The sequence below is a fragment of the Aquarana catesbeiana genome, linkage group LG03 (assembly GCF_042186555.1).
Source record: "Aquarana catesbeiana isolate 2022-GZ linkage group LG03, ASM4218655v1, whole genome shotgun sequence".
NCBI classification, from domain to species: domain Eukaryota; kingdom Metazoa; phylum Chordata; class Amphibia; order Anura; family Ranidae; genus Aquarana; species Aquarana catesbeiana.
In genome coordinates, this window is record NC_133326.1 from 61,620,668 (window position 1) to 61,764,846 (window position 144,179).

Below are 144,179 nucleotides of genomic sequence, written 5' to 3' on the forward strand. Positions count from 1 at the left end.
GAGTAGCGAGGTGCAGAAATGCAAGAAGAAGAGGAGAGGAGGATCTGTATGGATGGGCAGCAAGGTTCTGTAATACAGGAAGAAGAGGAGTGGAGCATGTGTATGGATGGGCAGCAAGTCACAGCAATGCGAGAAGAAGAGGAGAGGGGGATGTGTATGGATGGGCAGCGAGGTGCAGCAATGCAAGAAGAAGAGGAGAGAGGGATGTGTATAGATGGGCAGTGAGGTGCAGGGAAGAGAGGGGGGTATGTATGGATGGGCAACAAGATGCAGCAATGCAGGAAGAAGAGGAGAGATGGATGTGTATGGATGGGCAGAAAGGTGCAGGAAGGAAAGGAAGACGTGTATGGATGAGTACCACAGTGCAGCAATGCAAGGAAAAGATTAGAGGAGGATGTGTATGAATGGGCAACAAAGTGCAGTAATGCAGGAAGAAGAGGAGAGGAAGATGTGTATGAATGGGCAGCAAGGTGCAGTAATGCAGGAAGAAGAGGAGGGGAGGGTGTGTATGGATGGGCAGTGAGGTACGGGAAGGAGAGGAGGATTTGTATGAATGGCCAGTGAAGTGCAGCAATGCAGGAAGAGGAGAGAGGGATATCATATGTATGGATGAGCATCAAGGTGCAGCAATGCAACAAGAAGAGGAAAGAGGGATGTGCATAGATGGGCAGCAATGTGCAGGAAGGAGAGGGGATCTGTGTGGTTGGGCAGCGAGGTGCAGCAGGAAGCGAAGAGGAGGATAATTATGGATGGCCAGTGAGGTGCAGGAAGGAGAGGGAGATGTGTATGGATGATTAAAAGGGTGCAGGAAAAAGAGAAGAGGAGGATCTTTATGGTTGGACAGTGAGGTGCAGCAATGCAGAAAGGAGAGTGAGGGGTGTGTATGGATGGGCAGCAAAGTGTAGCAATGCAGCAGGCAGAGCAGGGGGTTGTGTATGGACAGTGAGTGAGGTAAAGAATAGAGGAGAGGATGTGTACTTGTTTTATTATTTTATTGCAGGAAGTGCTCATAAAGGAGGCATATAAAACCTCGGCACACTGCTGACATACACTGGTTTTTGTATCACCCCCCCCCCCCCTTATGTATATATTACAATAAAATGCACACAGCTTTGCAGAAAGAATATTAAAAAGCTCTTTGAAGAAGGAGAATAAAATAATGAAGGAAGCAGCAATGGCCACTTCTATGTACGGTTATACGAATGTGAGTTTCACTTTCACTTTTTCAGGAGGCGGGTCATGTGATCTCATAGGGGTGTCATGTGATCTCATAAGGCATGAGAGCACTGTATGGATCGGACATCCACTACTCTGGCCTGTGACCGCTGACACATCTCAGCCATGCTCGGATTGCGGATGACGTCTTTCCTCCGATGATCGGCTTACAGGCTGCAGCCAATAGGAATGTTCCGGGAAGTCCCGGTCCTGTGCCCCTCCCCTAGTACAGAGGTCGGTCCATGTAAACAGAGAGGTGACATGTGACCCGGCAGACGTCAGGTGTCCCCGGTAGGCCCGGCCATGGAGTGTGATCGGATGGACAGTCTGGACGGCTGGGTGGCGGTCCGGCCGGATGTGTTCTCGGAGGCGGAGCGGTGTCGGTTGGGATTTATCGTGGCGTGGAATGAGGTGGAGAGGAAGTTCGCTGTCACCTGTCATAACCGGACGGTGCAGAGGAGGAGGCGGCGGGAGGAGGAGGATGAGGAGGCCGGGGAGAGGTACAGCTGGGCCGGCCTGTACTCAGTGCGGGATCTGGAGAACATCCACCACCAGCTGAGCTCAGTGTGCGGCCTCCTGGAGCCATGCCTGCCCCTCCTGCCGGCACACACCCCCGCGGACATGCTGTGGACTTTGCTCTTCCCCGGGGAGCCGGCCTGGGAAGGGGAGGAGGTGGAGGCCGTGTGCCGGGCCCTGGAGCTCTATCTGGGGACGGCGGTAGAACATTGCGGGCGCAGGATCGTGCTGGACGTTGTGTTCCCGGAGGAGGAGGAAGAGGACGGAGAGAGATACTTCCAGAGCCTGCACGAGGTCCGGAAGATCGGCCTGGAGGAAGGAGTGAACCGGGCCAAGGAGACACTCAGGACGGTGCGACAACCCACCATACATCGGGGATAATCAATAATGAGAGGGCCACCGGGGGGAGGTCAGAGAATGATGGGATGAGGTCATAGAGAGGTGTGATGAGGTCAGGAATCAGTATGACGAGGTCAGGGAGCGATGAGGTGGGATGATGACTTTGGGGAATGGTGCAATGAAATTGGAGTGATGAGGTCAGGGAGCGGTGCAGTGATGTATGATGAGTTCAGGGAGGTGGGATAAGGTCAGGAAGCAGTACGCCAAAATCGGGGTGATAATGTCAGAGTGGCGTGATGAGGTGAGATGTTGCCAGGAAGCAGCGTGAGGTATGACGAGGTCAGGGAATGGTGCGATGAGGTAGGATGATGACTTCAGGGAATGGTGCAATTAAATCAGGGTGATGAGGTCAGGGAGCGGTGCGAGGAAATCGGTGGGTGAGGTCAGGGAGTGGCATGATGAGGTGGGATGTTGTCAGGAATAGAGGTCGACCGATATGGGTTTTTTTCTGGCCGATGCCGATATTTAGAAATCGTGGTGGCCGATGGCCGATATGTGATGCCGATTTTTTTGGGCCGATATATTAGGCCGATTTTTTTTTCTTTTCTTTTTTTTTTCCCCCTTCATCTCATAAAATCTAACAGTTAGACCCCTTTCACACTGGGGCGTTTTTTTAGGCGCTTTTGGGCTAAAAATAGCGCCTGTAAAACAGCTCCCCTACAGTCTGTGTGATATCCCGAGTGCTTTCACACTGAGGCGATGCGCTGGCAGGATGTCTTTGGAGCAGTGTATACCGCTCCTCCACCACTCCTGCCCACTGAAATGAATGCGCACCGCTGCCGAAGCGGCTGCAAAGCGTTTCGGCAGCAGCACTTCAGGGGCGCATTTAACACCTTCCTCGGCCACTAGCTGGGTTATAAGCGCCCCGCTAGCAGCCGAATAGCGCCGCTAAAATGACGGTAAAGCGCCGCTAAAACTAACAGCGTTTTACCGTCAACGCATGCCCGCTCCAGTGTGAAAGCAACCTTAAGTAATAAGTGATACAGAAAATTTTTTACATTTAAACATTTATTGAACAAAACAAACTTCCAATCAGTTCACTTGTATGTATAATTTAGATTAAAAAAAAAATAACTATATCTTAAATATTAAATACACAAAAACAGGTAAACAAAACTTTTGGACGAAAAAAAATGGGCTAACTTTACTGCTTATTTTTTTTTTTTTTAATTAGTGTATTTTATTTTAAAAAATTGCGTTTGAAAGACCGCTGCGCAAATACCGTGTGACATAAAATATTGCAACAACCGCTATTTTATTCCCTAGGGTCTCTGCTAAAAAAAATATATAATGTTTGGGGGTTCTAAGTGATTTTCTAGCAGAAAATACAGAATTTTTACTTGTAAGCAACAAATGTCAAAAAAAGATTTAGTCTTTAAATGGTTAAACTGAGAACTTCTACACATGGAGTTCAGTCTATTGATAAAAGAACCTGAAGAGATACAAATGTATCTTCTTATCAGATTTGGCAGGCTGCCCAGGGAGGAGAGAAGAAACCTTCAGACAACTTGCAATTGACTTCTATTACAGAAGTCATTTGCAAGTCCCGCTGAAGTTATAATCGGCTTTTTTTATCAGCACAATCGGCAGATGCCGATTAAGTAAAAAAAGCCAAATATCGGCCGATATATATCGGTCGACCTCTAGTCAGGAAGCGGTGTGAGGAATGACGAGGTCAGGGAGCAGTGTGATGAGGAGTGACAAGGTCAGCGAATGGTGCGATGAGGAATAATGAAGATCTTTACCAGCACACCATGGAACAACATAAATAGCGTCCAAATGGATAATTTATTGCATGACCACAACACAAAGAGAGTGCAACGTTTCAGAGTCACGCAGGACCCCTTCGTCAGGCATGTGACTCCGAAACGTTGCACTCTCCTTGTGTTGTGATCATGCAATAAATGATCCGTTTGGACGCTATTTATGTCATTCCATGGTGTGCTGGCAAAGATCTTCATTGTAACTTGAACTAGCATCCAGCTGGTTGTTGCTGCAGCACCCAAATTTAAGAGCTCATCCAGGAATGTGTGCGATGGGAATATGAAGTATGGTGTGATGAGGAGTGACGAGGTCAGGGAGCAGTGTGATGAGGCAGGGTGATGACTTCATCCTATGGGGACAATAGTTCCGGTGACCTGGGGGCCCCAATGGATTCCCTTAATTTGCAGGGATTTCCTCTTACTTCCTGTTTTGAGTATGGGACAGGAAGCAAAAGCAAATCTCCCCAGTGAAACACAGATGGCAAAAAAAAAATTCTGACAGAGGGTATAACCCTCCCTTACTCTATCTACTCTACCTAGCTGCACCAGATTTTGCACTCTCCAGTTTTATTAGATCATCCCCCATTTGTAATAATAAAAAGGAACAACAGTCCTACTTGCATCCACAACCTCAACATAATGACCCCTGTATATTTGAAATAAGTCAGTATGTCCCCCAATGGTCATAAACTCTTCAATCCTTCATAAAAAATCATCTTCTTCCATCCAGGCTGGCAGTCTCCCCTAGAGATTCCAATATATACAAGGAGCATTCTCAAATTTCCTCATTATTGCAGCAACAAAAACGAATAAAAACTGACATAGTATAAAACCAGCATTAAAAATGATTAACATTAAAAACCAAAATTCACTCCCTTGCAATGATGTTCTTATATTGTCAATGGCAAATATCCTTTTAAAAAAACAAAAAAAAACAAAACACTGCCATGACTTGCAATCGGCGTAATGGCATCAACTTTTCCCATGTATCCAGCAGTCATTGGGATTGATTTACTAAGAGCCCTTTCACACTGGGGCGGGGGGGGGGGGACGTCGGCGGTAAAACGCCGCTATTATTAGCGGCGTTTTACCGTCGGTATGCGGCCGCTAGCGGGGCGGTTTTACCCCCCGCTAGAGAAAGGGTTAAATACCACCACAAAGCGCCTCTGCAGAGGCGCTTTGCCGGCGGTATAGCCGCGCCATCCCATTGATTTCAATGGGCAGGAGCGGTATACACACCGCTCCTTCTCTGCCTTGAAGATGCTGCTGGCAGGACTTTTTTTACCGTCCTGCCAGCGCATCGCTCCAGTGTGAAAGCCCTCAGGGCTTTCACACTGGATACACAGCAGCAGGACTTTCGGGTGGGTTTGCAGGCGCTATTATTAGCGCAATAGCGCCTGCAAACCGCCCCAGTGTGAAAGGGCTCTTAAGGCAACTATACTGTGCACTTGCTCCAGAGCTTAGTCAATTAGGTAAAACTTTGCTTTGCAAAGAATACCCAATTGCATTCAAGAAAAAAAAAAAAAAAGCATTTTTTCTTGTACGTGATTGGATGTTAGAAATCAGCAAAGCTTTCCTCTCATTTCAGAGCTTCCCCTCAGATCTAAAGCAAATGCACTTAACCACTCCCGCCTGCGATATAGCCGAAAGATGGCTACAGCGCAGGCTCGCATTGTCGAGAGGGGCTTCTATAGACGTCCTCCCGTGATCACACTTCTAGTGTGCTCTCTGCTCCGTGCATCAGCGCAGATCTGCCCTTTGGACAAAGCTGATCACAGATCGGGGTACAGAGTCAATCACAGCAGCTCTTTATCATGTGACCAGCTGTGTCCAATCAGCGTAAATGGCATTTTCCAGTTATCAGCAGTCCTGCTTACGCTGACAGCATGTGAGGAGAGGAGAGCCGATAACCGGCAAATCCACACAGGGGAGATCTATACTGATTACCAGTGCAGCCCCAACAGTGCCCATCAGTGATGTTTATTGGTGCCGCCTATCAGTGCTCATCATCATTGCCCGTCAGGACAGCCTTATCAGCGCACATCAGTGAAGGAGACAAATTACTTATTCTGAAAAATGTATAACCGAAACTAAGAAAAACGTATTTTTTTTTTTTCAAAAATTTCAGTCTTTTTTTTTTCATTTTGTTTAGCAAAAAATAAAAAACCCAGTGGTGCTTTAATACCACCAAAAGAAAGCTCTATCTGTCTCAAAAAACGATAAAAAATTTAGTTTGGGTGCAGTGTTGCATGACCGCGCAATTGTCATGCAAAGTGAAAAAGCACTGAAATCTGAAAATTTGGCCTGGGCAGGAAGGGGGTAAAAGTGCCCGGTAGGCGAGTTCAGCTGAACCTTCTTCTTCCTTTTTTTTTTTTTTTTTTTTTTTTGCGGGATCTTGCACAGCTGTCTATTTAAATTGTCCCCAAAGTCGCCAAAAGTAATAAAGTAATATAGGAACTACTTTTGGGAATTCAGACGGTGCCGTTGCCGGAAATAGCCGTCGATTTGGCATGTGATTTGACATGTTACTACACCATGTATGTGTGTTTTTTAATTCTGCAGCTAGATAACTTATTCCACATCGCCGATGTGTGATCATGTGACTACCCAGCTGACGTCAGAGGGGAATCTCAGCCCCTACCACTGTAGTCCTTAGATCCGAAAAGGAGAGCTGCAGGCAGTCACATGACCGCACATCAGTGATGCGAAAAAGTTATTTTGTAGCAGAATAAAAAAAAAATAAAAAAAAAACACACACACTGTGTAGTATAGCTTGTTATGACAGATGGGCTGCCAATAATTGTGAGCACTGACTTTACAACCACTTTAAAGCCTAACTCAATTTCAATTAGCTTTAAAGAGGAAGTAAACTCCCCTGGTGTTTTTGTTCCTATAGGTAAGCTTATAATAAGTCTTGGCTATAGGTACTGTAAATATCTTCTAAACCTGCACCGTTTAGGAGATATTTACTGTATACTGCACCATCTGACGTCACCGGCGCATGCGCTTTGAAGAAACGGGCGCTTGTGCCGTTTCTCCGGGGCCATGCCATGACCAGTGGCTGCATGCACAGTAGTGACATCATCGTTGCTCTGGGCCAATCAGAGCGCTGTAGCCTGCAAACTCGGAAGTAACTCCAGTAAAGATGTCGGCCGTTCGGCTTAGTTCTAAGGTGAGTATTTCATAATGAGCTAGTATGTGATACATACTAGCTCAATATGCCTTTTATCCTGCAGGCTTTTTTTTTTTTTTTTTTTTGGAGGTTTACAACTTAAGAGATTGTTTGGACCAAGCCTTTTCCAATCGGTGCACCTGCTAGGTACGTTGTGTAAGCTGTGTATAATGTAGCCTCAGCTGCATATAATACCCACTTCCAGTCCAGGCCTTTTCTGGCACTTTTTGTTTACATGTAACAATTAGTATGCTTAGCTAGAAAATTACTTGGAACACCCAAACTTTATATCGAGGCCCTAGAGAATAAGTTGGTGGGTTTTGCAATTTTTTTAAAGCAAAAAAATACAATACATAATCCATTTTTTTTTTTTTTTGTAAAATATAAACAATGATGTTATGCCGAGTAAATAGATCCCAAACATGTCACGCTTTAAAATTGCGTCTGCCTGTGTGACAAATGACATGCATTTTAAGCTCTAACGAGCAGGGTCCTCTGATTCCTCCTGTATTGAATCGGGATTGTAACTGTACTGTCTGCCCTCATGTTGTAAAGCGCTGCGCAAACTGTTGATGCTATATAAATCCTGTATTATAATAATCATAAATGTTACTATCCATAGGTGATGCTTTAAAATCTTTTACAGGTTACCACTTTAGATGTACAGAGGAGATCTAGTGCTAGAATAACGGCCCATGATATGAAATTCTTGGTGATAGCTCTCGTGTGGGGACGATCGCTTTTTGTGTGTGGGATCGACGCGTGCGTTCGCCTTTGCACGGGGGGTACTTTTACTTTTTTTTTTTGTTATTAATTTATTATTAAAACAAAGGAAATTCCCCTAGTGGACTTTAGAGGCACATATGGAAAAACGTAAAGAAAAAAGTATAGTATGTAGACAATAATTTATTCATTGCAAAAGCATCATAAAAACATCAATAACATTATAACAAATAATGAAAGGAATGCGATTCATGCATTTGTACATGTATGAAATATTGATACCAATGTACTTGGGTGCAAGTACATTGGTATCAATATTTCATACATGTAGAAATGCATGGATCGCATTCCTTTCATTATTTGTTATAATGTTATTGATGTTTTTATGATGCTTTTGCAATGAATAAATTATTGTCTACATACTATACTTTTTTCTTTACGTTTTTCCATATGTGCCTCTAAAGTCCACTAGGGGAATTTCCTTTGTTTGAATTCTTAATCATAGGATGTGGCACAATTTGCAGGTAATAAGCCGGTCAACAACCCTCGTTTTAATTTATTATTACGCCGTTGCTTTATTTTTATTTTTTTTATCACTTTTATTGCTGTCCCAAGGAATATAAACATCCTTGTGACAGCAATAGACATGTGACAGGTACTCTTTATGGACAGATCTGGAGTTAATGAACCCGGATCCCTCCTCCGCCCTTAAAAGCATCTAATCACATCAAGATCTGTGTTTTCAAATTATTTAGATTTCTTTTTTTAAATTACGCCGTTGACATTCAGGTAAACCGGAAGTGATGTCAGGTCATCGCTTCTGGGTTACCATAGTGGAGAGCCAATCAACGCCGATCCCGCTGCTTGTAAAGGCAATCCAGCAGCTAATTGGCCACTAGGATTGCTTTTATAAAAGAGCCGACCACAGGCTCTAAAAAACGATAATGCAGCTGCAGGCATCATCCCAGTATAACCACCCAAAGTCCAGCGATGTCCGGGTACAGCCTGGAAGTGGATATACAGTGCTGTGTTCCATGGGACTTCCTGTCTCATTTCCAGAACAAAATTTAATCCAGCTGAGTGCAGCTCAGCCATTCACAGGAAGCCTTGTATTTTATGAATAACTATAAGGCCACCTCTGATTGGCTGAGGTGGAGATTATGACCTCATCTGTCCACCTCAGCCAATCAGAGAGAGCCTTGTATTCATTGATAAAATACAAGGCTGCCTGTAATTGGCTGAGCTGTGCTCAACCTGATTTTGTTCTGGGAACAGGATGGGAAGTCCCCATACATTGCTGCAACACAGCACTGTATACTGTATGTAGCGCAGGCTATGTAGTTTATACAGAAATGACAGTGGGCGCAGGTATGGCCTCAGTGGACATTTTGCCATTTTGCCTAGATGCCTTTCCTTCTGGCAGCAGTGTTTTGGTGAAAAAAAACCCAAAAACTTGTAACCACGTTTAGGCACCTTAATCGCTTGGGTGTTAATTCATTTCATTTGCCAGATAAATTTGGCCATTGAAATTATTAACACTCGAGCTAAATATGCTTAGCGTTAATGTGCATTTAGTCGCGTATACACGCATCTAGCATTTTTTTTCTGCCAAAACTCTGCTGGCAGTTGTGTTTTTTTTTTTTTTTTTAAATCTGCCCCTGAGCAGCTATGTGTGCATGAACACATAGGTTACCATGCAGGAGCGTTCAGAGGCAGAAAAAAAACAAAAAACACCAGACACCCCTAAGAGCCGGTTCACATAGGGGCAGCACGACTTGCAGCGCGACTGCCTTAGGCGACCTGCACACGACTTCAGTGGCAGCTTGCAAAATGACTTCTGTATAGAAATCAATGCAAGTCGCCCTGAAGTCGTCCCGAAGTAGTACAGGAACCTTTCTCTAAGTCGAAGCGACTTGAGTCGTTCCTATTAGAACAGTTCCATAGTACAGAACGGAACGCGACTTGTCAGGTGGCTAAGTCGCCTGACAAGTTGCCCCTGTGTGAACCGAGTCTAACAACCATGTAATAAAAATATCCAGCGTGCGTGAAGCCTATTAGTGAAGGAAATAGTTTGTTTAGGCCAGCTTGGTACAAATACTTCAAATTGGATAATACCACATAATGGCCACTAGATGGAGCTTACGATCAGAGGGAATAATTATATTAGACAAAGCACAGTGATTTTTCATTGCAGCTGGGTAAATGTTAATCACATTTGTACAGCAATTTTTTTGAATAGTTACGAAGACTCCAAAATGTTATAAATTCCTTGCCCCAGCCCCAGTCATCAGTATTGATGCCTCTGCCCATTTAGCAGGTCATGTAGGAATCGGTGAAGCAAAACCAGGAAAAGTAGAGGAGCAATCCTCCTGGTGGCAAGTGCGTATTGATCACATTTATGATCACTATTCTATTGATTCAGTTGCCGAACAAACTACAAATCCTTTAGTAGTTAAAGTACATGTGAATCCTCACCTTCACAACAAGAACTCGTTCAGTTTAACCACTTGACCTCTGGAAGGTTTTACCCCCCTTCATGACCGGGACATTTTTTTTTGCGATGCGGCACTGCGTTTAACTGACAATTACACAGTCATGCGACGCTGTACCCAAATAAAATGTGTGTCATTTTTTTCCCCACAAATAGAGCTTTCTTTTTGGTGGTATTTGATCACCTCTGCGTGTTTTTTTTTTTTGTTTTTTTTTTTTAAAAAAAACAAAAAATATTTTTACTTTCTGCTATAAAACGCATCCAAAAAAAAAGGTAAAAATTAAATTTCTTCATAAATTCAGGCCAATATGTATTCTGCTACATATTTCTAGTTAAATCCCAATAAGCGTATATTGATTGGTTTATGAGAACATGAGAACGCTATAGTATCTACAAACTATGGTATATATTTATGGTATTTACAGTTTTTTTTTTTTTATACTAGTAATGGTGGTGATAGGCGGGACTGAGATGTTGCAGTGGACAATTGCACACTGACACTTCTTGGGGACCAGTGCTTTACATATGCACTGTCACTGTACTAATGACACTGGCTAGGAAGGGGTAAACATCTAGGGCGATCAAAGGGTTAACTGTGTGCCTTTGATCACTTACTAGGGGAAGAGATTTTATTCCCTGTTAGAATGGAAATCTGCCTTGTTTACATTGGCAGATCCCCGGTCTGTGTGTTTTACACACGATTAGCGGGCACCCGCAGACATCCAGTGTCTGGCACCCGCACATAAGCTTCTACTGTAATTAATCACAGCAGAAGCGGCCTGCGTGTCTCCTAGGCAGAAGTGTATAATCGGGTATATATACGTGATTTTGCACAGGAGAAAAAAAAAAAAATTCACTTTTTTTGAATAAAAAAATAAGACAACAGTAAAGTTAGTCCAATTTTTTTTTTATATTGTGAAAGATAATATTACGCCGAGTAAATTGATACCCAACATGTCACGCTTCAAAATTGCGCCTGCTCGTGGAATGGCGTCAAACTTTTACCCTCAAAAATCTCCATAGGCGACGTTTAAAAAAATTATACAGGTTGCATGTTTTGCGTTACAGAGGAGGTCTAGGGCTAGAATTATTGCTCTCGCTCTACCGATTGCGGCGATACCTCACATGTGTGGTTTGACCACCGTTTTCATATGCAGGCGCTACTTACGTATGCATTCGCTTCTGCGCGCGAGCTCGTCAAATTTTTTTTTTCTTATTTATTTTACTTAATTTTATTTATTTTTTCACTGTGGTTTTTTTTTTTTTTTTTTTTTTAAATGGGTCACTTTTATTTCTATTACAAGGAATGTAAACATCTTTTGCATCCCTTGTAATAGAAGAAAAGCATGACAGGTCCTCTTAAATATGAGATTTGGGGTCAAAAAGTCCTCAGATCTCATATTTGGACTAAAATGCAAAAAAATAAATAAACGTCATTTGAAAAAATGACAACAAAAAAATGTACCTTTTAAGACGTTTTGACGTCGCTTCCGCCCTCCTATGGTATGGAGACGGGTGGGGGCCATCTTCCCCTCACTCTTCTCCACACACAGACACGGAATGGTCCCGATCGCCTCTGCCGCCACCGACGGCTCCGGTAAGTGGCGGAGGGCGCGGTAGAGCGGCGGGAAGGGGGTGGCACCTCTCCCGCCACCGATAACGGTGATCTCGCGGCAAATCCGCTGCAGAGACCACCATTATCGTAAACAGAACCGCCAGCTCTAAAGATGGATACCTCGGTTGTGGCAGCAGCTGCTGCTGTTACCGAGATATCCATCTTCAAACTGCCGACTTATATATCAATATAAGCCGGTCGGTAAGTGGTTAAAAGGTGTTTTTTTTTCGGGGCCAGTGGTTGAACGAGGCTGTGTATACATGAGGTCTTAGAGAAATGAGTGTTTTTTTTCTTGCATTTGGTCCAGCTTGGAGCAATGCAAATATGTATGTGCCTTACCTGTGGGATCCCCATGGAAGCTGGAAATCAGTGTAAGGCACCACTACTACAGTTATTTCCGCTAGCTTCTGGGACCCATGCTGAGTGGTTTCCCTGCTGCATTGTGAACACAGGGCTTCAGTTGTTCAGCACGGGAGCCAATCAGAGAACACTTTCCATTTTCGAACGGTATTCTCTGAACTGAAGAAGGTGGAGAGACAGGATGGTGACATAACTATGCCCACCTCCTCCAATCAGAGAATGCCTTACATTTATTCAGAAAAATACAAGGCATTCTGTGAATGGTGCCTGAGCCAAGCGAGTGACCCCCTGTGTTCACTATGTAGCATAGCAGCCGCTCTGCACAGGACCCAAAAGTTGGCAGACTAGCACTACTATTGGTGCCCACTACAGAGGTTTCTAGGGGGATCCCACAGGTATGGGACATAGATACTTGCATTGGTCCAAGCCGGTCCAATGTAACTATGGAATAGTCTCCATAACTAGGCTGAAATTGTTAAAGCTGGTGGTTCTAAAACCTAAACATTTTTTACTTTATTGCATTCCTTGTATTAAGGTAAAATATGTTTAGGCATCAGCATCCCCCCTCAGCCCCCCCCATTTACTTACCTGAGCCCTCATTGGATCCAGCGCTGAGCACCTCTGCAGCTCTTCTCTCCCCTTACTCTCACTGGCTTTGCTGGGGCACTGCTGTCAATCAAAGCCGAGGAAGCGGGGGGCGTGGCCGAGTACCACTGTCTGTGTCAGGCCCGGTTCACACTTGTGCGATGCCAGACATCGCATGTAATTCGCAGTGCACTGCTGTTCACATTACATGCAATGTCTGTGCGGTACGATTTCAGCCATACAGATAGTATGGCTGATATCACACCGCATTCGGTCCAAACACACACAGGATCCTTTTTTCTGTTCGGACCAGAATCGGATCTCATGTGTGTTCACACATATGCAATCCGATTCATGTCCGAACTGTCAGTTTGCAGTGAGATATGCGAGCTGAACTGGGGGTGTCATTAACAATGTATTGACACTCCCCAGCAGTTCGCATGTGGCAGTGTGAACTGCCATGCGAGTCGGTGCGATGCGGGAATCCGCAGTGGATTCGCAGGGTTCTCGCATCGCACAAGTGTATACCGGGCCTCAATTGACGCAGCAGCAAGGCTGAGGAGCGAGTAAACATGAGTGCCCCCATGGGAAGCCGCTTCTCATGGGGGCACTGGACAGGGAGGAGGGGCCAGGAGCACTGGTGGGGGGGGCCCGAGAACAGGAGGTTGGTGGCTGCTCTATGCAATTCCATTGCGCAGAGCAGGTAAGTATAGAGATGTTTTGTTATTTTCTTAAAAAAATAAATAAATTTGCAATCTCTTGAAGTTTATTGTTTGCAGTATGTTTGTTTATATGACTTTTGTGTGGTGGAAAAAAAAAATAAAAAATTTCAGTGGAAATAAATAATAAATGCTTGTCTTTATTTTTAATTTTCTAGATTCTTCATCAGCATAAAAATGCAGATAAAATGACGTCTTTACTTAAAGTTTACGAGGCGGAAGATGAAGCTTTTATGGAATTGGTTACCATGGCAACCCAGTTTTACCAATACTTACTGCAGCCTTTCAGGGATATGAGGGAACTTGCGATATTATACAAGCTGGAAATACTGGTAGGGGATTACGCCTTTTATCTGTTTTTAAGCCTTCTCTGTTGGAGAATCTTTAAGCTTTGTTTCTAGAGTAGTTTCAACCAATTATAGTCAAAGTGATTTATATTTGCAATTGTATCAGTCTAAGTGCAGCCTGTCCCGAATCTCCAGGCTTTCTATGCATAGTTTTTTTTTCTTATCTTTAGACGTGTTGCTTAAAAAAAAAAAAAAAAATCCATACGCTTTGTGACTGCTTCATTAGGGGCCGGGATGACAGATGCTCCGTCACCCAGATAAATGGAGAAAAGTTTCTTTGTGGAAAAAAAGACAGGGCACATCAACCAACCAACCAACCTCGCTTGTAATTTTTGCATGTTTTTATCTCTACAATTATTGCACTACCGTTATACAACCATTGGCATTCTATTTATTAAAAGAAGCGTAGCTGGGGTAGGGGGTGGGCGTCCTTTCTTACCATTATTAAATTAAAGTAGAGCTATAGGCAAAATTAATAGCAATTTTACCAGTGCCCTAGTATGATAATGGGGGGGGACATTTATCATATAAAGTAGAACTATAGGCAAAACATTTTTCCTGGTGCCTCCATGGCAGCATACATATGATGGTAGCCCCGCCTACTTCCGCCCACAGGACCAGGGCATAGCTATAAAAAGTTGACCACACAACAGCCCATCCAATTTTTTTGTCCTATTTCTGTCTGCGCTGTAATTTTTGGGGCAGGCTTTAGGGGCATGTCCCCTTGAAAAGAGGGTGCGCTCCAGGGAACTGTCCTGGGGATTTCAATGTTGGTGCCGATGGGGAGGGTATCGCAGATGGTGCTCAATTTGTTTTCTACCAGGCAGGCCCTCACCTTCATCTGAAGCCAGCTTCTCGTATAAGAATTATTGGGAAACTCTTCGAGCTGCAGGAAGTTTACAGCCTTGCTGTTGTCGTCATATCAAGAGCCTGTGGGCATTTGCTTGCCTATCCTATAGTGAGATGCCAGCCAACATGGCAGGAAGGGGAGCCAATCCGGTTTTATTATGGCACATTCTTTCAGCACTACTGATGGGCATAGTAGTCCTCACTACACCTGTCTTTGGCAGGAGGCAAGTAGCTTACTTACTTTCTTATGATCTAATTTGCTGAAGCATCCCACCCTGACAGCTAGTTATTGATCTATCATACGTATGCTACCATAGAGGCACCAGGAAAACAGAAAATTGTATCCTACTTAGTGTAATTTTCTTTTCCTGGTGCCTATCCATGGCAGCATACTGAACCCACCCAGTTCGGTCCTAGCGATGTACAGGGAATGGGCTGTTGTGTGGGTGTTAACTTATTATAGCTATACACTGGTCCTGTGGGCGGAAGTAGGCGGGGCTACTATCACTTACAGGAGGTTAGGACTCTGGGAAAATAATTGTAAGCCAGCCCCCGTGTATCCTCTGCTCTACTGAACATGCTACCGATTTTTGCTAGTGTCCTAGGAAGTTGGACGCTGTTTCTCCATTTGTTTTCTGAACAAAGTTAATATTTTTGATTTGTGGAATTATTTTGTCTCTGACTTCATCAAGATTGCTCGCTGACACCGCTGCCCGAGCCGGTCTATATAGCAGCCACCCAGGACTGCGTATCCTCAGCCTTGCTTTGGAGGTCACTCCCGGACCCAACCGAATGTGCAGGGCTGGACTAGCCTAGATGTTCCCTAAGGGCATAAGGCTTTGCATTGTAATGCTTACCAGAGAGTACTGTGTTTACCATGGAGTGGTTTCCAGGTCCAGAGCCATGGCACTGCCCCAACTATGACCCTGTATCTGAAGACTCACTTTGTGAGTAAGGCAATTCAGGCTAAAATTGGTTGTAAAGGCAAATCCTGTGAGCAGCAAGTGTTGGGTGGGGCCGAGCTATGAAAGCAGGCAGTGCAGTTTAGGATCAGTACTACAGGAGGGCCCCCATAGGAAGCGGCTTCCTATGGGGGTGCACCAAGAAGTGGAGGAGCCAAGAGCACCAACGGGAGACTCAAGGAAAGGAAGATCAGGGCCGCTCTATGCAAAACCAGTGCACAGAACTTGTAAATATTGAGTGCCAGGGAGTAAATCTCCAGTACAAGTACCTATGTCCTAAGAACTATTAGCTGTATATCAAGAGGCTATTGTGTGGACTTTAATGGTACTGTTATGGAATGACCAAACATAAATAATCTAAAAAAGATTTTATTACAGTTTTATAAACTGCTCTCATTTGTATGGATTATCCAATGATTCCAATGGACTGATGCTCATGGTCTATCACAGAGACTATATCCATATCTTCTCAACATGTTTTGCAGTTGTATCTGTTTCCTCAGGAGTATTTTAGAGAGCAACCTTCTCTATAAAAAGAGTAACCATTATAACAACAATATTAGCAAAGCAATTGTATGTTTGGACATTCAGATCCAAATGGAGGGCTGTGTCAGTTCTTACCCAACACCCAAGAAAGTGACAATAAAGGGAGCACCAAGAGGGGCATGTCTATCCCGCCATGTCCCAGCAAATGTGGGGGCCTACAATAACAGGCGTAGATTCTCCATCTAGGGGTGTAAATAGTCACATAAGAAAACGCCTACAGGGCCTAAAGAAGAGTGTATGTATAGAGGGAATAAAATCTATTTTAACTAAGGGTCCTTTTTACGTGGGTGGTCCACCCGGCAGACTCACGCTTTGCTCAGCAGTGGATCGATCTGCTGAGCAGGCGGATAACAGGTCCATCTCCGCTCACTGTGCAGAGACGGACCTGTCAGAGTCCCACTGTCTTCTATGGGCAGATCGATGAAAACGGACCGCCTGTCCATTTTTATCCGATCCTTCAGACAGATGGAAAATAGGGTCACCATCCGTCTGGTTTTGGCGGATAGGATTGGATCAGATAGCAGGGGGGGTCAGCGGACATGTCACCGCTGACATCCGCCGGTCCATAGAGGTGAATCGATCGTCTGATCAAGCCCGTCTGAAAAACTGACAGGCGGACCTGATCGGAAAGCCTGTGTGAAAGGGGCCTTATGCACTATATCACAATTACTTCATTGAGCGATTTCTTAAAACCGAGCTTGTATACACTGGTTTATTAACGTGGCCTCTCCCACATAGTGATAATGACCAATCTAAGATAGCAAAAGCAAAAATACCCATGAAGAGCTATTAAAAAAAAAAAAAGAAAAACATATTTATAGGGAGCTGCAACTGTATAGAATCATAAACAAATATGGCTCATCTAAGGTATAGCCCAATGTGGTGTGTGAAAAACCACATGATTGCTGGAAACTCCTGCAGTCTGTATATGCAGTAGGACTGAAACGATTAATCGATATTATCGATAATAAATCTTTTTCAACAATTTTCATTATCGATTAGTTGGTCCGCACCTTCCCCCCTGCAAGTCCGTTAGAATCCTGTGTATCCTGTATACAAGGCGGCCGCGCCGCCGCCGTATGTGACCAGACACGTCCGCACCTCTCCTCCTCGCTGACGTCAGCTCCCCCCTGCTATTCTCAGCCCCACCCACTGCTGGTTCGAGGGAATACACAGAGAGAGGCCACGAGAGCCGAGCTGCACGCACACTGAAGAGAAGCGATGTAATAATAACCCTGGGGCAGGTAATATAGAGAAGAACATCTGCATATAGAGCTAATTTATATTCTTTGCTTCCTACTCTAATACCCTGAATGGAGGGATTAATATGACTGGCTTCTACTAAATGTTCCATGGTAATAGTATAAAGAAGGAGAGATAACGGGCAAACATGCCCAGTACCATTATAATTCATTAGGAGAGCTGATAGAGAACCATTATTTCTAATCTGTGCTGATGACAGAGCTGGATGGCGAAAAAGGTCACCTGCAGTCTGTTTAGTAGTTTTCTGTGGAATTCTGCTTAATGCAGTAGCTGAAGTGCAGAGCAGTCTGGTGGCTGCAGCCAGGAATACCAATAAAAAGACTTGACGTTCATGGATGATAAAGATTTTCTGATTTAGCCAAATGTAGAGAAACCTATCATAGATATTTAAATTAATGATGCAATTACATTGACAATGTAGAGAAGCTCTTAATCTACATTAGGGCCATAATAAGGTAGCTTGTGGCTCTGGCTATACAGAATACTCGTCATCAGTAGTAGTATAATACATTAATTTCTTTGACAAGTGCCCCATGATTTTAAGTATTTTGGTGGGGGTGCCCCATCATTGGTGTTCTAGGGGGTGGGTGGAATAGTGCCCCATCATTGGTGTTCTGGGGGGTGGGTGGAATAGTGCCCCATCATTGGTGTTCTGGGGGGTGGGTGGAATAGTGCCCAATCATAGGTGTTCCAGGGAGGAATAGACATAGACACAACAGGATACCTGTATATGACAAGGGACTCTGCCATGCATTATAATATTATATTACAGTCCTGTCTGAAAATAATGGTTATTCATTCTATCGTAACACTGCAGTGCATATTAGAAATATTAAAAAAATGGCATATTACTTTTCTTTTATGATTTTATCCGATTAATCGAAACAATCGGCCAACTAATGGATTATGAAAATAATCATTAGTTGCAGCCCCAGTAAAGTATGCTCGTTATACTCACTGTGGAACCAAAGGGCTTAATCCTTCACATTGTATAAAAAGGCGTGTTCGATCCTGTCCCCTCTGATCCTTCCCTTGTCCCCAATATATCTGATAGAACAGAGCCCTGGGGGCACTCTGCACATGCTCAGTTCGGTGTGTATTGCTAGAGAATTTTTTTTTTTCCTTGGGAGGGTGCATGTGATCAGCACAGGACCAACCAGCTCTGTCCAGACAAAGGGTCAGGAGTCATGCAGCCTCATAGGACAGTCAGAGCAGAATGAAAACTCCTCCTACAAGCTTTAACCAGATACTCATAGAAGTCACAAGACTGATATATACTGCTGATGAGAAAAGGTATTTAGCAGTTTATATTTACTAAAATGACTGCATTTCCATGTTCTGTGTACTGTGGGAGACCAGATATAGTGAATGCAGGGTCCTGGGTTTAGTAATACTCAGTCTCCCTCTAAAGTAAATATTAGAAAGCATATTTTCCATAAATTGGAAAATGTAAATTGTATTTCCTGAGTTTGGAAGGATACATTTTGCTTAGCTTTCTTATCTAATTCAGATGCTTACCATAGAGATTCTGTTCAATTGTTCAACAGTGAATAATAGAACATCTAATGGTGGGCTAAAGCCGGCCATAGATGAATCCGATCTTGTCCGGTTCAGTAGAGATCCATATACCTGCTTAGTAGGAACACAAGATCATTGTGTTCTCCCCTGTCAGAATGGCGATCTGCCTTGTTTACACAGGCAGATCGCGGTTCTGCCTCTCTGGGGAGCGATTGCCGGTTACCGGCGGACTTTGTGTCCACCGGACCTGCTGATTGGCTCCCCCTCTGGCCAATCAGCGCGTGCACATGCCCCCGCTGTCTATTGCAGGAAATTACATTCTGGTACATCATTTCGCACAATAGAGCCACCCTGCTGCAGTATATCAGTAGTAGGTCTTTAGGTGGTTAAACACATTTTAATTGCTCCTTCAACTAATAATTTATTTTTCTGTAAACAGAAATCAATTGAAATGGATGATTTAGGCCCAAAACGTATTGAGGCATTGAAGAAGGAGGCTGAGCAGTGGAGTGCGAGAGCAGAAGAGGCCGTGCGATCCATCCAGAGTGTGACAGTGAATTATTTCAAGGAGACCTCCAAAGCCCTGGCTGGTATGATGGTATATGATTATTAAAGCAGGTCTATGGTCACAGCATACACTTTAATTTTATAACATCAGCATTGTAATAACAATACAAACAATAGTTATTACCGTATTTATCGGCGTATAATACGCGCCGGCGTATAACACACACCCCAAGTTTAGGAGGGCATTTTAAGGAAAAAAACTTTTAGGAGGGAAGTTTAAGTAAAAAAACCTACATTTAAATGCCCATCAATGCAGCCTCATCAGTGTTCATCTGCAGCCTTGTCTATCATTGCAGAATGAACAGTGTCCATTTGCAGCTGTGCCCATTGTCATATGCAGCCTTGCCCATTGCAGCCTTGCCCAGTGTTGCATGCTGTTTGCAACAACAAAATTGCTGTTTGCGCGTCATACGCCGATAAATATGGTATTAACAATCCAATATAAGCTTACTCGAAAAATCTAATTTCATGTTGTGAGTTCTGCCTGTCTGCTGTGTCTTTCCACAACTTCCTGGATTCCCACCATGCTTTGCAGCTTCCCCTCCGCTGTTTACTTTCAGTATCTGAAGACTACATATCCCATGGTACAATACTGCCTTTAAACAGTGATTCCTGTGCTGACTCCACCTCCTGAAACTCCTCCTCCTCCCCCCCACCTCTGCAGTTCAGAAGGCGGGCTCTGTGAAAAGTGTGACACAGCAGTGCCTAAGCAGGTCATAGTGAATGTGTCACAGAATTCAACGAAGTAAATGTGTGCTCTTCTTCACAAAGTACTTTAACAAACTTCAAGATCCTCCAGAACAGGGGTCTCCAAACTTTATAAACAAAGTGCCAGTTTACTGTCCTTCAAAATTTAGGGGGCAGATGTTGGTGTCAGTGGGAGGAATAGTACACTATCATTGGTGACAGTGGGAGGAATAGTACTCCATCATTGGTGTCAGTGTGAGGAATAGTACCCCATCATTGGTGTCAGTGGGAGGAATAGTACTCCATCATTGGTGTCAGTGGGAGGAATAGTACTCCATCATTGGTGTCAGTGGGAGGAATAGTACTCCATCATTGGTGTCAGTGGGAGGAATAGTACTCCATCATTGGTGTCAGTGGGAGGAATAGTACTCCATCATCGGTGACAGTGGGAGGAATAGTACTCCATCATCGGTGACAGTGGGAGGAATAGTACCCCATCATTGGTGTCAGTGGGAGGAATAGTACCCCATCATCTGTGACAGTAGGAGGAATAGTACTCCATCATCGGTGACAGTGGGAGGAATAGTACTCCATCATCGGTGACAGTGGGAGGAATAGTACCCCATCATCGGTGACAGTAGGAGGAATAGTACTCCATGATTGGCGTCAGTAGGAAGAATAGTACCCCATTGGTGACAGTGGGAGGAAGAATATCTTGCATCAGTGGGTGGAACAGTGCCCCAAGGACCGGATAAAGGCAAACAAAGGGCCGCAGTTTGGAGATCACTGCTGCAGAATAATAGCAGGCTAGAAATAATTGGAATACAATGTGGAAATTAATATGAGTTTACATTTTGACTATAGATGCGCTTTAACTGTGCCCAGGAGAAGTCTACATACTAGTATGAGAGGACTCCATCTGCAATATAATGTAAAACACTCAGAAAAGAAAACTTGTATCTCTCATTTATAGAAACAGGCGCTCCTCACCCCTTTAGGCTTTTACAGTGTTTAAAGAGATGTAGATGACAGAATATGGGCACTGCCATGTTTCCTCAATGTTGTGTTCATCACAAGAGGCATGTCTGAAGCAGGGGCTGGGGGAGTCCTTTAGCATAGAAGCTTTAAAACCACTTTAAGGAAATCTGCAGTAAGAAAGCATGGCAGCTGTCATTGCTGATGTCCTATTCTGAAAATGCTAGTTCCCTGGCTGTTATGTCCATTCACTGCTCTAATACTTCCCAAGTCACTTAGTGCCGGTTCACACAGGGGCGGCACGACTTGCAGGTCGCCTCAGCGAGGCGACCTGCAAACGACTTCTGAGGCGACTTGCAAAACGACTTCTGTATAGAAGTCTATGCAAGTCGCCCCAAGTCGCCCCCAAAGTAGTACAGGAACCTTTTTCTAAGTCGGAGCGACTTGCGTCGCTCCTATTAGAACGGTTCCGTAGCACAGAACGGGAGGCGACTTGTCAGGCGACTAGGTCGCCTGACAAGTCGCCCCTATGTGAACCGAGCCTAACCAACAAAAAGAATGCAGATTATAATTTTTGAATTTGGAAATTTTGAGTTGCATGCCCATGTCTTCAATCAACTGAAGCCAGAGAGACAAACAACTAGCATTATCAGAAGGTCAGCAATGAAAGTCATTTTAAATGCCTTAAAGAGGAAGTAAAGCCTCTGAAAAAAAAAAATACACCCTGCAAGACAAAGGCATGAATTACTTACCTGAGATCGAAGCCCCCGCATTGGCCCTCGTTTGCCTCCTCCAACGCCTCCATCTGTCCCAGAGTGACTTCCAGGTATCGCGGCTCCGGTGCTGTGACTGGCCGGAGCTGCGATGATGTCCCTCCCGTGCATGCGCGCTAGTGCCGCCACTAATGGTATGATCGCCGTTAGAAATGGCACGCTCAGTGCGCCTGTGCCCGATGTAGACATCGGTGCCGCTATTTCTGCAAATATCTCTTAAACCATTTAGGTTTGGGAGATATTTCTTGCACCTACAGGTAAGCCTTAATGTAGGCTTACCTGTAGGGTTTACAACCACTTTAAAGAGAAACTTCAGTCAAAATGTAAAAAAACAAAACTGTAGCAGTAAAGTATATTGTTAATTAGAATTAGGGCTTAATATTTGAAAATATGCTGTATTTATAAGTGAAAGTGTTTTTTATGCAGTACTGAGCAATGTGTGATGGCGGCCACTTGTAGTATGGGCAGGTGTCTTCGTGGAGCAGTTAGACACACAAACTTCTCTGCCACCCTCAGCACCATGCGCCACTACATACAGTGAACTTCTCTCCCGCACCAGCCACCGCTGCCGCTACATACACTGCTCCTCTCCCATCACTGCCGCTACATACACTGCTCTCCCGTACCAGCCGCTGCTGCCACTACATACACTGCTCCTCTCTCGCACCAGCCGCTGCTGCCGCCGATGCATACAATACACTGCTCCTCTCCCGCACCAGCCGCTGCTGCCGCTACTTACACTGCTTCTCTCCCACCACCGCCACTACTTACACTGCTTCTCTCCCACCACCGCCGCTACATACACTGCTCCTCTCCCACCACTGCCGCTACATACACTGCTCCTCTCCCACCACTGCCGCTACATACACTGCTCCTCTCCCACCACTGCCGCTACATACACTGCTCCTCTCCCACCACTGCCGCTACACACACTGCTCCTCTCCCACCACTGCCGCTACATACACTGCTCCTCTCCTACCACTGCCGCTACATACACTGCTCCTCTCCCGCACCAGCCGCTGCTGCCGCTACATACACTGCTCCTCTCCCGCACCAGCCGCTGCTGCCGCTACATACACTGCTCCTCTCCCACCACTGCCGCTACACACACTTGCTCCTCTCCCACCACTGCCGCTACACACACTTGCTCCTCTCCCACCACTGCCGCCACACACACTTGCTCCTCTCCCACCACTGCCGCCACACACACTTGCTCCTCTCCCACCACTGCCGCTACACACACTTGCTCCTCTCCCACCACTGCCGCTACACACACTTGCTCCTCTCCCACCACTGCCGCTACACACACTTGCTCCTCTCCCACCACTGCCGCTACACACACTTGCTCCTCTCCCACCACTGCCGCTACACACACTTGCTCCTCTCCCACCGCTGCCGCTACACACACTTGCTCCTCTCCCACCGCTGCCGCTACACACACTTGCTCCTCTCCCACCGCTGCCGCTACACACACTTGCTCCTCTCCCACCGCTGCCGCTACACACACTTGCTCCTCTCCCACCGCTGCCGCTACACACACTTGCTCCTCTCCCACCGCTGCCGCTACACACACTTGCTCCTCTCCCACCGCTGCCGCTACACACACTTGCTCCTCTCCCACCGCTGCCGCTACACACACTTGCTCCTCTCCCACCGCTGCCGCTACACACACTTGCTCCTCTCCCACCGCTGCCGCTACACACACTTGCTCCTCTCCCACCGCTGCCGCTACACACACTTGCTCCTCTCCCACCGCTGCCGCTACACACACTTGCTCCTCTCCCACCGCTGCCGCTACACACACTTGCTCCTCTCCCACCGCTGCCGCTACACACACTTGCTCCTCTCCCACCGCTGCCGCTACACACACTTGCTCCTCTCCCACCGCTGCCGCTACACACACTTGCTCCTCTCCCACCGCTGCCGCTACACACACTTGCTCCTCTCCCACCGCTGCCGCTACACACACTTGCTCCTCTCCCACCGCTGCCGCTACACACACTTGCTCCTCTCCCACCGCTGCCGCTACACACACTTGCTCCTCTCCCACCGCTGCCGCTACACACACTTGCTCCTCTCCCACCGCTGCCGCTACACACACTTGCTCCTCTCCCACCGCTGCCGCTACACACACTTGCTCCTCTCCCACCGCTGCCGCTACACACACTTGCTCCTCTCCCACCGCTGCCGCTACACACACTTGCTCCTCTCCCACCGCTGCCGCTACACACACTTGCTCCTCTCCCACCGCTGCCGCTACACACACTTGCTCCTCTCCCACTGTGTGTAAGCACGGGCGACGGGGGAGCTTTAAAAAATTGTTTCATTTTTTTATTATTTTTACTGTGTTTCTATAAAAGAATAAAAATTTGATCACTTTTATTGCTGTCAAAAGGAATGGAAACATCCCTTTTTGATAGCTATGACAGGTACTCTTTATGGAGAGTACCTGTCATTGGGCTCCAATGCAGCCGGTCTGATCGGCTGCTTCACTGGTGTTGCTTCCAGATTCTGACGTCACACAGTGGGAGGAACAGCTTCAGTTAATCTCGCTGAGAGGCAGGAGCTGAGTGCTGCCGGCCACATCGTTACTGGGCTTCCAGATCACTTGGGAGAGACGGTAAAGGCGGAGGTGGGCGGGACCCCCTTCCGCCAGCCCTAAAAATTGTTGCTGGGATCATGGTTGTAACCTCACCCATGATCCCGGATAACAGATTCCCTACCCTCACGTATATATGCTGTGGTCGGTAGGGAAGCGGTTAAGCAGCTGTTGCCTTCGTTGTATGTCAAAAGATCAGTGGCTCCTGATAAAGACATCTGAAGCTATAAGCAAATTGCAATCTTTTTTTTTTTTTTTTTCCTCCCGCTTCCCCATCAGTCCCTGAAGCTGCATACCACATCAAGGGGGCTTGGGAGGCAGAATGGGGTGGAACCAGACTTCACCTTTAGGCCGCGATCACATTGCGTGTAGCATGAACTCATGTTCCCGTGCACGACTTTGGGTCATTCTAATGTGATTCCACGTGTTGCACATAATCATTGTTGATTTTTACGTCAAATTTCGATTTAGTTTGAGTCCTAGTCTTTTGACTAAAATGTTTTAGTATTTTAGTTTTAGTCGTATTTTAGTTGAGTAAAATCTAATGGGTTTAGTTAAATTGTGATGCATTATTTAAGCATTTCTCTAAAATTGCCAAACATTATATATATATATATATATAAATAAGTTGTGCCTTTTTAAGGACAGGTTTCCCGCACAATAATTATTATTGAGTATTTTTTAACGAGGATATTTTTAAGATACAAAATCAATCTATATGACACAGTCTGTGCATGTGAAACTTATTCACGGAGACGTGTGAGCATATGAAATAGTCATTTATTGGTTGACAAACACAAATAATCACATGAAATTAAGATACCGATTGCGTTACATGAACGTCTTGAAAATCAATAAAAACACTTGCAAAAATGGGCGTACCGTCCCTTTGACATAATACCACCATGACAACTTCTTGGTAGAATCAATAACCCTGTGAACTTGACAATTAAACAGAACGTCTGTATTTCACAGGTACAAACGTTACTATACTGCAGGTAAGTAAGTGGTTAAAAATGTGAAATAAATTAGACGTTTGTTTTGTCAATAAATGTGGCAACTATGCAAAAAGAAAAATATAATGAAAAATTTGAATCTTTAGAGAAAAATCTACAAGGCGGTTATTGTTTCGAGAGAATAATTATCAATTGTATAATATTCAGTACATCAATATTTGAGAGAACATATCAATATTTGAGAGAACATACAAGATAAAATCATGACATAATTACCCATTCCAGTATGGCTACTGTTCCTATTGGCTGGCTACCAGAGTTAAGATGGCTGCCGTAGTTTCAAAATGGATACTCTGAAAGAGGATTTACGTCTTGTGACCTCCGAGTTCTAAGTATAAGGTGTTGAGGAATCTTCATGAATGTAAAGATATGTATTCATGCATGGTGCATGAGTGTCAGTCTGGGAGTGTGTGTGTCTCCCAGTGTCCCCCCTCAGGATGGATCCCTGAGCTTCCTTCTGAGCTCACTTCCTCTCCATCTTTTTCTCCCTCCTTCTCTCCTCCTTTCCTGGCAACTTACTTGCCTCTAAATACCATTTCAGATAATGAGACCATAAAAATTATAATGGCTCTGCCCAAAAGGATGTGGCTTATTTTCTACAGGTTAAAGAGACTTAATTATTTACCTTTCCCGGGAATTTAGTGAGTTCAAATAATATCACCTTCAACCACCAGGTGTCTCACATGTGTTTTGAGTTTATCCTTTTAAGTTAATACATTCTATTTTTATAATGTGTATAATGTTGAGAAGAGTATATACCTTTTAAATATTCTGGTAATCAGTCTAATGTAAAATACACTCAGTATAAGTTTGATTAGTCACCATTACATAACTTGGTTATATATATGTATCTCTATAAATGTATATCTATAAAAACTGGTCTATCTATGAAATACACACATTGTTATATATATTAATCAATACTACATAAAAAATGATTATCTATATGGATACCTGTATAATTCTGGTATCTCCAATGAATATTCGTTTATCTAAGCATAGGCTACAGTCTTATATAGTTATAATCATAATTATATGTTTTTCCTAATACTAATTAGTTTCTTAAAACACTTCTACTTATAAAATCACACCTTCATATATATTTTCTTCATACCAAAGTTGTTGGGTCCGCAGATGCCAAAATTATAATATATCTCACATATCTCTATGTGAGAATAGTCTGTATAACCTTGTTTCCTATGGCTGTAAGGGTAGTTTTCGTTTATTCACTAATACCATGTAAATATCTCCTTGTTTTGTGACGAGAGCAGCCATTGTTCCATCAAGGTTTTCCTCACAATACATGCTTGTAAAAGTCTTTAATATTTGATGTAGTAGAAAAACTTGGAAAAACATGAGCACGTCTATTTTGTTCTAAAGGTCTCCAAAAGGGCAACAGTTCAATAACTGCAATAGTCATGGTTCATCTGCTTTCTTTTGAGGCCTAAGAAACTCTCATATTTCTGCCAGTAAATATAAAATGTATTCCTTCATGGATTCACAACTATATATATATATATATATATATATATATATATATATATATATATATATATATATATATATATATATATATATATATATATATATATATATATATATACACCTGAATATATTACCAACATTTTTCTTAATTTTCTTTCTTTTAGTAGGTTATTAGATGCCCCTTACTTATTCCTATGTGGTAGTGCAGTATTAATTGTAACATCAAATTTTAATTTAGTTTTAGTCCTAGTCTTTTGACTAAAATGCCATTTTAGTTTTAGTCTTATTTTAGTCATCTGAATTGTTTTAGTTGTCAACGAAATTAACACTGCGCATAATAGGCTGCCCTATGGGCATTTGTCGCTCAAAAGTAGCCAGGCACAATTTTACATGCATGTTTTGCTGTGTGACAGTTGTGGCAAAATAAGAGGCTGAATGGTGTTTGGGTGCCAGGTGTGAATGGGGCCTTCGGGCCTGTCGCCGGGGTGTGAATGGAGCCTTCGGTCCTGTCGCCGGGGTGTGAATGGAGCCTTCGGTCCTGTCGCCGGGGTGTGAATGGAGCCTTCGGTCTTGTCGCCGGGGTGTGAATGGAGCCTTCGGGCCTGTCGCCGGGGTGTGAATGGAGCCTTCGGTCCTGTCGCCGGGGTGTGAATGGAGCCTTCCAGCCTGTCGCGGGGTGTTAATGGGGCCTTCGGGCCTGTCGCCAGGGTGTGAATGGAGCCTTCGGGCCTGTCGCCGGGGTGTGAATGGAGCCTTCGGTCTTGTCGCCGGGGTGTGAATGGAGCCTTCGGGCCTGTCGCTGGGGTGTGAATGGAGCCTTCGGGCCTGTCGCCGGGGTGTGAATGGAGCCTTCCGGCCTGTCGCGGGGTGTTAATGGGGCCTTCGGGCCTGTCGCCGGGGTGTGAATGGAGCCTTCGGGCCTGTCGCCGGGGTGTGAATGGAGCCTTCGGTCTTGTCGCCGGGGTGTGAATGGAGCCTTCGGTCCTGTCGCCGGGGTGTGAATGGAGCCTTCGGTCCTGTCGCCGGGGTGTGAATGGAGCCTTCGGGCCTGTCGCCAGGGTGTGAATGGAGCCTTCGGGCCTGTCGCCGGGGTGTGAATGGAGCCTTCGGTCTTGTCGCCGGGGTGTGAATGGAGCCTTCGGGCCTGTCGCCGGGGTGTGAATGGAGCCTTCGGGCCTGTCGCCGGGGTGTGAATGGAGCCTTCGGGCCTGTCGCCGTGGTGTGAATGGAGCCTTCGGGCCTGTCGCCGGGGTGTGAATGGAGCCTTCGGTCTTGTCGCCAGGGTGTGAATGGAGCCTTCGGTCTTGTCGCCGGGGTGTGAATGGAGCCTTCGGTCCTGTCGCCGGGGTGTGAATGGAGCCTTCGGTCTTGTCACCAGGTTGTGAATGGAGCCTTCGGTCCTGTCGCCGGGGTGTGAATGGAGCCTTCGGGCCTGTCGCCGGGGTGTGAATGGAGCCTTCGGTCTTGTCGCCAGGGTGTGAATGGAGCCTTCGGTCTTGTCGCCGGGGTGTGAATGGAGCCTTCGGTCCTGTCGCCGGGGTGTGAATGGAGCCTTCGGTCTTGTCACCAGGTTGTGAATGGAGCCTTCGGTCCTGTCGCCGGGGTGTGAATGGAGCCTTCGGGCCTGTCGCCGGGGTGTGAATGGAGCCTTTGGGCTTGTTCACACTAGCAGCTTTGTAGCAGCTATATATCTCTCACTCTGGTGATTTGTATCTGCTGTAGCTGTCTACAATGTTACCTCTTCAGCTGAAAATCACGCAGGTACCATGATCACCAGCAACTTCATTGAATAACCTGGGTAAGCTTAGGTTTATATATGATGCAAGTTTGTCGGAGGTGGGGAGATGTTGTGGAGTTGTACTTTCTACAGTGTGCCATTGTTTTTAGAATCCCATCTGTGCTCATGCACACCTTTGCAGTGCAGTGTGTCACAGTCCCAAGCGCATCTAAGAAACACACATTACATGCGTTAACACATTTCAGTGGCATCCATTCTGAATGCCCCCATCCCAAAAAGGCAACATTGCTGCAGCGCACGGTAAGGCACTACCATCATTGTGGCGCACTGCATTGCCAAAAATGGTGCATATACTTTCATTTGGACATTTTGGTGCATTGCCTGCCCATTCATTTGAATGGGCTGCCTTAATGCAATGCACAAAATAATGTGAAAAACACTCATTAACACATGGCATGAGGACATCGGTATCTGAATGGGTACCATAGTCACTGTTCTTGACATTTTTCACAGCTCTAGCGCCATTGACTTCAACGCAGAGATCTCATCATGTATTTTGTGTGCAGTCTCACAAGCAGTTAACTAATTTAAAAATGAAATGGGTAATTTCTGCTTTTTATCATTTTTTTTAATTTTTTTTTGGGGGGGGGGGGGGATTTTGTGCTCTGCAAGTAAATTGATTCTTAGTATTTTGCTGTTATTGCAGCCATGCAGAAACAAATGGAGCAAGATGGGAAGAGATTTGGACAAGCCACCTGGGCCTCAGCACTACCCAGACTGGAGAGGATTAAATCCATGTTAGCAAAAGAAACCCTTCAACATATGAGATCGAAGGAGATGTGCCTGAATCAGAAGAGGGCAGATATCACACAGAAAGTAAGATTCTTAGAAGAATGCAGAACATTTTTTACTTTGTGGTCCTTTTAAAGGGGTTCTCTTATTTGACAGACATCATCCAGCTCAGTGCTGTCCACTAATTTAGGCAGGCAAATGCACCTCCAGAGTAAGGCCGGCCATAGACTGATCGAAATTTGGCCAGTTCAACAGGATCTGTCCAAATTTTGATGCATCCATGGGCAGGCTGCTTGTACTGAAGTCAATCTATTGATTAACTTCAGTACAACCAGCCTGTTGATTTTTTTTATCTTGCGATGATTGCTGAAGGCTGTATTTGCCAACAGTGAGCATTGTATTCTGACAGCTGGAAAACCTTCCTCTGCCGGAATACAGTAGTACAGCGGGAGGGAAACCCCCATCAACACTGTGTTTAAGGGGGGATTAAGCAATTTTCTTTCCTTCAAACTGTGGTTAATAGGAAGAAAATTGTATAATGTATGGCTTGCTTAACTGTGTCCACATACTTAGGTCTCCCCCTTTTTATAAAAGGGGTTATTGTGCCCACATTCCAGTGTTACCTTTCCTTTCTTTCAGTCCCTGTGTAAACGTAGTCCCAGTCACTGCCCACACACTGTGCCTATCTATATTCTCTGTTTTCATGTTGATCATGGAGCATGTGCAGTGATTTCCCATATTGTGTGTGTGTGTATATATTTATGCAGGCAGATTATATGTAATACTCTTATTCAGTATTGCCGTGCCCAATGTGGTCAGTGTTCTTACATTTATACTGTCTCACATACTGTATATCGACATGTAGATAGATACATTGCATTTGTAAATGCTCAAATACACACAAAAAACATATAAACTTACAGTGAGGGAAAAAAGTATTTGATCCCCTGCTGATTTTGTACGTTTGCCCACTGACAAAAAATGATCAGTCTATAATTTTAATGGTAGGTTTATTTTAACAGTGAGAGACAGAATAACAACAAAAATATCCAGAAAAATGCATTTAAAAAAGTTATAAATTGATTTACATTTTAAAGAGTGAAATAAGTATTTGATCCCCTATCAATCAGCAAGATTTCTGGCTCCCGGTTGTCTTCTATACAGGTAACAAGCTGAGATTAGGAGAACTCTCTTAAAGGGAGTGCTCCTAATTTCTGCTTGTTAGCCGTATAAAGGGCACCTGTCCACAGAAGCAAGCAATCAGATTCCAATCTCTCCACCATGGCCAAGACCAAAGAGCTGTCCAAGGATTTCAGGGACAAGATTGTAAACCTACACAAGGCTGGAATCGGCTACAAGTCCATCGTCAAGCAGCTTGGTGAAAGGGTGACAACAGTTGGTGCGATTATTCGCAAATGGAAGAAACACAAAATAACTGTCAATCTCCCTCGGTCTGGGGCTCCATGCAAGATCTCACCTCGTGGAGTTTCAATGATCATGAGAACGGTGAGGAATCAGCCCAGAACTACATGGGAGAATCTTGTCAATGATCTCAAGGCAGCTGGGATCATAGTCACCAATAAAACAATTGGTAACACATACGCCATGAAGGACTGAAATCCTGCAGCGCCCGCAAGGTCCCCCTGCTCAAGAAAGCACATGTACAGGCCCGTCTGAAGTTTTCTAATGAACATCTGAATTGTTCAGAGGAGAACTGGGTGAAAGTGTTGTGGTCAGATTAGACCAAAATCAAGCTCTTTGGCATCCACTCAACTCACCGTGTTTGGAGGAGGAATGCTGCCTATGAGTCCAAGAACACCATCCCCACCGTCAAACATGAAGGTGGAAACATTATGCTTTGGGGGTGTTTTTCTGCTAAGAGGACAGGAAAACTTTACCGCATCAAAGGGACGATGGATGGGCCCATGTACCGTCAAAAGTTGGGTGAGAACCTCTTTCCTTCAGCCAGGGCATTGAAAATGGGTCATGAATGGGTATTCCAGCATGACAATGACCCAAAACACACAGCCAAGGCAAGAAAGGAGTGGTTTAAGAAAAACCTGAGGTGGCCTAGCCAGTCTCCAGACCTTAATTCCATAATAAATATGTGGAGGGAGCTGAAGGTTCGAATTACAAAACGTCAGCCCCAAAACCTTAATGACTTGGAGAGGATCTGCAAAGAGCAGTGGGACAAAATCCCTCCTGAGATGTGTGCCATCCTGGTGGCCAACTACAAGAAACGTCTGACCTCTGTGATTGCCACCAGTCATGTTTTGTGAAGGGGTCAAATACTTATTTCTTTCTCGAACATCACGGGACACAGAGCCACAGTAATTACTGATGGGTTATATAGGTATCACTGGTGATTGGACACTGGCACACCCTATCAGGAAGTTCAACCCCCTATATAATCCCTCCCCCTTGCAGGGATACCTCAGTTTTTACGCCAGTGTCTTAGGTGATGGACGTGTAAAGATGTCCTGTGATGAGCTCCAAAGGGAATATCCTGATATCCTATACTGGGGCAAGCCAGGCGAACCGGATCCATTCAAAGTGTCTTTTCATGGCCGAATTGAATGGTACCCGGGCCTCGTGTCCGAAGAAACGAGGTTTTACCCGTAATGCTTCTCTTTTTAGAGAGCTGGACCCCGCAGATCAGAAAATGGCTTTAAACTTCCTAATTTCTGGCGAGGTGCTTTACGGTCCCAGAACTGTTGGATCCCCCTACTGATGGGGGCCCCAGTCTCTGACGGTTTTTTCAAACGGAGCCCACCGTGAGAGGTGAAGATTGGGTCTGTGTAAACAGCACCCTGCGGCTGGATAAGGTAAGAGGAGATTCCACAGAATTTTTTAGTTCTAGTGGCTTTTCTCCTTTAAGGTAAATGCATGCTATGCCTATTGTGACCACCGGGGGCTGCCAAGAGCACAAACCTACACATGCTGACTCTGTCTCAGGTGTTGTAATCGCTGTTTATGTCCCAGCGTATCAAGCAGGCTGCAAACGGGTAAGGTGGAAAGGGGGATTTCTCATGTTTGAATGTTCCCCCCAGGCTAGAGAGGGGCCACAGGGGTCTAGAAAGTGGTTATACCACCCGGGCTCTGCGGCCTAATGGCCACCATCTCTCAAGATAGCCGTTCAGGCAGATCTTGTTACCAGCCTCCCTCCCTCCCCCCCCCCCCATCCCCAGCCTTTCTCCGGAAGCATGACAGGAGAGTCGGTAGCGCGGGAAGCGCTCGTTTTTTTCAAAACTCGAGGGGGGGGGGGGGGGGGCGGTAGAGGAGGGGGCGGGACGTCAGCACAGGTGCTTAGACTCCCACTCAGGCCAGCTGCAGGCTATTAGAGGCACTCTGTACAGGTGCACACAGCCTTCTGAGAGACACAGAGCTGACGGTCGCATGTAAGGTGGGACACAGGCATTCTCCTAGGCAGCATTTACTGAAGTAACACCAGACTGAGCATTGGGTAGCAAGGCTTTTAGCCAGACTACATCGCTCAGCGGGCAGTGTTCATTTGTATACCTCACACCTTGTTGCTTTGCACTATGGGTAGAAGAGGTTCAAACACCCCAGGAACCAGAGACACTAGGGGATCTCGTTCAGGTTCTGAGGGCCCCCTGTCGGCAGCATCCTCCCCCCCCTAAAGATGGGCCAGGGACGGCTAGCCAGGGAGGGCCATCGGGGTCAGGGGCTACACCTGCTTCTGGCACTTCAGCCCCTGTATATATTACACAAGAGGTTTTTTCCTCAACCATTAATGGTCTAGAGGAAAGATTAATGGCCGTGATTACGTCTTCACTCAGTGGAAGAAAACGCACTAGGCTTTCCTCTGTTCCCCAAGACCCTCAGACAGAGGAGCTCTGGGATAAAGGAGATGAATCCCTTTCAGAGGATCGGGATGGGATGGATGATCCTCTTCGGAGGATTCAGGTGGAGAGGGACCCTCTGCGACTTCCCAAGAGGAGAAAGTCTTAGTGCAGATCCTCACTGGATTGGTCTGCTCCACATTTAAGTTGCCCATACCTGAAACTGCTAAAGAATCCTCTTCTGCTTTGGGGTCACTGAAACCTTTCCAAGCAGCACATGCTTTTCCTGTTCATACTTTACTTGAAAAGCTTATTTATTCTGAGTGGGATCACCCAGACAAACGTTTTTTTCCGCCGAGAAAGTTTTCAACACTTTATCCGATGGAAGAAAAGTTTATTAAAATGTGGGGAATACCGGCTATTGATGCCGCCATTTCCTCCGTAAATAATAGCCTGACTTGTCCTGTAGACAATGCTCAGATGCTCAGGGATCCTGTAGATAAAAGGATGGAATCCCTATTGAAGGATGTTTTCTCCTTAGCAGGATCAGTGGCCCAACCTGCAGTAGCAGCGATTGGAGTCTGTCAATACTTAAGAGACCATGTTAAGCAGGTCATCAAAGTATTACCTGAACAGCAGGCCCAGGGGTTTGCTAACCTTCCAGCGGCCTTATGCTTTGTGGTTGACGCCATTAGAGATTCTATCGTGCAAACCTCCCGTCTTTCACTGGGGTTGGTGCATATACGTAGAATCCTATGGTTGGAAAAATTGGTCAGCCGAAGCACCATGTAAGAAGCTACTGGCTGGGTTTCCATTTCGTGGTGCAAGGTTGTTTGGAGAGGACTTGGATAACTATATCAAGAGAATCTCTTGTGGGAAAAGCACTCTCTTACCTGTCAAGAAGAAGAGTAAGCGTCCCTCTTTCAAACGGACTCTTTCCCCAGCGCCGGGGGCTTCAGCCTCCAGGCAGTCTCGACGGCCGCCTCCATCGGGGTCCAGAGACAAGAGTCAACCCCAGGGACAAAAGAAGTCCTGGGGAAAGAAGCCTACTAGGCAAAACACTAAGACCTCTGCATGAGGGGGCGCCCCCGCTCACTCGAGTGGGGGGAAGACTGCGACAGTTCTCAGAGCTCTGGCACGAGGACTTCCAGGACAGATGGGTAGTCTCCACGCTAACCTTAGGGTACAAGCTGGAGTTTCAGGAATTCCCTTCTCCTCGGTTCCTCAGATCAAATGTTCCCAGAGACCCAGAGAAGAAGCAGTCGCTCCTTCTAGCGTTAGAGCGACTTTTGTCGCAGGAGGTCATTATGATAGTTCCCGCAAAGGACCAGGGATTGGGCTTCTATTCCAACCTTTTTACGGTCCAAAAGCCAAATGGGGATGTCAGGCCCATTTTGGACTTAAGGGATCTGAACCGATTCCTAAGGATTCAATCCTTCCGCATGGAATCAATTCGAACAGTAGTTCCCACCCTGCAGGGAGGAGAATTTCTGGCATCAATAGACATCAGAGATGCATATCTGCATGTGCCCATTTTTCCTGCTCATCAGAAGTTTCTGCGCTTCGAGGTAGGAGGGCGCCATTTCCAGTTTGTGGCTCTGCCTTTCGGGATAGCCACTGCACCTCGAGTGTTCACAAAGATCTTGGCTCCTCCTCTGGCCAGATTAAGGGCTCAGGGTATAGCTGTCATAGCATACCTAGACGACCTGCTCTTGATAGACCGGTCGGTAGCCTCTTTGAATGGAAACTTGAGGACCACAGTCAGGTATCTAGAACACCTGGGTTGGATCCTCAACTTAGAAAAGTCTTTCCTAAAACCAGTAAGAAGACTGGAGTATTTAGGTCTGATTATAGATACAAGCCAGGAGAAAATATTTCTACCCCAGGCAAAGATCACTGCTTTGAGAGAGCTGATTCAGACAGTAAGGACCAAGAAGGGTCCCTCAGTCCGCCTTTGTATGAGGCTACTAGGGAAGATGGTGTCTTCATTCGAAGCAGTTCCCTATGCTCAGTTTCACTCAAGAATGCTGCAACACAGTATTCTGTCGACCTGGAACTAGAAGGTTCAGGCATTAGACTTTCCGATGCACCTGTCGCATGCGGTGCGTCAGAGCCTCAATTGGTGGCTCATACCCGAAAACCTGCAGAAGGGGAAATCCTTTCTACCGGTTACCTGGACGGTGGTAACAACAGATGCCAGTCTGTCAGGTTGGGGAGCAGTTCTGGAACAGGCTGCGGTCCAAGGGGTATGGTCCAAGACAGAGAGGACCTTACCCATCAACATTCTGGAGATCCGGGGGATACATCTAGCTCTAAAAGCCTGGACTATCAGGCTACAGGGTTGTCCGGTCAGGATCCAGTCCGACAATGCCACAGCAGTGGCTTATGTCAATCATCAGGGAGGCACCCTGAGCCGAGCTGCTCAAAAAGAGGTGAACCAGATCTTGGTCTGGGCAGAGATGCATGTGCCATGCATATCGGCAGTTTTCATCCCGGGAATAGAGAATTGGCAGGCGGACTATCTAAGTTGCCAGCAGTTACTTCCAGGGGAATGGTCTCTGCATCCCGACGTCTTTTGGGCCATATGCCAAAGATGGGGGATCCAGATGTAGATCTCTTTGCATCCCGATTCAACAAAAAGATAGACAGATTTGTGGCAAGGACAAAAGATCTTCTTGCATGCGGGACGGATGCGTTGGTGATTCCGTGGCATCGGTTCTCACTGATTTACGCATTCCCGCCTATTCTGCTACTACCACGACTCCTTCGCAGGATCAGGCAGGAAAGGAAGTCGGTACTTCTGGTGGCCCCCGCTTGGCCCAGAAGGACTTGGTATGCAGAAATAGTAAGGATGACGGTGGGTTCCCCGTGGACCCTACCGGTACGCCCAGACCTGTTATCTCAAGGTCCAGTGTTCCATCCTGCCTTACAAATGCTAAATTTGACGGTTTGGCTATTGAGACCCACGTTCTGAAGAGTAGTGGGCTCTCAGGTCCTGTCATATCTACCTTGATTAATGCAAGGAAGCCAGCTTCCAGGATGATTTATCATAGAGTCTGGAAGGCTTATATAACCTGGTGTGAATCCAGAGGTTGGCATCCCAGGAAATATGTCATAGGTAGAATCCTTGATTTTCTACAGAGGGGATTAGAGATGAAGCTGGCCTTGAGTACCATCAAGGGCCAGGTTTCTGCTTTATCAGTATTATTTCAGCGGCCACTTGCTTCGCATTCTTTGGTCCGAAACTTTATGCAGGGGGTGATGCATCTTAATCCTCCGGTTAAAGCGCCCCTAAACCCCTGGGACTTGAATTTGGTCCTGGCTGTGTTACAGAAACAGCCTTTTGAACCAATAAGTCAGATTCCTTTGGTCTTGTTGACAAGGAAATTAATTTTTCTGGTGGCCATCTCTTCTGCTAGAAGAGTATCAGAATTAGCAGCTCTTTCCTGTAAGGAGCCTTATTTGATTATACACAAGGATAGAGTGGTACTACGCCCTCATCCTAGTTTTTTACCGAAGGTGGTTTCTGATTTTCATTTAAACCAAGACATTGTTCTACCTTCCTTCTTTCCAGATCCCTGTTCTCCGGAAGAGAGATCTCTACATTCGTTGGATGTAGTAAGAGCAGTTAAGGCCTATCTAGGGGCAACTACTCAGATCCGCAAGACGGATGTTTTGTTTGTGCTGCCAGAGGGTCCCAATAGAGGACAGGCAGCGTCAAAAGCTACCATTTCTAAATGGATTTGACAGTTGATCATTCAAGCTTACGGTTTGAAACAGAAGATTCCTCCATTTCAGATCAGGGCACATTCCACAAGGGCTATTGGTGCTTCTTGGGCAGTGCATCACCGGGCCTCTATGGCTCAAATCTGCAAGGCCGCAACCTGGTCTTCAGTTCATACATTCACCAGATTCTATCAGGTGGATGTGAGAAGGCATGAGGATATCGCCTTTGGGCGTAGTGTGCTGCAGGCAGCGGTACAGGGTCCTCAGGTCTGATTGCACCCTACTTGGTCGTGGTTCCCCCCCCCTCAGGTAGCATTGCTCTGGGACATCCCATCAGTAATTACTGTGGCTCTGTGTCCCGTGATGTTCGAGAAAGAAAATAGGATTTTTTAAAACAGCTTACCTGTAAAATCCTTTTCTTTCGAAGGACATCACGGGACACAGAGGTTCCGCCCCTCTTCTAATACACTGTATTGCTTGGCTACAAAACTGAGGTATCCCTGCAAGGGGGAGGGATTATATAGGGGGTTGAACTTCCTGATAGGGTGTGCCAGTGTCCAATCACCAGTGATACCTATATAACCCATCAGTAATTACTGTGGCTCTGTGTCCCGTGATGTCCTTCGAAAGAAAAGGATTTTACAGGTAAGCTGTTTTAAAAAATCCTATTTTTACTCATTAAAATGCAAATCCATTTCTAACTTTTTTAAATGCATTTTTCTGGATTTTTTTGTTATGTCTCTCACTGGTAAAATAAACCTACCATTAAAATTATAGACTGGTTTGTCAGTGGGCAAACATACAAAATAAGCAGGGGATCAAATACTTTTTTCCCCTCACTGTACTTACTACCCACATACTGTGCCTAGCTATATTCTCTGTTTTCATGTTGATCACGGTGCATGTGCAGACTTACACACATGCTGAATCCTGCATCGCAAGAGTTTAATGTTTTAGCCTAGGGGTGCACAGATAAAGGTGTACTATTTACAGATTATGACAGCCGGGACTCCTTTGCTCTCAGAATACACTGACCAGCGCTGTAGCCGCTCATCGAATTAAAATTTTCCAACATTCCCATCGTGCGGGAACAACCATAGATGGGTGGAAATTCAGCCAGGCCCAGCTGAACCGGCTAAATTTGATTCATCTATGGCCAGCTGAGCTCCCCTAGCTCCAGCAGGCGTCCTCCATCCACGTGACCTGTCCAGCGGTGCCACCTTTCTAAGATGCCCTCAGCCACGATTGAATGCTCACTTGCACCATCTACAGTGTAGTGTGAATGTTTCCTGCACTGTATGGGAAGGGAACAGCGCTGGAGCCTGTTAGCCCGAGGGAAAGGGTAAGTAATAGAGCTTATTCCTGCATCCTAAAGCTGGCTATGCATTATACAATTTTTTCTTATTCACTTTCCTTTAGATTTAACTTCAACTTTGTAGTGCAAGCCCCCCCCCCTAATTGAATACAAATTGAAAGTTTTTAGGTTTGACATCCATATTATATGGTTTTGATAAATCTAAAGGAAATTGTATAATGTGTAGCCAGCCTTAGACTAAGCATTTAACCCTTGCAGTGCAGGGGGGGCCACTACAAAGGTAGATTGTCTAATGGGGCGTACACACGGTCGGACTTTTCGTCTACAAAAGTCCGACAGCCTGTCCGACAGACTTCCGGCGGACTTTCGGCGGACTTGCAGCAGACTTTCTAACGAACGGACTTGCCTACACACGACCACACAAAAGTCCGACGGATTCGTACGTGATGACGTACACCGGACTAAAATAAGGAAGTTCATAGCCAGTAGCCAATAGCTGCCCTAGCGTGGGTTTTTGTCCGTCGGACTAGCACACAGACGAGCGGATTTTGGGGTCCGTCGTAGTTACGACGTAAAGATTTGAAGCATGTTTCAAATCTAAAGTCCGTAGGATTTGAGGCTGAAAAAGTCTGCTGAAAGTCCGGAGAAGCCCACACACGATCGGATTACCAGCCAGCTTTAGTCCGTCAGCGTCCGTTGGACTTTTGTAGACGAAAAGTCCGACCGTGTGTACGCCCCATTATTCTTGCAGTTCAGCTTTAATGCTTTTGTAAACATCTGGTTAAAGTCTTAAAGCTTTAGTAAACCGCCGCTTTAAAAAAACACAAAAAATCCCCTGCAAGGCAATGGTATAATGTGCTAGTATGCATTGCATACTAGCAATTAGGAAATACCTTAGAACGAAGCCCTCCAATGGTGCACTGTCGCCCCGACAGGGCTTCCATCTTCTCCTGGCCTTTTCTTCCGGGTTCGCGGGCTCTGGTTGTATAAGTGGCCGGGGCCGTGATGAGATCTCTCCCATGCATGTGCTTGGGAGCCCTTGGCTACGGCACGGAGCTCTGAAGGTCCGGCATACCATGCTGCGTCCATCACCGGCTGCATCCAGTGGGAATATCTCCTAAACACTGCAAGCTCAGGAGATTTTCACTGTACCTACAGGTAAGCCTTAAAGCGGAGTTTCACCCAAAAGTGGAACTTTGCTTTAAGCAATCCTGACATGCCACATTTGGCATGTCATTTTTTTGGGGGGGGGGGGAACCCTAGTTTTGACAGGTACCCGCTCCCACTGCCGCCTGGGCCGCCTAGGTGGTCCTTACCTCCTTGCAATATTCTGAATTCAGAACGTGCAACGCGACTTGCACATGCACAGTGCTCCTCCAGCTGTGAAACCACAAGCTGTACAGTAGTACACAGTAGCCCACAGTAGTGATGCCAACACTGTGGAGGGAAAGGGAGATAAGCGAGGCTTCGGGCGGCCGCATCGCTGGACCTTGGGACAGGTGAGTGTGTGTGTTTTTATTAAGTCAGCAGCTACACTTTTTGTAGCTGTTGACTTTTATTAAACACAGTTTTAATATAGGCTTACCTGTAGGTGCAAGATCAAAAAATGTTCTGAAACTTTCTGCTGCATTTTCCTATTTTCCAAAGCCGCTTTTACATAGACCTATGTGAATGTGTAAAGCCTAGTACACATGAGTCGAATGTCGGACGGCATCGGCCGGTTCAATAGAAACGACATTCAGCCTGTGTGTACTGGAGTCTGTCTGACAGAAGCCGGACGTTTGGCCAGCTTTTGTCAAAGGGGCATGACCGAAAAAGGTCTGCCAATCAGCTTCAGAGCTTTCAGCCAATAACTGAGCTCATCCCTACCCATTCATCTTGTACTGGCTTCAGCAATGTAAATTCTAAATAAGACCATTAGAGTATATGGCACACATGTACAAATGACAGCATGTTCCATTCCTATCATCTGTTTTCAGTTTTATCATTGGAGTTATGCTTCCTTGGCATTGCATCACTTTTTCCTATACTAGTGATATTACTATGTCAGAATATATTTTCTATGTTGTTTTATATGTATTCCATTATTTGTTGAGTTTTCCATTGATTGTACAAACTGGCTTGGACTGACAGATGGAGAACCTGAGCGAGGGCCTTGGGGCCATGACACTGGTGGATGAGCTGGAATTGCAGTACTATGAGACACAACTAGAGCTATACGATGTTCAGTTTGAGATATTGAAGTACGAAGAAATGTTGCTTACAGCAGAACTCGCCTCACTGCGGAGGCAGATAAAGGGTAATCAGTACTATCTGCTCATATGATGTATTCTGGATTAACCTTGCTAACAATGATTTGTTTGCTAGTAACAGATATGTTGTATAGTATAAAGGTCCTCCTTTATACATTGGAATATAAATAGTTTGCCGTGCTACCTGTAATATTGTGAACACTTATATAAAAAAAGAAATAAACCAACTGGTAATAATGAAGGCCATAAAAACAAACAAAATATGAATCCAGTAGCAAATATAAAATCACATATGTATACAAATATTGTGACTGTCCCAGTTATTTGTAGAATCACCGCTGTGCTGCCAGAAAATTAAGTGCTGAACCAGAACTCATGTCCACCCTGGTGAACCATCACTCACCCCGCCCCCCCCCCCCCCCCCATTAAAATTGGACTCTTACCGGAACAAATGGACCCTATTACAGAGTCAAATCACCCCGTGATTGGTATCTCATTATCAAGACCTGGACAGACACCCCTTGATTAGAGGATTACAATATCTTCAGTTTTTCAGCATATGTTCAAATGAAATTAAGATGGTAAAACCCACATAGTGTAAAACCGCATAAAATGTTATTCTAGCTCAAAAAGATAACTAGAACTACTCACATTTTCACAATTTAGTAAGCGCTTAATATTAGATACGTTCTCGGGCAATGTTAACAACAGTCCAAGCCTTTACCAATACAAACAAGAGTGGCAATGTCATGTGCGTTGGCTCCATTCTACGCGTTTCATTATAACTGATGTCATCGGGGGGCACAGGCCACTTTGCCACTGGATTCATATTTTGCTTGTTTTTATGTACTTCACTATTATCAGTTGGTTTATTTCATTTTTTTTTTGTTTGTTTTTTTAATATAAGCGTTTACAATAATACAGGTAGTGCAACAAACTATTTATATTCCATTGTTCACACAGTTTTGTCTGTATTTTGCCAGCAGCTTTATTTTGCACTTGCCAGCACAATTTCTCTTTCAATCTTAGTTTATTTCAAGAAAACAAAACATAATAAAAAAAGGAGATATAACAGAAAAAGAAAGTTCGCTACATTGTACTATTACAATATGTGATAACATGCATTGTGCAAAGAACAATGATATATATCTATACCATAGATAAGCAGGTGTATACACTTTGACATCAAATCTCTGGTAAAACAATGAAATATCATATTGTAAATAAAGGCCTTTAGACATATGGGAAGTATATTATATGTGAGGGATCCAACATATGTTTACTCTTGTGGTTTTGCGTATTGGTATTATCAGAGGGATCTCCCCCTTCATGATATGCTGTTGAGACCTTTTTTACTCACTTATATGAAGTATTGATGTCGTTGAACTAATCTGGGTATATGGCCTTTGATCATATGCTTAAGAGACCGGTTCAATACAGAAAGATGAGTAGGTGAAGAGAGGAAAGAGAAATATGCTGTGAAAAGAAATAGGGGATGATAAAGAAAGTGGGAAGCATCCCAGCATGGCTAGCCAGTAGACGATGATGGGGCATCCCTGACCCATACAGAAAAGTCGTCAGAGTAACAAAACATTGCCCACGCGGTCCAGGTGATGGTAAATTGTTACTCCTTCCCCGCTTCCTGCGCCAACAGGCGCTCCAGATCTCTTATCTGATCCACCTCCACAGCCCAGTTGCCCAAGGAAGGCACATCCGCTGTTCTCCAATGGCGGGGAATCACTGTCCTGACTGCGGCCAAAAAGTGGCGGGGGCCTGAGATAGCAGGGCTATCTCTGGAGTAGGTTTAAACACTTGAGGTCCGGGCCATAGCCGAATGACGGCTACAGCGCGGACCTCAATTTCCGGGAGGCCGTCCTCCCCTGTGCACACGCATAGCGCGCACCCTGCAGGGCGCGCGGTGTGTGCGCTGTGATCACCGAGTCACGGAGACTCGGATGATCACAGATCCAAGTAAGGGGCCGGTCCCGGCCCCTTACCATGTGATCAGCTGTCAGCCAATGACAGCTGATCACATGATATGAAGAAAACCTCGGTGATCGGTTTCGTTTTCTCCTCACGCTGACAGCGTGAGGAGGAAAAACAAGCCGATCACCGACTTATGTCAAAGGGACCTCGGTCCCGAAGTGAAAGGAGACACACATGCCTCATCTGTGCCAACAGGTGCCATCTATTATTGCCACCTGCCAGTGCCCACAAGTGCCACCTGTCAATGCCCACAAGTGCCACCTGTCAATGCCCACAAGTGCCACCTGTCAATGCCCACAAGTGCCACCTATCAATGCCAAGTGCCACCTATCAATGCCCTCCAGTGGTGCCAGTCAGTGCCACCTAGCAGTGCTGCCATCAGTGCCCATCACTGCCACCTATCGGTGCCCATCAGTGCCGCCTCATCAGCGTACATCAACGTAGGAGAAAAATTACCTGTTTGCAAAATTTTATAACAAAATATAAAAAAAAATAATAATTTTTTTTTTTTAAATTGTCTTTTTAATTTTTTTTAACAAAAACTAAAAACCGCAGAGATGATCAAATACCATCAAAAGAAAGCTCTACTTTTAGGAAAAAAATGATAAAAATTTCATTTGGGTACAGTGTTGTATGACCGCGCAATTGTCATCCAAAGTGCGACAGCGCTGAAAGCTGAAAATTGGTCTGGACAGGAGGGGGTTTTAAGTGCCCAGTAAGCAAGTGGTTAATTGAGGTCGCCATCAGCCTGCTGTATAGATCAAAGACCTTTTGCCAAAGTTTCCTAATTGGAGGACATACCCACCAAATGTGGAGCATTGTCCCTCTAGAGGACATGCACCGCCAGCAAGTATCTGACAAGGAAGAATTATGCTGTTGGATTGTCGCTGGGCATCTGTACCACCTCGTTAATAGCTTAAATCCTTTTTCTTGGGACTTGGTTGCTAATGAAATCCTATGTGTCAAGACAAAGCTTTTTTGCCAATCAGCAGGGGAGATGGAGTGTTGTAGGTCTGTTTCCCATTTCTGCGTGTATGTTGGAAGGTCTGGGGCAGAGATGTTTAGTAGTATGGAATATAACAACGATACTACGTGGGTGGGCGGGTCTGATTGTAAAAGTAGCTCGTCAAAGTCTGATGGGTCAGCTAGGATCTCAGAGATGGAGGAAAAAGTACGTACATGTTCGTCTGGGGGGGTATGTCTGTTCTCAGAGATGGGTCAGCGTGTAAAACCTGCGCTTTAGCGTCTATGACTATCCCTATTCCAGGGTCCAAATCTGCTTCTGTTTACTGCCGGGGGGAAGGCCGGAGTCCCAAAGAGAGGGGTCATTGGGCCCTGAGGTTTAGATAATTTACCAGTTAAGGTCAGGCGGTCCCAAATCTGAAGAGTTTGACGAGGAAGAGCAGTAGAGAGTGAACTATCCTTGCGCCGGGCCGTAGGGGTCCACGGCAGGGCGCAAAGATCAATCTCATTAAGATGCCTCTCCAATTGGACCCAGAGCTTGGAGGAGGAGTGGTGAAACCAGTCCACGATACGTATGAGTACACCAGCACAATTTCTAGTATGTATGTTGCTTGCTTTATATATGCAGTTCCTGGGTTCTGGTGTCTTTGTTTTATAAAAAAAAAAGACAGAAGGGTTGATTTACTAAAGGCAAATAGCCTGTGCACTTTGCAAGTGCAGGTGCACTAATTTTTCCCAGAGATTAGTAAATGTGGTAAAGCTTCATTTTGTAAAGAGTACCCAATCAGGTGCAAGGAAAAATAATTAAAAAAAAGCATTTCTGCTTGTATATGATTGGATGAGGGAAATCGGCAGAGATTTACTAAGGTCTGGAAAAATGAGGGCAACTGCACTTGCGAAGTGTACAGTCTATTTGCCTTCAGTAAATCAACCCCAATATTTACATGCCGCTATGAGATCAGACAACGAACATGCATCAGGACAAAGGGCAAGCGGGGAGATAGAACATTTCTTGCCCTTTTAGTGCATATCAGAACATTGCAGCCAGCTAAGCAGTAATACATAGAAGCAGGCGTATCTCTCTTTTGATATTGAGAGAAAATCAAGGAGAAAAAAATATCCCTTAAATGTTGGCTACAGTTCTATGGATTGAACATAGCTATTCATTTTCAACAAAGAATAAGTAGATTTACTTCACAATAGACAAGCAGATGACAATATTGGATGAATATTGCACTTATGTTGTGAAATATTGGAAGCACTGATCTGTTATCCCTGGACATCAAAAGCTTTCAATACAGTATCCTGGCCATACACAATGCCGGTGTTGGATAAGTGAGGATTTGGCCCCCACCTTATCAAATGAATAGTATCTCTGTATCACCACCCCAGATCTTTTGTTTAAAGTGGTTCTAAAGGCAGAATTTTTTTAATGCATTCATTCTATGCATTATGATTTTAAAAATCGGTGTGCAGTCTCTTACTTGACTCCATCCTTTGACACTCATTATGCAGTGAATTGTTCTTTTCTTCTTAGGCAAATGGGCAGATATGGAATCATGGAGAAAAAAATAAGATCTCACGCCTGGGCCGCACCTCTGCTGGCTTTTCTCCCTAAACTTTTCAGAGACCGAGGGTGTCCAGGAAGGTGTTATTTTAACCCAAGCTTATAGGCAGTGTGGCAGTCCTGCAGATTCAGTATTATTATTTTACCCCTTATGGGTTAGCCTGGAAGCATATGAAACAACTCTCATAGCTATAGACAACATTCTGTGGACCCCCTTCCCCCACCACCTACATTGTATGTTATGCATTAAATTCTGGGGTACCTAATTTCCCCCCATACCCCTCTGGCACATCCTCGTTTTTTCCACTCGGTTTCTAAGAAGCATATAGGTTCCTTTGGCTTTGGAAGCAGGTATTTTGAGGACTTAACCTCAGTACTTGGGATCCAGTCTTTCACATTCCTCCTTCAAGCCTTCTTTAGAACAGATTTGTTCTTTACCGCTTAAAAATGACATAGAAAGTGATGTTAAACATAAGTCATCGCCCCTTTCTATGACAAACTTTTAAACACCAATGTTTAGATGCAACCACTAAAGGAATGGTTTCTCTCGCATTCTACGCCAGTTTAGAACCTGATTATCATTACCCACCCTCATGTGTCACTAGGTGGGAGAGTGACTTCGGCTCCCACATGGAAACTGGCACCAAATTTTGAGAAGCCATGACACATGGATCTGGATCTATTAACTCTTCCCTTGTGGAAGCTAACTAGTAGCTGCTATTGTGTTTGTATATGGTCCGACAGAGGGTCACAAGGTATCATTCTGATATTTTGGATCAATGCTTTAGAGCAGGGGTATTGAATTAAAATTCATGGAGGTCCAATCAGAAAAATTTTCTGCTAGCAGAGGTCTCGATTGCAAGTTTGCGCGATGACTCGGTTCCTTCACAACACAGCCCCCCCTTTTTTTTATATCACAATTCCCTTCTTACATCAGTATCCTCTGCTCCTTCACATCACCACCCACAGTGGTGTCCTCTACCCTCCTTGATAGTATCCCCTTCCCACAGCAGTGTTCTCTGTCCTCCTTTCCATTGAAGCCCCCGTGTCTCTCCCCCCCCATTCACATTACAGCCCCCCACAGCTCTGTCCCCCCAGTTTGCATTGCAGCTCTGCTCTCTTCTCCCCCCCCCCCCCCACATTCACATTAATGTCCCCTCACAGCTCTGTCCTCGTAATTTACATTATAGCCCTTGCAGTTCTGCCCCTCCTATTCACATTACAGCCCCTGCAACTCTGCCCTCCATTCACATTACCGCCCCCCATAGCTCTGTTCCCCCAATTTACATTGCAGCTCTGCCCCCCTTATTCACATTAAAGCCCCCAGAGATCTTTCCCCCAATTTACATTGCAGCCCCTGCATTTCGCCCCCCCCCCATTCACATTACAGCCCCTGCAGCTCTGTCCCACCCCATTCACATTACAGCCCCTGCAGCTCTATCTCCTTCCATTCACATTACAACCCCTGCAGCTCTGCCCCCCCCCAATACACATTACAGCCCCTGCAGCTCTGTCCCCCCCATTCACTTTACAGCCCCTGCAGCTCTGCTCCCTCCTTCCATTCACATTACAGCCCCCGCAGCTCTGCCCACCCAGTCACTTTACAGCTCCCGCAGCTCTATCTCCCCACCCCCCCATTCACAATGCAGCCCCTGCAGCTCTGTCCCCCCCCCCATTCACATTACAGCCCCTGCAGCTGTGCCCCCCTACCACCACATTACAGCCCCTGCAGCACTGTCCCGCCTACAACACCTGCAGCTCTGCCCCCTTTCCCTATTCAGAATGCAGCCCCTGCAGCTCTGTTCCTTCACTCTCCTACTTTTACTGGGGCACGGAGCAGAGAGCGAGAGTAAAGACAGCTCTGGACAGAGGGCGGGACCGGCAGCAGCTGGTATTAACTTTTTATGTTAACCAACAGGTGATTAGTTTCTGGGACCACCCTGCATCCTAACAACGAATCGCTGGCTGGTTAACTTCAAAAGTTAACTCCGGCAGCTCCTGCACCCACTTTCCATTCAAAGCAGCTGTGCCTTCCGGTCATCTAGCCCGCCTCTCCGCTCTGCTGTGATACTTACAGCAGTGACAGTGGCGAAAAAACGGCTCCTAAATGGGGGAACTGCAGTGGCCCGTAGGATTAGTGATGCGGGCTGGATCGCGGGCCGCCATTTAGGGATGCCTGCTTTAGAGGCTGTAGCAAGATCAATTAAATGCATTTAGCGAGTCTGAAATAAAACGCTTTTGGACTAAAGGAGTACCTTTCCCGGGGGTCACAAGAGTGTAGCTCATTCTGCACTCCTGTGACCCGTTTGCAGCAGACAGGGGGCTGAAATCTGCTGTCGGCTGACCTCGGAGCGCTAGTCCAGGCTCAGGAAAGATTGCGACCATATGGTCGGGATCCACCCACATGCCTGGACTGGTGAAAGCCTGAGCTGGAGGCTCCCGCCCCCGCCACAGCCCAGCGATCCAGTGAGGGGGCAGAGCAGAAAGTAGTGACTGACAATCACCAGCTCTCTGCTCACGGAGCTGTGAAAACCGAGTGACCAGCGGTTATTGATCGCTCTGTTCTCAGTATTCGAGCTGGCGGGAACAGATGCATCCACCTAGGCACAGTGAGGGAAAAAAGTATTTGATCCCCTGCTGCTTTTGTACGTTTGCTCACTGACAAAGAAATGATCAGTCTATAATTTTAATGGTAGGTTTATTTTACCAGTGAGAGACAGAATAACAAAAAAAAAAAACGCATTTAAAAAAGTTTTAAATGGATTTGCATTTTAATGAGTGAAATAAGTATGTGACCCCTTTGCAAAACATGACTGGTGGCAAAACCCTTGTTGGCAATCACAGAGGTCAGACGTTTCTTGTAGTTGGCCACCTGGTTTGCACACACCTCAGGAGGGATTTTGTCCCACTTCTCTTTGCAGATCCTCTCCAAGTCATTAAGGTTTCGAGGCTGACGTTTTGTAACGCAAGCCTTCAGCTCCCTCCACATATTTTCTATGGAATTAAGGTCTGGAGACTGGTTAGGCCATTCCAGGACCTTAATGTACTTCTTGAGCCACTCCTTTTTGCCTTGGTCATGTGTTTTTGGGTCATTGTTATGCTGGAATACCTATCCGTGACTCATTTTCAATGCCCTGGCTGAGGAAAGGAAGTTCTCACCCAAGATTGACAGTACATTGCCCCGTCCATCGTCCCTTTGATGCGGTGAAGTTGTCCTGTCCCCTTAGCAGCAAAACACTCCCAAAGCATAATGTTTCCACCTCCATGTTTGACAGTGGGAATGGTGTCATAGGCAGCATTCCTCCTCCTTCAAACACGGCGAGTTGAGTTGATGCCAAAGAGCTTGATTTTGGTCTCATCTGACCACAACACTTTTACCCAGTTCTCCTCTGAATCATTCAGGTGTTCATTAGCAAACTTCAGACGGCCTGTACATGTACTTTCTTGAGCAGGGGGACCTTCCGGGCACTGCAATTGTTTTCTTGGTGGCTATGGTCCCAACTGCCTTGATCATTGACTAGATTCTGCTGTGTAGTTTTGGGCTGATTCCTATCGATTCTCATGATCATTGAAACTCCACGATGTGAAATCTTGCATGGAGCCCCACACAGAGGGAGATTGACAGTTATTTTGTGTTTTTTCCATTTACGAATAATCGCACCAACTGTTGTCACCCTCTCATCAAGCTGCTTGACGATGGTCTTGTAGCCCATTCCAGCCTTGTGTAGGTCTACAATCTTGTCCCTGACATCCTTGGACAGCTCTTTGGTCTTGGCTATGGTGGAGAGATTGAAATCTAATTGATTGCTTCTGTGGACAGGTGTCTTTTATACAGGTAACAAGCTGAGATTAGGAGCACTCCCTTTAAGAGAGTACTCCTAATCTCAGCTTGTTACCTGTATAGAAGACACCTGGAAGCCAGAACTCTTGCTGATTGATAGGGGATCAAATATTTATTTCACTCTTTAAAATGCAAATCAATTTATAAAGTTTTTGAAATGCGTTTTTCTAGATATTTTTGTTTTTTTGTCTCTCACTGTTAAAATAAAACCTACCATTAAAATTATGGACTGCTAATTTCTTTGTGGGCAAATGTACAAAATCAGCAGGGGATCAAATACTTTTTTCCCTCCACTGTAGGTATAATTCTACAAAAAACAGATTCCCCTACTTCTCTTAAGGTATGCCCATTAATACTGTATATAGTATTAGGCCAGGGAGCACATACAAATGCATAGGAGTTTGCAGAAAACACAAAATTAAATTATTATTTCATCTTTGCAACAGCTAAGCAGGTACTGGCTAAGGCATGGTGGTCCTCCCAACCAACCATAGGTGTAGTCCAGAACAAAATCACTTAGTATATATCCAAAATAATGGCAGCCATACCAGGGGACTCCATGTTTTCCAAAAAGTGTAGGCACCCTATAACCCATTAACTCTAAAATGATTTTGAACATTCTCTGTGGCAAGAATTCACCAGCTTTTTTCTTATATCTTCTGGAAATTCTTGGAATTTTGAGGGCTTCTCTCCCCAGGTCTTTTTTCCCTCTGTACTCCACCCTATCCCTGGCCCAACCTTTTCTTTATGCCTGTCCCTAGTCTGCTTGTCTTCAGCAAACTGTTTCCTGGATTTCTTGTGCATCATCTTTTAGAAGAGGATTCCTTCTGGGACGACAGCCATGCAGACCAATATGATGCATTGTGTGGCATATGGTCTGAGCACTGACAGGCTGACCGCCCACCCCTTCATCCTCTGCAGCAATGCTGGCAGCACTCATATGTCTATTTCCCTCTGGATATGACGCTGAGCACGATCACTCAACTTCTTTGGTCGACCATGGCGAGGCCTGTTCTGAGTGGAACCTGTCCTGTTAAACCGCTGTATGGTCTTGGACACCGTGCTGCAGCTCAGTTTCAGGGTCTTGGATCTTGTTATAGCCTAGGCCATCTTTATGTAGAGCAACAATTCCTGTTTTCAGATCCTCAGAGAGTTCTTTGCCATGAGGTGCCATGTTGAACTTCCACTGACCAGTATGAGAGAGTGATAACAACACCAAATTTAACACACCTGCTTCCCATTCACATCTGAGACCTTGTAATGCTAAGCCTCGGTTCACACTGGGGCGACTTGTCAGGCGACCCAAAAGTGTATTGTAGGGTTCTGGCTATCATGGTAAAAGATCTTATTATACTGATATGTTTTCTGTGATTTGTAGAGAAAGAAGATGAGGTTGTCTACTATGACACATGTGAAGATCCACAAGAGCTTCTGGCCCATGCGCAGTCCCATCACAGTAGCAGCTCCACATATCAGATGCTCAAAGGAAAGGTGCAGCAGCTGGAGTCTAAACGAGGGAAGATCTGTGCAAGACGCGCATTGCTGCGGAACAAGAAGGTAGGTGGTACTAACTGAAATATATTCCATCAAGAGTATTTGTTGTGCTCAGCGAGGTTCACAGCTATCTGTCAGCTCCTGTCCAGTTTCTAGTGCCTTTACCAACGTGTTGTAACACATTTACCTGCATCCATGCATTTTAATTATTCTTTTGGAAAGTGCGGCAAACCGCACCACAGAGATCTGAACAGCTTCATTGAATACCATTGCTTCTTATGACACATGCACTGTTTTGATTCACAAAAAGAAAAGGTGTGAATGGAGCCCTAAAGGCTCTTTTACAGGGGCGGTCCGCCCGATGGAGTCCGCTTTGCTCTGCGGGGGATTGATCCGTTAATCCCCATTGAGCAGGCGGATGACAGGTCCGTCTCCGCCTACTGTGCTAAGATGGGCCTGTCAGAGTCCCACATTCCTCTATGGGGAGATCGGATGAAAACGGACCACCTGTCCGTTTTCATCCGATCCGCCAGACGGATGGAAAATAGGGTTTCCATCCATCTGTATTTCACAGACCGGATCAGATCGGATAGCAGCAGGTGTCAGCGGACATGTCACCACTGACATCCACTTCCCCATAGGGGTGCTTGGAGGGTCCGACTGGGTTCACCTGAAAAACTGATAGGTGGACCTGATCGGAAAGCCTGTGTGAAAGGGGCCTAAGGTTTGTTTTGTCACAAAACTTGTCATTATTTTTTTTTTTTTTCTTTTTGTTAATGTATCTATATTGGTTTTGTTCACTTGTAATGCTACAATCTTTGTCTCCTTTGTTTCGCTATCTGCAAGCCTCAGCCCATGCTTGGTGCCATGCAGTGACATAGGCCACCAAAATAACAAAGCTTTTATAGCTGACCAATTTATAACTAAACTCCAACCAGTTTGCATGAGAAATGTGTTCTTGTTGATATAAAACTAATATTTTTAAGATAATAAGCTTTTTTCTTTATCGTGCATCATGGGACACAGAGCCTAAGTAATAACTTAATGGGTATGTAGGCACCTTCAGGTGATGGACACTGGTATACCCAATCCAGGAAGTTCACTCCCTATATAACCCCTCTTCCTTCCAGAGTACTCAGTTTTTTCACCAGTGGCTAAGGTGTTTGGTCACAAGTGAAAATGTGCTCTGAGGAGCTCCAACAGGGGATCCATGCTGGATTTAATTAGCCTCCATAGACCAGATCCATTCAAAGTGCCACTGAGGCCAAAGTGGATGGTACCTGGGCCTCTTATCCGAAGCACGAGGTTTTGCCTGTAATGCCTCTCTTTGCAGGGCAGGACCCCGGGACTCAGGGCTTTGGTCATTACCTACATTACCTAAAAGCTTTCCCTGACGGGGTCCAAGGGAGTGGAATCCCGATAAAAAGGGACCTGGTCCTTGAATGTTTGCTAAACGTAGCCCGCCGTGATGGGTGAACGCTGGATTGTCTGTTAATTCAGAAAATCCTGCAGCGGGGATAAAGTAAGGGAAGAAACTTAGGAACTAAAAAGTCCACCTATGCTTTCTTCTTTAAGGGACAAAATGTTGTTATGCCTTAAAACGCCACTAGAGGGAGTGTATACACATACCTTAATCTATTGTCTTCACTTCAGCTCAGTTTCAGTCTGTGTGTGGCCGCAGCAGCTTGTGCAGGGGATTCCTCTTGAGGTAAGAGATCTGCTGAATGCTTTTCTCCCCCCTGAAGGGACCAGAAGGGTTAGGGAGACAGCTGTGATTGTACCCCCCTTATAAAACGGGAGGTCCCGTTTTCTCTGCATCAAAAGTTGTTTCCTCTGCCTGCTGTGTAATGCAAAGCGGGAATATTTTTTTCAAATTTAAAAGGAGGGGGCAGGTTTTCGAAGGGGGCGGGGCCTAGGCGCAGCACTGTGCAACGTCCACGAGGATGCACGGAGGCTTAAGTCTCTCCTCGGCAGCTAGGAGGAAGCAAGCAGCCTACACTGGGACACAGGAGAGGTGGGGCACAGAAGGGTGGCATTCCTGATACAGGAAGGACTTTTTTCCCAGCACTAGGCTGATCTTAATGGCGGCATTACTGTCATGACTATGTTCAGCGATTAAGTGCAACTTAATAGTGCCTCTGCTTTTGTGCTTAGGACTATGCCTACCGAAAAGGTACCAAAGGTTTCGCCCCCAGGCGCTAGGATCTCCAGTCGCATATCCACAGGAAGATTAGCGGCTTTAATCGCATCCTCCATTCAAATGGACAAAGCGTGCTAGATCCCCCTCCCCCACTTTAGACCCTTTGCAAGGGGAAAGGTGGGCACAAGATGAGGTGTTAAAAATAAATATATAATAAATTCCGTGCTCAGGATAAAAGTGGGTTACAACCCCCCTATTGGGTTCCCATGAGAATTTACAGAGATAATGATAAAAAGTGGGGTAATTGGCGCTACCCTGTGAACCACTAAAAAAAATTCTTTTTGTATAAGAGATAATGTAGAAGGTACTGAGCTAAGGCTTTCTTATAGAACAAGTACCCCCAATATTAAAAATGTGATACACAAAAACAGGCGTGTGACAGATACACCAAATTATATAAATAATTTACCAAAATAAAAAATAGAGGGTGAGTGTGTCTCTCAGGCTGAGGTTAACAGCTTGGCATATAACTATTGTGGCACAAATACTACCTCAATTGCCCAGCCAGATATACCAACCATTTATTTATTTATTTATTTTATTTATTTATTTTAGGTACTTATAGCGCCGTCAATTTACGCAGCACTTTGCGAATACACTGTACATTCACATCAGTCCCTACCCTCAAGGAGCTTACAATCTAAGGTCCCAAACTCACATTCATACATACTAGGGACAATTTAGACAGAATCCAACTAACCTACCAGCAACCATTTACCATGTGATAACATGATGGCAGTGGAGGATCCATGGTCCCTCCCACTACGGCCAGATCTGCTCACAGGGACTCATATTCCATCCTACCTTGCGGTCTCTAAATTTAATGGCTTGGCTATTGAAACCCAGATTCTGAAGAAACGTGGGCTTTCCAGGTCAGTTGTCTCTACCCTGAATAATGCAAGGAAACCAGCTTCCAAAACTATATATTATATTATATTATAGTCTGGAGGTCCTGGTGTGAATCCAAGGTTTAGCACCCTCGGAGATATATCATAGGCAGAATTCTTGCCTTTCTACAATTAGGGGTAGAAATGAGGTTGGCCTTGAGTACTATTAAAGGCCAAGTCTCAGCTTTATTGGTCTTATTTCAAAGACCGCTTGCTTCACATTCTTTAGTCCGGAGTTTTATGCAAGGGGTGATGCGGCTTAATCCGCCAGTCAAACCTCCTTTGAACCCTTGGGACTTGAACTTAGTTTTGTCTGTGTTACAAAAACAGCCATTTGAACCAATACAACATATTACCTTAGTCCTTCTGACAAGGAAGTTGGTAATTTTGGTTGCTATATCCTCAGCAAGGAGGGTTTTGGAATTGGCTGCTCTTTCTTGTAAAGAGCCTTATTTGATTATTCATGAGGACAGAGTGGTGTTACGCCCTCGTCCAGACTTTTTGACAAAAGTGGTTTCAGGTTTTCACCTGAACCAAGATATTGTCCTGACACCATTTTTTCCAAAACCAAGTTCCGGGGAAGAAAAGTCACTACATTGTCTTGTGGTGAGAGAAGTGAAAGTCTATTAAAAGACAACTGCTCAGATTTGTAAGTCTGATGTCTTATTTATTCTGCCAGAGGGTCCTAAGGAGGGACAGGCAGCGTTGAAATCCACTGCTGCTGAGTGAATTCGACAAGTTATAATTCAGACTTATAATTTAAGGGGTAAGATTCCCCCTTTTCAAGTTAAGGCGCACTCTACCAGGGCGGTTAGTGCTTCTTGGGCAGTGCATCACCAGGCCTCCATGGCTCAGATCTGTAGCACCGCAACTTGGTCTTCAGTACATACATTCACCAAGTTTTATCAAGTGGATGTAAGGAGGGGTGAGGATATCGCCTTTGGGTACAGTGTGCTGCAGGCAGCAGTATAGGTCCTCGAGTCTGGGGGTACCCTACGGGTTGTGTCTCCCTTCCCTCAAGTAGCATTGCTATGGGACGTCCCATTAAGTTATTACTTATACTCTGTGTCCCATGATGTACGATAAAGAAAATAGGATTTTTATAACAGCTTACCTGTAAAATCGTTTTCTTGAAGTACATCATAGGACACAGAGCTCCCGCCCCTCTTTTGGGGTTTAAGTATATTGCTTTGCTACAAAAACTGTGTACTCCTGGAAGGAGGAGGGATTATATAGGGCGTGAACTTCCTAGATTGGGTATAACAGTATCCACCACCTGAAGGATGCCTATATACCCATTAAGTTATTACTTAGGCTCTGTGTCCCATGATGTACTCCAAGAAAAGGATTTTACAGGTAAGCTGTTATAAAAATCCTATTTTTGGGGCACCTTTTTTCATGTATTTTTTGATGCGTTTTGATGCTGTGTTTATTTGGTAGGAGGAGGAGACTGGTTGTTAAACACAAAACCCTTCGAAAAATGCATGTATATGTGTTTTGGATGCAGTTCCATTGAAGTCTATTGAGCCAAAAACGCACTGTTCTGCATGTAAACAAATAAGTCCCTGCACCTTTCCAAAAAACGCATTGCAGAAAACTGCAAAGATGTGAATGGGACCCATAGGAAATGGTGTTAAAAGCTTGCCCATCTTTAACCACTTGCCTACTGGGCACTTTCACCTTCCTGCCCAGGCAAATTTTCAGTTTTCAGCACTGTCGCATTTTGACAATTGCATTACATTGTACTCAAAGGACATTTTTATCACTTTATTTTTTAACCAAACTTTCTTTTGGTGGTATTTAATCACCACTGGGTTTTTATTTTCTGCTAAACAATCGAAAAAAGAACAAACATTTTGAAAAAAAAAACCTTTTTCTTAGTTTCTGTTATAAAATTTTGGAAATAAGTAATTTTTCTTCTTCACTGATGTGCGGTGATGAGGCTGCGCTGATAACGACACTGATTGGCACTGATGATCAGTGCCCTGATTATCAGAATAAATGTGCCCTGTCACAGGAAAGATTTTCTCAGACAGTAACAGAGCAAAGGAAATGCCGATAACCAGCATTAGTTTACATGTGATGCGCTGTGATTGGACACAGCTGTTCACATGGTAAACGGCCGCTGTGATTGGCCCTTTACCTCGATCTGTGGTCGGCTGTATCCTTCGAACACAGTGATCACAGAGTGTGCCCAATGTGCGCCCCTGAGGCACGGCGGTGCAGGGTTCTCGCGCTGCAGCTGTCATTCGGCTATAGTGTGGTCGGCAAGAGGTTAAAGGCCAACTTGATCTTTTAGACCATGTTACATGTTATACCCATATTTAGAGTTTAACATGTAACAAAGTTGAAAGCTGGCTCCCTGCAAAGAACACACTGGGTTTGATTTACTAAAACTGGAGAGTGCAAAATCTGGTGCAGCTGTGCATGGTAGCCAATCGGCTTCTAACTTCAGCTTGTTCAATTAAGCTTTGACAAAAAACACCTGGAAGCCGATTGGTTTCTATGCAGAGCTGCACCAGATTTTGCACTCCAGTTTTAGTAAATCAACCCCACTCAATACTCGCCTCTTCTGCTGCCGATCTCTGTAGTAGTGAAAAGAAATCCCCAGCAGAATACATCACTTCAGGAGTGTCTGATTCCTGGATTCAGTGGTTCAATTAGTGCTTCTTTGTCCTGTGGTGACATAGAGCCCTGCAGGAGGAACCAAAGCATGCATCTAGCAGGTGATCAGAAGAGATATACTGTATGTATATATACAGTAAATATATATATTTGTGAATTGTGTTCAAAAATATATTTTCTATCTTGTCCATCTGTTGAGCGACACAACTCGGTAAGCAACCTAGATTATGTTGTCGATTATAGGAGAAATGGACACTAAGCACATAAAAAATGTAAGGACAGCCCCCAGAAAGGCACATGGGTACAAGAGGTAGTATATCAAAAGGTTACAAAATAGTTTGCCTTGATTATTTACTTGCTGAGTTCCCATGTTTCAGCAATGCCAGACAGATCTTCTTTCTGACATTCAGGGACTGTTGACGCGAGGGATATTTTTCCCATTCCTCCAACCAAAGGTTTTAACATTTGACTCTAACTTGTTTACAGTGCTAAAACCTGTTTGTCCCTTCAATGCCTCTGTACTTCCTTTAAAGTTCCCGGTGGAATCTATGCAGTTAATTATGCCTCCCCGTATACAGCCTATCACAATGTACAGGAATATGCCTCTACAATATGAACGGAAATAGCCAAAAGGCATGGCAGACACAGGGGTCATGCGAATTTGACATCATTTACGTAGCATTTATGTAGCGTAGCAAACAGGAAGGTTTTCCAGAATCGCACGAAAAAAATCGTACATTTCTTGGAGCACAAAATGCACTGTTGAATACAATAATAGTATTATGCAACAAAATGCAAACAATAAGTCGTACAATTATCTGATCGTGTGTACGAGGCATTACGTTCACTCTCTGCTTGGGTCCATTGACTCCTCTTGTATCCTGTGAGACTGTTGCTCCTGTTTTGGCTATTTTGTTGCACACCCTTCGAATTATTGCTTAGGAATATCCTGTGGTCTAAGAATCCATTCCTGTGCCCAGTACTGTAAGAACCCATACACACTATTAGATTTTCTGCAGATTTTTGTCTTCAGATTTACAAACACTGTATAATATGAGATCAAACCTTAAGAGTTTCAATTGGTATGCAATCAGGCAGGCTCTCGCACTACACGGTTTTGGTAAATCTGCAGAAAATCTGCGTATAGGACTTTAGATTAAGAGAATTGCAAGTTTGTTGTACCTGTAAATTGCATATGTTGGAGTACAGTACAGGACATGGGTCCCTTCCCTCTTTTCTTTGTGATCCCTTTATTGTTTGCTAACAGAGTTGGAGCTTCAAGAAGTGGGTGGAGTTATATGAATACATTTGGGGAGGGCAGTCCCAGCAAAGTTTTTGTCAGTGTCCAATCACCTGAAGGTACGTGCCTATAACTCATGGTGTAAGAATACTCTGCCTGTGTCCTGTATTGTACTCCAAAATATGAAATTTATAGGTAAGTCATAGTTCCTATTTTTTGTACTTGCTATAAAATCCTTTTTTGGGGTCCATTGAGGAACTCAGCTCTTCCTCCCCTCATATGCGATCAGTCTGTCTCTCGCTTTGGAATTCTTGCTGTAGCTGGTCAGGATTGGTGGGGGATAGCCTTTAGGGTACTAGACTTTAAAAACCTAAGTTGCTTGGTCTTCAGCTTATATGGAAATAATTGACACCAGCATTACCGCTTACACTTAAAGTGGAGTTCCACCCAAAAGTGGAACTTCCACTCATCGGATTCCTCCCCCCCTCCAGTGTCACAGTTGACACCTTTCAGGGGGGAGGGGGGTGCAGATACCTGTATATTACAGGTATCTGTACCCACTTCCGGCATAGATAGCCGCAGAATCTGCGGTTATTTACGCCACTTCCTGATTCCCTTACCGAAGATGGAGGCGGCAGCACCCGAGGACCGAGAGACGGTTCGGCCTCGGGTGCCGACATAGCAGGCGCCCTGGACAGGTAAGTGTCCATGTTTTAAAAGTCAGCAGCTGCAGTATTTGTAGCTGCTGACTTTTTTTTTTTAAATTTCGGCGGAGCTCTGCTTTAAGTTTGTTTTCTTTTTTTATATTTGCATAACTCTTTTGTACAAAGGAAAAAAAAACTCAACTTTTGTAAACTTTTTTTCTAAAAAAAATAATAATAAAAAAAACCTAGGTTGCTTACTTTCAAACTGTGTCCCTCAGTGGACTCAGGGAAAAGGCTTTTGGCTCCATTCACACTTATGTGATTTTTTTAATGCAACTTTGTACATCAAAGTTGAATCACAAGTCCCACCCCATTCTTTTCAGTGGCACTCATTTAAATCAGTGTCTGCGCTACTTTGGTGTGGTGTGACTTAGATCCATTGAGTGTAAAGTTGGATCAAAGTCACACTGGAAATTGTGCAAAAAAAATAGGATTTTTGTAGTCCCCATAAAGGCTCCATTCACATTAGCGTGTCTCCAAAGTCGTACTGGAAATCATGCGACTTTGGAGACATGCTAATGAGAATGGAGCCTTTATGGCGAGTACAAAAATGCTATTTTTTTTTTTTTTTATGGGATGATTTACTTCTATATTTTCAGACCCCTGTTTTGATTCTTTTTTTGTGTCAAATGTTGCATTTTCCTTGTACCAGTTGGTGCTTGGCATGCTGTCCCTCCAAAAGTCAAACACACACAGTATACAGCCATGGACAGAAGAATGACACAAATATTAATTTTCACAAAGTCTGCTGCCTCAGTTTTTATGATGGTAATTTGCATATACCCCAGAATGTTATGAAGAGTGATCAGATGAATTGCAAGCCCCTGTTTGCCATGAAAATGAACTTAAAGTGATTGTAAAGGTTCGTTTTTTTTTTTTCTTACATAACAAACGTTATACTTGCCTGCTCTGTGCGAGGGCTTTGAACAGAGCGGCCCTGATCCTCCCTTTCTGGGGTCTCCGGTGGCACTCCTGGATCCTCCTCTTTGAGTGCCCTCTCAGAGAGCCACTTTCCATGGGGGGAACCCATGTGGCGCGCTCCTGAGTCCTGCTGCTGCGCCCATTGACACAGCCAGCAGGACTCGGCCCTGACCCCCCCCCCGGCTCCCGTGTCACTGGATTCAATTGACAGAAGTGGGAGCCAATGGCTCCTGCTGCTATCATTCTATCTAATGAGGACCCGAAACAGTGGTTGGAGCTGCTGTACTCGTCACTGGAACGATCGTGTTCATGTAAGAAAAAGGGGGGCTCTGGGGGGCAGCTGCAGCACAGAATGTCACATTAATGTATAGAATACATTAAGGTGAAAAACCTTGAGACTTCACAAATCCTTTAATCACCTAAAAAAAAAAAAACATTTCCTCTGCATTTGAGAAGAAGTCTTCAGGGCACCCAAGAAAGTCCAGCAAGCACCAGGACCGTCTCCTACAGTTGATTCACCTGTAGGATCGGGGCATCACCAGTGCAGAGCTTGCTCGGAAATGGCAGCAAGCAGGTGTGAGTACATCTGCACGCATAGTGAGGAGAAGACTTTTGGAGGATGGCCTGGTGACAAGAAGGGCAGCAAAAAAGCCACTTCTCTCCAGGAAAAACATCAGGGATAGACTGATATTCTGCAAAAGGTACAGGGATTGGACTGCTGAGGATTAGGTAAAAGTCATTTTCTCTGATGAACCCCCTTTCCAATTGTTTGGGGCATGCGGAAAAAACCTTGTCCGGAAAGGAAAAGGTGAGCGCTACCATCAGTCCTGTATCATGCCAACAGTAAAGCATCCTGAGACCATTCATGTGTGGGGTTGCTTCTCAGCCAAGGGAGTGGGGTCATTTACAATTTTGCCAAAGAACAAAGCCATGAATAAAGAATGGTACAAAAACCTCTTCAGAGCTCCTCCGAGAACTTCTCCCAACCATCCAAGAACAGTTTGGTGAGAAACAATGCCTTTTTCCAGCATGATGGAGCATCTTGCCATAAGGCAAAATTGATAACCAAGTGGCTTGGGGAACAAAAGGTCAACATTTTGGGTCCATGGCCAAGAAACTCCCCAGAACTTAATCTCATTGAGAGCTTCTGGTCAATCTTCAAAAGCCAGGGGAACCAAAAAAAAAACCCCACAAATTATGACAAACTCAAAGTATTGTATATGCAAGAACGGGCTGCCATCAGTCAGGATGTAGCCCAGAAGTTGATTGACAGCATACCAGGGCGAATTGCAGAGGTCTTGAACAAATAAGGGTCAACACTGCAAATATTGACTCTTTGCATAAACTTCATGTAATTGTCAATAAAAGCTTTTGACACTTATGAAATGCTTGTAATTATACTTCAGTATACCATAATAACATCTGACAAAAAGATCTAAAAACACTGAAGTAGCAGACTTTGTGATTTAATATTTGTGTAATTTTCAAAACTTTTTGTGTATCATGGAAGTAAGAAAGTATTGTTTTTTTGCTTCGCTTTTGATCAGGATTATTTTACGTATTAGTAGGGCCCTTGTGTGTATGTGAGTTATAATTTTTCTGTGTACATTTAAATTCTGTTCATTACTTTCCCCAGTAGGAGAAATATATGCTGCATCCTCCAATGTAAAATAAAATACAGATACAATACTTTGTATAATTACTGCGCCTGTCTTTTGATTTTCTGTAGAAAAACAACCTTGAATTAAAATGGTCCTAATGGGGATTTTAGGTCGCTGATCTATTTAATATAGTCTGTGTCAAATGGTAAAACATGTACACTGGTTTCCATAATACTTAAAAAAAACTAAACTAAACTAAAGTTTTAATTTCGCTAAGTATTCACCTGCTGTGAAATGCCTCCCGGATTCCGATGAGCCCCCCCGCCTGCAGACCCCAACAACCAACGGCCAGGGTTGTCGGGAAGAGACCCTTGTCCTTATCAACATGGGGACAAGGTGCTTTGGGGGGGGGGGGCACAGGGCCCCCCCATATTGAGGGCATGCAGCCTAGTATGGTTCAGGAGGGGGGGGGCGCTCGCTCATCCCCACCCCCTTTCCTGACCAGCGGGGCTGCGTGCTCGGATAGGGGTCTGGTATGGATTTTGGGGGGACCCCACGGAGTTTTTTCAGCGTAGGGGGTTCCCCTTAAAACCCATACTAGACCTAAGGGCCTGGTATGCCCCGTGGTGGGACCTGCAAGGTGTCAATCTCGACGATATCGGCGAGATTTACTTTCTTTTCTAGTCCTGTCGTACCCGAGTCACGTTCAAAATGAACGGACTTGTCCGTGTGTGGGCAAGTCCGCCGTAACTCCGTCGAAAGTCCGTCGGGAAGACCGCCGGACCTAGTCTGCCGGAAAGTCCGGTCGTGTGTAGGCAAGTCCATCCGTTCAGAGAGTCCGTCGGAAGTCCGCTGGGAAGACTGTCGGACCTAGTTTCCCATTAAGTCCGGTCGTGTGTACGCTGCATAAGACTTCAGGGATGCCCGTAGTACCACGTCTGATTTTGAACAAATGCTTGAAGAGTTTGTATCAACAGGGACCTAACTGTAAATAGTCCTGAGTATCTATCCATGTAACCAACTCATCCATGGCTATGCCCGGTGGCCAGATGGATTCTTAGGTAAAACTGAGAAGTAAGAGTATTGAGAGGGGGGTTAAAGAAGAAGTAGGGGTTGAGATTAGCAAAGAAGGGAGGAGTCAAGAAGAGGGGGGAGGAAAGGAAAAAAAAAAAGTGGGGGTGGGTCCTCGCGGTGGGGAGCAAGAGCGCATTAAATCCGAAGAAGGGTGGTGTCAAATCTGGTGGGTTTAGTATATTCGACCCATGGCCGCCATACCTTTAGGAACTTATCATGAGTGTCCGAAAGGACAGCAGTCAGCTTTTCGTTAACCATTATATCGTCCATGTGATTTTTAACTGCCTCAAAACTTAATACCTGTGTCTTCAATGCCTTAGCTATCGTCAGTTTGGTTGCAGTAAAGAGATGCAAAGCCAGTTGGCGCTCCGGGTGAAGCAGTTCTGCAATTGGGTTGCAGAGAAGTGCTTCGTATGTGTCTTTTTTGAGGTCAGCATGGAGTATATTTCAGAGGAGGGAGTAAACTCTGATCCATAACCTGCGTACCTCCTTTTTTCCCTTTTCTATAAGTGATTGCATTCCCTCTGTTCCCAGCTGCATAAGAGCTGGGGGGAGGTGAAGCGGCAGGACACTGAGCTTCCCAGTGATTGGCTGAGCAGCGGGGGGCTGTCAGGGCAGGTCTGATCTTTGGAGGAGAGAAAGCTGAGTTCCCAGCATATACAAACAAAGCTTGGGGAATGCCCAGGAAAAAATTCCAAGCCTACTTACCACCAGCTTGCAGACAACCAAATTGACCTGTCTAACAGTATGCGTTTAAAAACAGGGGTTTAGTCCACACGCATTTGAAAACGCATGCGTAAGCCACAAAGCCTCGTCACGGCACCCTGATATCTGTGGTCCTAACACTAAAATTTGAGTGTCCCCACAGTGGAGGCATATGGATTCTGATGGATAAATGCGGGCAAGTGGACTGAAGGGGAGCCCACCCCTTCTTAAAGGTACAGGAGCACACCAAACACCCAGCCGATAGCACTATGGCTGCAAAGGTGCTGGTGCGTTGCTGGACCAATACACACACCAACGTGATCTCAAAAAACTTGCCACCACCCTCATTTATAGCTGGCTATCGAGTTCCCAGAATAGCTAGAGAACTGACCACGATGTGCGCTCCTGCTTAGTGTGGTCAGTTTTTAATAGGAAAGCAGAGGGACTGGCAGGAACACCAGGGATTTCACACAAAGGAAGCAATACACAGAGAACAGGAGACTTTCTCATACAAATGGTACAGCAGGCACATATCAGGAATATGAAGTGTTGGGGTAACAAACCCTTTAAATAGATGCTTCACCATTCCTGGCAAAGTGCCAATGTCTGTAGGAAGGTCCCACCACCGACCCACATTCCCATCATTGTCTAGCTGCGTTTTCCTGCTGCCAAGGCTGGCACTAAAATCTTTTGTGTCGAACACTAGGGTGCATGGTGGCCCCTCCCCTTCCATCTGACAGTGCTCAAGCCTAGTGATTGGCTGCTAGACGTGAGCACTGTGACATCATAAAGAAGCAACAGAATTTTGCTGGCTTTGGCAACAGGACTGCTGGCAAGGCGAGTATGGGGGGGTCACCTTTGCAAAACACCGTTGTTTTGCCCTGAATAGCTTTTGGCATAAACATTTGCTCATCTTTAACTGCAAACACCAGTAGGGGTCCTTTCACACCGAATGTAGTTGGATGCATTTTGAACTGCATTCCAACTGCATAGACAGCCCAAAATCAAGGTAATCCTGTGGGCATAGATTACATTGTAGTGTAGCGCAGTTTACAAAAAGTAGAGCATGCTGCATTTTCCTGCACCACAAATGCAGGAAATGCGCTACAAACGCACCGCAAAGAAAGCCAAGCCCAAAAACGTAAAGAAAAATGCACTGCAAACGCAGCGCAAAACGCATTCAAGCACACGTCAAGCATGCTTCAAATGCATGTAAACATGATGTGAATGAGCTCTTGAAGCGCATTTATACTTTTGCAATCAAATTTGGGAAAACCCCACTGTTACGTGTTCCCATTCACACAGCATACCCTAACAATAAAAAAAAAAAACTCCTACCATGTAAATGTCATGGCAGGCTTGAATGGAGGAGAAGATTTGGATGCCGCACACTGGATGTAGTCAAAAAACTTCACTTTATTGAAAAAATGGGATCATCAAAACAACAAGACTGTCATGCAGAAAGTACAGGTAAGCTGGCGCGTTTCGCACTCAGGACTGAGTGCTTACTCATATGAGTAAGCACTCAGTCCTGAGTGCGAAACGCGTCAGCTTACCTGTACTTTCTGCATGACAGTCTTGTTGTTTTGATGATCCCATTTTTTCAATAAAGTGAAGTTTTTTGACTACATCCAGTGTGCGGCATCCAAATCTTCTCCTCCATTCAAGCCTGCTTTGCCTAGCATTCAGCCAGCACCTGGAGCTCTTCTGCTCTGAAACTTCTACTTACACCTGGGTCAGTGTCAGCCTGAGCGGTGGAAACACTTTCTTTGCATGTAAATGTCATGGCTGATTCTAAGAACTTACATACAATTTCTAGTGTCTTTGTCCCCACACACAATAACATACATTGCAGGAGGGCAGTTTCTACGTTTTTAACCCACAGACAGTGTACAGACTTATTCCCCGTGCACACAATCCAAAAATCAGACGACAGATCGTACTTTTTTGTTTTTTTCTTTTTGCATATTAGTCGAATATCAAACCTAAAGTAATGAAAATTCTCGTACGACAGGATAAAAAATGGGAAGTGATGTCATGTTTTGTAGTGTATTCGTATTGTATTTTCGGACGACAACTGTACTGATTACACGGAAATCATATGATCTGGTATCTGGTAAAATTTTTCGTGTTTGTCTGATTGGATAATATTGGATGAACTATCGTGATCGGCTCTAGAAAGCTCTGTACTAACGATTCGATTATCGTACAATCGTGTCGAAAGCGGTTCTTTTCATCCAATTTTTTGGTCGTGTATACAGGCCATTAGGCCGGCCTTAGACGGAGTGATTTTCTTTCCTGCAACCACAGGTTGCAGGAAAGAAAATCGCTTGATTACCCTATGAGCGCAGACAGTGTTGATGGGGTAATCCCTTCTGCAGAACCATTGTGTTCTCCTGATGGGAAAGGCCGTCCCTGCCAGGAGAACACAGTGATTATTGCTAGCGGGTATAACAACCGCTTTGAATAATCGCATTTAAAATCTGACAGGCTGGATGTAGTATCCAAGTTGATCGCTTGATCAGCTTGGGTACATTCAGCCTGCCCATACATGGTTCAAATCTAGGCTGGTTCCTGCTGAATCGGCCAAGTTTTGGAGCATCTGTGGTCGGCTTTAGTTTACAGTGAATAATGAAGGACTGTGAACAGTACAGACAGGGTTAATTATGTTAAACATTGCTCCATAGCCCCCTCCTAAACATTACAAAGCGGGGAGAGCTTGTAAGAATTTTTAGCAAGTAAAATGCATTTAAAAATATAACCAATCATTTTAAATATTTTTTGAAAGTGTTACTAAACCCATAACATTAAAATCAGTGTGTATATGCAATAAAGCATGCTGGTTATACTCACTGTTGAACCTAAGGGGTTAATCCTCCACATTGTGTAAAAAGGCTGTTTGATACTGTCTTCTCTGATCCTCCCCTTCTTTTACTGTCCCCTATCCATCTCCTGATAGAACAGAGGCTAGGGAACAAAGCTGCACACGCTCAGTTTGGTGTGTATTGCTAGAGCGTTCGTGTTTTTTGTTTTTTTTTCTTGAGAGGGTTCATGTGATCAGCATGGGGCCAATCGGCACTGTCCAGACAGTCAGGAGTCCTGCAGCCTCATAGGACAGTCAGAGGAGAATGGAAACTCCTCCTAGAAGCTTTAACCAGACACTGATAGAAGTCACAAGACTGCTTTATACTTCTGATGAAAAAGGGTATTTAGAGGTTTATATTTACTAAAATAATTGCATTTCCATGATCTGTGTACTGTGGGAGACCAGATATAGTGAATGCAGGGTCCTGGGTAGAGAAACACTTTTTAAATATCAGTCTCGCTCTAAAGTAAATATTTCTCTTTATTTTAGGATCAGTGCAAGGAGACACAAGAAGTTAAACTGAAGCAATACCAGGAAACCCAGAAACGACTCCAGCAGCATCATTCTGTGCAGATGGTGAGTACCCTGTCTATGAATATAGTTAGTTTGTTTTCATGCCAACTCATAGGCTTCTGCTCCATTTAAAACTGTGTGTGGGAGACACTTTAACAGCTCTCTTTGTGTTACGACAGAAAAGAGACAAGAAAAAAGAAGAGGCGAGGAAGAAAAAGGAGTGGGTCGATCAGGAACGTCAAAAAGCGATACAGCGATTAAAATCCTTTAAAGATGTGAGTGTTAAATTGCTGTGTTCAAGTTGTGCGCAGTCATGTTCTTGCAGCGGAGGGAAATAAATGTGAAATGATGCAAGGGTTGTTTTTGTTAATGGAACATTTTTCTTTGTGTTTTTTGCTGTAGAAGAAAGAATCTCCTGGGATGCTGAAAACCTTGCGAGTTCAGCCTCGGCTCCCAAGTAAACCCCCCGAGAGCTTAAATCCTTCCCGTGTAACCAGAAGAGGTCCAGCAGATATCCCTGTTCAGATCTTTGTGCAGAAAGGAAATGTTGGACAAGGAACCCCAAGCACTGACCCCAATAACCCAGGCAATCATTTCCTACCCCCTCATAGTCCTCCACCACCACCGCCACTTCCTCTTCCTCCAGGGCCTCCTCACCTGCTTCCACCACCACCTCCTCCACCACCACCTCCTCCTCCTCTTCCACCAATGAGTGCTCTTTTATCAGTGCAAGCTCCACTACCTCGTTCAGAAGAGACTTTAAATCCTAGCGGGCCTGAACCGATGGGAGTTGAAAAATCTAAAAATAAATATACACCCGGCTCCCTAAAAGCAAATCCGAATCAATCTATAGGTAAGAAAAAATCTGTATTTTTAATCTACATACATTTATAATTTTTAAAAGCATTTACAGAAAAAATGAGAACAAGTGAACGGGACCTGTCACAATAGTTGATTTAACAATGGCATGCCTCCACCCTTGAATATCGGTAAAAGAGGAAGAAGAAGAAGTGGGACTTTAGATGAGGCATGCCGTTGTAGATAATATTGAGTAAAGAACATAACCATGATTGAACTGTCATAAATTAAATTATTACATGTCATTATGACAGTTCAATCATGGTTATGTTCTTTACTCAATATTATCTACAACGGCATGCCTCATCTAAAGTCCCACTTCTTCCTCTTTTGAAAGCTTTTACATCTATTGTAAACAGGGCACAGCTTTTTCTGGAAATTAAACTTTTCCTGAGCTGCAAAAATGTTTGTGAATATAAACCTAATAATAATAAAGTAATTGTAAAGTCAGAAGGTTTTTTATCTTAAAGTGGATGTAAACCCTCACATTTATACCCAGTGAAGTGAACAGACTCAGATGATACACAGAGATGAAACAAATCCTCCTACATAAATTTTACATGCATATCCGCTGTCTTCAGCTTTTATATATTCTTTAGAAAGTTCAGATCATGTTAGATTTTCTCTTTCTGTTCAGCACTGCAGTGAAGTCTGGGATACAGCCAAGACAGCTGATTGGGGGAAAGGCACACACCCCCTCTCCTCATAGGTAGAGACTTTGAATGTTCTCATAGGTAGAGACTTTGAATGTTCTTTGAATGGTTCAGCACTGCTAATCTATAGCATCCTCCCCAACACAAAACTCTGGCTGCTTTTATCTCAGTTAGATGGAGAACTTATCAGGCTGATAACAGAAGAACGGAGCAGGAGACAGCTATGGGACATATATATATACCCAGATCAAGTTTCATGAATCGGGTTACATCCACTTTAGGATAAAAAAAACCTGTGTGTAGCAGCTGCCCCAGCCCCCCCCTTAATACCTGAGCCCCATCTCTATCCAGTGATGGCCACGAGTGCCTCGGCCATCCGGGATGCTCCGCCTGATTGGCTGAGACACAGCAGCAGCGAAGTTGGTTTTCGTTGCTGTCAATCAAAGTTGGTTAGCCAATCAGTAGAGAGAGAGGGGGGCAGGGCCGAACCGGGGCTCCGTGTCTGAATGCACGCAGGGAGCTTTGACTCGGGTGCCCCTATAGCAAGCTGCATGCTGTGGGGGGACTCGACGGGAAGGAGAGCCAAAGAGGGACCCGAGAAGAGGGGGATTCAGGCTGATCTGTGCAAAACCAACTGCACAGAGCAGGTAAGTATAACATGTTTGTTATTTTTAGAGAAAAAAAAACGAGACTTTACAATCACTTTAAGGAAGCAATCTTTGCATCACTCACGTTTTCATGTGACATCTCGTAAAAACTAGACTGAAACTTGGCTACAGGATTATGAGTAGGTAAAAAGTACACTGAAGAGTAAGCCACACAAAACTGAGACTTAAGTGGTTGTAAACCCCTGAAATGAAAAATGAAAGTATATCCCTTCTATAGTGTGCATTTGTCCCAATCCAAAGCACCTGGTATGATTTCTGGCTGCTCCCTCCCCCCTCTGCTTTGTCTGTGAATCACTTCTGACAGTCTATATGTCGACACCAAGGGATGCCTGGAGATGGCCCCCTGGCATGCAGCAGGTGATTGACAGCCTCAGCTGTGCATATTTCATTATGTGACAATGTAGAGGGGAGTGTGTACATACAGATAGATAGATGCAGATACAGATATAGATAAATAGACAGACCGATAGATAGATACATAGATAGATACAGACAGATACATAGATAGGCAGGCAGATAGATACATAGATAGATACATAGATACATACACAGATGGCTATATAGATAGGCAGGCGGATATATAACTAGACAGGCAGGCGGATATATAACTAGACAGGCAGGCGGATATATAACTAGACAGACAGGCAGGCAGATATATTATTAGGCAGGCGGATATATAAATAGACAGGCAAATAGATAGCTACAGTCAGGTCCATAAATATTGGGACACCGACACAATTCTAATCTTTTTGGCTCTATACACCACCACAATGTATTTGCAATGAAACGAACAAGATGTGCTTTAACTGCAGACTTTCAGCTTTAATTTGAGGGTATTTACATCCAAATCAGGTGAACGGTGTAGGAATTACAACAGTTTGTATATGTGCCTCCCACTTTTTAAGGGACCAAAAGTAATGGGACAGATTAATCATCCATCAAACTTTCACTTTCTAATACTTGGTTGCAAATCCTTTGCAGTCAATTACAGCCTGAAGTCTGGAATGCATAGGCATCATCAGACGCTGGGTTTCATCCCTGGTGATGCTCTGCCAGGCCTCTACTGCAACTGTCTTCAGTTCCTGCTTGTTCTTGGGGCATTTTCCCTTCAGTTTTGTCTTCAGCAAGTGAAATGCATGCTCAATCGGATTCAGGTCAGGTGATTGACTTGGCCATTGCATAACATTCCACTTCTTTCCCTTAAAAAACTCTTTGGTTGCTTTCGCAGTATGCTTCAGGTCATTGTCCATCTGCACTGTGAAGCGCCGTCCAATGATTTCTGAAGCATTTTGCTGAATATGAGCAGATAACATTGCCCGAAACACTTCAGAATTCATCCTGCTGCTTTTGTCAGCAGTCACATCATCAATAAATACAAGAGAACCAGTTCCATTGGCAGCCATACATGCCCACGCCATGACACTACCACCACCATGCTTCACTGATGAGGTGGTATGCTTTGGATCATGAGCAGTTCCTTTCCTTCTCTATACTCTTCTCTTCCCATCACTCTGGTACAAGTTGATCTTGGTCTCATCTGTCCATAGGATGTTGTTCCAGAACTGTGAAGGCTTTTTTAGATGTTGTTTGGCAAACTCTAATCTGGCCTTCCTGTTTTTGAGGCTCACCAATGGTTTACATCTTGTGGTGAACCCTCTGTATTCACTCTGGTGAAGTCTTCTCTTGATTGTTGACTTTGATACGCATACACCTACCTCCTGGAGAGTGTTCTTGATCTGGCCAACTGTTGTGAAGGGTGTTTTCCTCACCAGGGAAATAATTCTTCGGTCATCCACCACAGTTGTTTTCAGTGGTCTTCTGGGTCTTTTGGTGTTGCTGAGCTCACCGGTGCGTTCTTTCTTTTTAAGGATGTTCCAAACAGTTGATTTGGCCACACCTAATGTTTTTGCTATCTCTCCAATGGGTTTGTTTTGTTTTTTCAGCCTGATGATGGCTTGCTTCACTGATAGTGACAGCTCTTTGGATCTCATATTGAGATTTGACAGCAACAGATTTCAAATGCAAATAGCGAACTTGAAATGAACTCTGGACCTTTTTATCTGCTCCTTGTAAATGGGATAATGAGGGAATAACACATGGAACAGCTGAGCAGCAAATTGTCCCATTACTTTAGGTCCCTTAAAAAGTGGGAGGCACATATACAAACTGTTGTAATTCCTACACCGTTCACTTGATTTGGATGTAAATACCCTCAAATTAAAGCTGAAAGTCTGCAGTTAAAGCACATCTTGTTCGTTTTATTGCAAATCCATCGTGGTGTTGTATAGAGCCAAAAAGATTAGAATTGTGTCGATATCCCAATATTTATGGACCTGACAGTGGATACATAGGCAGGCAGATAGATACAGACAGAGCTAGATAGATACAGACAGATAAACTGATAGTCTGTCTATGCATCTATCTGCTTTTTCCTCCACTCACACTGACAGGCGCAAGTAGAGGAGAGCTGATTGGCTGCTTTCCTGACAGGGGGGCTGCGCTGATTATCAGCGCATTGATTAGCAGTGCAGACCCATCGAGGATGCATACTACCAGGTGAGCCCACCAGGGGTGCTAATCAGCGCCCATTAGGATGACACTCTGTGCCCATCTATGATGCCTGCCAGTGCCCCCCTGATCAGTGCCACCTATCAGTGCCCATCAGTTCTGCATATAAGTGCCTCCTAATTAGTGCCAATCAGTACTGCCTCATCAGTGCCAGTCAGTGAAGCCTCATCAGTGAAGGAGAAAACTTATTTACAAAGTTTTTTTTTTTTTTTTTTATTTGTAGTGCAAAAAATAAAAACCTCAGTAGTGATCAAATAACACCAAAATAAAGCTCTATTTGTGTGGAAAAAAATATAAACATTTTGTTTGGGTACAGCGTTGCATGACTGCAATTGTCGTTCCAAATGCAACAGCGCTGAAAATTGGCCTGGGCAGGAAGGGGGGAAACGTCCTTGTATTGAAGAGGTTAACCACTTCAGCCCCGGAAGGTTTATCTCCCTTCATGTCCAGGTCATTTTTTGTGAGATGGCACTACATTACTTTAACTGACAATTGTGCGGTCGTGCAACACTGTACCCAAATAAAATGTATGTCCTTTTTTTCCCACAAATAGAGCTTTCTTTTGGTGGTATTTGATCACCTCTACTGTTTTTATTTTTTGCTCTATAAACCAAAAAAGACCAACAATTTTGAAAAAAAATGTAATTCTTACTTTCTGCTATAAAACACATCCAATAAAAGAGGTTAACATCAGGGGCGATCAAAGGGTTAAATGTTTTCCTAGGGAGTGCTTACTAACTGTGGGGGAGGTGCTTGTACAGGAACAGAATCACAGCCTTCCCTTGTCACACAACGACGATCTGCCTTGTTTACATAGGCAGTTCCACATTCTGCCTCTGTAGACAGCGATCGTGGGTCACTGGCAGACATCGAGTCTACAGGCACGCTCCTGCGACGGGCTTGCGCGCGCGTGCCCGCCATCCTTCTTGCACGGACCGACGTACAGGTGTATATATCAAAAGTGTCAGCAGTATTGTCCGCTGTAATATCACAGTCCTGCTACAAGTCACCGATCGCCGCCATTACTAGTAAAAAAAAAAAACTTTTGCGCAAACCAATTAATATATGCTTAGTAGAATGTTTTTTTACCAAAAAATGAGTAGTAGAATACAGAATTGATGAAGAAATTTTTATTTTTTTATTGGATGTGTTTTATAGCAGAAATTAAGTATTTTTTATTTTTTTAAAAGTGTCGGTCATTTTTTTTGTTTATAGCGCAAAAAATAAAAACTGCAGAGATCAAATACCACCAAAAGAAAGCTCTAGTTGTGGGAAAAAGGATATACGTTTTATTTGGGTACAGCGTCCCACGACTGTGCAATTGTCAGTTAAAGCGATGCAGTGCCGAATCGCAAAAAACGCACTGGTCAGGAAGGGGATAAATTCTTCCGGGACTGAAGTGGTTAAAGAGATGTATAGCCAAAGCTGTTATAATTTTCCTGTAAGTGACAGGAGTGCAGTCCATTCTGAACACCTGTGACCCGTTTTCAGCCGACAGCAGGTTAATGTCCGCAGTCGGCTGACGTCACTGAGCCAGCCAAGGCTCGGGAAAGATTCTGACCATATGGTCGGTATCTACCCAGAAGCCTGGACCGCCAGCTGGCTCAGCCTCTCAGCAATCCACGAAAACCTGAGCCAGCACCTCCATAGCCCATTGCTCAAGTGAGCGCTGGAGGTGAAGAGCAGAGAGCCGGTGACTGAGGCCAGGATCCCCCGCATCCAATTTGCAATAGCAGGAGAATGTGACCAGCTCTCTATGGAGCCGGTTCATATATCTCTGATGCGGCTCCGGTGTGAATTTGCGCAGGAGCCCTGTGCGTCTTTTGGTCTGTTTCAGGTCCAAATTCAGCCTAAAATTTGTGCTGAAATTGGACCTGAAACAGTGAACCAGGACGCAAAGGACCCCTGCTGTGAGCCGCATCGGCATGCATTGTAAACTGAGCCTGACAGTGATGGCTCTTTGCTCAGAGCTGAGGGGGAGAACTGAGCGATCAGAGGTGTTTGATCATTCCATTCTCACTGCAGAGTTGTTTCAATGCTACATCCACCTAGGTGAGTATAAATGTTTTTGTCCGTTCTCTTTTTTTTTTTTTTGTAAAATCTTTATTTAGAAACAGTTTAGTATGAGACAGCATACAGAAATAGCCGTATTGAAATACATGAACAGTTAGAACATCTTATAAACATGTGTTAACTATCTCGAGAATAAAGAGGGGGATAGAGTATAATAATATTAGTGACAATTACACCTTGATATCGGTCACTGGTTGTAGCCTTTCCCTGAACTGGGAAGGCAGAGCAGTTTGTGTTCAAAATCCCAAGAAATGGTCCTGTTTTAACCAAGGGAGTAGAAGCTGCCAAGCAGCCAGCTCTGTCACAACTGAGGTGTTTGCGCGTTCACCGGGATATGGGGCAGCCCGCTGGCGGAGGCTCCAGGAGAGGGGGGCTAAAACAGCCTCCTACTACCTCTCCCGGCCCCCCCACCAACCGGGTGCACCCATGGTGTTCCGTAAGCATCTGGAGGAAAAAGGAAAACCCGCAAACCAAAACAAACGAAAATAAATTAACACTAAGAGAGAGAGGAAGAGGGAAAAGATAGGAAAGGGGGAAGGGGTAGGGAGGGGAAAGGTCGGAGCTTACCTGTGATCTGAGGTTGAGTCATTGTTTCCGCACCAGGCAAGTTCCCCCAGGGTCGGTTCCACTCCAAAGGGACCAGAGAGAGGGAAAGGGTTTTCGTATTTCCCTTTTAAGTCTCCATCAACCAAAAAAGAAAATTGCTTTGTTTATCGCATTGTTTAAGGCCAGACGTATGGGAGCTGTAATTTCTACCTTGTTTTTAGGAGAGAAATGTCTATGGCTGCCATCCCTGTCTTTTCTTTACTACTTGGTGTGTCACTGATCCGAAACCAGCATGTTCATGCCATATGGTAGGGCACCTTATATGCGCATGTTTGTTCCAGGCCAATGGCTTGCTAGTGATGTAAGGTAAAAGATGTCAGCTCTGAAGCATATATGTTGAAAAATAAGGCAGCAATGGCAGTTCCTACATTTCTATCTTGACAGATTCCCTTCAAACATAGTCAAAGCTGGAAAGACATAGGTATGGTCATATAAGGTAGCATTGAACATTTCTGATAAGGTAATGTTTGTTGTTCGATCCTGATCTTTGAATAAAAGTAATTTACAGGATGGGGTAAGCTCAGACCTCCACCAATAAATGAATGACCCCCTTCAGTAGTCTGTAGACGGGCACTATACTGTAAAAAGTATAGTCATTTTAAATTTTAAAGACAGAATGGGCAGCAGAGCAAACATGAGATGATGTCTATGAACATGTTTGATTGTTTTTGTAGGTTCCATGGAAGAAGTATTGGCATCATTAAAACGAGGTGAAAATCATCTACGAAGAGTGGAACAACCCCAAACCTCGATCGATGCAAGAGACAGTATACTAACAGCCATCAGAAAAGGAGTCAAACTCCGAAAAGTACACCAACAACCTGCGATCAAAGATCCAGAAAACGAACTAGAGAGAAATATTAAAGAAGCCATGCAAAGGATGAAGAAAGCATCAGCTGACTCCGATGATGATGAGGAGGGAAGTGACTGTGTGAGTGGTGATTGGGATGCTTAATATTCATAAATGATGAACAGTGTGTTTAATATAACACTATGTCTCAAAGCACTGGAGCAAAACAGCTAGATCATTGGTTATCGCTATGTCTATAACATTCAACCAAGCCTAGCATTACTGGATGTGGATGGAGGCCAAACATTACAAGCTTGCAGTTGTGCAGATTTTTTGTTACTTTATGGGTATGTAAAAGTTCCATTAGATGCCTTTATTTTGACACCAGCAATATCAGATACCAACCGGTCTATAAACCACCATAGTCTGTGGCAGACAAGACCATGTCCCTCTGTTAGTCCAGGGAACTCTGAGTTCATGTACATGCATGATTGTTGGGGACAAGAATTATGAATTTGTCTATTTGATCGTTTCCTAAAGTCTGACCGCCCTTTGATGTCTACGGGCCCTCTAGGCAGGATTAAACCCAATGCTTATCGTTTTGTTTTTTAAGTATATTTTATTACCTTAAATGCACAACAGTAAGACCAAGGGGCAGTAAAAACAGGCGCTTTTACCACCCTCCCTACCTAAAGAAGAATATGTAGCTGCCCCTGGCTGTGGCATAAATTCAAACCCCCCTGTTGCGTTTGGTGGGCACTACCACTGCCAAATGCGATCTATTTAAGTGAATGGGGCCACGCCATAACCATGTGCAATGTACACAGTGCCATGGTCCGTCTTTTTCAGCCCCCCTTCATGCGCTCTCTGAAAAGCGATCAACTACCGGATTCAGGGCAGAAAAGGCTGCCACCCATGTGAACAAGGGCCCTGAACATGGTTTTATAAACCTGACCATATGACATACTATCTTTATGTCCACCATATATAACACAACCACTGTATTTTACAGCATTCAGCCAGTATAGATTCACTTCATATTTAACCAGACCTACGCCTGCAATTTTATATTTGCCCATATCCCACACATTTTTGCATTTGCGCTGCTCTCTGGTTGGGATCTGTAGATGTTCCAGCTTTTTTTGGAAATCTCTTGATTCAGTCAGTGTTATTGTTTCACAGTTAACCCACTGCACACTGCTGTATATTTATAAGCTCACTGTTACCCATCTCTGTATTTAAAATAGGAATTCTTGATTTGTACCTAATGAAATTAATGTTTAAGCTAGCCAGTTGTCAAAGGTATCCCTCTCAGGCCAAGCCCTACTCCGCCAACAAAAATCCACATATCTACATGTTCAGAATTTATTTGACGTGTACCTGTCAGTATTTTAAATTATACAGATTTTGCCCAAGATCAGAAACCTTGCAGGGACAGCTATCCCCCTTTATTTTTATTGGGGAGAGTGATAAGTAGCGCTTGAGGAGCGGCAAGGTAAATTGGCTGGTAGGATCTATGTGGTGGGTCTGGGCCCAATGATCAGACAGCATCAATATCAGGAGCTAAAAAAAAAAGGATAAGATATATAAGATACGTGCAGCGCTGTAAATTATTCAAAAGTGAAGTGACAAAATGTGAGTATCAACATAAAAATTAAAATGTTCCTTATTAGTATAACATGTCCATCTTGATTGTGAAACATTTATAGTCACCACGTGGATAAATAGTGAAAACAGTGGTCAAAATAATCCCCAAAGTAATGAAGGCGTATCATGGATATTGGACCTAAAAATAGCTGATGTTGTATAGGTCTAGACAAGCCTTTAATGTCCAATAGCAAAAGTGTAGGTCAGAAGAAAATATACAGGTATAAATCGCCTTGGAGGCCTTCTCAGGGGTTTGATGTGAAAAAATAAAGATTGTGCAGATACCACCACCCATATGAATGGAGGCTTACCGAAAGGTTGGGACCCAAGACAGCGTATGCTGTATGAGTCAAACAGGCTTAAAAGTTGCCCCCTGGCAAAGATGAGGAGATCCCAATGGTACACTGGAGAAGAAATCCTAGGGGTGCTTCACCGGGATGCCTTCTCCATATGGAGGATAGAGACGTCCTTGGACAAACCCTTCAGCATTCAGGGTCAAGTTGTTTGCAGTTTTAAGTAATTTGTTTGCTGCATCCCCCCTGCCAAACCTGCCCCTCCATGTTCAGCCTCTCATGGAGTTGGAAGACCCTGAATGCTGAAGGGTTTGTCCAAGGACGTCTCTATCCTCCATATGGAGAAGGCATCCCGGTGAAGCACCCCTAGGATTTCTTCTCCAGTGTACCATTGGGATCTCCTCATCTTTGCCAGGGGGCAACTTTTAAGCCTGTTTGACTCATACAGCATACGCTGTCTTGGGTCCCAACCTTTCGGTAAGCCTCCATTCATATGGGTGGTGGTATCTGCACAATCTTTATTTTTTCACATCAAACCCCTGAGAAGGCCTCCAAGGCGATTTATACATGTATATTTTCTTCTGACCTACACTTTTGCTATTGAACATTAAAGGCTTGTCTAGACCTATATAACATCAGCTATTTTTAGGTCCAATATCCATGATACGCCTTCATTACTTTGGGGATTATTTTGACCACTGTTTTCACTATTTATCCACGTGGTGACTATAATTGTTTCACACTCAAGATGGACTGTTTTACTAATAAGGAACATTTATCATTTTTATGTTGATACTCACATTTTGTCACTTCACTTTTGAAAAATTTACAGCGCTGCACGTATCTTATACATCTTATGGTTTTCAGCAAAAATTCTATTTGCAGTGTCAGCGGCTTACACGTTTTGAGTTAATACGTTTTGAGTGAGCGCAAGGTTATTTTGTTTTTTCTAAAAAAAAAAGGATAAATATCCATCAATAAAAGTCCATTGATATTGGCTGACATTCTGTAGCATTGTTATTGCTTAAGATCATTTAAAGACGAAGTTCACCTAAAAAAAAAAAAACAATAAATGCACATTTTTTTGTAGATACAAAGAAATGTGCATTTATTCTTTTTTTTTCCATTAGAAGCTTGTAAAGTATTGCACCCACGATGCAGTGTCAGGCTGGCTCCTGCAGACTGTCAGTTCAGCTGTCTGTTCATATTTCATATGGGCAGGCAGTTAATGAACGGCAGGAAGAACAGCAAACTATTAGAGTGCTCACCAGCTCGCTGTAATTGAGAACTACGAGCCGTCAGCTGCAATGGTTGACAGTAGTTGTAGTCCTCTCATTCACAGAACTCTGTGAATGAATGACGTGGCGGGGGCAGAGCTCTGCTCTGGAGTGTGGGGAGAAAATCCCCCGCCCGCTGTCACAACATGGGCTCAAGGGGGTTGGGGGCTGCTGATTTGGAACATGTTACGTCACACCGTGAATACGGATGTAACATGTTGTGAAAAGCGAACTTAAGTTATCCTTTAGGGCCGGTTCATACTAGTGTGATGCCAGAGATTAAAAAAACGCACTGCTGTGCAGATCACATGCGATGTCTGTGGAATGCAAATTCAGCCATACAAACTGTATGGCTGAATTCACATTGCATTCAGACTAAATTCATGCAAGACCCTTTTTTTTTTTGTCCACACCGGAATCGGATCGCTGCGTTTTACAAACTGATTGGGGGGTAAAAATAATTTTTTAGGACTTGCTCACACCACATTTGTATCAATTTTACAAGCATTTTCATTAATCAAGCTACTGAGTTACAATTCAAGCTGTCCGTTCTCAAAAAGAAAAAATGCAAATGAAAACTTCTATTAAAGACCCCTTTTACACTGAGGCATTTATCAGGCGCTACAGCGCTAAAAATAGCGCCTGAAAAAAGCCTCAGCTGCAAACCCAGTGTGAAAGCCTGTGTGCTTTCACACTGGGGCGCTGCGCTGGCAGGGTGTCACAAAAAGTCCTGCCAGCAGCTTCTTTGCAGCGGTGGAGGAGCGGTGAATACACTGCTCCTGCCCATTGAAAACAATGGGGCAGCGCTGCCATACCGCCGGCAAAACGCCACTGCAGGGTCGTTTTGCAGGCGGATTTAACCCCTTTTTGACCGCTAGCGGCAGGGGTAAAACCTCCCCTCTAGTGGCCGAATAGCACCGCTAAAACGGCGCTAAAATTAGGGCCGCTTTATCGCTGGCGCCTGGGGCAGCTCAGTGTGAAAGAGGTCTTAAGAACGTTTGATTTTTGTAATGGTCAATGAGGTCATATTGACATTTCTTTTTTGACCGCAGTGATGAGAAACTTCGAAGGAGCAGGATGGAAACATTTTCTAAAGCAAGTTATAACTGTATGTTTGGGTTTTTTTGTTCAGAAAAGTCCATTCATTCCAAGATGGAATGTTAACATTTTTCAAATTTTCATTTTCTTGTAACATCTTCAAGTGTACTAATAATTTTCGTACAACCATTCTTTTCAAAATCTACTAGTGTATGTCCAGTTTTACCCTTTTTGAGCCATTTTTAAAAGTGGCAAATCACACCAGTGTAACCAAACTCTTAAATATCCGTTTTTTGGGGGGAGGGTTATCAACCTTCTAAGGCTTTATGAGTTATTAGGATACTTCTTTGCTTTTTTTTTTTTCGCTGTGTGAGTTGTGGAAGATTTTTCTCAGCTTTGAATTATATATTAATTTAAACTTAAAGTGATATTAAGGGTTTTTTTTTTTGTTTTTTTTTTTTTAAATAACAAACATGTTATACTTACCTGGTCTGTGCAATGGTTTTGCACAGAGCAGCCCAGATCCTCCTCTTCTCGGGTCCCCCGCTGGCTCTCCTGGCTTCTCCCCCTTGACCAGCTCCCCCAATAGCAAGCCCTGCTCTATGCATCCATAAGACACGCCGTGGCTTGGCCCTGCCCCTGCTCTCTCCCCATTGGCTCAATGGCTGTGATTGACAATAGTGAAACCAATGGCTCCAGTCGCTGTGTCTCAGCCAAAAATAAGAGAGAGACCTGGGACAGCCGAGGCTCCCGTGCACATAGCTGGATCGAGATGAGGCAAGGGGGGAAGCAGCGCACAGAATTTTTTTTTTACCTTCATGAATAGAATGTATGAAGGTAAAAAACCTTTAGCCTTTAGAACGACTTGAAATGAACCATTACAGCCCCGGAAGATTTGGCTGCTCAATGACCAGGCCATTTTTGTGATACGGCACTGCGTCGCTTTAACTGACAATTGCGCGGTCGTGCGGCGCTGTACCCAAACAAAATTGACGTCCTTTTTTCCCACAAATAGAGCTTTCTTTTTTTTGATCATCTCTGTAGTTTTTATTTTTTGCGCTATAAACAAAAGAAAAGCGTCAATTTTGAAAAAAAATAATATTTTGTACTTTTTGCTATAATATCCACAATTTTTTTTTTTTTTTTTAAAAGCAAATTTTTTCCTCAGTTTAGGCCGATATGTACTCTTCTACATATTTTTGGTAAAAATCTCAATAAGTGTATATTGATTGGTTTGCGCAGAAGTTATAGCGTCTACAAAGTAGGGGATAGATTTATGGCATTCTTAATATTCTTATTTTTTTTTACTAGTAATAGTGGCGATCTGCGATTTTTATCGGAACTGCGACATTATATCGGACACTTTTGACACATTTTTGGGGTCATTGACAATTGTACAACAATCAGTGCTATAAAAATGCACTGATTACTGTGTAAATGTCACTGTCAGGGAAGGGGTTAACACTAGGGGGCGATCAAGGGGTTAACTGTGTTCCCTAGTGTGTGTTCTAACTGTGGGGGAGGGGACTGACTAGAGGAGATGACAGCTATCTATTCCTAGCTAGTAGGAACTCACGATCTGCCTCTCCTCAGCTCCCAGAACAGAAATTTGTGTGTTTATACAAACACACACGTCCCCATTCTGGCTCTTGTGCCCGCGATCGCACGTGGCCAGCGGTCATCGCGACCGACGCCCCCCCCCGCACATCGGCACGTGCGCACCTTCTATTCCGCTTAAAGGAGCCAACGTACAGCTACAATGGCTTGCGGGTTCATGCCGACCTGCCGCAGTATGATGGCGGCTGGTCGGCAAGCGGTTAAAGTGGATGTAAACCCCATTCATGAAATCTGACCTGGGCACATATATCTGCAGTGTTTAATTTCTCTCCAAACCCCCAAGTCCTGTATCTTTCTGCTGCTGTGTTCCTCTGCTATCAGTATGATAACTTCTGACAAGCTCTCCTACACACAAGATAAAAGTCGTGAGGGAACTTAGAGATAGAGCAGCAGAGAGCTTGTCTATTTTACAGCTCTGCATGTTTCTTTGTTCCTCTGCCTATGTAAAGGGGGGGGGGGGTGTGCCTTTCCTCCAATCAGCTCTCTCACAGTATGCCCAGACTCCCCTCCCACTGCTGAAACAGGAAGAACGATTTGTAACACGATCTGAACTTTCTAAAGGATATGTACAGCCGAAGGCAGCAGATATACATGTAAAACTTATGTTGGGAGATTTGTTTCATCTCTGGGTATCTGAGGCTGTTCACTTCACTGGGTATATGGAGGGTTTACATCCACTTTAAACTCATGTGTTAATGTTCTGCTGAATGACGCAGCACGGATCACCCCCATTAACTTAACATCAGATTTCACCTGCCCATGAAACTGTCAGGGGCAGAGCCGAATATTGAGATACAAAAAGCAGGTAATTTACATTGAAGGATTTATCAGTAAAACTGAAGAGTCAGCACAAAGGTGTGTATGATTATACATCGATAGGAAACCTCATTAATTTAAGAATTAGTTTTTTTGTTTTTTTCCCCCAGGCTTGTTTTTATTTAAATGTATTTCTCTTTTGATTTAATAACTTATATTCAATATGTGAACTTTTAACGAAGAGTAGAACTGCGGGTGGAATGACTGGATTGCCAAATATGGCTCCTAACAAATGTCACTGGTTGCTTGTGCAGTCCAGAGGAGTCTATAGTATTGCAAAAATAAACTCTGTAATGCTAATAAAAGCCTTTAAACCTGCTGTCAGCCTTTGTCATGTAAATCCACTGAAATGATCAGGCTAACTGGGACAACTGTAAAATATTTAGCACACCTAAATAGGCATTACCTGTCATGCAATATTGAAAAAGCCACCATTAATACTACAAGAGGAAGCTTGATTATATGTTTAGGAAGCATCACATGCAAGCTGTGTGTCACCTCCCTATACCGTTGCTATGTGCATTATTCCATAGATATGTGGGTGGATAAGACTGTTTCTATGTATAGGATGATGGTAAGTTATATTTACACACTACGCTCTGCTGACACCCGGATACTGTCCAATCTCAGGGAATTCTATTGAAACGGGATTTCTTGGACAACTACTTTTTCTCTGAAAAAAGGCCAGTGTTGGGGGTATCTGATTTTCAGTGTAAACACAAGCAACTTTGGCTGAAACAATTGTGTATCTCTACAGAAAGCTGTTTTAGTCTCGGTTCACACTTTGGAGGCACGTTTACACACATGCGTCACCGGTATAGCTGCCCATTTATTTGAATTGGCTGCTGTACCCACAAGAAATGCAGGGAAGGAAGTCCCCGACTCTTTAATAAATTGCTCCACCCCAAATCTAATACTACAGCAGCACTGTGTTTGGCAATGTGTGGGGGGTGCCCTTAAGAATTAATGGCACCCCCTGCATGTCAGAACATTTTGCCTGCGGGTCAGAAACGCGTACAATTTTGCAAGCGTTCCTGACCCACAAAAGTGTGAACATAGTCTTCAGGCCAGTTTAAATGCACGCACGTTAATTGTGTTGACACATTCTTGGGTCATTCATTTTAAATAACAGCCCAATACACTAAGGCAGAGGTGTCAAATTTAATTTCATTGCGTGCCGCATCAGCAGTATGGTTGCCTTCAAAGAGGCGCTTGTATATGGGTCGTACAGAGGTCAGGATTACTCTATATACAGAGTGCAGGGTTCAGGATTACTCTATATACAGAGTGCAGGGTTCAGGGTGCGCTACGTATGGAGTGCAGGGTTCAGGGGCGCGCTGTGTGCAACACCTCATTTCCACCCCTGCTCCTGGGTGCTCTCATCCCCCCCACCTCTGCCCACATCTTCCTCCACAGGTCTATTCCCCCTGCCAACACACCTTCCAAATAAAAACCCTCACATCTGTACTCTCTCCTACCTGATGTAAGATGGCATTTAGAAGAAGGCCTCTCTTCATGGCCATTATTGGGTGCTACAAGTCCTCAAAAGCCCAGCCACAGGATCCACCTGCTGGATGTAGATTTTAAGGAAAAAACAGCCACTGGAGCCGCTAGGTACCTCTGAACCGACTGCGCATGCGCTCAGCTACACAAAGAGTCAGCGCCTCTGGGGAGACTGGGGAGGAGAGAGCAGGAAGGGTTTGCACCTATTCCAAAGGAGACCTGTTATGTGACCGTGGAAAGCAGCTGGTAAAACAGGAATTGGTGGTCATTGCGTGGGCCACATGACAAGGCCTAGTGGGTTTACCTTCTGTGCACCAAGGCAATGCACATGCATTGCAGTAAAAGTTTTGTAATATGTAAAGTAAGGGCATTTTTGTGTGCTGGAAGCCCATTGATTTCAGTGGGCTGCCTGAAACAGTTCACTTTTACCAAAAACTACCTATGCAAGTAAGAGGTGCATGTAGATGAAAGCAAACTGCAGTTTTGAGAAAAGCTGGGCAATACCCTTGCTATAGGTCAGTGATGGCGAACCTTGGCACTCCAGATGTTTTGGAACTACATTTCCTATGATGCTCATGCACTTTGCTTTATAGTTGAGCATCATAGGAAATGTAGTTCCAAAACATCTGGGGTGCCAAGGTTCGCCATCACTGCTATAGGTGTAGGCCAGGAGTAGGCAACCTCAGCCCTCCAGCTGTGGTGAAACTACAAGTCCCATGAGACATTACAAGACCTTAACAATCATAGGCATGACTCCTAGAGGCATGATGAGATTTGTAGTTTCACCACATTTACATAGCTGCAGAAGCCTGATTGAAAAACTACCACGGATGGCATAATCCCGTCCCGCCTCATGTTAGGATGTTAAGACATTCCCAGCCTGCTGGGACACCCCACACGGATGTGGTCCACTGTCTTGGCATCGTTGACCTCAGAGCTACTGTGACAAGGGCGATAGAGTACATGAGAGGAGGTTTGAATCGGCTGAGAGTGTCTTAGCAATGTCCTAGCAACACGGCAGAACAGGAAGATGCCATCTCGGGGAGTTTTAGGAGGTATGTAAATGGTTTACACTTATAGTAGTTGTCTCCAAACTGCGGCCCTTTGCTTACTTTTATCTGGCCCTTAGGTCATTATTCCCCCCTGTCAGCAATAGTGCCAACAGTTCCTGCCACTGACACAGACACCAACTATGGCACATTATTCCTCCCACTGATACCATAGATGAGCCACTATTCCTCTCACTGACACCGACTATGGGGGGAATAGTGCTGGTGGGGGCACTATCCCCCCCACAGACAATGGGGGCACTATTCCCCCCCACCGACGATGGGGACACTATTCCCCCCCCCCCCCCCGACGATGGGGACACTATTCCCCCCCCCCGACAATGGGGACACTATTCCCCCCACTGACAATGGGACACTATTCCTACCATTGATACCAACGATGGGGCAGTGTTGTTCCCATTGACACCGATGATGGGGGCACTATTCCTCCCATTGATACCAATGATGGGGGCACTATTCCTCCCATTGATACCAATGATGGGGGCACTATTCCTCCCATTGATACCAATGATAGGGCAGTATTGCTCCCATTGACACCGACGACAGGGGCACTATTCCTCCCATTGATACCAATGATGGGGGCACTATTCCTCCCATTGATACCAACGATAGGGCAGTATTGCTCCCATTGATATCAATGATACGCCGGTATTCCTCTCACTAACTCCAACGATGGAGCACTATTCCTCCCATTGATACCAACGATGGGGCTGTATTGCTCCCATTGATATCAATGATGGGCCAGTATTCCTCTTACTGACACTGACGACGAGGCAATATTCCTTCTACCGACATCAATGATGGGACACTATTCCTCCCATTGGTACCAAAGATGGGGCAGTATTGATACCAATGATGGGCACTATTACGCCCACTAACACAGACGATGGGGCACTATTCCTCTCACCAGTGATGAGGCATTATTCCTTCCACCAACCCCAACAATGGGACACTATTCCTCCCATTATTACAGTGATTGGGCAGTATTACTTCCCCTAATAACAATCATGGGGCAGTTCAATCCCACCGACGCCAGGACATTTTCTTCTCCCACTGGCCACAGTTCGACCCCTCCTAAAGTTTGAAGGACAGTAAACTGACCTATAGCATGGGCATTATTTAACTGTGGTCAAAGCTGTACATTTTTTTTTTCATCTACAGACACATGCATAGGCAGTTTATTTTATTTTTTTTGTAAAAGTGAACTTACCCTTTAAGGCAATGCAGATTAATGCTCTGCAGACATGTAAATTATCCTTATAGCATCTGACCACCATCTCATGACTGTGGTCATCCAAAGCTTCTGTGATCATCATTTTATTGGATTATTTAGAGCCAATGACAAATCTGTGCTGAATATGGGAAAACTAGTAATGTTATAGAAGGTTGTCACAGTCACAGTAAGGAAGCTTTTGTGAGTCACATACTCATGAATATGTATTGGGTGCACAGAGAGTAGTGAAGTGTCAAGCTGACACATACTGCAAGAAATTAAGAAAAAATATTCTACAAACCAGAAATGTTTACACCGTGTAACAGAGGTGTTTTGGTAAGGCAGTTCAGCATGTAGTAGCTTTGTGCTCTTTAGCGTAGGAAGTTACCAACTAATCAGAAATGTGAAATTTCATACTAACAGTAAACGGAAATCTGATTGCTCAGAATTGTATTTATTTTTCGCTATACTGGGCTTCTAAGTAAATTCCAATGTATTGGAAACAGGTAAAACATACCAATGATCCAGCCTAGGCACTTGGCAAATAAAACAACAAAAACATTTAAAGATTTCAGCTTGTTTACGTGCTTTGTCAAATGACAGCCCCGTTCAGGACGCTGGGCGCATGAATTACAGCGGCTGGGGTGTTTTTTTGAAGCACCTGATTAGAGTCATAGGCTCTAATAGGCTTCAAAATAGGGTGGGCTCGGAGCGCAGAGCATTAAGCTTGGAGCTCACCCGGGTGTGTTAGAAAAGCAAATGAATATTTGCTTTTCTAACGCTAAATTGCCTCTCCGCTAATCAGGAAGCACGGGTCTGATACCGTTTCCCGATTGGCTGAAAGGTATTGGACTCCTAGGAGGAGGAAGGGGATGCACGGTGGAAGCCGCCATGATCCACACCACAGGAGGAGGAAGAAAGCTGCCGGAAACGCTGCCCTCCTGCTTCCTAGATGGGGTAGGTGTGGTGTTTTGATGTCATCCTGACTCTACTCCGGGGGGGGGGGCTGTTTGCCGCCCTCCCCAAAAGAAGAAAAAAACCACCAGCTGCCGCTGACTTAGTTCCTTGTTTCCTAGTTGAAGGAATCTACACTGCCAATGTGATAAACTAAGGGAGAACGACTAAGGATTATCATTGGAGCTTTTGTATGTCTTATTTCTGGTGGGTGCATATTTTGGGTGGAGGCTCACTTCAACGGAAATTCTTCACAAATTTTGGTGATATTCTGTGGACACCACTTTCTGCTTGATGTTTTGATGTCTTTGATGAGCACATAGTACATCTATAGATTAGGTATTGGATGGACTTTTCACACATTATGGACATTTCTATCACAGTTGCATCTAACTCATTTTTTTATTGACTGAACTTTTTAATAACCTATTGCTTTGAATATATATTTTTCCACCTTTGTCAAGCGCTGCACATTTATTATTTATATTTAAGTCACAGTAAAAAAGGGAGTACAGACCATATTGGTCCCATAAAGAATGAGAAAGGACATCTGGTTACAAAGGATGGGGAGATGGCGAATGTATTGAATTTATTCTTCTCCTCAGTCTTCACGAGGGAATCGGGGGGTTTCAGTAACCAAAACTGCAATGTTTATCCTCATGACACAACACAGGAAGCACCTCCATGGTTAACAGAGGACAGAATTAAAATTAGACTTGGGAAACTTAACATTAATAAATCACCGGGACCAGATGGCTTGTACCCGAAGGTACTTAGGGAACTCAGTCAAGTAATTGCCAGACCATTGTTCCTAATTTTTACTGACGGTCTACTGACTGGAATGGTACCGGGTGATTGGAGAAAAGCCAATGTAGCACCAATATTTAAAAAGGGCCCAAAATACATCCCTGGGAATTACAGACCAGCAGACATCCCAAGTCTCCCGTGAGGTCCAGAAGTCTCCCGCATTTCGCATGTGGCTCCCGGACACCCACAGAGCGCCGTGCGATATCCCGGGACTGACCATGGAGATGATCACTCCCAGGCCCAGCCCACCTTCTGCTGGTGCACGTGTGAGTTGCAGTGTGAGAGCAACATGGAGGTAAGTTCTGTGGCAGTAGGATCTCGCGTAAATCATTTTCAGGGTGTGACGCACCGCAGATCATTGCCATAACTCACCGCAGTTCATTGCCATAACTCACCGCAGATCATTGCCATAACTCACCGCAGATCATTGCCATAACTCACCGCAGATCATTGCCATAACTCACCGCAGATCATTGCCATAACTCACCGCAGATCATTGCCATAAGTCACCGCAGATCATTGCCATAAGTCACCGCAGATCATTGCCATAAGTCACCGCAGATCATTGCCATAAGTCACCGCAGATCATTGCCATAAGTCACCGCAGATCATTGCCATAACTCACTGCTAGGAGTAAACAAGTCTACAAATGCCAGTATCTCCTTTTTTATGCAGCACAGCAATGAACTGTGAGAAATTGGGGTTTAAACTGCACTTCCCAATTACTCACAATCAGGACAGTGCTACTAGATCGAAAATCTGTTGTTAGAAAAACATGGTATCTCCTTTTTTCGTGTAGCAATGTCCTGACTGTGAGAAATTGGACTTATCAAGGATTCACTGTCCCATCTTCCTCCATGTTTGTAAAGAGCAACAATGTGCAACCCATGAAACAGGTCTGTCCTGACATACCGCTCAGTGACACACTGCATCTGGAGGCAGGCTGCGGGTGGAAAGTGTCAGCCCCCTCCCTCTCTGTTTCAAACACCCTCCCTCTCTGTCCACCACCCTTTCTCTCAGCCCCCCTACCTGTTTCAAGCAGAAACACTGCACATACTGACTCCTACCAACCATGAGTGTTCCTTTAATATCTCTCAGAAGTAAACTTCTGTATACTGATTCCATCTCATTTGATCATCCTCTAGTTGTATTAAATTTGGGGGGGGGGGGGGGGGGGGACGCGGGGCGCAGAGTGCCACCTCCCTGAAATTAGTTTGCACCTTCATGGGCACTAGTATAGCATAGCATATGCATTTAATTGGCACTGACCAGGCTGCATTTAATTGGCACTGGAGGTAAGGCTGCATTTTATTGGGGGGGGGGGGTTGGGGTCAGCGCTGGCGCGAAGCGTCAACTCCCTGAAATGAGTTTGAAGCCTCACTGAAATTAGTTTATGCAGGTTGAGATGTCTGGAACAGTTAGCCTAACATCAATAATATGCAAGCTCTTTGAGGGGATGATAAGGGACTATATACAAGATTTTAGTAACGAGAACGATATCATTAGCAGTAATCAGCATGGATTCACGAAGAATCGTTCTTGTCAAACCAATCTATTAACCTTCTATGAGGAGGTGAGTTGCCATCTAGATAAAGGAAGGCCCGTAGACGTGGTGTATCTGGATTTTGCAATTTTGCATCTGACACCGTTCCCCATAAACGTTTACTGTACAAAATAAGGTCCGTTGGCACGGACCATAGGGTGAGAACATGGATTGAAAACTGGCTACAAGGGCAAGTTCAGAGGGTGGTGATAAATGGGGAGTACTTGGAAGGGTCAGGGGTGGAAAGTGGGGTCCCCCAGGGTTCTGTGCTGGGACCAATCCTATTTATTTTGTTCATGAACGACCTGGAGGATGGGGTAAATAGTTCAATCTCTGTATTTGCAGACGATACTAAGCTAAGCAGGGCAGTAACTTCTCTGCAAGGATGTGTAAACCTTACCAAAAGATATGAACAAGTTAATATTGCAAATGAGGTTTAATGTAGAAAAATGTAAAATAATGCATTTGGGTGGCAAAAATTTGAATGCAATCTATACACTGGGGGGAGAACATCTGGAGGAATCTAGGATGGAAAAGGACCTGGGGGTCCTAGCAGATGATAGGCTCAGCAATGACATGCAATGCCAAGCTGCTGCTAACAAAGCAAACAGAATATTGGCATGCATTAAAAAGGGGATCAACTCCAGAGATAAATGATAATTCTCCCGCTCTACAAGACTCTGGTCCGGCCGCATCTGGAGTATGCTGTCCAGTTCTGGGCACCAGTCCTCAGGAAGGATGTACTGGAAATGGAGCGAGTACAAAGAAGGGCAACAAAGCTAATAAAAGGTCTGGAGGATATTAGTTATGAGGAAAGGTTGCGAGCACTGAACTTATTCTCTCTGGAGAAGAGACGCTTGAGAGGGGATATGATTTCAATTTATAAATACCGTACTGGTGACCCCACAATAGGGATAAAACTTTTTCGCAGAAGGGAGTTTAACAAGACACGTGGCCACTCATTACAATGAGAAGAAAAGAGGTTTAACCTTAAACTACGTAGAGGGTTCTTTACTGTTAGAGCGGCAAAGATATGGAATTCCCTTCCACAGGCGGTGGTCTCAGCGGGGAGCATCGATAGTTTAAAAAAACTATTAGATAAGCACCTGAACGACCACAACATACAGGGATATACAATGTAATACTGACATATAATCACACACATAGGTTGGACTTGATGGACTTGTGTCTTTTTTCTACTTCACCTACTATGTAATAAGGTTTTGTATAGTCACCTTGCGCGCCAGCTGCTACATTGATTGGATCGCTCACTGCACTTCTTTTGTATTTTATGTAATGGCTAAATGACTGGGTCAGAGCAACTCCAAAACTGCAGCTCTTGTGGGATGTTCCCGGTCTTCAGTGGTCAGGACTAGAGGTCGACCGATATGGGTTTTTCTCTGGCCGATGCCAAAGCCGATATTTAGAAATTGCAGTGGCCGATGGCCGATATATGATGCCGATTTTTTAGGGCCGATATATTAGGCCGATTTTTTTTTTTTCCCTTCATCTCATAAAATCTAACAGTTAGACCCCTTTCACACTGGGGCGTTTTTCAGGCGCTTTTGGGCTAAAAGCAGCGCCTGTAAAACGGCTCCCCTGCAGTCTGTATGAAAGCCCGAGTGCTTTCACACTGAGGCGATGCGCTGGCAGGATGTTAAAAAAAAGTCCTGCAAGCAGCATCTTTGGAGTGGTGTATACCGCTCCTCCACCACTCCTGCCCATTGAAATGAATGCGCACCGCTGCCGAAGCGCCTGCAAAGCGTTTCGGCAGCAGCGCTTCAGGGGCGCATTTAACCCCTTCTTTGGCCGCTAGCTGGGTTATAAGCGCCCCGCTAGCAGCCGAATAGCGCCGCTAAAATGACGGTAAAGCGCCGCTAAAATTAACAGCATTTTACCGTCAACGCATGCCCGCTCCAGTGTGAAAGCAGCCTTAAGTAATAAGTGATACAGAAAATTTTTTATATTTAAACATTTATTAAACAAAACAAACCTCCAATCAGTTCACTTGTATGTAGAATTTAGATTAAAAAAAAATAACTATATCTTAAATATTAAATACACAAAAACAGGTAATCAAAACTTTTGGACGAAAAAAAATGGGCTAACTTTACTGCTTTTTTTTTTTTTTTTAATTTCATTAGTGTATTTTTTTTTTTTTAAATTGCGTTTGAAAGACCGCTGCGCAAATACCGTGTGACATAAAACATTGCAACAACCGCTATTTTATTCCCTAGGGTCTCTGCTAAAAAAATATATATATATATAATGTTTGGGGGTTCTAAGTGATTTTCTAGCAGAAAATACAGAATTTTTACTTGTAAGCAACAAGTGTCAGAAAAGATTTAGTCTTTAAATGGTTAAACTGAAAACTTCTCCACGGAGTTCAGTCTATTGATAAAAGAACCTGAAAGAGATACAAATGTATCTTCTATCAGACTTGGCAGGCTGCCCAGAGGAGGAGAGAAGAAAACTTCAGACAACTTGCAATTGACTTCTATTACAGAAGTCATTTGCAAGTCCCGCTGAATCGGCTTTTTTATCAGCACAATCGGCCGATGCCGATTAAGTAAAAAAAGCCAAATATCGGCCGATATATCGGCTGGCCGATATATCGGTCGACCTCTAGTCAGGACCTACCCAAAATGGTCCTAAGAAGAAAAACTGCTGACAGAGTGAGGGGTGGCCAAGGCTCATTGATGCACGTGGGGAGCGAATACTGGACTTTGTAGTCTGATCCAATAGAAACTCAAAGTGCTGGAAAAGGTAGAGCTTTACCAAAGGCTATACATTTATACATTTATTTTAAATACTTTTACAATAAATACTACACCATATAAGCTTTCTTGGGTTCCTGGTTGGTGAGCTTTTTTTGCACTTAGTTTATCACATTTGCAGTGTAGATTCCAGGAAACAACGAACTAAGGGAGACCGACTAAGGATTACTCATCAGAGTTTTTGTATGTCTCATTTCTTGTGGGTGCATATTTTAGGTGGAGGCTCACTTCTACAGAAATTCTTCACAGATTTTGGTGATATTCGGTGGATACCACTTTCTGCTTGATGTTTGGATGTCTTTGGTGAACGCATGGTACACCTAAAGATTACGCATTGGATGTACTTTTTAAACATTGTGGATATTTCTTTCACAGTTGCATTTTACTCACTTTATTATTATTTCGACTTTTATTAACCTGTTGCTTTGGATATATATTTTAACATTTTTGTCAAGCTCTACACATTTATTATTTATATCTAGCCATTACAATTTGGCTCATGTCAAAGTCGCTCAAATCCTAAAACTTGTCTATTTTTTCTGCTTTGAACAAATCAACAGGGACAACATAGCCACAAATATTTCCACCCACTTGTAGATGCCGTGGTACCAAAATAGTATTATTCACTGTCCGTGTGCCCTTCTTTCTGCTGAGAGTTCGGAGCTGTCCCTCAATGTTCCACCTGCCACTGTCTTCACATTTCCATTTCACCTCTTTAGCAACTGGGTGACCATTGAAGATGTACAAGAGTTTAGTCAGCCATACATGGATCAAAATTTGGTTCAGCACAAACCAGCCGAGATTCGATCCATCTATGGGCAGGCTAATTGTACAATCAGCCTGTCAGATTTTCTACATGGGATTACTGCCGGCAGCCTCTAGCCATTGTGTTCTGCTGGTTGGGAAGGCTCCCTGCAACCATGGTGGAAGGAAAGAAAATCAAATCACCTATGGGCTGCTTTAATGTCTTCACATCTTACAGTATACAATGCATACAATTAAGAAATGGTCAAGGCCATTTTTTTTTATTGGTGTAGTGGTATGTTTGAGCAGCAGAAAGGGGAAATTATATAAGACAACATGTTACTCCTCTGTTTTTGCACTGGCTTTCCTCCTGATAGTAGTCTTCACATAAACCCCTACATGAGCCCCTCCCCACTTATTACAGAGTTACAATAGTTATAAGGGAAGGATATTCAAGCCCATTTTCACTGTCTGTAATTTTATTATGATATAGAAGTCCTAGCCAAACCTCTTTTACCCTTACTTTAAGAAGCACCATTCACCAAAATACAGTTTACAGAATGGCTGTTTTTATTGCACATCGACCAGCCAGAAATGCGTATCATTTGGGGGGTGGGGGGGGGGGTGGGATAGGTTTTAGGCCCCCTTTACAGCTTAAAGTGGAACTTCACTCTCCCAATCAACATTGATTATTTTTAATACTCCTGCTGCTAGCGCCAGTAAATAGATAGGGATGGGAGCAGATCTTAGCTGCCGGCCCACTTGTGTCTGTGTCTGCGGCGCAGAAGCTGTCACACCTGTTCATCCTCCATAGGGTATACAAAACCCCCATACAATTACATAAATGGGGAAGGAGGGACTCCCCCTTGTGCCCCAAATGTCAACTACATCCAGGCACTTTCACCTTCTCTGGAAGTGCCTGAAGCTGGTACAGTACTGAAATAAGATTGTTGCAACTGTTAATAAAGTTTATCAATTGCAGTTATCGGTAGACCCAGTCATTTGTCTGCTGGGTGGCCTGGAGGAGGAACTGAACCCCTCCTCTACATATCTTGCCTTGACTAGACTGTTCTACTTAGCTAGAAAATTGATTGCACGGTATTGACTCTCCTCCCAAGCCCCCACAGCCACCCAGTGGCTGCAACAGGTGAATACTATACTTGTTAGAGAAAAGATTGCTTACCAGCATAAAAAGGTACCAGGAAAATTTACCAAAATTTGGCAGGAATGGCTCGAGAATCCAGAAGTGGCTCCCCCTCAACTCGTCCTTACAATACTTGTTTCAGGTCTTAGTAAGCAATGGATGGGCCCTGGTCACTGTTTGAGTAGCATGTATAGGATCGGGGAGTTCAGACTAGTATACAAGGGAAACTGTATAGAGATTCTTCTTGTTTGAGAAGGATGACACCTCTTTTCCTTGATGTTTAGTTTATTTTCTGTTTTCTGTATGTTCTTTAATACCAAGTTAGGTATTATGTTTGGAGACAATTTAATGTGCAGGCTGTATACTATGCTTAATATATAACCTTTCACAAGATACCTTTATTATGCACGTTTAGGTCATTTCCATGCTTTTTTTATTACGAGATACAGTAAATTGATCGATTGTATGGACCTGTTTATGTTTTCTGCACAATAAACTTTTTTTTTTATTAAAAAATAAATAAATAGATAGGGAAGCATATCATATTTACCTGTTTTACCTTTTTTTTATTTTATTTTTTATTTCTACATGCATTCAGTTACTTCCTGGTTTCTTACCTACAGTAGGCACATTATGTCATACATCCCAGGAGTCTTAAGGAGAGAGGAGAGGTTTTCTCAGCTAAGCACACTCTCCTGCCTGCATGTCTGAGCTAAGGACAGTTGAATTCCAGGAAGTTATGCTACATGAATCATCTACCCTTACTCAAGATGGTCACAGCCAGAAATGCTAGGAGGTTGTGTTTCAAAGTGATTTCTGAACAAAATAAAGCATGGAGACATGGATGAATAGGGGTGTTTCCTTTGAATATCAAAAATTAATTAAATAGCGTTTTTGGTTTGTGGTCCTCGAATGCAGCGAAGATCCGCTTTAACGTGACTGTAAACCTCAGACATGAAATATGAAAAAACATATTACTCTAAAGCGTGTACTTGTCTCTATTAAGAGCACTAAGTCAGTCCCTTCCCTCTTATGTAAACAAGGCATATCTCAGCTCTGACGGGGAGGGGGGAACGATCCTGTGTCTCTGCAAAGCAGACACTAGGATTGGTCTCTTCCCCTAGTGAAAGCACCATATACAGTACACAAAAACACTGGCTAGGCACACAGTTAACCCTTTGATCGCTCTAGATGTTTAACTACTTCCGGACCACCCACCGTGTATAAACGTCGCTAGTTTGACATTCTATACCATGGTTATGGCAGCAGATAGCTGCCATAACCACAGCATATTTTTACACACCGGACGATCCGGCAGGCGATGGGCAGAGGAAGAGCTTCTCGGCCGTTTTCCCCGTTTACCAGAGCCGTCGGTAGCGGCAAAAATGTTCCGGTGTGCTGGACGGATGGGCAGGAAGTCAAGTGAGGATGGGCAGGAAGTCGAGTGGTGTAACTTTTATGGGCGGTGGGAGAGCTTCCTGACCGTTTTCCCCATTTACCGGAGCCGTCGGTAGCGGCAAAAATGTTCCGGTGTGCTGTACGGATGGGCAGGAAATCGAGTGAGGGCAAGATGGCCCCCACTCGGCTCTATGACCTTGGAGGACCGGAGCAACGTCAAATGTCACTTCCAGCCTTAAAGGGACAAATTTTTTTGTATAAAAGTAAAATTACAGTTTTTTTTTTTTTTTGCTTTTAAGTGTAAGTGTGAGATCTGGGGTCTTTTTGACTTTAGATCTCGCATTAAAGAGGCCTTGTGCTGCTTATTTCTATTACAAAAGATGTTTACATTACTTGTAATAGGAATAAAAGTGATTGAAAATGTTTTTTTAAAGGGACAGTGTAAAAAAAAAAAGTAAAGTAAATAAGAAAAAAAAAAAGACATTTAAAGCACCCCGTCCCTCCGTGCACAAGTTGCGCCAACATATGTAAACAGTGTTTAAACAACACATGTGAGGTATTGCCGCAGTTGTCAGAGCGAGAGCAATAATAGCAAAAGGCCTCCTCTGTAACCCTAAACTGGTAACCTGTAAAAAAAAATTTAAAGCGTCGCCTATGGAGATTTTTAAGTACCGCAGTTTGTCGCCATTCCACGCGCGTGCGCAATTTTAAAGCGTGACATGTTGGGTATCAATTTACTCGACGTAACATCATCTTTCATATTATACAAAAATTGGGCTAACTTTACTATTTTCTTATTTTTTTTAATTGAAAAAAGTGTATTTTTTTTCCAAACAAATTGCGTTTGTAAGACCGCTACAGTGTGACATAAAGTATTGCAACGATCTCCATTTTATTCTCTAGGTAGGGTCTCTGCTAAAAAAAAATATATATATAATGTTTTGGGGTTCTAAGTAATTTCCTAGCAACAAATACTGATTTGAACTTGTAAACAACAAATGTCAGACATAGGCTTGGTCCTTAAGTGGTTAACCCCTTCCCAGCCAGTGTCATTAGTACAGTGACAGTGCATACTTTTAGCACTGATCACTGTATTAGTGTCACTGGTTCCCGCAAAGTGTCAGTTAGTGTCCAATAATCCCACGCAATATTGCAGTCCCGCTATAAGTCGCTGATTGCTGACATTACAAGAAATGTAAAAAAAAAAAGATTTATGTTTTATGTTTATAGCATGAAAAAAACGAAACGCAGTGGTGATTAAATACCACCAAAAGAAAGCTCTATTCGTGGGAAAAAAATGACATAAATTGTATTTGGGTACAGTGTTGTACCAGGTGCAGTAGATGATGCAAACTTCCACTGTAGGGGAAAAAAAAAGGTTTAGTCTACTGCCCCTCTTTTAAAGTACAAATGTGAGTTCAGTGCCATCGGTCATATATGCTCATAGCATACAAGTGTGCATGGGAATGATAGTGCTACGGTAGGTCAAATATTTTCCCAGCAACAGGAATAAAAGAATAAAACATTCCTTTGAAAAATTCTCTCACTTTTGTAACATTTTGTTCATAAGAGAATGTATTTATAAATGGAAACGTTTCAGGGCCATACAGTTCCTGTTGACGTGCCACAAAAGGACCTATTCCATGCTGACTTGTTCTCTATACATGTCTTTAGCGTCTTATAATTGATATGTGTTCTATTCTAACATTCACAGTTACCTGCAGCGTCGTGCAGCTTGTGCCAAGCCTCGCTCTATACTTATCTTGCAACAGAATGTTCATTTTTGGTCAAAAATAAACCTGCTTTGTAATTAAGGGGTAATTTAGAACTCCGGTAATATTTAACTCCAAATTGGCAGTGGATATCTGAGAAGTACTCCAGCTGAGTCTGAATGTATCCCATTAGATGTCAGAAGAACCATTCCCATCTGAACAATGGCTGCATGCAAGAGGAAGGAAATCAGAAATGAAAGGGTACAAGTATGACACTGTGTGGGGGATTTAATAGGCCTTGATGAGATTAAAAATGCATCAATTGATTTATTCTACGTTGTATGCTAAAGTAAATTATGGGAACATTTATTTTTTTATCATACAGTACAGGACACGGGAGCTTAGTCTTAACAATGGGTTATATGCAGCTACTTTCAGGTGATTGGATATTGGCAGAAAAAAAGCAGATGGCACATCCCCATATAACCCCTCCCACTTCCTGCCAGCCTCTGTTATTTGCTAATGTCCTTAGGTGATAGACATCTGCTCTATACCGAGAAAAGATTACTTCTTTTAAAGGCTAAATCCACCTTTTTGCAAATAAAAAAAAAAGAAGAAATGCACATATTTGAAGAAAAAAACTTGCATTATCAAATGTGCCTGCAAACTTAAAGCATTGCAACAGCAATCAGTGAATCATGAGTGCAATGCCAGGCTCTTGCAGGCTATTCCTCCAGTTCATTATCCATACTGAGGTACAGACTTTTTGTTAGAGAGCTGGAGCATGTGTCAAATGTTGTAAATCACCACCTCACTTGTGTTTTATTGAGAACTACAAGTCTTTTGGTTGTGTTGGAAGATGGGACTTGTAGTTTATTTATTCACAGATCTCCAAGAATGAACGGCATTACTGTACAGATGGAGCCTTGAACAGCTTCGCAGTTTCAAATCTGCTGCTGTTTCACAGCTGCTGCAGGGAAGAAGAGGGGGCGTCAGAGAGGGCTTTGATTTTAAATTTTGTTTTCTTAGTAGTACAGTACAGGACATAGTAGTGAATATTAATGGGTTATATATCAATGGGTCCTGCGAGATACGACATTTCGTTCTACCATATGTCCTCATGTGTAGTAGAATGACAGTAAAGCTTGACTATATGCAGCTACCATCAGATAACTGGACACTGGCAAAGAAGAAGGATGCAGGGACACCCACTCCCAACTAGCCTCAGTTTTTGTTTGTGTCTAACTGACCTCTTCTTTCTACTGAGAAACACTTACTCTTTTGCTAAGGAAGGTTTTTCTCTCTCTGATAATGATTCTTCTACCAAGATGATTTTTCTATCAAGATTCCTGCTTCGGTTAACTCCTTGGCAGAGCCTTGAGGGACCATACCTAGAACCTGCCGGCTTGAAGAAGCAGGGCTGGCCTATAATATTGCTGACATACACTGGATGCTGCTGTAGGCTCTCCTCTTAGCACTTAGTGCAATGCGTGAAATTAGTGCAGAATGCCTTACAGCTCTGTGACTATGGCATGTAGAAGCTTCAGCAGTGAGCACAGGGCAGAAGCCCTTAAAACATTTATGCCCAGGATGCTTATGGTGGTTGTGGCCAATTTAATTTTAAATTCTGGTGCTATTTCTATTTTTTAGCGCTCCTGCACCCTATGCTACTACATATAGTTATGTGGTTGGTAAGGCTGAATAAAGACAATAGTCCATCCAGTTCAACCTGTGTGTGTGTTCATGTAGATAATCATTCCCTATATCCCTGCATATTGTGTTTGCTAAGATGCACGTCCAAGAGTCTTTTGAAACTCTTAATACATCCTGCTGACACCTCCAATTGTGGAAGAGAGTTTCACATCCTTACTGCCCTGACAGTGAAAAACCCCCTACATTGCTTAAGGTTAAACTGCTTCTCCTCCAGTCTGATTGTGTGGCCACGTGTTTTCCTACACTCCCTGAGACTGAATAGTTTTCTACCTACACTGGGATTACCATTGAAATATTAGTACATCGCTATCATATCTCCTCTCAAGTGTCTCTACTCCAGGGAGAATACATTTAGCGCATATTGTCGTTCCTCGTAATTGAGGTCCCAAGCCCCTCTATTAAACTACGCCTTACTATGCCTGCACAATGTTCTCCTTGTGGTGCCTAGTGCATCTGCAACACCTAGGTGCTTCCCGCCTTACTCTGACTTGAGTTACTGCATCTATTCACCCTGCCTCTTCCATTTTCTGGACGTGCTTTCCAACCAGCAACAGCTCCTTGGCTTGGTGGACACACTTCATCAGATCTACAGGATGAGCCTTCTCTTCATCCATATGCGCAGGATCCTGTGGCTTAAATGTTAGTCAGGTGAGCTCTTGTGCAAGAAGCGCTTTTAGTCGTTAGCCTTTGAAGATGAACACCTGTTTGATACTTTGATAAATAAATCAAGAATGGGGTAGGAGTATTCTTCTCCTTCAGAAAAAAAAAAGATTTTGCTCCTCTACCGGTACGACTTCTACTTCTGAGGTTAGAAAAGGCTCCTTTTGTCACTTTCAGTCTTCCAGTTACAAATCTAAGGCAGGAATGTGCTTTTGTAAAAAAAAAAATTGTCCTTCAAAGGAGCGAAGAAAATCTCAGAATTCTAGGTTCAGAATGTCATTTCCAGAGGCAAAAAACTGGAGTTTCATACTCTGCCTCCTTCATGCTGTATGCTTTCAAATTTACCTCCTGTTACGGTGGCCAGATCTGCTTGCTGCTGTCCGACAGCTCTTGTCTTAAGGGGCCATTAACCCTGTACCTACAAAAGAAAGCTTCTGAAGCTTCTCCTCAACATTTGTGTGGTTCCAAAACCAAATGAAGGGGTCTGGCCCATTCTGGATCTGAAAACTCAGCGTGTTTCTACAAGTTCAAAAGTTCTGTATGTACTGTATACCGCCAGGTCGGTCATTGCCTTCCTCTTCACGGTGGATTTTATGGCCTTGATAGACATCCAGGATGCTTACTTGCACATTCTCATCTTTCCACTTTATCAGTGCTTTTGCATTTTGCAGTGGGCGATCAGCATTACCAATTTGTCACCCTCCCCTTTGGCCTTTCTTCAGGTCCTGGGAGCCTAGGAGCTTGACAAGATCTGCTTCATGCGCGGGGGATTCATTTCATAGGGCACCTGCACGATCCCCTGTTAAAGTACTGATCCTCCCTGTCTTTGTTAGCCAACATCAAGAAGACTTTGCAGACTCTGCTCATTCTGAGAATGTCATCACTGGACCCATCTCACAGATTGGGATATCTGGGCCAAACATTAGACGTGGCCCTGTCCAGAAGCATCCTTAAGAAGACTTCTGTCTCTCCGCTCTCATGCCCATGTGCTCATAATGGATGCAAGCCTGTCAGGGTGGGGTGCAGTCCTGGATGCCCTCTTGGTTCAAGGGATTTGGTTGTCAACTTTCCCGTTAACATTCTGGAGCTTAGAGTGAATTGCTTGGCCCTTCAATGCTGGAGTTCCCTATTGCGAGGACATCTGATGAGAATTCAGTTGGACTATGCCACAGTTGTTGGTCTACATCAATCATCAAGGAGACTTGCTCCTCTCTTGGGCAGAAGGGCATTCAGGCGATGTCCACCGTCTACATCCCAGTTTTGGAAAATTGGCATGTGGACCTTCTCAGTTGCCAGCATCCGGATCTGGGGGGAATGGACCCTCCATCCAGAGCCCTTTGCCACAGGCGAGGGACGCCGGAAGTGGGTCTTCTAGCATCCAGGTTTAACAACAAACTGGCCAGATCTGTCACCAGGCTACTCAAGCTATCATAGTGGATTTACAGGTGAGATTAGTTCAGTCTGATTTACGCCTTTCCACCGCTCCAGATTCTCCCTCACCTCCTCCCCAGGATTGAGATGGAGGACATTCCAGTGGTTTTCATTGCACTGAATTTGCCCAGACGATCGTGTCACTCAGTCATATTCAGACTTCTGGAAGACTTTCCATAGGCCCTTCCTGATTGTCTGGATCTTCTGTCCCAAGGGCCACTCCTGATTCTCAGTTGCTGGCTTGAACAGCATGGCTGGTAAAACCACAGCCCTGAGAAACTAGGACCCAGTCATCTCAATATACCCTTCCACGCTATGATCACACCAATCCCAAAAAATAAATAAATTGTTTTATCAACTGCTACTGTATGTCAATATAACAACCCTTCAAACATCTATACATTTTTTTTTTATTTCTTCGCTGAATAATTATATCAAATACATACTGTTTGTCTAAAGTATCTTCAAATTTTTAATTAGCTTCTAAAAATAAATGCTCAAAAGTCTGAAAAAAGTAAAAAAAAATATATATATATAACTACATATACAGTCCCATATGAACCAGAGTCAAACTGTGAAAGAGTACAATGGTGTTTGGTCCAAAATTTTCTCCACCATGTGTTTCTTCAAGAATTACTCCAAAATTTCACCAAAGGGCAAACTCCACCACACTTGGGGAATGTACTTACCAGACATATATGCCTATCCTATAACAGATTAGGCAAGCAGAGCTAATATCATGCAATTAAGCGGCTGTTGCCAAAACTGCTCCCAAAGGTGCTCTCTCCAAAAGTGCATTATCATTCAAACAGTTTTTTATTGATATAAAATCTGCTCACATAAAACAATAATTCAGCAGGCACATTTGACAAGGTAAAAATTCCAGTGGTTAGCATGTGGGGCGGAGGGAAGCAGCAATCTGCCGGCCGTCAGCCGCTCAATCGCTTCCAATCCATTCATAGGCCTAGTCATGCCAATGCTCTTGAAGACTAGGAAGTCAACTTCTTACAAATTCCATCACCGCACCTGGAAAGCTTACTTCGGTTAGTGTAAATTGAGGAACGTTCATCCTAAGAAGTACTACATGGGACATATTCTGTCCTTCCTCTAGTCTGGTCTGGATTAGTATTTGGCTTTGAGTACCATCGTAGGGAAAATCTTGACTTTGGCTTTTCTGTTTTAGAGACCCTTAGTCTCTCACTCCCTAGCTAGGGCCTTAGTTCAGGATGTCACTTAAATATCTCCCCTTCTGTAATCTAGTTGTCTTTCCTCTTCAGAATCTGCCTTTTGAATGTATTAGTGAGATTCCTTTTGTCTTGTCCTTATGTCACTCATAAGGTGACCCTAGTTTGTTGCCATCACCTCTGTGGGGAGGGTTTCTGAGTCAAGGGGCCTAAAGTCTCCTTCCTGCCAAAGGTGGTCAGGATATTATGTTTGCATTTTCTCCCTTTCTTATGCCCTGCTCCAAAACATCCAATGGAAATTCTAATGTCTTGACGTCATAAGCATAGGGAGATTGTACCAGATCTGTTTGTGAATATTGAGCCTTTCAACATCTGGCGTCTGTTGTAGCGTTTGTTTGCTGTGTTGCCCACCCCTCAGTTGGACTACTTTTGGATATTGCATAGTTAAGAGCAATATCCCATGCCCTGTACTGCATGATCATAAAAATAGGATTTTTGACTTGCCTATGAAATCTTTTCTTGAAGTACAATACAGGACACGTGTCCCCCCATCTGATACTCATCTCCCTATTGCTCCTTATTTTTAAACTGAGGCTTGATGGCAGTCAATGGTTTGCTGGGGGGGATGTCCTTGCAGCTTTTTTTTTTTGCCATTGTCCTGTCACCTGAAGATAGCTGCATATAACCCATAGTTAAGACTAAAATCATGTGACCTGTACTGTACTCCAAGAAGCGGTTAAGGATTTACAGGTAAGAAAACAGTTATCTTTTATGAATGCATTTGGAATCACATCTAGACCTACAGTTTAATATTTTTTGGTCCACATTAAACCTTTATTTCTAAGCACAGATGGCAGTCCACATTAGGTTCATTGTAATCCTACCCAGGGTCATTATCAAATTAAAATCAGATGCCTACTTAAAGAGGAGCTCCAGACGTTTTAATGAAAATTAAAAGTCAGAAGCTACCAAAACTGTAGCTGCTGACTTTAAAAAAATGTACACTTACCTGTCCCAGGATTCAGCGCTGTGCTCATCCAAGGGGGCAACAGGGACCATCTTTGGTTCCCAGGGCCGGCATTTTAACTTTGGGCATCTGGCTGTGACAGCTTGATGCTTCACAGCCAGGTGCTCACTGCGCATGTTATGTGTCCCAGAAGACTGTGGGGAGGGAGGGGGAAAGAGAATTTCAACTGTTTAAACCAGGTACCTGCTCCCGCCCCCCCAAAAAAAAAAAAAAAAATTGCCAAATGTCAAAGAAGAGCAGGGGATTAGGCCTTAAAGCAGAACAAGCAGAACTTCCCCTTTAGAGCTGGCTGTCCCAGTAATCTAGAGTGTGCTTGTCCAAACCACTACCTATGAATGCCCACAGAGGAATCTCAGTTCATTGCAGTGCTGGGAGAATGACCAAACCCCAAAAGGCTAGTTAAAGTGACCCATAAGAAAAGAATGGGGTCTGGCATTGATGACTTTCAATGTTACCTATGCCTCGTTTCCACTGAGCGGATCGGTTCGGTTCGGTACGGTACGCTATTTTGGGTGTTTCCATTATGAAAGCGGCCCATACAACCGAAACGTACTGCTCCATTCAGGGTCCTGCTTCAGATGTGGGGCCATAGAAAATGGAACGGTTCGGTTAGGGCGGAGCTACTGGCGTCACACGATACATTCCACTGATTGGCTGATTGCTGTGCTATGCTGGGGCATTTTTTCTAAACCCTGTATGGCCCCTTGTGGTCCCACTTGTAGTGGAAACGCTCACCAGAATAGACCGGACCATTCTAGGCCATTCAAACTGTACCGACCGGAACCGATCCGCTCAGTGGAAACGAGGCATTAGTTGCTTCTTCTATGGCACAGCAAGCAACATGCACACACAGTAATAGGGTTAGTGACAGCTTTGGAAGCCACGCAGAGGTCAGCTGAATAAATGGGACACATGATTTTTGCTGCTTACATAGCAATAGAATAAAAAAAGGGACCAGAGCTAGGCAACAAGAAGTGAGGATACTACCCAGGGTCATTTTAGATATGGTTGGTTGGACTCCAGACTGCTGCCTTACTTACCTAGTACATAATCTGGCCCTGAACCTGGTCCTAAGAAGGAGATCTGCTTTCCCAAAGGCATCCATCAAATGCCCAAATATCTAGTGACTTGTAACTTTATTGCTATGTATCTGCTCCTCTTCTCCAGAAAGGGCCCCTCAGGTTTACAGATCTTCGGTGACTTGTAACTCCAGTGTTTACTATCTGCTCCCTCTCTGGAAAGGGACTCGCTAAGGTGCACAGATCTATAGTGACTAATACCATTAGTGCTCAATATCTGCTCCACAATTCCAGAAGGGACCCCTCAGGTGCACAGATCTCTGGTGACTTGTAATGCCAGGGTTCAATGTCTGCTCTCCTTCTCCAGAAGGGATCCCTCAGGTGCACAGATCTCTAGAAACTTGTAATGCCAGGGTTCAATATATAGGTACATAGTTTGGTTGAAAAAAGACACAAGTCCATCTAGTTCAACCATAAAAATAAATAAATAAATAAATAATAATATTAAACAATCCCCTACATCCAATCCTATACCCACAGTTGATCCAGAGGAAGGCGAAAAACCCTAGCAAAGCATGATCCAATTTGCTACAGCAGAGGAAAAAAATTCCTTCCTGACCCCCAAGATAGGATTTTCCCTGGATTAACTTTACCTATAAATGTTAGTACCCAGTTAAATTGTGTGCATTTAGGAAAGAATCCAGGCCTTTCTTAAAGCAATCTACTGAGCTGGCCAGAACCACCTCTGGAGGGAGTCTATTCCACATTTTCACGGCTCTTACTGTGAAGAAACCTCCGTATTTGTTGATGAAATCTCTTTTCTTCTAGACGTAAAGAGTGCCCCCTTGTCCTCTGTGTTGACTGTAAAGTGAATAACTTAACACCAAGTTCACTATATGGACCCCTTATATATTTGTACATGTTGATCATATCCTCCCTTATTCTCCTCTTCTCAAGAGAGAATAAATTCAGCTCCTCAAATTTTTCCTCATAGCTGAGCTCCTTCATGCCTCTTATCAGTTTGGTTGTCCTTCTCTGCACTTTCTCCAGTTCCCCGATATCCTTTTTGAGAACTGGTACCCAAAACTGAACTGCATATTTCAGATGAGGTCTTACTAATGATTTGTACAGGGGTGAAATGATAGCTCTCTCTCTGGCTCTCTGGAATCCACACATCTCTTTTAGTACAAGAAAGGACTTTGCTCGCTTTGGAAACCGCAGCTTGGCATTGCATGTTATTATTAAGCTTATGATCTACCAAAACTCCCAGATCCTTCTCCACTATGGATTCCCCCAGTTGTACTCCCCCTAGTATGTATGATGCATGCATATTCTTGGCCCCCAAGTGCATAACTTTACATTTATCAACATTAAACCTCATCTGCCAAATATTCGCCCAATTAGATGGAGACATCCTGTAAAGACGTTATTCCACTGCATAGTTTGGTGTCATCTGCAAAGACTGAAATGGTACTTTTAATCCCAGACCCTATATCATTTATAAAGGTATTGAAAAGTAAGGGTCCCAACACTGAAACTTGGGGTACACCACTGATAACCTTAGACTATTCAGAGTAAGAATCATTAACCACTACTCTCTGAATTCTGTCTTTTGGCCAGTTTTCTATCCATTTACAAACTGATATTTCCAAGCCTGTAGACTTTAAGTTACACATTAGCTGTGTGTGGGGAACTGTGTCAAACGCTTTTGCAAAATCCAAGTATAAGACGTCCACAGCCACCCCTCTGTCCAAGGTTTTACTTACCTCTTCATAAAAAGAATTCAGATTTGTTTGACAACTTCTGTCTTTCGTGAACCCATGCTGTATGTTGCTTAAAATATTTTTTTCCAGCAATATCTGCTTCCTTTCTCTTGAAGGGAACCCTCAAGGTGCACAGATTTATAGAAACTTGTAATGCCAGGGTTCAATATCCGCTCCCCTTCTCCAGAAGGGACCCCTCAGGCGCACAGATCTCTGGTGACTTGTTATGCCACAGTTCAATGTTTGCTCTCCTTCTCTCAGCTGCACGGATCTTTTTACTTTTACCTACACAGTTCAATATCTGCTCCCCTTCTCCTGAAAGGACCCCTGAATACATGTAGTGACATGTACCCCCTGTGTTCAGTATCAAATATTCTGAAAAAACCCTCTAGACGCAGCTTTACACCCTCACATATTTCAAGTAAAAGCGAGGATTCTTTCATTCTGTAGCTCTCCATCTGTCCCAATATGGCATTATATTCCAATTAAACTATGCTATAAGCAAATAAGTGTATGGCATGTTGCACCGCAGAGTAGGGGGTGGCCAGAGTGGCATCACTTTGATGCAGTGGACCAGCTTAAACATATTTCAATATAAGCAAACTGAGAATCCCTGTTTTTATGTAAAAGTTGCTTGAAACATGTAAGGGTGTAGAGAAGCATGCCTAGGGTTACATCAGAAACTTTAATATTAACACGGTGTCACCCCAATGTACAATACCGTGTGTTGTATATTTTTAGTGCCTGTCCACATCACAAAAACATCCTCCAGATCTGTTCCGGATGCGTTTCTGCATTCGCATTTTTAAATGCATTTTTGTTCCGGTGAGTTTTGGATGCCTTCCAAATGCCTTTTTTCTTATTTTTCCTGTTTTTTTTTTTTTTTACTGTACTTGTGTATGAACTTTGCCATTGGAACTCATATAACCTACTTTCCATGCAGTTTTTGATGCAGAAAAAAAGCACTACACTGCATGTGGTGTGAATGGGCCCTTAACATTTTGGATTTGAGCAAAGACATATCTCCATTTCTATTGTCCAGTGTAGAATATCTGCTTCATCTCTCCTGAAGGAGTCCCTCAGGTGCATAGAATTGTAGTAACTTGTAACTTCAGTGTTCAGTATCTGCTCTTCTTGTCCTGAAGGAACCCCTCAGGTGCATAGAATTGTAATAACTAACTCCAGTATAAGAGGATTCAGCTCAAAAACTTCTACTCTAAAAGGTATGGATATTTGCACCCCAAAAGACAGATAGTCAACATGACAGCCAGGCAACCCAGCTTTTACCAAATGGCAGCCACTATATCCAAATTATCCAGTACAAGGACACAGGTCGAGTATTTGTAGACCCTGGGTTATAGGCCTTAGGGTGATTGTACACTGGCAAAGCTTTTGAAGACACGCCTCCTAGACACCTACCTTATAACACTACCTGACATTGTTAGTCTTTAGGTTTTAGTGTCCTAAGGTGATGACCTCTTCTTCCTTACAGAGAAATCACTCTTCGCTTAACGAATGTATTATTTTACCTTTGATTCTTTAATAAACTGTTCATTCAACTCTTCACTGTTTTCTAATACCACAATAGAGGCCATGCATACAGATCGGTTCAAGCTCGGAAGAGATACACACATACCTTACACTGTGGGGACAGCCTGTAATGTTGTTTCGGGCATTGGATCCTGCATGGGCACTCACCTTGGCACTTTTTTGCAATGGGTGTAATTATCCGCAGGGTGCTATACAGGTCCAGGGCCATTGTCCATCTCTATGGAACCCAGACCCTGAAGAACCCTTCAGGGGTATGCCCACTGTGACAGTCAACTCTCTCAGCAATTATTTCCTATAAATTGCTCAGTATAGGAATAAAAATCATAACCTCCGACCTCCAATCCTTGGAAGTAGAAGGTGCAGTCTACTTGTCTACCACTAAAAACATAGTGAGATGATTATATACAGTAAATCTTGTAATCTGTACACTTATTGGTTATACTGTATGTATAAACTAAAATTTTATAAAAGCTTTGAAGAGACCACTGAAATATTTATACACTGTGTACACAGCAAAGCAGTGTTAATATGATTACTTTGAATGACTTAACACCACTGGGAATAGTGGATATTAAAACAGCAAGTAAAACGTTAGTTTCCGCCTTTCGTTCAGCATATCGCACATCAAAGCCTCTAATCTGCTGTTTATCCAGTTGAACATGTATCTTAAATTTCACATATAGAGGAATTACAATGCTGCCTCATTTTCAGAAGGTTAATGACATTTTTTGCTGAGTCTGAATCATTCTCATTGTGTCCTTATTATTATTATTATTATTATTATTATTCTCATCAATCCTTAGTAAACATGTAAGGGAAATGTATATGCCTTCTCTGCAGCCATAGACTCTGAGAAGAGATAAAAATCTGTGCTCCAAGGTATTCTCTACTGTGTGTGGTCTTCTTAGATTAAATGCTAAACAGATACTCTAGACGGCTATGCTTAACTCCTACCTTACCAAAATCAGGAGGTGCTTGGAATGTAATGGGGCAAGGATTCTGTGATAAATGTATAATATGAAATATGTTAAAATGTTATATAAAACAGAACATATTAAACAACTTGACTCAGAATTGATTCTTCTCTTTTGGATGGTATGAAGAAGGGCTCAAATTGCTCAATTCTTCCCTTTAAGATCCCTAAAAAGCAGGTCTTTTCTGCTTTTTTGGGACCTTATAGGGGAGACATTACCTGGCTGGGGGCTGCTGTTCCATTCAAGTGCCTTAACCAAGCTTTTTGTCACCTGCTTGTGCTCTCTCTATGTTCCTAGAAAATATACACTAGACTAGAGGGTGCTGGAACACCCAATAGAACACTGAGCTTTGCCATACTCCAATGCACCTAGAATATGAGGCCATTTTTCACCTTATTTGATAATAATTGATGAATTTTAGGTTGAAGGCAACTTTTGTTACAGATTGGCACAGGCTAGTTCAAAACGGAACTCTAGGAAAAAAAAAAAAAAAATCAATCCTTGCACTGGGCCACTCCGAACTGCAAGGGTTAAATGCTTGTTTGGTCTAGGGGCAGAGGATTAAGCATGTGATGCTGGACTCAGGGCAACCTCCCTGTAGTATGGGCTATTCCTCAACTTGGCTGTTCTCTCACGTACATTCTCTCTACTGTTTGTAATCTAGGGTAACAACCCATCAGCTTTTTTTGTTTTTGCCATCTGTGTCCCATTGCAGAGATTTTCCTTCACTTCCTGTCCCATAGCCAAACAGGAAGTAAGAGGAAATCCCTAAAAATTAAGGGAAACTCTTGGGGCTCCACAGATCACATAACTAAGGTATAGAAACAAAAAAGGAGAGGTGATGGCCTTAAGTTTTATTTGATTAAAAATCCATAAAAATCGAGGACACGATATGCACACACATCTCATGTGGAATTCAGCAAATGTGTTTCTAACACCTCTGTGTGTGTAGCGCTGGCCCTGACCTCCAAACAGAGGGGTATCTAGTGAAAATGGCACCTATGGCAAGTACTGAAACTGCACAACTGTCAAAATATGTGAAACCCATCTTTCAGATAGCCTTAACAAGAAAACAGCTAACAAAACTACAAGTCAAACTCTTTAATCTTCCAATTAACAAATTATGGATTGGCACTACATAAAAATTACAACTGCACCTTCCTTGCTTTGACTGATGCAAACTGGTCTATGATGTGCTCAAAGTCAGTTTTTTCTGTTTCTTCTCTTTCTACACTCAGCAGAGCAAGATCACAGTCTGTCTTGACCCATGGAGGCCCCCATGAAGGTTCTCAAATACGAAAGTATTAGTTTTAACTTGCTAAATGATCTCTCACAGCTGGCGATGGAAATTGCAATAGTTAGCATTATCTGAATAGCAATGCGAAGATTGGGGAAGACACTCTCATCTCCATATTGAACAATAAATTTGAGAAGCTCTTTAGGTATTGATATTTTCATGTTGACCTGACTTAATAGCAACATTCTGCAATCCAAAATTTCTTCATATAGCTGCTGTCCATCAACATCAGAGCTGTAGAATTCGCCTAAATTTTCACATTTCTTTTTTAGGTCGTTATTGTAAGCGCCGGAACACAGTCCCTCGACATCGAGAAGGAACCCAAACTTGCCGTCATGCAAACGGGTGAACCTTACATCCATTTCTCTGTGAAGACGGTTGAGTGTTCCCTTCATGACTCTTTCCATCTCCTCCTTGGCTGATAACCCAGCATCTCTTGAGTTGTCACCAGGCATTAGTTTCTTTTGTCTCTGACGTCTTTCAACTTCAATATTCCATCCTTCTTCGAGTGACTCACTGACTAACACTTCTCTGTCATCATCAAAATGATCTTGGAGGGCTTTCAAATCCAGGGCAGCATCGTGGAAGTTCATGCTAGGATCCTGCAGCCTCTTTTGAATACGGTCAATGCGAATGAGTACTTTGTTCCAAAATCCTAGCAAAGTCAGAAAATCATAACGCAACATGCAGTTCTACAGCTGTCTTGCATAACTTTTTGTTTCACTGGTCTCTTTTCATTGTCTGTCATGTCCTGGAGAACTTGAACTATCTCCTCAAAGTAATTGTTTAAGGGCTTCACTGCTTCTGTCCTTGCACTCCACCTTGTTTCGGACTCTAACTTAAGAGCCACAGGCACAGCGTTTTTGAGTTTTTCCCAGCGCTGTGTTGAACAAGAGAAGAACACATAGAGAGCTTTGATGGTGCCAAAAAACGTGACCATCATTGTATCCTGCTTGGCTGCATGTACACCCACCAAGTTGAGAGAGTGATTGTTGCAATTTACAAACAATACCAGGCTGTTTTTCTCACTTATTCTTTGAAGGACACCACTTTTGTGTCCAGCCATCACAGCAGCGTTGTCATAGCACTGTGACCAACAATCTTGTAGCTCCATTCCGTCCTTCTCTAGCTGTTTAAAGATGTCTTCAACCAAGCTCTCAGCATCCTTCTGGCTTATCTGTATAAATCCAAGGAAGGACTCTCTAACACGGACAGCTTTTCTCTCAAAATCAACTTCCATGTACCTCACTACTTCTGACATCTGCTCACGGTGCACCTGATCAGGAGTCAAGTCAAACATGAGACCATAGTACTTGGCCTTAAGAATGCTTCTCAGTAAACTCTGGCGAACAGTAGATGCCATCATTTCAATGAATTAATTCTGAACACCTGGTGAAAGGTTAAACGTGGATCCAGGATGACTTTCCACATGGCCGAGGTGTTCTTTCATGACAGGGTCAAAGATGGCCAGTAGTTTCAGTAGGCAAAGGAAATTTCCCACATTGGAGTCATCATCCAGCTGAAGTGACTCCCTATGTCCTCGCAAAGCCAGGTTCTGAGTTGCAAGGAATTTTATGCAATGAAGGATTCTCGTCAAGAGTTCACGCCACTTCTGCTTTTCTTTCTCAATCTGTGACTGAAGTTCCACGTCAATAACGTCTCTGTTTTCAGCTAAATTTCTTTCCATTTCTTTCCACTGTGTAAAGCACTCCCGATGATTCTTAGCATTTTCATGAACACTAATCCTTTCAGTTGCATTTCATTGGAGGAAACCACTTTCCTGCTCCAATAAGGATCGATGGTCTGACTGGCAAAAGAGAAGTTCCTTGTCCAACTTCAGAAGTCCAATGTCATGCTGTTCAATAACTTCTGGTAAGACAGTTTGAGGCTCTTCAACACCATCCAATTCACCAGGTTCAGTATCATCAGGTTCAATCTCATCAATAAACACAGCATCGTTGCCACCATCATCTTCCCCTCCTGTCATGTTCACGTTCTCTCTGGCTGCCTCAATTCTAATCTCATCATACTCAGATGTATCTGACTTGACTTCCTCCTCGACTTGTGATGCATTTGTACTTGATCCACCTTCAGATTCTAATAAACTTGTAGCAGGTGCAGGGGACTCCATGGAAGGCGTCGAACAACTTGTTCCAGGCTTTTCAAAGAAGGTCATGAAGAACTCGCTTGACTTCTTGGCTTCCTCTGCCTCCAACTTTCGTCTCTTCCGTCCTTCAGCTCCACTTTCCTTCTTCTATGTCAAGAAAGGTTTCATGGTTTTGCAATACACCTGAAGATTGATAGAAGTGGGCTGTCAGGGCTGGTGCTCTCCAATTCTGCCGCTGGGCTCTCCAATTTTTTCTTTAGTCATTTTAAAGCAGAACATATATATACATATATAGAATATATATATATATATATATATATATATATATATATATATATATATAGAAAAGAAAGTAGCCCGCTCTATGGTAATGAGAATTAAAGAAATAAGAAGTATATTGTAATATAATAGGGCTGCTGCTAAAGTGAAAGGTGAAGGACCCCAATAAATGCAAAAATCAAAATTAAACACAGCACTGCTCCTTAAACCAATACAATATTAAGCAAACCTATACCAACATATACAGTAACATGATATAGCTTAACGACATAATATAAAGCTCAGTGCAGTGCTCAGTGCAAATAAAGTGCAGAGATATAAAATATATAAAATGCAGTCATATAAAGTCAATCGTATAAAGTCCATCCAATGTGCTGTGCTGAACTTGTAAACAGTTGTGGTGATGGTTTTCAGCTGACTCCTGGGTCCCCACTCACCAGAAAGAGGCAGGAAATACGCCTCCAGATCAGCATCTCCCGTCAGTGATAACTGGGTTGTATGGACACTACATAGGGATAACTCCTATCTTCCACCATTGTGATTAAAACATATGGACATCCTGGATCCTTCCCATCTTACTCAGTGGACAGGCAGATGAAATTCCTAGTGTTCAGCACTTATCACAGGTGCTATTGGACTTTGTATCTTTAATGGGCACTTTTTTAATGTGGTTTATGGACCATTCAAACCCACCGTCATGGGCAAGACCAAAGAGCTGTCAAAGGACGTCAGGTCGTTGTCCCTGACGTCCTTTGACAGCTCTTTGGCCTTGCCCATGATGGTGGATTTGAACGGTCCATTTTCATAATGGATTAGTTGGCTGATTATTGTTTCGATTAATCGGTTAATAACCTTAAAAAAAAGTGTGGTGTATAATTTAGTTAATATGTACAGTTTAAAAAGAGGCAATTTATTCCTAAATATCTCTATACGCAGGGGGAGATATAAATAAGCAACTATATGGTTAGGGAGTAAAATCTTTAATCTACTCTGAGAATAACAGACAGAAGACTCTATACTCTATATACTATTAGAGGTTGAATCTGGTAAATGACTCAGATCAAATTTTTTTATTTAAAAAAAAAAAAGTTAAAAACTGTTTTGCAGATTTTACAGAACTGTAATATTATATGCTGGCCATATAAAAACAATGTCTTCCTTCAAAAAAAAAAAAGTCATTTTAATAACTTTGTTCGATTTTCTAATCGTTAGTGTGGTGAAATCAACGTTTGTTTTCAACCACAGTGACGGGAAAATTTAGAAATAATAGAAAACTTCTTGGTCAAAGGAAACCACACTACATGCTTTTCTGCAGCTTCTCCATTGAAGTACATTGAACCAAAAAAGCACCGTTTTGTGTTGAAAAAGGTCCTTGACCCTTTCCAAATACACAGCAGCTGAAAAAAGCATAGATGTGAACGTTAAATGAACTATAGCACATTTCTGCAAAAAGCACAAAAAAACACATAGGTGGGAACCAGGCCTAAGACATTTAGTAACATAATGGAGTTAAAAAAATAAAATAATTAGCCCTTTATAGTACAAAAAGAGCAAATAATCGCTACTGTAAGGGGTTTGTTTTTTTACTGTGCAACAGTGAAATTAATATTTATAGTAGCGATTATTTGCTCTTTTTGTACTATAAAGGGCTAATTTTAGTTTTTTTTTAACCCCATTATGTTACTGGCTAATTAATCGATTATGAAAATAGTAATCAATTTCATAATCGATTAGTTGTTGATTAATCAATTAGTTGTTTCTGCCATAGTGCCAGGCCCAAGCAGAAGCAAGCAGCCAATCAAATGTAGTGCTCAATATGGATTAGATAAATATGCATAGCCATAGATATTATAAACAAAGTGATTTGTGCAACAGCAGGTACTACTTGCACAAATCACTTTATTTATGATATCTATGGCTAAGCATATTTATTTAATCTATATTGTTTGAGCACTATATTTAATTGGCTGCTTGCTTCACTTCTGCTTGGCAGTTGGCACTGGTACACATTCACATGATGATGATCAAGATCGTGGTGACTTAAGTACTAGTACCTGCTGCTAGGCTGCAGTGCTCATCCTTGCAGTTGCTGCTGCCTGGGGGTTTCCTGTCATCTAACTTTTTTTCTCTCTAGTCTCCTCTCTTGTCCAGCCTCCAAGTTCCCCTCCAGAGTCCTCACCGACCTCACGTCACAGACCCGGGAGACCCCGTTTCGGGGAGAAGATGATGCAGCTGTGCAGAGGAGGGTAGGCGGAGCATTAGGCAGCTGCCTTTTTGATAAGGAGAAATCTTCCCCCAAACCTAGGATATCCACATGACAGGCCATCTATGTGGTATATTTTACTAACAAAAGATATAGACACACACCTAAAAAGGTGACTTTCCAGGCACCTATCTCAGTGAATATTGCTCCCTTGCAACACCAACTCGTAAATTTGAGGCACCAATATATTGGCTTCTGGATTACATCAATCTTAATCTTGTAAACTGTCAATACAGCTAATGTTGTGTCTATACTTTTAGATTTTGTATTATTAAACTTATGTTTTACTTATATTTTTCTGCATACGCATTTTTTGGAGTCATTGCCCTTTAAAGTCCCGCCAGAGGGTCTTCTGTTGTTTTCTGTATTTGTAGAACTGCTGTCTCCTATGGCAACTGAATTTTCAACAGTCAATAGTGATCCTTACATGTAACTCATAGTGACTTGGTATAGATCTTTTCCTACATCTCACAGTGTCCCACTACAGATCTTCACTCACTGAGCTCCCAGTCTCTCACTAGACTTCAAGATTCCAGTCGTCACTGGATTCTCTGAGCTCTTCCACAGCTAACCTGCTTTATATTCCTCAAGAGTCACCCCCGCTAACCTGCTGGGTCCCTGGCTTGACACTCTGTTGAAGCTTTCCCACTTCTTCACCGTCCCCAGCTAGTGAAAAAGGCTGCTCTGGTACTTTTTCCAGACTTCCATAAACTGGCCTCTGATAACAGGAAGGATGGTCCCTTAGTGGTGACTGCTTTCCCTTTAACTCTGGCCTTTATCCGTGATTGCTGCTGGCAACCGGAATAATCGCCCCAGATAGCAACAACTTGGTTCCCCGTCAGGCTGAAGCTCTGCAACTTGGTTGGACTCCAAGCCTGAAGTCCCAGCCCCACACTGTTTCTCCTACTCCTGGATAGGCATCAGACAGCCTAGCAACCAGGTACTCCTGGGATAGGCCTCAGGCTTCTGGACTAGCAACCCGGGGCACTTCAACACACGACCACCCAGACAGCCATCCAGGTGGCACAGAACAGCGATCACCTGACTCCACCCAAATAAATAGGCTCTCCCAGCAGGCCAAAGGACTAAAGAGACCCCTGCCAATTGGCCAAGGCAACCCATTCACTCATAGTTTGACTTTGCTAGGCTCTTGTCAGTCCAATGTCACTAGCAACACTGCCACCCAGTGACAGAAGAGAGAAGTGCGGCAAATCCAGATGGATCCTCTAACAATTAGCCAGGACACTTACTACCTGGCAGACTAAATTTGTTAGGGACCCCGCCTAAACACCAGGGTGCTACATGTGCTTAGTCATTGCTGACTAAGGTCTCCATTGGAAGATTTTCCCTCTATTACTTTTTTGGGGACAACCCAAAATTTGGGATTTTCTTTTACTTTCACTTTCAATGATAAAAGTAAACAGTAGAGAGGGTGAATCTCCCCAACAGGGACAAAGACAGCAATAAAGACTGACAGGTGTTCTAATCCCTCTCTACTCTATCCAAAACTAAAAAAAGTTTTGCCTTTAGTTATACTTTTAAGAGTAACGCCACTTTTGTTGAAAAAAAAAAAAAACATTCCCTCCTGGTGATCTATGTGCATTGCAGGGATTTTAATAAACTTTGTTGCAGATTCCTACTTTTTGTTATTGTGAAGAAATCCATGTGTGTTTCTATCCATGTCTATGCATCCCCAGCAACAAAAATGTCATTTTTGGTGAGATACTCCCAACAGGAAATCACGTCTAAAGTGATGCAGGCCCTGCCACTTTCCTCATTAGAACCCTGCCGCACAGGGTTCTAATGAGGAAAGTGGCAGGGCCCGCATCCCTTTAGACGTGATTTCCTGTTGGGAGTATCTCACCAAAAATGACATTTTTGTTGCTGGGGATGCCAGATATCTGACTTGTATCTTAGGGCAGACTTCTGGAATAATCAGCGAGTCAATGCCACAAGCAGGAAATTATGTTTCTAGGGGGTGTTCTGTACACAGGGTAGCCAGGTAGCCATATTGCATTGCATTTCACAGCAAATTACAGCACTGCAGATTAAAAAGAAAAGGTGAATTTTAAAAACATTCTATTACAATTAGGGTTGCCACATCATCCTTTTAATCAATTACAATATGTCTTGTGTTGCAATTGTATACACTATATTATTTTTTGTTTATTTGCTATATTTTTCCCACAGAAGTGGAATTACCATCACTTCTGAGACGTGCCGTCACTCCTGGGATGACTGGAGAAGGTATTTATGTAGTTATCTGCATTTGGCAATTGGTTCAAATGCTTTCATTGTGTGGACTCTTCCTTCTCCTAGACTCAAGATGAGATTTCCTCTGAAAACAGGTAGTGCTGGATAGAGCTGCTATTGGGGTCCATTGCTGTAAGGCCTAAAGCCAGTGTGGGATGGACTAAGTGTGGGTGCTGGTTATTCCAGGTCAGGATTCTCACGAGATGTGATTCTAGATTGGCAGGATCCAGTGGGTACCCTGGTGGGTATGGGGAACCAGCCTAAGACTGAACAGGAATGGGTTAAATGCTTCCCCACCACATGGTTGGCTATACATGTGGAGGACATGCATCCAAATGCAAGGCTACCATTACATTACACTTGTGACTCTAGGCTACGGCCCTTCACATTAACTAGTGGGGAACCTTCAGGTACACTGGTATGACAGCAGCAGTGAGCAGAGGAAATCTTTACTGTGACCATATTAGTACAGGTAAAATGGCATGCTACTTATCCTATTTATTTTAGATCTAAAGCCAGCCATAGACGGTTCGAATCTCGGCTGGTTCAGCAGGCAGCGGCCGAGATTGGAACCATGTATGGGCAGGCTGATTAGACCCCAGTTGATCGATTTATCAACTTGGGTATAACCAGCATGTAGGATTTTACATGCAATTATTGCCAGTCATTATAGCCGATAGCAATAATCACTGTGTGTTCTCCTGGCGGGGGCAACTCCCCGGGCCCCCCAGGTCCCCCTGCAGGGAGAACTCCATCACCACTGACTGTGTTGATGGGAGAATCAAGCGCTTTAATTTTCTGCAACTCGCACCATATATGGCCGGCTTCAAACTATTCTTTTAGTATCAGACAGAGCTGATATTTAGCATACAAATATTTCCACACACTAGAGGTCTCTATGTTAAACCGCTTGCCGCCCACCGGCTGTCACATGGCGGCGAGGCGGCGCGGCTCTCGTTCTGGGAGGGCGCCCTATGACGCCCTCGCCTTCCCTACCCACCAGGGGGCGCGCGCGCGCCGCCGACGGCCATCGCGCACGCCCGCCGTGTCACTGGGCACCCAATGCGCGTGCCCGGCTGGCCGCGATGTCTGCGGGGCAAACACGATTGCCTGGTAACACGGCAAGATGTGGATCTCTGTGTCTAAACACAGAGATCCACGTCCTGTCAGAGAGGAGAGGAGACCGATCTGTGTTCTCAGTACAGAGCAACACAGATCAGTCTCCTCCCCTTGTGAGTCCCCTCCCCCTTCACCTAGTGTTAACCCCTTCCCTGCCAGTCACATTTATACAGTAATCAGTGCATTTTCATAGCATGGATCGCTGTATAAATGTGAATGGTCCCAAAAATGTGTCAGAAGTGTCCGATGTGTCTGCCACAATATCGCAGTCACAATAAAAATCGCCGCCATGACTAGTAAAAAAAAAATAAAAATAAAAATGCTATAAATCTATCCCCTATTTTGTAGACGCTATAACTTTTGCGCAAACCAATCAATATACGCTTATTGCGATTTTTTTTTTAACATAAATATGTAGAAGAATACGTATCGACCTAAACTGAGGAAAAAATTTGTTTAAAAAAAATGGATATTTATTATAACAAAAAGTAAAAAATATTGTGTTTTTTTCAAACTTGTCCCTCTTCTTTTGTTTATAGTGCAAAAAATAGAAACCGCAGATGTGATCAAATACCACCAAAATAATGCTCTATTTGTGGGGAAAAAATAATAAAAATTTCATTTGGGTACAGTGTTGTATGACCGCGCAATTGTCATTCAAAATGTGACAGTGCTGAAAGCTGAAAAATGGCTTGGGCAGGAAGAGGATAAAATGCACTGTATTGAGATGGTTAACAACTTCAGCCCCGAAAGGATTTACCCCCTTCCTGACCAGAGCACTTTTTACAATTTGGCACTGCGCCGCTTTAACTGCTAATTGCACGGTCATGCAATGCTGTACCCAAACAAAATTTGCGTCCTTTTCTTCCCACAAATAGAGCTTTCTTTTGATGGTATTTTTTCACCTCTGCGGTTTTTATTTTTTGCATTATAAACGGAAAAAGATGGAAAATTTTGAAAAAAAATTATGTTTTCTACTTTTTGTTATAAAAAAAATCCAATAAACTCAATTTTAGTCATACATTTAGGCCAAAATGTATTCAGCCACATGTCCTTGGTAAAAAAAATGTCAATAAGCGTATATTTATTGGTTTGCGCAAAAGTTATAGCGTCTACAAACTAGGGTACATTTTCTGGAATTTACACAGCTTTTAGTTTATGACTGCCTATCTCATTTCTTGAGGTGCTAAAATGGCAGGGCAGTACAAAACCCCCCAAATGACCCCATTTTGGGGTCAGGGTTTTGTGCCATCTTGGCATTTTATGGCCTTCAAAACTGTGATAGGCAGGGAAGAGTGAAATCAAAAATTTACACCCTTAGAAATCCTGAAGGCGGTGATTGGTTTTCGGGGTCCCGTACGAGGCTAGGCTCCCAAAAAGTCTCACACATGTGGTATCCCAGAACTCAGGAGAAGCAACAGAATGTATTTTGGGGTGTAATTTCACATATTCCCATGGCATGTTTGAGCAATATATCGTTTAGTGACAACTTTGTGCAAAAAAAAAAAAAAATTGTCTTTTTCACGCAACTTGTGTCACAATGTAAAATATTCCATGGACTCGACATGCCTCTCAACAAATAGCTTGGGGGTGTCTACTTTCCGAAATGGGGTCATTTGGGGGGGTTTTGAACTGTCCTGGCATTTTATGCACAACATTTAGAAGCTTATGTCACACATAACCCACTCTTCTAACCACTTGAAGACAAAGCCCTTTCTGACACTTTTTGATTACATGAAAAAATTTTTTTTTTTGCAATAAAATTACTTTGAACCCCCAAACATTATATATTTTTTTAAAGCAAAGGCCCTACAGATTAAAATGGTGGGTGTTTCATTTTTTTTTCACACAGTATTTGCGCAGCGGGAAAAAACACACTTTTTAAAATTTTAATGCACTAAAACACACTATATTTCCCAAATGTTTGATGAAATAAAAAAGATGATCTTAGGCCGAGTACAAGGATACCAAACACGACATGCTTTATAATTGCGCACAAACATGCAGTGGCGACAAACTAAATACATTTTGAAAAGGCTTTAAAAGCCTTTACAGGTTACTACTTTAGATTTACAGAGGAGGTCTACTGCTAAAATTACTGCCCTCGATTTGACCTTTGCGGTGATACCTCACATGCATGGTGCAATTGCTGTTTACATTTGACGCCAGGCCGACGCTTGCGTTCACCAGGGGTGCCTTTTTTTTTTTTCCTTTATTATTTTTTTTGCTTTTTTTTTTTTTTTTTAAACTGTTCCTTTCATTTTTTTTTTTTAAGCATTTTTATTTATTTATTTAAGGGAATGTAAATATCCCCTATGATAGCAATAGGTAGTGACAGGTACTCTTTTTTGAAAAAAATGGGGTCTATTAGACCCTAGATCTCTCCTCTGCCCTCAAAGCATCTGACCACACCAAGATCGGTGTGATAAAATGCTTTCCCAATTTCCCAATGGCGCTGTTTACATCCGGCATAAATCTAAGTCATAAAATGCTTGTAGCTTCAGGTTTCTTAGGCCATAGAGATGGTTGGAGCCATTCTGGTCTCTGATCAGCTCTATGGTCAGCTGGCCGAATCAACGGCTGCATTCTCAGGTTCCCTGTTGGGACAAGAGAGCCAGAGAAAATCATGGAAGACGGTGGGGGGGGAATTGTAAAAGCAGTCTAGAGGCTAATTAGCTACTAGGATTGCTTTTACATGAAAGCCGATCGCTGGCTGAAAAGAATGATACCAAGATGATACCTAAACCTGCAGGCATCATTCTGGTATAACCACTCAAAATCCAGCAACATACCAGTACGTTGCTGGTCCTTGTTGGACATATATTGTAAACTTTTTGTTCATGCAGCCTGTGGGCTGAACGAAAAAAGAGATTGATCGGTGGGTATGCCAACCATTAGAATACCTCCCTTCATCCACCCACTTCTAATGATGGGCATACTTGCACCGTTTATATATGCCGCAGCATGGGGGCTTCCGCCCCAAAAGGTAGGAGCAAATCGCTCCTCCGCCCCTGCTGCCCCCATGCTTCGGCATATATGCTCTTTTTTTAACTGTGGTGGTGAAATCACCTCCTACAGCGCTGGAGTCACAGCTTTATGTATCGTGGGAGCAAACGCTGTTGCTGTCAAGATAAATAAATCCGCGTTGCAACTGAATGGCGTACCTGCTAAGCAAATGATTGTTAACAATAAAACAAAATAATATTACAGTATAGCAGTAAGACTTACCATACCTGCAAAGCAAACCCCGTATCTGGCACGCTTGCTGGGAAGGTACTGTTTAATGGTACCCCTTTCCGAATAAGGGTGACACCAAGTCCCACACAATCTTGCCAGCGCTTCCTATGTAGTCAGGGCAGTTTGTTGGCTCTACGTGACTATCTTTGCCCTCGTAAACCATAAAACTACATGTATAGCCTATAGCCCTGTCACAGAGCTTATACATCTTGACCCCGTATCTGGCACGCTTGCTGGGAAGGTACTGTTTGAATGACAAGCAGCCAGAAAACGTAATCAGGGACTCATCAACGCAGACAACTTGATGGGGTGTAAACAAGTCTGCAAAACATTGGTTGAAGTGGTTTACGAGGGGCCGAATTTTGTAGAGCCAATCGTATCCAGGGTCTCCACGAGGACGACAGAGTTCATTGTTGTTGAAGTGCATGAACCGCAAGATCTGCTCGTATCGTGCCCTGGCCATGGAGGCAGAGAACAACGGCATATGGTGAATTGGGTCAGTGGACCAATATGACCGCAACTCACTCTTTTTAGTTATGCCCATGTTGAGGGAAAGGCCCAGAAACATCTTAAATTCGGAAACCGTAATTGGTTTCCAATCTTTGGCAAGGGAGGACTGGGGAATAGTGGCGATGTGTTGACCAGCGTACAAATTGCTTTGGTCCACAATAGATCTATAGAGATCTTTGCTGAAAAACATGGAATAAAAATCAAGTGACGTAAAATCAACTGTTTCCACCTGAATGCCAGATTGGCCAGTGAATGGGGGAAGTACGGGTGCTGCAGAAGTGGTGGGTTCCGCGCTGCAACTGAATGGCGTACCTGCTAAGCAAATGATGGTTAACAATGAAACAAAATAACATTACAGTATAACAGTAAGACTTACCATACCTGCAAAGCAAATACAAAAAAACATAGTAAAAAATAAAATATTTTTTAACGCAACCTGTGCCTAAAATATATATATGCCGAAGCATGGGAGCATCCTCCCGCAAAAGGTAGAAGCAAATCGCTCCTCCACCCACTGCTGCCCCCATGCTTCATCATATATGCTGAAGTATGTAACTGTGGTGGTGAAATCACCTCCGACAGCGCTGGAGTCACGGCTTTATTTAACGTGGGAGCAAATGCTGTTGCTGTCAAGATAAATAAATCCATGCTGCAGCTGAATTACGTACCCGAAAACAAAAAAAGGTTAACAATAAAACACAGTAAACAGTAAAGTATAAAAAAATTGCATATCTGAAAAGCAAACATGATAAAACATAATAACAATAAAACATTGCAGAATAGAATACAGTAAAAAAGAGCAGAACAATAGAGAGAGAAGAGAGAGAGAGAGAGAACAATAAAACGCCAACTATTTTTGTTTTTTTTTATTTCTATATATTTTTTTGTGTTTTTTTTTTTTTACACTTTTTTTGTAACTGTAACTTTTGCAACTGGTACCAGGTTTGGGTCTCTCAAAATGCGATGGCATCTTGGGAGACCCTGTGAAAGTGTGCCTAGTCAGTGCAGTGCTGTGCCCTATGCTAATACTCAACTAGTGTATGGTAGCGTTCAAAACATTCACCAATGCAAAGACCAGAATTGTCAGGACAGGAGGGACAATGATAGCAGGTGTCACACCTATATCCGCGCTTGCTGCAGACACAACATCCTCTTTGGGGGGCTCGTTGGGTAGGGGTACTTGGGAGGACATAAGGAAAATGCCTCTCATGCAGCTGGCTTACTGCATTTGGATTGGGAAGGTGAGGTGGAGCACCGTCTGGAAACAGAAGTGCTCTAAAGATCTGTTCCTGGAATTTAAGGAAGGATCCAATCCGTCCTGAAGCTCTGTATAGCACATGAGCGTTCAGCAAAGCCAATTGAAATAAATAAACAGACACTTTCTTGTACCAGCGTCTGGCCTTACGGGCAACTAGGTACGGCGCCAACAACTGGTCGTTGAGGTCCACCCCTCCCATGTTAAGGTTATATTCGTCGACACAGAGAGGCTTCTCCACAACACCAGTCACCGTAGGAATTTGGACCATCATGTCTGCATGAAGGGAGGTAAGAACGAAAACATTCTTATTATCCCTCCACTTCACAGCGAGCAAGTTATTATACTTCAAGCAGGCTCTCTCCCCCAGCCTAAGACGGGAATCTACAAGCCGCTGGGGAAAGCCCCGGTGATTAGGTCACACAGTGCCACATGCTCCAATCTGATGATCAAACAGGTGGCTAAAAAGTAGCACGCTCGTGTAATAATTGTCCACATACAACTGGTACCCCTTTCCGAATAAGGGTGACACCAAGTCCCACACAATCTTGCCAGCGCTTCCTATGTAGTCAGGGCAGTTTGTCGGCTCTACGTGACTATCTTTGCCCTCGTAAACCATAAAACTACATGTATAGCCTATAGCCCTGTCACAGAGCTTATACATCTTGACCCCGTATCTGGCACGCTTGCTGGGAAGGTACTGTTTGAATGACAAGCAGCCAGAAAACGTAATCAGGGACTCATCAACGCAGACAACTTGATGGGGTGTAAACAAGTCTGCAAAACGTTGGTTGAAGTGGTTTACGAGGGGCCGAATTTTGTAGAGCCGATCATATTCAGGGTCTCCACGAGGACGACAGAGTTCATTGTTGTTGAAGTGCATGAACCGCAAAATCTGCTCGTATCGTGCCCTGGTCTTGGAGGCAGAGAACAAGGGCATATGGTGAATTGGGTCAGTGGACCAATATGACCGCAACTCACTCTTTTTGGTTATGCCCATGAGGGAAAGGCCCAGAAAGATCTTAAATTCGGAAACCGTAATTGGTTTCCAATCTCTGGCAAGGGAGGACTGGGGAATAGTGGCGATGTGTTGACCAGCGTACAAATTGCTTTGGTCCACAATAGATCTATAGAGATCTTCGGTGAAAAACAGCGAATAAAAATCAAGTGACGTAAAATCAACTGTTTCCACCTGAATGCCGGGTTGGCCAATGAATGGGGGAAGTACGGGTGCTGCAGAAGTGGTGGGTTCCCAATTAGGATTTGCAAATGCAGCAGGAAGGGGGCGTGATGGGCACAACAGGCCTGTGTTCGTCTTCTTCTTGGTGGCAGCGGGACACTACTTGTGCTTGCCACCTCACCAGCTTGAACTGCACTTATGGGACTCGCCACGTGATGCTGCAGTGCTGGATTGACTACGACCGGGGTGTACTAGGCTGCTGGTGCTTGCCAGTTCACCAGAAGGAATAGCAGCGCTAGTACTTCTCTGCTCCATACGAGAGCCCTGCGGTTCTTGCACTTCAAGGACAGAAGAAGAAGTTTGGGGTCTGGTACGCCTGACCTTGGCAGGGACCACAACTCCAGACTGTTAGCGACCGTATCAAAACGCCACCAAAAAAACTGTTAGCGATCGCAGGGATCAGGCCTGACTCTGCGAACGCTGCAGTTATGTGTGTTTAGTGTTTTGTAAGTGACAGTGATCGATCGATACTGCACTTGGGTGGGCTGGGCTGGGCCGAGGGGCAAAACACAGGTGCTAGCAGGTATCTGGGCTGATCCCGCTAACACTGCGTTTTTGGGAACCCTAAACTGCTGGGGACGCTAGTATAGATCTGATCAGATCAGATATCGATCTGTTCAGATACTATACCACTAAGGGAGGTGTATGCTGCGTGCGTGGGTGTTAGCGGTACTAGCACTAACCTGACGCTGCCTGGGGCGACGCAGACCTTATCTGACCCTAAAACTCAACTTATATCATCCGCCGGGCGATCAGGGGGTCAAACCTTTATTAGGTAATAAAAGGCGGGTGCCCTGACACTATAAGAAATAAACTAACTAACCAACGTAACCCGTAACAGTTATACGGTGATCACTGGTGAATGGGTTAACTAGGGCGCAATCAGGGGGTTAAAACCTTTACTAGGTAGTATATGGGGGTACCTGACGCTATAAAAAGCTGATGGTGAACCTAAATACTTACCTCCCTAACTAGTGTCACCAGTGACACTAATACAGCGATCAGAAAAACGATCGCTTAGTGACACTGGCGATGGGGGTGATCAAGGGGTTAACCTTTATTAGGGGGGGTTAGAGGGGTATCCTAGACCTAAAGGGGGCTAACACTAACTGCCCTACCACTTATAACTGTCACAAACTGACACCAATGCAATAATCAGAAAAAAAAAAAAACTGCTATTGGTGTCACTGTGACAAGGGGGGCAGGGGGGTGACTGGGGGGTGGAATGTGTTCCTAGAGTGTTCTACTGTACGTGTAGTGTTGGTGCACTTACTTGGATGTCTTCTCTCCTCGGCGCCGGAACGAAAAAGACCAACACGAGGAGAGATGACATCACTTCCTCTGCCGCTGTTTACATTACAGAGGCAGAGGAAGATTGTTATTGACTGGGAGCGATCGCGAGGGGGTGGCCATGAATGGATGCTCTCCCCCTCAGCACGGATCGCTCAGGGAACGATGCCGACCGCCTCAGGCACCGGGGGGGGTCCGATCGGACCCCCCGCCCGCCGGAGGCAAGTAACGTACCCATACGTTACTTTGCCTGCCCGTGCCATTCTGCCGACGTATATCGTCGTAAGGTGGTCGGCAAGTGGTTAAAGCCAATGCGGGTGACATGTGTCAATGGGACGTGACCGGTCGGTGGGGATTTAAGCTGAAGCCTGTCTTTCAGTTACTTCACACTGGAGTTGAATACAGTGTGCGGCGGTATTTGTATGCTATATTGTATCTTGGAGTGAGATGTGCTCTGTCTCTGCCAGCACCTGAATACAGAGTGTAAACCTGAGAGACTGATACCGAAGGCTTGGAGCGGCGCCAATCTGTTATGGTACTATGGTTACAATAAATGGTTGACATTTATTATACTGTACTAAATGCAAAATGTATAGGGTGAAACTAAAAGATTTGTGGTGAAATGTAATTATCAGTCACCTGCCATGTGGTGCTATAAATAACTACTTAAAAAACATTTATTGAATTAGTTTTTATGTATTTTCTGCATTTGTTCTTATTTGCGTTGTATGTGTTTCTATTTTGCATATAATAAGGAAATAAAGATTACAAAAAAAAAAAAAACACTATGCAAAGGTTTTTTATTGTATTTAAATAATAAATATGTTATACTTACCTGCTCTGTGCAATATTATTGAACAGAGCAGCCCTGAACCTCCTCTTCTGGGGTCTCCTGCTGGTGCCCTTGGCTCCTCCTCTACTCTGTGTGCTACCATAGGAAGTTGCTTCCTATGGTGGCACACCTGCCAGCTTGCTCCCAAGCCAGGTAGTGTGCGTCTATTGACACACACAGCAAGGCTCATCCCCACCCCCTGCTTACTCCTTACAGGATTCAATTGACAGCATCAGGAGTCAGTGGCTCCTGCTGCTCTCACTGAGTCCTGGGAGGAGAGATAGAGAGACCAGCGCCACTGCAGACAGGCGCTGGATGGAGATACTGTAGGACTCAGGTACGGGGGGGGGGGGTTTGAGAGAGTGATAAAACTAGTGGGACATTTTTTACCTTAATGCATGGAATGCATTAAAGGGTATCTAAAGGTAAAAAAATAAAAAGATTGTACTTACCTCCTATGTGCAGTTGGTTTTGGGGTCCCTCATCGGTGCTCCTGGCTCCTCCTCTTCTCGAGTGCCCCGTTGGAGAGCTGCTCTCCCTCGGGGCACTCATGCTGGTGCGCTCCTGTGTCCTGCTGCTGCGTCTATTGACACAGACAGCAGGACTCGGCCCCACCCCTGGCATCATTGGATTTGATTGACAGCAGCAGGAGCCAATGGCTGTGCTGCTATCAATCTATCCAATCAGGACCCGAGACACCTGCTGGAGCTGGTGTGCTCATCCCCGTTGCTGGAAAGACCGGGTTCAGGCAAGTAAAAGGGGGGGCTCTGGGGGGCACCTGCATCACAGGAGGTTTTTTTACCTTAATGCATAAAATGCATTAAAGTGGAAAAACCTTGAGGGTTTACAACCCCTTTAAGGTAAAAATTGTCCAGCATTTAGAGCCACTTTAGATCAGTGATGTTAAAGTTTATTGACTACAAAGCATTAAAGCCCAGCTCCAGCTTCCGCTCTTCCCTTATTTGCAGTGCCCCTCCCCCCTTGGAGCACCCCCCTGCACCCTTATATCTTTTTCCTTGTATATATCAGGTGATTTTAATCATTGCCACATGATATCAGGAGTCCTCTGCCTCAGGGTGGCGGGCAAAGAGCGGAACCATGTAAAGATGTGGCACTGCTTTCTGCAGATTTTTTTTCTGGGAGACCAGGGTGGCCTGATGGCATGAATGCAAAGCATTCTCTGATTAGACGAGGTAGAGATCATTACACCCCTCTTCTTCTTCTTGTCCAGTCAGAGAACACTTTGTATTTACTGAGAAAAGTGCCAGGTATTCTCTGAATTGTGGCGATGCTGAGCTTGCGACCCTCTGTGGTTGCTAGCTTGGCACCTAGAAGATTGCAGCCATCACTGTAGTAGCTTGGGCTGCTACAGCAAATTACAGCTTCCGCCAAGGCCACTCAGGTGTCACATATGCATATTTATATTGTGTCAAGATGACCCAATATTAGTATGCAAAATATATCATCCCTGGAATTCAGCTTCAACTACAGCAGAGAAAGTGACGTCACCAACCTAGCTACGGAGTGCAGCAGGGGTCCCTGGTCTACAAGGCTGATAGAGAAGAACTGCTAATTTTAGCTTGTTAAACTGTTCCTATGTATGTATGTTAAAAATTCAGTTCTGCTTTAAGTAACATAAAAAATATTTTCTAAGATGTCTGTAAAATGTCTAATATAAAGCCTTCTGGAGTAAGCAATCAGTGCTTTCTATGTGGTTTATAATATCCTTTGGATTGAATTAGGTAGAAATCTGGTCACTATGGATTATTTGTTCCTGAATCACTGCTCATTTCCAATACAGCCTGCCAAATACAAGAAAAACATCAAATGCTGGGGAGGTATGCCTGAAAATGTACCCCCTGCTGTCATTTTATAATGATCACAATTATACCTCAAATGATGATGAGTCTCCGTGCTGATTTATCTCAGCCAGACACACATAGAAAATGAATGAATTTTACTCTACAAAACATTCGGAGATGGTTTCAGAAAGCCATCTGGAATACAAATGGTCTGTGTATGAAAAGTGTTCTGATTTCCAGTGATCACAGGTAAGGGTTGCCAGAGAGGAGCAGATGTTTTAGAAGCAGGACCAATTCCCATGGATGCCATGGTCAGACGGTAGAGAACCACTTCTCTAGAGGATCATTTCCTTTTATATTCCCTGGGGTCTAGTGTGGGTAGCATACCATATATTCTCATGTATGAATAAAAATAAAAAAAGTCCTGGGAGGAGAGATTGGGTGGCAAAAATATGACTGCAATCTATACACTGGGGGGAGAACCTCTGGGGGAATCTAGGATGGAAAAGGACCTGGGGATCCTAGTAGATGATAGGCTCAGCAATGGCATGTAATGTCAAGTTGCTGCTAACAAAGAAAACAGAATATTGTCATGCATTAAAAAGGGGATCAACTCCAGAGATAAAACTATAATTCTCCCGACTCTACAAGACTCTGGTCCAGCCGCACCTGGAGTATGCTGTCCACTTCTGGTCACCAGTCCTCAGGAAAGATGTAATGGAAATGGAGCGAGTACAAAGAAGGGCAACAAAGCTAATAAAGGGTCTGGAGGATGTTAGTTATGAAGAATGTTGCGAGCACTGAACTTATTCTCTCTGGAGAAGAGACGCTTGAGAGGGGATATGATTTCTATACCTTACTGGTGACCCCACAATAGGGATAAAACTTTTTCGCAGAAGGGAGTTTAACAAGACTCGTGGCCACTCATTAAAATTAGAAGAAAAGAGGTTTAATCTTAAACTACGTAGAGGGTTCTTTACTGTAAGAGCGGTAAGGATGTGGAATTCCCTTCCACAGGCGGTGGTCTCAGCGGGGAGCATTGATAGCTTCAAGAAACTATTAGATAAGCACCTGAATGACCACAACATACAGGGATATACAATGTAATACTGACACATAATCACACACATAGGTTGAACTTGATGGACTTGTGTTTTTTTTTCAACCTCACCTACTATGTAACTATGTAAGTCTATACACCAATTCATTTCCATATATACAGTGATCTTGTGCTGTGTCACTATTTATCCACAACTTCTGACTCTAGAGGCACTCAAAGTGTCCTGTGCAATTGTTATTCATGCAAGTGTCTTCACATATTTTGCTTCAGACACAAACCGTGCACTTGTGGTATTATGCATCACGCAGTTGCTGCAGATTTGTCGGCCACACATCCATGATGTGAATCTCCTGTTCCACCACATCCCAAAGGTGCTCTATTGGATTGCGATCCGGTGACTGTGGAGGCCATTGGAATGCAGTGACCTCATTGTCATGTTCAAGAAACCAGTGGTGAGATGATTGGAGCTTTGTGACATGGTGCATTATCCTGCTGGAAGGAGCCATCAGAAGATGGGTACACTGTAGTCATAAAGGGATGGACATGGTCAGCAACAATACACAGATAGGCCCTGGTGTTTAAACGATGTTCAATTGGTACTAAGGGGCCCAAAGTGTGCCAATAAAACATCCCCCACACCATTACACCACCACCAGCCCAAACCATTGATACAAGGCAGGATGAGTCGATGCTTTCATGCTGTTTACGCCCAATTCTGACCCTACCATCTGAATGTCGCAGCTGAAATCAAGACTCATCAGACCAGCCAACGTTTTTTCAATCTTTATTGTCCAATTTTGGTGAGCCTGTGCAAATTGTATTCTAATTTTCCTGTTCTCAGCTGATAGTATTGTAGCCCATCTGCTTCAAGGTTCGATGTGTTGTGCGTTTAGAGATGGTATTCTGCATACCTTGGTTGTAACGAGTGGTTATTTGAGTTACTGTTGCCTTTCTATCATCTCCAACCAGTCTGCCCATTCTCCTCTGACCTCTGACATCAACCAGGTATTTTCCTCCACACAACTGCAGCTCACTGGATATTTTCTCTTTTTCAGACCATTCTCTGTAAACCATAGAGATGGTTGTGTGTGAAAATCCCAGTAGATCAGCAGTTTTTTAAATACTCAGTCCAGCCCGTCTGGAACCGACAACCATGCCACATTCAAAGTCACTTAAATCCCCTTTCTTCCCTATTCTAATGCTCAGTTTGAACTTCAGCAAGTCGTCTTCACCACATCTAGATGCCTAAATGCATTGACTTACTGCCATGCGATTGGCTGATTAGCAATTTGTGTTACCAAGCAATTGAACAGGTGTACCTAATAAAGTGGTCTGTGAGTGTATATTCTCACGATATACCTATTGGAGAGGGATTAGGTATGAATAATTGTGTTTTTTTTTTTTTCATACTTTTTCGAACTGAGTGTATTTGTATAGTCAATAGGTCTTTCATTACCTTTTGCAATCACTTTTTTTCCCACCTTTGTATTTATTTATAATTATAATTATTATTAATGGGTATTTCAGCCCAAATCTCAATTTTCCTCACTTCCACTACATATCACAGCCCCTGACCACAAACACCATTCACTTTTTCTCAGTCAGGGATGAGAAATACAATTAAAAAAAAAAAGAGGTTCTCCTCTGAGGGCTTTTTAGGCGTTTAATGGCTGCAATGTATAAAGGCAGGCCAGATCACTCATTAAATGGACACCTTATACTTCAAAACAAACCGTGAGATATCTACCCATTTTTCAATAACGCAAGTAACTGTGACCCATCTTTCTGATTTATCACACAGATATACAGTGGTGAAAATAGTTATTTGATCCCCTGCAGATTTGGTCCATTTGCCCACTTACATAGAAATGAAGGGTCTATAATAGTTATCATAGGTGTATTTTAAATGATAGAGACAGAATATCAACCAAAAATCCAGAAAAAAACCCACATCATACAAATGTTATGAATTTAGTTAGTTCAGTGAGTAAAATAAGTATTTGATTCCCTACTAACCAACAATAATTCTGGCTCCCACAGACTGGCTACAGAATGTGCTCATGTGGTACACAGATTAGTCCTGTCAATTTAGGGCTCCGCTAAGCAGGAAGATGACAGGTCCGTCGCTGCACACTGTGCAGCGACGGACCTGTCAGAGCGCCGCTCTCCCCTATGGGGGATCGGATGATGACGGACCGTAGAGTCCGTCGTTACCCGATCCGATCTGAAAACGGATGGAAAAGTAGGGTTTTCCTCCGTTACACTTTTCGGATCGGAGCGGGTCGGATGTCAGCAGACATGTCACCGCTGACATCCAACGCTCCATAGGGATACATGTATGTCCGTTTTTCATCCGAAAACGGAAGGATGAAAAACGGACATGCGGATCGTCCATGTGAAAGAGCCCTAAAGAAGGTGCTCCTAACGACAACTCGTTATGTGGATAAAAGACACCTATCCACAGAATATCTTTCTTCCATTCAAACCTCACCATCATGGGCAACACCAAAGAGCTGTCAAAGGACATCAGGGACAAGATTGTAGACCTGCACAAGGCTGGAATGGGCTACAAGGCCATCAGCAAGAAGCTTGATGAGGAGGAGACAACTGTTGGAGCCATTATTCGCAAATGGAAGAAATACAAAATAACCATCAATTGCCCTCAGTCTGGAGGTCCATGCAAGATTTCACCTCGTGGGTTAAGGATGATCATGAGAAAAGTGAGGGATCAGCCTAGAACTGCATGGGAGGAGCTTATGAATGATCTCAAGGCAGTTGGGACCACAGTCACCAAACAAACCAACAATACGCCACCATGGATTGAAATCCTGCAGCACCTGCAAGGTCACCCTCTTCTAAAGAAGGCACATGTAAAGGCCAGTCTGAAGTTTGCCAATGAACATATAAATGATTCAGAGAAGGATTGGGTGGTCAGATGAGACCAAAATTTAGCTCTTTGGCATTAACTCGACTCCTCGTGTTTGGAGGAAGAAAAATGCTGACTATGACCCAAGAACACCATCCATACAGTCAAGCATGGAAGTGGAAATATGTTTTGGAGCTGTTTCTCTGCTAAAGGTACAGGTTGACTTTGCCGCATTAAGGGGCCAATGGAAGAGGCCATGTATTGTAAAATCTTGGATGAGAACCTTTTTCCCTCAGCCAGAACACTAAAGATGGGTCTTGGATCATTCTTCCAGCATGCCAATTACCCAAAACATACTACCTAGGCATCAAAGAGTGGCTCAAGAAGAAGCACATTAAGGTCATGAAGTGGCCTAGATCAGGGCTTGACAAATTTGCTTGGAATCTAGGAGCCAGCTAAAAAAGTTAGGAGCCAGGTTTTTTTTAAATGACCGGCAAAGCTTTATTTTCAATATAAAAAATAACTAATCTTAAATTTACACAGAAAGACCGCCCTGCTAGAGGCCCGAATAGCGTCACTAAAACGACGGTAAAGCAGTGCTAAAAATAGCGCTGTTTTACCGCCGACGCCCCCCGCGGCTCGGTGTGAAAGGGCTCTAAGGGTCCGATCAGGTCCGCCTGAAAAACAGACAGGCGAACCTGATCAGACAGCCCATGCGAAAGGGGCCAAGCAGGAAGATAACAAATAAATTCATTTTAATTAGGAAAAAAATAAATAAAACAGTTTTTATATAAATAAATAAAAATAAAAGCTATTATGAAAAAAAAAAAAAAATGCTATCCCCACATTCACTTCCTTCTCTTCTCCACTTTGGGAAGGAGATGGGCGGGCAGTGAAAACAGGCAGGTATTTCGCATTAGCATTGCATTAGCATTGCTGGTTGTAATACCAACGGCTACCACAAGATGGCGCCAGATTCCAAAAGGACTCCAGAAGGACCGAAGAAGGCCGCAAAGCCGCGGCCTCAATTGCCGGCGCGGCCCGACGCGATCGCACGGGGGGGTCGGAGTCCGCACAGAGACACAGGATACCTCCAGCTGTGCCGCCCCAGGCGCCAGGTCGCTAATTCTAGTCGCAAATGCGACCTGGCGCCTGGGGTTTGTCGAGCCCTGGCCTAGATGGTCTCCAGACCTTAATCCTTTAGAAAATGTATGGAAGGAGCTGAAACTTCGAGTTGCCAAGCAACAGCCAGGGCACCTTAAGAAGTTAGAGAAGATCTGTAAAAAAGAGTGGACCAAAATCCCTTCTGAGATGTGTGCAAATCTGGTGACCAACTTCAAGAAAAGTCTTATTTCTGTGCTTGCCAACAAGGGTTTCACCACCAAGCACTAAGTCATGTTTTGCTTTGGGGTTCAAATACTTATTTTGCTCACTGAACTGCAACTAAATTTATAACATTTTTATCATGCGTTTCTTTCTGGATTTTTGGTTGATATTCTGTCTCTATCAGTTAAAATACACCTATGATAAAAATGATTGACCCTTCATTTCTTTGTAAGTGGGCAAACTTACAAAATCTGCAGGGGTTCAAATAATTATTTCCCCACTGTATGTGACAAACACGTGAGTGGCTATGAGAAGGAAAGAGTTTCCAATGGTTTTTGGTCAATAACTCACATTTTGATGATGGTTATCATACCTCTATAGGTCCTGTTGGTCTCCAGCATTGCTAAAATAAGCCACATTAAAGTGTAACTAAATTGTATCTGAGCACCACAAGCTGACAACAATGTTTAATTAATTTTTAATATTTAAAGCAAACTCACTCACTCATTCATTCATTCATGTCGCCATGATTTATTTTGTTGAGAAATCACTTTGAAAAACATCACACTAGCATTTCTAGCTGTGGCCATTTTGAGGGCAGCTGATTCATGTAGCATTTACTTCATAAAATCCATCTGCCCTTAGTTCAGGCATGCATGTGGCAGCAAGGTGTGCTTAGATGAGAAAGCACTCATCTCCTCCAAATGAAAGAAAAAAAATATGGATTGAAAGAGTTAAAGCATAACTTTACTAAAGGGGACATTCTGTTTCATGTCCTTTTTCCCTATCATGTTTGGCAGATTGACATTTTTTGGGGGAGCGGGTACCTAGTTTTGATAGGTACCTGGTCACACTTCTGTTTGGATTGCCTTGGCGATCTGAGCGGAAATTCCCCCCCCCCCTTTGCCCGCAGCCTTCTGGGAAACTTCACAGATGTAATCTTTTTATCGTTATCTGTACCTTGCTGTCAAGGTAACAGCTATTCCCCTTCCCTCTCCAAAAATTGTTGGGCTTTGAATAATCTTTATGCCTCTGTTCACACTTTGTCATGTGTTTCCAGAAGCCCAACAATGCTCAACAAGTCCCATTCCTATATTATGGGCCTGTTTACATGTTATCGGTTGTTGCACACTTTTTTGGAGCAGGAGTGCACAATTTTGGCCCCAGAAACTGCAATGGGAGCACCTCAAAGCATATCATGCATTTTTCATATGTTTTGAACAACCAGTCTCCTCGACCTAGTAATCTGCTTTCCATTGGTCTAAATAAAATGCACTTATGCCTAAAAATGTGTGAAATATATGTAGCGGTATGTTCACCACTTGGTTACTATTAATCCGCCAATCACCCTGCTGCCAGACCCCCATCTATCAGTTAGGACAATGAGCAGTCATTTGCACAGTTTTGTTACGTTTATTTCAGGATATAACTTGGCTGGGAGAAAGGATGATATGAGATGCCCATAGCATTTAGCACATTATCAGAGGTTATTCAGTGGCCGTGGCCTTACAAATTGGATGCGCACCTTGCACCCCTAGTCTCCTTCCTTGGAATAACTTCTCTGCAGACTGTTGCTCCTTCTTTTCTTGTACAAATCCTTCACTGCAAAACTACTGACTTTCTATTTCTTCACTTCCATTGGGACAAGAAAGAATCACTCTGAATAATTCCTCCTTGCAGACCATAATGGTTTTGCCTATGCGATTCAAAGAGCCAGAAGCCTACACAGCCTCTCCCCGATGGCCCAGAGAATCAGACAGCCACACAGTCTTTTGGAAGGCATTACCATTATGCTTAACCAGACCAGAGATATACGGTACCTCTACACGACGGCCTGACACATGGTAATGGGCAGACTACTGCTCTCAGCCAGTGCATGACTATTAATGCTGCGTTCCCCGGCCACAGCACTACTCTTGGATAGTTTCTCCTCTTTTGTTTCTCTTGCACTGACCTTTCTTTAAAAGGATAGTTCCACGGTCACAGAACGATGCTGTACTCTCCTCCGCTTCACTGCTACTTCTTCTTTTCTGATCTTCTCCAGCATGCAAGTCCTGTGTTCCCCAGTCACAGCAGCTTGATACTTCCTAGAGATGAAGATCTTTATCTAGGACTCCTTCCTAGCGGTTCCTCCATCCCTCCTCCGCGCTCGGCGCATCCCCACGTGGGGACACCCAGAACAGCAACTCAATACTCCATTCTGTCTGTTCCTGCTTTCCAGAACTCCCCCCTGACAGCATGTGACCTCAGCTTATATGGGAGGCCTGCCCCCCTCCCAATACCAAAGGGTAATTGGTCAGAGCTCCTCACATGAGCTGCCTGCCACTCAAACCTCAGCTCCAACCCCTCTTCCAGAACAATCCTTCTGAAAGCAGGGGAGGCACCTCTGAGTCAGAGCACAGCCACACCTCCCACTACACCAAACACTCCCAGTCCCAAATCAAAACAACCAGGCCCAGCCTAAAGCACAGGCCTGGCTAAATTTACCTGTACTTGGACCCTGAGCTATAGAAAAATATTAGTCTAGCACCTATCTTCAGGTAGAGGGTGCTACATATACATGTACAGTAAAAGTGAGCATAATAATGCTTCAAAAATGACTAAAGAAGCTGGCGCTCAAGTGGGCGCCTAGCGTGAAGTAATGCATAGCACTACACTCACTAGAAGATGATTAGTTCAGCAGTTTGACTAGGAGCTTCACGCGACAGAAAGTTTCCAGCTTCCTGCTGCAGTTAGGTCATTATTCAATTATTGATCATCCCAGGAAACGATGACCCCTTTATTCTATGGAAGAAAAGGGGAACTCTTCTGTCTTGGTTGCAGAGGTTTCAGAACATTTCATCTCACCAGAGCTCGTTATTTGCCATTGATTAATGTTTTCACTGCTCCTGTATGGCAAGTGAATGTGTCTATGAGCAGCTGCACACAGCCTGACTGCAAGTGATGCATAACCTGAGCTATTAAACCTTCAAGTCCTTTTTCAGTGAATTTAATGTTTTTACATTTTTTATATTTTTTTCGCTGTATTAAAAGACCCAAAAACTGTATTAAAAAAAAAAAACTAGTATCATATATTTTTTTTTATTTCACATGCCTCTTTATCATGTTTGTCCACATCACATGATGAGTGTAGGTGGGGGCTAATCAGTGTCAACACACGTGGATACGATTGTTACCCTAAATATTTTTTTTTCCATGTGTGTGTTTACAAATGTGTATTTTATAAATCATAGTTTCTATCATTTTCATGTACTTCTTCCCTCTGAAGTACCTGGTTGAGCCTGCCAATCATCTTTCTTCCTTATTCTAAATTGACCTCACAAAGCACAGAAGCTGATCCATTTAGAGGTACAGGACACTGTGCAGACACATCGCATGCCTGTATTGGTTAGTTTGTTCAGCCACCAAGCCTTTCGACCAATCACAGCCTGCCTCTAGCACACATCCCTCCCAATCACAGCCTCTCTCTTGTACACACCCCCTACTCAAGCACAAACTTCATGTTTCCTCATTCTGATTAGACTATGGAATACAGGCACACCATAGGGGATATTTACTAAAACTGCTGTGCATGGGAGCCAATCAGCTTCTAACTTCAGCTTGCTCAATTAAGCTTTGCCAAAAAACCTGTAAGCAGAGTTTCTATGCAGAGCTGCACCAGATTTTGCACTTTACTGCTTTAGTAAAGCCTTCTCTATGTGTCCCACGTTGTGCAGGCAGCTGAATCTTGGAGAAAGCTTCACTGTCTCCTCCTGCCTCTAAATGTCCAGTGCTTCATAGTTAACATCTTCGGGTCTTCAGGCGGAACATATGTTCCAAGGGGTACCCGCTCCTACATCCTCCTCCTCCATCAAGAAAAGTTCTTTCACCGATTACTTTGCCTGTAACAGGATCAATGAAGAGAATCCTGTGACGATCAGACCCTCCTCCATTCACAGATTGTGCTACAAGCAAAAGCTACAAGATAACTAATGAAACTGTAAGGCCCCTTCCACACGAACTTTCTGATCAGGTCCAAACTGATAAGAGGCATGGAGGAGCTCAGCTATAAAGAAAGATTGGAGGAAGTGAAATTATTCTCTCTTGAGAAGAGCAGATTTAAGGGGGATATGATCAACATGTATAAATACATAAGGGGTCCATATAGTGAACTTGGTATTGAGTTATTCAGTTTAAGGTCATCACAGAGGACAAGGGGGCACTCTTTACGTCTAGAGGAAAAGAGATTTCATCTGCAAATATGCAAAGGTTTCTTCACAGTAAGAGCTGTGAAAATGTGGAATAGACTCCCCTCCAGAGGTGGTTCTGGCCAGCTCAGTAGATTGCTGTAAAAAAGGCCTGGATTCTTTCCTAAATGTACATAATATAAATGTGGACTAACATTTATAGGTAAAGTTGATCCAGGGAATATCCAATTGCCTTTCAGCGGGATCAGGATGGAATTTTTTCCCCTGCTGTAGCAAATTGGATCATGCTTTGCTGGGTTTTTTCGCCTTTCTCTGGATCAACTGTGGGTATGGGATTGTGTATATGGGATTATATGATTTTTTTATTGGTTGAATTAGATGGACTTGTGTCTTTTTTCAACCTAACTATGTAAGGTCCACCTGTCGTTATTTTCAGCTGAATCTGATAGAACATTCCATGCAGGTCTATGGCCAGGTGGATGTAAAACAAACTTGTGTCTGTTTACATCCACCTACCTCCGAGTCTGTCCAGATCCAGGAAAATAAAAACTAAGAAAAAAGGACAGCATCCTTTTTCGTTGTTTTGGACCTAAATGGGACAGATCAGAGGTGGCCTGAAACAAATGGGCACAAATCCATTTATATCTGCCTGCTCATAGATCCAATATGCAGAGGTGGGGGACTCGAGTCACATGACTTGACTCGAGTCAGACTCGAGTCACCTGTTTGAGGACTTGCTTGACAAAATTAAATAAATGACTCAACTTGACACTAATGACTTGTGACTTGACTTTGGCTTGGGCTATTTGACTTGCAATGACTTGGCACCACCAGTGCTGTGTCTTGGCCTAGGCAAAAGCCGCCCCCCCCCACAAAAGAAAGCTCCCCCCAAGTCCCGGCTTCGGGGTAGATCAGTATTTTGACTTAATTTGTGACTTGACCAAAATAAATGACTTGACTTGACTTGCTTGCTTTTCGCCACAGTAACTTGGGACTTGCTTGTGACTTGAAAGTTAAGACTTGAGACTTGCTTGTGACTTGCACATGTGTGACTTACTCCCATCACTGCCAATATGAGTCCGCCAGTCCACCGTCTAAATGCGGACAATTGCAGATGTCACAAAAGTGTCTTCAATCCTGGTCTGCTCCCATTCAGCAGGGATCTGTTCACATTCTGCTGAATGAAGCGGAGTGTATCTGTGTGAAAGAACCCTTATAAATTGAAGTGTCCACTTCAGGTGACAGGTAATGGACTGTTTTGAATTTTACATCAAACCTGAAGGATATGAGAATTGCAGTTTATGATGTAAATCATTCATATGACCTGAGTTTAAGCCAAGGCTAACTCCAGATTTCCAGTATTCTATAGCTGTTCAGCAGAGAAGTATATGTTTGTACATAAATGTTTGTTAGTGCCTAAATAGTTAATGTTCAAGAAAGACAAAGGCATAGCATAAAATACAACCCCAATTCCCAAAAATTTGGGAGGCCCTATAAAATCTAAATAAAAACAGAATGCAAAGATTTCCAAATCTCATAAATTCATTTTTTATTCACAATAGAAAAAAGAAAACATATGACATGTTTAAATTGTGAAAATGTTCCATTTTTGAAAAAAAAAGGTAATGTTGAAATTGATGGCAGCAACACATCTCAAAAAAGTTGGGAAAGGGCAACAAAAAACTACAAATGGTACTAAAAAGAAAGAGCTGGCCTGTCTGACCCTATAGAGAACACCCTTTTCCCATTACTGCTCACTCCACCAGGGCTCTGTGTAGTCCTGGGCTTTTCATCACTGTGCTTCTGTTTCTCTAGTTTGCAACATGTGTACCTGGTTGGTGGTTCATACTCTTGCCAAGTTCTGAAAGGTTCACATTGCCTATTCTATTGATGCTAGATACGGTCGCAAGGTTTTGCAGGCAGTGGTATGAGCATTTATGCTGGGGTTGTGGTTTGCCGGTACACTGTTGTGGGCCTTTTCTGTTTGAGTCCACCCTTTATTTTGACCCTACTTTGGGAAGTTCTATCAGTCATATGCTAACAGATCCTGCTTTGTTCTTTACAGAATGGAAGAGAAAAAAGGGATTTTGAACTCACCATATACAGTGCCTTGCAAAAGTACTCGCCCCCTTGACTTTTTACCTATTTTGTTACATAACAGCCTTTAGTTCAATGTTTTTTTAATCTGAATTATATGTGATGGATCAGAACACAATAGTCTAAGTTGGTGAAGTAAAATTAGAAAAATACATACATAAAACTATTTTTCAGAAATAAAAAAATAATTGGCATGTGCGTATGTATTCACCCCCTTTGTTATGAAGCCCTTAAAAAGCTCTAGTGCAACCAATTACCTTCAGAAGTCACATAATTAGTGAAATGATGTCCACCTGTGTGCAATCTAAGTGTCACATGATCTGTCATTACATATACACACCTTTTTGAAAGGCCCCAGAGGCTGCAATACCTAAGTAAGAGGCACCACTAACCAAACACTGCCATGAAGACCAAGGAACTCTCCAAACAAGTAAGGGACAATGTTGTTGAGAAGTACAAGTCAGGGTTAGGTTATAATAAAATATCCAAATCTTTGATGATCTCTAGGAGCTCAACAGCAAACCTGCCAAGAGATGGCCGCACACCAAAACTAGGCAAGGAGGGCATTAATCAGAGAGGCAGCACAGAGACCTAAGGTAACCCTGGAGGAGCTGCAGAGTTCCACAGCAGAGAATGGAGTATCTGTACATAGGATGACAATAAGCCGTACGCTCCATAAAGTTGGGGTTTATGGCAGAGTGGCCAGGAGAAAGCCATTACTTTCAGCAAAAAACAAAATGGCACATTTTGAGTTTGTGAAAAGGCATGTGGGAGACTCCCAAAATGTATAGAGGAAGGTGCTCTGGTCTGATGAGACTAAAATTTAACTTTTTGCCCATCAAAGAAAATGCTATGTCTGGCACAAACCCAACACATCACATCACCCAAAGAACACCATCCCCACAGTGAAACATGGTGGTGTCAGCATCATGCTGTGAGGATGTTTTTCAGCAGTCGGGACTGGGAAACTGGTCGGAGTTGAGGGAAAGATGGATGGTGCTAAATACAGGGATATTCTTGAGCAAAACCTGTACCACTCTGTGTGTGATTTGAGGCTAGGATGGAAGTTCACCTTCCAGCAGGAAAATGACCACTTGAGTGGTTTAAGGGGAAACATGTAAATGTGTTGGAATGGCCTAGTCAAAGCCCAGACCTCAATCCTATAGAAAATCTGTGATCAGACTTAAAAATTGCTGTTCAAAAGCGCAAACCATCCAACTTAAAGCGGAGCGCCGCCGAAAATTTTTTTTTTTAAAAGTCAGCAGCTACAAATACTGCAGCTGCTGACTTTTAAAACATGGACACTTACCTGTCCAGGGCGCCCGCGATGTCGGCACCCGAGGCCGAAGCGTCTCTCCGTCCTCGGGTGCTGCCGCCTCCATCTTCGGTAAGGGAATCAGGAAGTGAAGCCGTGCGGCTTCACTTCCCGGTTCCCTACTGTGCATGCGCGAGTCGCGCAGCGCAATACGGATGGTCCCTGCTGCCTCTGGGACCCGTGTGTTTCCCAGCAGGCAGCGGGGAGGGAGCAGGAAGTGGCGTAAATAACTGCAGATTCTGCGGCTATCTATGCCGGAAGTGGGTACAGATACCTGTAATATACAGGTATCTGTACCCCCCTCCCCCCTGAAAGGTGCCAACTGTGACACCGGAGGGGGGGAGGAATCTGATGAGTGGAAGTTCCACTTTTGGGTGGAACTCCACTTTAAAGGAGCTGGAGCAGTTTTGCAAGGAGGAATGGGCAAAAATCCCAGTGGTAAGATGTGGCAGGCTTATAGAGACTTATCCATAGCGACTTGGAGCTGTGATAGCCACAAAAGGTGGCTCTACAAAGTATTGACTTGAGGGGGGTGAATAGTTATGCACATTGACTTTTTCTGTTACTTTGTCCTATTTGTTGTTTGCTTCACAATAAAAAAAAAATCTTCAAAGTTGTGGGCATGTTCTGTAAATTAAATGATGCAAATCCTCAAACAATCCATGTTAATTCCAGATTGTGAGGCAATAAAACACAAAATATGCCAAGGGGGTGAATACTTTTGCAAGGCACTGTAATCACTTTTTGTACATTAATTGAAGGACAGAGCACTCTTCCTCATTTATGTGGCTTTGGTGTGTTTTGCCTAAATCCTATGCACGGCTTGCTTCTAATTGAGTTAGTTGTTGCAGATAGAAGGCTTGGTCACCAACAGGGGCTGCCCCTGGGCTGTTTTTTTGTGTTTACATCAGTGGCGGCTGCTCCATTAGGGGTGCCGCCCCCCTAATCCATGTGCCCGGCGCCTAACCCAAACGCAGGGCACCGGAGGCATGGATTTCAATGGGTTTTTTCTTTTTTGAGGCACATGATTAGAACCCGAGGCTTTAATTGGCTTCAAAAAAGGGTGGGCTCGGAGCGCAGAGCACTGCATGCTGAGCCCACCCAGTTGTGTGACAATAGCGAATTAATATTCGCTAATGTCTTCCTGCTTCTCCTCCTGGCCAATCAGGAAGTGGGTCCTGACCTGAGACCCGATTGGTCAGGGAGTCTTAGGACTTTCCACTTGGTTGTGCAAGTAAGGGGAGCAGGTTTGTTTTACACCCCCCCCCCCCCAATATTGAGCACCAGCCGCCACTGGTGTACATAGTGCCCACCTCCTTCGGGTGGCACTACTTAAAGGCTTTTAAGATGCGTACAAAAATCCTAATTTCTGCTCTTTTCTTTTACATCCTTATGTAAAACAATAGATTTACCATAAACTGTTCCTACAAGCTAAAGTTCATGCACTGTATATGATGAATATATTTTAGGCTGGCGTCATATTAACACACATGGATTTGCAAAAAAGAAAACCAGAATGTCAATTTAAAAGTAGATGCACCAACCACAAATCTAACATAAGCATAATTAACTTGATTATATAAAAGTAAACACAAGAAGGATATATAACTGCTTATAATAGACAAATGATGATGGTTAAACACAAATATTACCGTATTTATCAGCGTATAACACGCACCGGCGTATAACATGCACCCCAATTTAGGAGGGAATTTTAAGGAAAAAAAAAAACTTTTAGGAGGGAAGTTGAAGGGAAAAAAACTTACATTTAAATGCCCATCATTGCAGCCTTCTCAGTGCAGCCTTGCCAGTGCAGCCTTCCCCAGTGTCCATTGCAGCCTTGCCCCAGTGCAGCCTTGCCCCAGTGCAGCCTTGCTCCAGTGCAGCCTTGCTCCAGTGCAGCCTTCCCCAGTGTCCATTGCAGCCTTGCCCCAGTCCAGCCTTGCCCCAGTGCAGCCTTGCCCCAGTGCAGCCTTGCTCCAGTCCAGCCTTGCCCCAGTGCAGCCTTGCAGCTTGCTGAGCTTCAAAATCGCCGACCGCAATTTGAAAATGGCGCCGCCGGAGCCGAAATACACAGAGCCGGTCCTCGGCTCTTCTCGGCGGCTCTCGTTCACTTTCGGCTCCACTCGGGATGGGCGTGATGGTGAGCGGAGCTATCCGAACCTAGCCGAGTACACTCGGCTAGGTTCGGGCGGCGCTCGAGTGAAGCCGAAAGTGGCTGAGAAGAGCCGAGGACCGGCACTGTGTATTTCGGCGCCGGCGGCGCCATTTTCAAATCGCGGTCGGCGATTTTTTAGATCTGACAGGTCAGGATTGCAGGGGATCGGCGTATAACACGCACCCGCGATTTTCCCCTGATTTATAGGGGAAAAAAGTGCGTGTTATACGCCGATAAATACGGTATATTTCAAGAAGTTTAAAAATGTGCAATATATGATAAATACTCAACCCACTAACCCATCTCTCATTTTCCTTCCCTCCCTCTTCCATAAACACCAAATACACAAATACACAACTGCTAAATCAATTAAAACCATCAATGATGGTAACCTATCCCCTGCCTCCTGCTTAGAAATAACCGTTGAAGATAATGAAGGAAGATATATACCTTCCTTAATGTTCTGCCAGGTCAATTATTCACATTAAGCAAACAACTGCCACTATTCCACAACAGAGATCATTAGCAGTTAACCAAAAGATTTGTGAGTTCATAAGAGTGTATGAGATGTATGTGAGCTGGCTTCTCTGGAGATATAGAAAAGCTGATTCATGAGTAATCTGAACATCTTTCCCGGGAGAAATGAATGCAGTGGATGTGTCTTCATGCACCATTACATTCAACAAAGGATCTTCGGAAAAAAAAAAAAAAGTACTTTCCTGAAATCCAGTGGTTTTGCTTACTTAAGCGCTTATCTTCAGAATATTCATTTCAATACGCATACAGGTTAGTCAAAATGACATTTCAACTGAATGTATAATCTGCTCACTGTTCTTTTTGTTATAGCAACATAAGGAGATCTGCATGGTGTATACGGTAAAAATTCTCAGCAATGTGTGTAAATGTATGTATAATTTGTAACCATATAATTATAGGAGCACATATACTTACATAGGTTTTTTACAGTGCTGCTGGGCTAATCGAATAATCTCTATATTTAATATGATGCCAAAAATATGAAAGATTAAAGCAGTATTAAACCCTGCTTTGGAACTTTGCCCATATTAAAGTTTGCAAAATGTAAACCTTTTCAGTACCTTTTAAACTCTTAAAATTGGTGCCATTTGGGAGATTTTCAGGTCGGTTCTGGCCGATAATTTCACCGGGGCACATGCCCTTCACTCTGCATTCAGTAGAAGAAAATTTTACAGCGCACACAAACATTTACCTCCAGCAAGGCTAGTTTAAAAACACCTAAACATTTTCAAAAAGACATTATCAAAAATATGGGGATTTGGTCACACCATATTGCTATATGGTGCTAAGCCCACTTACTGCGTCAAAGTACCCCATGATTAGTGGGTCCTACACTATCCATAGATTTTGGGAGATTTTTTAAACTAGCCTTGCTGGACGTAAATGTTCGTGTAGGCTGTAAAATTTTCTTCTACTGTATGGTCTTATGGCTGCACCATCTTTAATGAGAGGGTGTGCCCCCAAATATCTTGTTTGTTAATTCTGCATTCAGGGCACACTACCTGTACTGTGATTGCATAGAGCACTGTGCTGTAATGGTGACTCCTGTGTGCGTATGTGGGAGTGACGTCATCTTGGCCCGGCTATTCAAGCTGCTGGAGAGGATGAACCCAGAAGAAAGAATGGGCACAGATGGATGCACTGGAAGCAGTGATAGCTCAAAGCTGGAGGGCTTTATTTCACAGGTATGTCATAATATGCCAATATGTGTTGCATTCTAGCACAGTATGGAATCAACCAAAAAAACAAAAAAAAGGTGTTAAATACCACTTTAACCACTTTATGCACTTTAACCAGCCCCGGAAGATTTGGCTGCTGAATGACCGGGCCATTTTTTGCGATTCGGCACTGCGTCGCTTTAACTGACAATTGTGCGGTCGTGTAACAAATAGAGTTTTCTTTTGGTGGTATTTGATCGCCTCTGTGTTTTTTATTTTTTGCACTATAAAAAAAAAAAGAGCGACAATTTTGAAAAAAAACACAATATTTTGTACTTTTTGCTATAATAAATATCCCCATTTTTTTTTAAACTAATTTTTTCTTAGTTTAGGCCGATATGTATTCTTCTACATATTTTTGGTAAAAAAATTGCAATAAGCATATATTGATTGGTTTGTGCAAAAGTTATAGTGTCTACAAAATAGGGGATAGATTTATAGCATTTTTATTATTATTTTTTTTTTTTTTACTAATAATGGCGCCGATCTGCGATTTTTATCGGGACTGCGACATTATGGCAGACACGTTGGATCAGTGAATGCACTGATTACCGTAAAAATGTCACTGGCAGGGAAGGGGTTAACACTAAGGGGCGATCAAGGGGTTAATTGTGTTCCGTGTGTGTGTTTCTAACTGTAGGGGGAGGGTACTGACCTAGAGGAAATGACAGATCGTGGTTCCTAGCTATTAGGGACACATGATCTGTCACTCCTCACAGAACAGAATAGGGATTTGTGTGTTTACACACACACGTCCCTGTTCTGCCTCTTGTGCCCGTGATCGGTCGTGGCCGGTGGTTATCACGACCGTCGGCCACGAGCATCGACACACCCGCTGTGCAGCTGCTATCCCGATCCCACGAGCCGACGTATAGATACGACG

At 43.7% G+C, this 144,179-nt stretch overlaps 1 protein-coding gene across 1 annotated transcript; it reads left to right on the top strand.

Moving 5' to 3' along the window:
• Positions 1–1,342: 1,342 nt before the first annotated feature.
• On the top strand, positions 1,343–74,498 carry WHAMM (WASP homolog associated with actin, golgi membranes and microtubules). Its single transcript, XM_073618605.1, has 10 exons — positions 1,343–2,082; positions 13,717–13,890; positions 19,483–19,633; positions 29,590–29,759; positions 40,653–40,818; positions 50,507–50,685; positions 65,935–66,021; positions 66,138–66,233; positions 66,361–66,811; positions 74,059–74,498. Exons 1-10 carry the CDS (start codon positions 1,519–1,521, stop codon positions 74,337–74,339), a joined length of 2,319 nt encoding a protein of 772 aa, XP_073474706.1. The 5' UTR covers positions 1,343–1,518; the 3' UTR covers positions 74,340–74,498.
• Positions 74,499–144,179: the final 69,681 nt, after the last annotated feature.

Excerpts from the sequence above, each read along its gene's own strand:
- WHAMM (XM_073618605.1), top strand. The coding sequence starts at position 1,519 with ATGGAGTGTGATCGGATGGACAGTCTGGACGGCTGGGTGGCGGTCCGG. Across the intron at positions 66,022-66,137 it reads AGCATCATTCTGTGCAGATG|AAAAGAGACAAGAAAAAAGA; the intron begins GTGAGTACCCTG and ends GTGTTACGACAG. Across the intron at positions 66,234-66,360 it reads GATTAAAATCCTTTAAAGAT|AAGAAAGAATCTCCTGGGAT; the intron begins GTGAGTGTTAAA and ends TTTTTGCTGTAG.